The 144,179-nt window shown below is 44.3% G+C and overlaps 2 protein-coding genes across 2 annotated transcripts; both read left to right on the forward strand.

Moving 5' to 3' along the window:
* Positions 1-15,147: 15,147 nt before the first annotated feature.
* On the forward strand, positions 15,148-107,040 carry ANKUB1 (ankyrin repeat and ubiquitin domain containing 1). The gene is made up of 6 exons (XM_059688159.1): positions 15,148-15,237; positions 18,478-18,621; positions 50,691-50,907; positions 62,643-62,757; positions 67,667-68,605; positions 106,911-107,040. The coding sequence occupies exons 1-6, from the start codon at positions 15,148-15,150 to the stop codon at positions 107,038-107,040; spliced, it is 1,635 nt and encodes a 544-aa protein (XP_059544142.1).
* A 19,472-nt stretch (positions 107,041-126,512) lies between these two features.
* On the forward strand, positions 126,513-143,156 carry COMMD2 (COMM domain containing 2). The gene is made up of 5 exons (XM_059688172.1): positions 126,513-126,656; positions 126,751-126,828; positions 127,432-127,514; positions 133,111-133,284; positions 142,106-143,156. The coding sequence occupies exons 1-5, from the start codon at positions 126,590-126,592 to the stop codon at positions 142,301-142,303; spliced, it is 600 nt and encodes a 199-aa protein (XP_059544155.1). The 5' UTR covers positions 126,513-126,589; the 3' UTR covers positions 142,304-143,156.
* The last annotated feature ends 1,023 nt before the right edge of the window (positions 143,157-144,179 follow it).

Raw genomic sequence — 144,179 nt, forward strand, 5'->3', positions numbered from 1 at the left:
TTCTTTCCTCCTTATCCCCTAATTCTCTTAATTCGGGTGGTCACCTTTATGTGGGGTTATTAATATCATGAGTATATTTGTGTTTAGTGCCTGGTACGTGGTGCCTTGTTGTGTTGTTAATTTTTTGGTGAGCTAAAGTATTCACATAGTTCAAAATTTCAAAGAATATAAAGATAATACAAACAACAAACGCTGGTGAGGATGAAGAGCAACACAATCTCTCATTCATTGCCAGTGGAAACTCAGAATGGTACTATAGTCACTCTGGAAGGCAGTTTAGCAGTTTCTTACAAAACTAGACATACTCTTACCATGCTATCCATTAACCGTGCTCCTTGGTATTTACTCAAATGAGTTGAAAATGTAGGTCCACACTAAAACCTACACACGGATGTTGATAGCAACTTTATTTATAACTAGTAGCCCGGTGCACAAAATTCGTGCACATTAAAAGGGAATTAATTGCCCTAACTAGTTTGGCTCAGTGGATAGAGCATCGGCTTGCAGACTCAAGGGTCCCAGGTTTGATTCTGGTCAAGGGCATGTACATTGGTTGTGGGCACATCCCCAGTGGGGAGTGTGCAGGAGGCAGCTGATGGATGTTTCTCTCTCATCAATGTTTCTAACTCTCTATCCTTCTCCCTTCCTCTCTGTAAAAAAATCAATAAAATATATTTTTTTTAAAAAGGGAATTAATTAGCAGAGATATTTTAATATTGCTATTTGCCCTTTCTCTATAATAGAAGTGTGAGAGATGAAAGGAAATTAGTAAAATGTATATGAAAATCATATATAAATTTATTAATAAATAAATAGTAACAAAAGGATATAACAACAACAGAGGCATGATATAAAAACAACAAAAACATGATATGAAAACAATAAAAACATGATATAAAAACAACAGTGATGCAAACAATGACTGGTAAAGTGATTAAACTTATTCTAATATCTCCCTGTATACCACATTAAGAGTGAAAACAGTTTCAGAGTGCTTGACTAATTTCCCTTGTGATGAAGTACTTAGAACTTTAACTGTAACATCACATGCTCTTTAAATTCGAGAGAAAGCAACATATAACTGACCATGTGCAAAAACGGGTTCAGGTAGGAATATGCCTACTCTGTCTAGAGCAGTGATAGCGAACCTATGACATGCATGTCAGAGGTGACATGTAAACTCATATTTGGTTGATATTTCTTTGTTAAATGGCATTTAAATATATGAAATAAATATAAAAAATATAAGTCTTTGTTTTATTATGGTTGCAAATGTCAAAAAATTTCTATATGTGACATGGCACCAGAGTTAAGTTAGGGTTTTTCAAAATGCTGACAAGCCAAATTCAAAAGGTTTGCCATCACTGGTCTAGAGTTTGTCCTTGTGATTTATCAATAGTCATCACAAATGCTGGCATCACGGGAAACCGTCGTTGAATCAGTTTAAATGGGAGGCCAGTGTCAGATGGGGACAAATTAATTCTTGGAATTAGAACCTCTCCCTCTGCAGATTTTGTTAATACTTCAGCTTCAATAATGTTAGGTCGTAATCTTTTGATAATAAATCTGGTACCATTACAAAGACCCCATTTACTATTGAGATTGCTCAATAGCATGATGATTGCACCCACTTTCAATTTTAATTTATGATATGGCATTCTCAAAGGAGTAATACTATTAAGAAATTTGATGGGAAAATTTTCCTTTCAGCATCATCTGTGGAATCAATGGAATCATCACTCAAATATGTGTGAAAATCTCCATTGAGTATATCCAAATTTCCTTCGCTTAATTTTTGAACATGCTCATTTTTTGGACAAAAAAATTGCACGTTTAGATATATTTTTAATATTGTCTATAGCAGTGGTTCTCAACCTTGGATGCACATTAGAATCACCTGGAAATCTTTTAAAAATCCTGATTCCTGGGCCTCATCCTCCAGAAATTGTTTCTTTGTTATGGGGTGGGGTCACAACATTAGTAACAAAGAAACAGAAGTAAAACTTTATTGTGGGGAGCTGCTACAGTGTTTTGGACAGGTTCAAGCCTTGGACTGATGAGAGGGCACAGTCCTCTCATTGCCACGTGCAAGTCCCAGCTTGGAGGGCAGGGCCCTTCCAGCACAATTATAGCCAACAGCTGTAGTTATAAGCTTGAACCTATGGTCTGAAGACGTGGCCCCACATGCCTGAGTGATGTAGGCTTGATAGAGTTCAGGTGCATGTAGTTGAGTAGGATTGAAACCCAAGAGAATGTTGTAACCATCTTGGTCACGTCCTTACTTTGCCTTGAGGCATCTGCTATAAAATAAAGGCATGGCTGTGGGTGTCGTCGCTGTCTCTCAGAGAAGCAGCGTCCCACTGAGATCTGGCTTTCATTCTCTTGTCTGTCTTTTCTAAGCCTTTCAGCTGCCCCCACTCAGGTTCACCCCTGGCTGTGCTGTTGCGAGGCACACTTTAGAAAGACCTGCCTCCACGCTCTGAGGGTGGGTTCCTGCCTCAAACCCTGCCCTTACAGGAAACAGCTCCAGGAAACAGCTTGGGGGAGGGCGCAGCCATTGCCAAGACAACCCCTGCAGGACTGACTTCCTTCCTCTTGGTCACGGTGGTTCTTCTGGATGTGATGAACACCACCCATGGTTTTTATATAAGTAGATTGCCAAAACCTTGGGAGCAACTAAAATGTCCTTCAATAGGTGAATGGATAAACAAACTGTGTTATATCTAGACAATGGAATATTATTTCACACTAAAAGAAATGAGCTATCAAGCCATGAAAAGACATGGGAGAAGCATTAACGCATATTACTAAGTGAAATAGGCTTATCTGAAAAGGATAAATATTGTATGACTCCAACTATATGACATTCTGGAAAAGACAAAACTATGGAGACAGCTAACAGACCAGTGGTTACCAGAGGTTAGGGAAGAGGAAGGGATGAATAAACACAGTACAGTGGATTTTTAGGGAAGTGAAACTATTCTGTATTATACTATAATAGTGGATAAGTGTCATTAAACATTTATAAAAACTCATCAATTTTACAACAGCAAGAGTGTACCCTAATGTAAACTATGGATTTAGGGAGATGATGTATCATACATGTTCATCAACTATAACAAATATGCTAGTCATTTGGGGATTTTGATAAGGGGGGGAGCTGTAATGTGTGATGGGATATATAAATATGAGATGGTATACTCTCTGCTCAATTTTGCTGTGAACCTAAAAGTTCTCTTTTAAAAAATGAAGTCTATTTTTATAAGAAGATATAAAGTGAAAAGTACTATCCTCATCATCAAGCCCTGGTTGCTCAGGGCTCTTCTCCACAGGCACAAATGTTTCTAGTTTCCTGAGTATGTTTCCAAGGAATTTGAAGTACACCTAACTATCTAGATCATACATCAAACCTATAAATATAATTGTTCTCTGTTTTCCTCAAATGGCAATGTACTAAACACTGTATTTGACACCTTATTTTTCTCACCTAAGGATATACCTTGGAGATTTTTCCATATTGGTACAGAAAGAACACCCTTTTTTATAGCTCTACTACAGCATTGTAAAAATGAAAAATAATTTATTTAATCAGCCCCCTATTAATGAACATGGAAAATGTTTATAATATTTTGTTGCTACAAATAACAAATAGGTACAATGAATAATATTATAACTATATTATTTTGAAAATAGAGATTTATATTTGTAAAACTAAAGTCCTTGAAATGGAATTGGAAGATCAAAGAATATGTGCATTTGTAATTTTAATATATATTACCAAATTTTCCTGTACATGGAATTGTACCAAAATGCACTTCCTATGGCAAAGTATGACTAAGAGAGTCTCAACAAATACGTGTAATAAAACTTTTGGATCTTTTTGAACTTCCTGATAGAAACCAGCATCATGCTATGTAGTTTTAATTTACATTTATTCTGAGTTAAACATATATAAATATTTGAATGCCACTTGTATTTCCTTTTCTGTGAGCTATCTGTTTACATCATCTTCTCATTTTTCTACTGAATTTTGGTCATTTCCTTACTAATTTGTGGATACTCTTTATATACTAAGGAAATTAACCCTTTTCTCTAATATTTGTAAATATTATTCTCAGTTCATTTGTCTTGAACATATATCAAGTGGTTTTTGCCACTCAGATTTTTAAAAATATATTTGAATTCATCAATGTTTTCTTTTATGGCTTTAGTGTTGTTGTTTTTTGTCATAGAAAGATCTTAACACTGGAGGTGATTAAAAACTCATAAAAATATAACACTAATTTGTCATAGTTATAAGTTTTACATTTTATTCATTTATTTATTTATTTACTTATTTATTTATTGTTAATCCTCACCTGAGGATATTTTTCCATTGATTTTTTTTGTTTAGAAAGAGTGGAAGGGCGGGGGAGAGACACAGAGAGAGAAACATCAATGGTGAGAGAGATACATCAATTGGTTGCCTCACACACACAGGGCCTGGATGGAGCCTGCAACCAAGGTAAGTGCCCTTGACTGGAATTGAAACCAGGACCCTTCAGTCCAAAGGCCCACACTCTACCCACTGAGCCAAACCAGGCAGGGCTATTTTATTTATTTTTAATTTCTCATGATTCAAGATAAAAGATATAGCTGCACTTTTTCTTTCTTTTATTTTTATTTCTTTTATTTTTTGGCTTATTTCTCTCACACCAACCCCACTGATGCAAGATGCCACTTTTGTTACTTATATTTTATACTAAATTCTTGTGAGTCCGCTTTCATGCTTTCTATTGTCCCATTAAATTTTCTGACTTGCCATAAGCCAGTACCACTCTTGTTGGGTCTGAGCTCCTCTGCTAGGGGCTGGACCTCCTTGGATGCCAAGAATTGGTAGAAGACATGAGCATTCGTATCCAGGTGAGAGAGACTTTATTGTAGACCAAGCAGCCACTGCAGACACAGCAGCCATTGCTGACACAGCAGTCCCACAAGGTGGTACCACAAAACAGCAGCAGCAAACAAAGGAGCAAGCCACCTGCTGGTCAGCAACACACTCTTATACTAGCTCAGACAAAAGAGGTTTCTTGCCAAATAGTGACATCAGTGTTACATAAGATAAAGGTACACCTTCTCATTGTGTACAGGAAAACTGCTGTGTCATTGTCTTTGCACATGCTTATGACAAACTTGTGGCCCGATGCCCAGCCTGCACCCATTCCAATCAGTGATGTCTGACTGCCGGTTTAGACAGTCAGACATCCCTCTTGCAATCTGGGACCGCTGGCTCCTAACCACTCACATGCCTGCCTGCCTGATCGCCCTAACTGCCTCTTCCTGCCTGCCTGATCACCCCCATCTGCCCTCCCCTGCTGGCCTGATCTCGCCCCCAACTGCCCGCCTCTGCCAGCCAATTTGGTTCTGATTGGTCGGTTTCTATGCCAGTCAGTGTCAAAAGCTCTGCCTCCTAGGCAGCCATTGGCTCCTCACACTTCATCCAGATTTGGTTCTGATTGGTTGGTTTTTATGCCAGTCAGCATCTCTAGGCCTATCAATGGGGCCTGATCAGAAAGGCGGGGCTTATCAACAGCCCCTATGGAGGCCTAGGGAGAAATGGAGGCACGGCTGCTGGCCAGACTGAGAGAGAAAGAGAGAGGCAAGCGCTTATCAAAAGCTGCCACACAGGCAATGGATCAGTCCCTGCTTCTCTCTTCAGGCCTCTCTCTGGCCCTGATTCCCAGCCCCCTCAGCAGTCAGTGTTGGGGCACTTCGCCTGCAGCGAAGCAGTCAGCACTGGGTTGCCATGGCAACTCAGAGCTGACTGCAGGACTGACTTCCGGTTGGTCAGCCTTGGTCCTTACTGGTCGTTATGACCCAGGGTTTTATATATTAGGATGGGCCTTTAACATCCAGTGTACTCTGGTCAGGATCCCCACACTCCACCCCTTATATTGGATGGTCTTTTAGGGGTATCCTGATCCAGATGCTAGCTCCTTGAACACAGAGCCCACAACAACAATATAAACTGTAGCATGTTAGGACCAGTACTCTGGCCCCAATAGTAAAATCAAGAATGCCCAGCATCATGTTACTGACATCTCACCAATCTCAGAGGGGGTCATGGGAGAGGTCTTGTAAGGCCTGTATTTCCTTGTCTATTTCTTGCAGGGCACAGGTTATATTACCAGGGCTGGATCAAGAAGTGTAACTGTAACTTATAATCATACCCACTTCCCCAGGGATGGGAGGGCTACCTAGGGCCTTTCCCCAGTAACAGACCTTGGCCAGGTCCACACTGCCTTTTCCCTCTCTGCTAAGGGAGCAGGTGTCAGCAACAACAAAGTTCTAGATGAATGTACTTTGGGTCACAACAGTTCATCTGTTGTTTTTATTTGCACATGCAGTATCTGAGGATACTTCTGCATACTCATCTAGCCCAATATTCTAGTGTAGGTGGGTCCACCCTTACGCAGCATTTGCCTTTTAACAGGCCACACTTACTGTCCCCACATGGGGCAATGCCCTATCATTCACTGTTGTTTGTGACATTGTGGCAATCATAAAGGTAGACCTGTAAAGACAGCCCAGCTGTATGTTTCAATAGCCAAAGGGCTACTTTGCCCAGCATCTGAATTGAACCACATAGTTCGTCAGTATTCAAACAGACAGTCACAGCTGTCCATATTGCAAGTTTCCCCCCTGCTAGACCCGTCCATATACCACATGGCCTCCGGGAGGGGTGGTGTACCCTCTTGGAATGGACTGGGAAGTAACTCTCCATAGGAGTTTCATCCCTTGACAGGGTCTCATAAATCACAGGTCCTAACATAGTTGGGGTTTGCACCACTCCCGACCTGCGTGTGGTCACCCAGGACCTAAGCCAACCGGCTATAGAATATGCTGTCTTTACAAGTACTTTACTTTGTGCTGTAATAGCTTCACAGGCCTGCAAGGCAGCACACATGGCTGCCAAACGTCTCTCAACAAGAGAGTATTAGCTCTCAGTTTCCTTCCATAACTGGGACCAAAACACTATTGGTACCCTTCTCTACCCACTTGGGCAACTGCCCTCTTGGCAGCTGGTTACTCTTATTCACCCACTTGGGTGACTGCCCTCTTGGCAGCTAGAAAGGCCTCCTCTATTTTTGGGGTCCAGCTCCATGTCGCCCCCTTCCAGGACAACTGATACAATGGCCATAACAACTGTGCCAGGTGGAGAATGAACACTTGTCAATTTTTCAAAAGACCAACATAGGCCAGCAACTGTGCCAGGTGTATTTTGTCAATGACTGCTTCAGGTATCACCTTGGTCTTACTCAACCAGACAACTCCCAAGAATTTGACAGATAAGCCAGGTCCCTAGACCTTGCAGTCATTGACTGCCAATCCCCATGAGTCCAAGGTCTGCCATCAACTACTGGCAGCTGCATTCAAATCTGCAAGAGAACCAGAGGTTAACACAACACCATCAACACAATGGAACACTGTGGGAGATTTGTTTCAGGCTGCTAAATTCAGTGCCACCAAACTATGACAAATGGTAGGGCCATGCAAACATCCCTGAGGGAGGATGACAAAAATCCATTGTCAACCCTCCTATGCAAAAGCAAACTATTCTTGACTCTCTGGGGCCATGTCCACGAAGAAGAAGGCACCAGCCAAGTGTACCACATAGTGGCATCAACCCAACACCAGTGCAAGGTGATCCAAGCGATCTGCTACAGCCGGCACCGCAGAGGATAGTGGGGAAGTCACTCCACTTAGTTTTCTGCAAACCACGGTCATCTGCCAGGTGCTGTCAGGCTTCTTCACCAGCCACACCAGAGAACTGTAGGGGCCACACACGAACCTCACTTCCTCCAGTCACAATACTCTCTGTCCAATCTCCCTATGGCCCCCTGGCAGGCAACAGTGCTACACCTGGACTACTCAGCAGGCTGGGCAACAGTACAGCCTCGTGAAGCGGGTGTCCCATAGCAATGGGCTTCACCAATGCATCCGCAGGCAAAATTCACCTCTGCTGCTAGTAGGTCCAGCCACATTTGCATACCGGGAACTTTCACCAGCTCAGTCCCCACTGTTTTCATGGATTCCGGCTGCTGCCTTAAGCACTGTCTTAGGTACAGTCACAGGTCTTGTCGCCCCATTATTTCGCCATACAATCTTCACATCCCCCAAGCTGGCCACAGCCACAGCAATTTCTACAAAAGGGATCAGAATGGCCGCCAGTAAGCCAAACGTTGCCCGAGGGCCTATGGTGAGAATTAAGTCTTTTCTTGTTCATTGTAAAATGCTCTGCCGAAACCGGTTTGGCTCAGTGGATAGAGCGTCGGCCTGTGGACTCAAGGGTCCCAGGTTCGATTCCGGTCAAGGGCATGTACCTGGGTTGTAGGCACATCCCCAGTGGGAGATGTGCAGGAGGCAGCTGATCGATGTTTCTCTCTCATCGATGTTTCTAACTTTCTATCTCTCTCCCTTCCTCTCTGTGAAAAATCAATAAAATATATTTAAAAAAAATGGTCATCACCCGAGGCTGCAAGGCTTGGGCGGATGGCAGCTCTTGGGCTCCCGCGGTGGTGACCTCACTGCTGTGCTCAATTGCCCGGGTGGCAGCTGTTGCGAAGCCTGGTGGCGCCTTTGCCGTCACCTGGCTCCCGGAGGCTCAGTTTTCCATTTCTGGAGGGACAGCTCCAAGTTATCTGAACTATCATCCCACAATCTTAGGAGCCACGCTGTAATCAGCTCCCCTTGCCTCTGCCGGCTTTGTTTTGTTGCAGAAGACCAGAGAAAAACCAAGCCACCCTTAGAAAAAGGGAGTTACATTTTATTATTAAATTCTGTGCAGGCCCAAAGAAAAATGTGTCTTTCAACTTCCAGGCCCCCCAACATGGAGGAAACTCTCTTTTATTTATCTTTTTCCAGTCCTTTGTCTCCCAAATTTGGAATGAGACTTCTGGGCCTTCTGACAAAGAAGGCCTGCGTGCTGGGAAGGGGCCATGAGATCATATCTCAAGGCCTGGCCTGGTGGCAGCACTGACAACTGTCTGGGGCATAGTTTATGGCCTCTCTGGAATGGGAGTAGTCTTATTTTCCTTATTATTTAAGCAAGCAAGCATTTACAGAAGCCATACTATCAGGGTTAAAATTTCAAACAGCAGTTTTTATATAAGATGGATGCTTCAGTTTTCCTAAGTCTCTCAGTTCTTTCCAGGTGCCTTTCCCTGGTCTTTGGGGATCTGGTCCATCAGGAACAATAATGTCTTCTCTAACACCACTGATGTCACCTCAACCTGTTACCAATCCTCCCAGGGGTGGGAGGCGGGGGCTTCAAGACATCAGGTCACCACTACTGGATATCACAGCCCAGTTGGAGATCATATGACCTCCGGCCAGGCAGATGGAGCACTTACCCCAAGATCCTGCTGACTATGCCAATTTTAGGGTCAGAATTCCTCTGTTAGGGGCTGGATTTCGTTGGATGCTGGGAATTAGAAGAAGATATGAGCATCTGTATCCAGGTGGGAGAGACTTTACTACAGGCCAAGCAGCCATTGCTGACACAGCAGCCCCAGAAGATGGTCCCACAAAACAGCAGCAGCAAACAAAGGAGCCAGCCACCGCTGGTGAGCAACACACTCTTATACTAGCTCAGACAAAAGAGGTTTCTTGCCAAATAGTGACATCAGTGTTACATAAGATAAAGGTGTACCTTCTCAGTGTGTACAGGAAACTGCCGTGTCATTGCCTTTGCATACGGCAAATGGACCTTTAACAATTTAACATCTGGTGTGCTCCGGTCAGGGTCCCCACAACACTGCTTTAATTCATGTAGCCTTATAATGCATTTTAACATCTGGTAAATGATTGTCTTTCATTACTCTTCTTTTTCAAAGTTTTCCAAGCTCTACTTGTTTACTTTCTACATTAATTTTAGAACTGTTTTGCCTCGGTTGGAAAAATCCTGTTGGTTAACAATACTATATTATATACTTAAAAGTTGCAAAGAGCAGACCTGAAATGTTCTCACTAAAAAAAGAGAAGAAGAAGGTGATTCTGTGATTATGGATGTATTAACTAATCTTATTGTGGTAATCATTTTGCAATATATATATATATTTAACCATCATGTTGTATACCTTAAACTTACACAGTGGTATATATAAATTATATCTCAACACAACTGGAAAAATCCTGTTAGTGTTTTTATTGGGATAATATTTATTGATATACAGGTATTCCCTGCTTGCCAAAAGTTCAGTTACACCACTTCACTTTTACAAAAGACCTACATTAGTACTTGTTTCTACTAACAAAAACACACATAAACAAACAAACAAAAAAAAGATTCAGCTTCTTAAAAAGGAGGACATCTATAATACTCTCAGAAATCTACACTAATAAAAGAGAAAAATGGTAATTGGCGTACGACGATACCCTTTTCATTGGCTAATCAGGGCTATATGCAAATTAACTGCCAACTATGATTGGCAGTTAACTGCCAACTAAGATTGGCAGTTAACTGCCAACAAGATGGCGGTTAATTTGCATATGTAGGCACAATGCAGGGAGGCGAAAGGGAAAGCAGGAAGAAGCCCCCTGCCACTGACAGTGATCGGAAACCCAGGGGGGAGCTAAGAGCTGGGGGGCAGGGCAAAGGCAGCCCAGCGGCCGCCTTTGCCCTGCCCCCCAGCCATGATTGGACAATCAGGCGCCTTTGCCGCCCTGGCCAGTGATAGCAGGAAGTAGGGGTGGAGCCAGCGATGGGAGCTGGGCACGGTCGAAGCTGGCAGTCCCGGGAGCTAGGGGTCCCTTGCCTGAGCCTAAAGCGGAGCCCACGATCGCAGAGCCGCTGCAGCTGCGGGTCCCCGCTGCCCGGGCCGGACGCCTAGGCCAGAGGCGTTAGGCCTGGGCAGGGGCGGAGCCTGCAACCGGGGGAAACTGGGGGTCCCCTGCCCAGGCCTGACACCTCTGCCAGAGGCCTCAGGCCTGGTCAAGGGGCCGATCCGGTGATTGGTGATCGGAGGGTGATGAGGGTCAACTCCTCTGGCCGAGGCATCAGGCCTGGGTGGGGGGCGGAGCCGGGTATTGGGGGGATATGATGGTCCCCTTGCCCAGGCGTGAAGCCTGGGTCAGAGGCATCAGGCTTGGGCGGGGGGTGGAACAAGCGATCAGAGGGAGATGGGGGTCCCTTGCCCAGGCATGATTCCTGGGCCAGAGGCCTCAGGCCTGGGCGGGGGCCAGAGACAGTGATCGGGGGGAGATGGGGGTCCCCTGTCCAAGCCTGACACCTCTGGCGGAGGCATCAGGCCTGGGCAAGGGGCCGATCAGGTGATCAGAGGGTGATGGGGGTCTACGCCTCTGGCTGAGGCATCAGGCCTGGGCAAGGGGCAGAGCCAGCAATCGGAGGGGTCTGGGGGTCCCCTGCCCAGGCCTGATGCCTGGGCCAGAGGCATCAGGCCTGGGCTGGGGGCAGAACCAGTGATGGGGGGAAATGAGGGTCCCCTGCCCAGGCCTGACGCCTCTGTCAGAGGCGTCAGGCCTGGGCAAGGGGCCGATCCTGCGATTGGAGGGTGATGGGGGTCAACGCCTGAGGGCTCCCAGTATGTGAGAGGGGGCAGGCTGGGCTGAGGGACACTCCCCCCCCCACACACCCAGTGCACGAATTTCTTGCACCGGGCCCCTAGTAAAGATTATAAAAGATTCAGATTCCTTTGCAAGAAGATAAAAATATTCATAATCACCATGATTGTTTTGTGTTATTCTCAAGATACTAGCTAAAATGATTCAACAAGAAAAATAAAAATTACAAAATAGTAAGTAAAATTACCCCGGTCATAGAACACATAATTGTAAACCAAGTAAATCATGACAATTAAAATTTAAAAGTACTACAAATAATGTAATAATTCAACTGGTTGTATTTGAAATTAAAACACAGAAATTAATATCTTTCTACGAATGAATAACAAAATAGAAGACATAATAATAGAAAATACTCCACTTATAAAAGAAAAGAAAGATAATTTTTAGGAGTAAACTTAGCAAGAAACACATATGGGTAAAATAAAGGTAACAATACAACCAAAAAACATAAAAGACTTGAACAGGTACATCAGCATGCCATTATCTTGTAAGGAAGTTTTTAATATTTTTTTCCCAAGTTAATACAGGTTTCCCTTACTATCAGAAAGTAGAATGCTCCTATGAAACTTTTTAGAACCAATATGGTGTAAACCAAAGACAATAGTCTGGTAAAGGTTTTTTTCATAAAATTGAAAATCCTCTTTGGATTTATTTACTTTGTTTGTTTTCAGTTTGTTAGTTTTTTTTTTAATTAATCTTCACTTAAGGATATTTTTCCATTGATTTTCAATTTTTTTTAATTGATTTCAGAGAGGAAGGAAGAGGGAGAGATAGAAATATCAATGATGAGAGAGAATCATTGATTGGCTGCCTCCTGCATGCCCCCTACTGGGAATCAAGCCCACAACCTGGACATGTACCCTGACTGGGAATCAAACCATGACCTCCTGGTTCATAGGTTGACACTCAACCAGTGAGCCAGGCCCACCGGGCTTTTCATTGATTTTTACAGTGGAAGGGAGGGAGAGAAAGAAAAAAACATACATCGACTGGTTGCCTCCCCCACACGCCCCAGCTGGGGCTGGGACTTAGCCTGCAACCGAGGTACATGCCCTTCACCAGAATCAAACCCAGGACCCTTTAGTCTGTGGGCCACCGCTCTTACCACTGAGCCAAACCAGCTAGGGCAGCAGTTCCATTTTTTATTTTTTGAGGAAAATCCAATACTGTTTTCCAAAGTGGCTGCACCAGTCTGAATTCCCATCATCAGTGTACTAGAGTTTCTTTTTCTTCACATCCTCACCAGCACTTGTTTGTTCATTTGTTGATGATAGCCAATCTCACAGGTGTGAGGGGATACCTCCTTGTCGTTTTAATTTGCATCTTTCTGATGATTAGTTGAGTTAGACATCTTGATTTTAAGTAACAGACACCAACTACAGAATGCTTAAGTAAAATGAGGAGAATTTAGTATATATAGACAAGGTGTCTCAAAAAATTCAATGGCAACAGAAATGATGGGAATACTCTCTATCTTTCTGTGCCCTCTGTTCCTCTTTATCTGTATGATTCATTTTTTCTTCTTGGTCAGCTTTCTCTGCTGACTCAATCACATTGGAGGAAGAATATGGTCCACCCACAGTTATTAAGTTACATGTTAACATCCAACCACAAAGTCATATTTTCCTTCAGTCCAAAGAGAAAGTATTCTGACAGTTTTATTCTGGTTCATCCAACTGTGATGATGAGAATAAGGTCACATTACAAATATGGCTTGGGGAGGGGGGAACGAATGGGGAATAAGTGCTTAATGATATAATTTTAAGCTGGGCATTTACTCTGAAAGGCAAATCTATCATAGTGCACAAAAACACATATGTATAAATAAACATACAGTTCAGGAAGCTACAAAGCACTTGGTTGTGATTTCTTAAAGCATATGAGCTTCTTTAAATCCTCTGCCTTAGGTTGGTTAGTTTCTATGGAAGCAGAGCCCGGGAGGGTTTGAGATGCCTTTCAATTACTGAGGGAGTGTTCTTCAAGAAATCTGTAAGGAGAAAGTTCAGTAGCATTGAGAAGAGAATGCTGAGGAAGGATATAGCCCTTAGGATGATTCCACCCCTTAGGATGAGAAGACCATTTGTCGCCACGTCATACATAGTCAAGTTATTGAGGGGAGTGCCTAGCTTTCCTAGCAAGGTAGCTCCCATCAACTGAGGGCAATTCTTTGGAGACCCATGAGCCTTTAGCAGTCAACAGTCATAGCAGCTGGGGGGTGTGGAGGGTGGTCAAGACAGCCAAACAACATCAACTACATCCCATATTAATATACTTTCTATTAAAATGTTGACAGCATAGATTGCATTATATTGTAATACTTAAAAAAATGAGGCAAAAAGAGTGAGCTTTGAAATGAAATTCTTTGGCTTTATGTTTTCCATTTTCTTAGATTTCTTAAAGTTGGAACTCAGGTTGGGAATTGAAACAGAATCAATCAACAGGTTAACATTTAGCGAGCAGCTGTCATATGAGTCATATTGGGCTAGGTGCCATTAAGAATGAAAAGAAATGCAAGATGAGGATTCTGTCCTAGATCAGGAGGAATTAATTTCAGGAAGAAGACAATATTTACATATGTGTAAGAAAAAATGATCAGACATAATCGCATTAAACCAGATGTATCGTATGGGGATTTCAGAGAAGAGTCTTAAAATTAAGTTCTAAGTAAAATGTTTACTCTATGAATTTGAGTACTGGTGCTGAATATGTTTGCTCATTTATTGAGTGGGGTTTGAAATATTTTCCATCAACAAATTTCAGGAAGTTGAAGAAGATAATGGCAAATTGTTCTAAATAACATAAAGGCGGGGGCTAAAAGAAATACCAACTGTATTGTGTTGCTGTTGGGCGGAGATGGAAAGGGAAAGCCACAGAGTCATTTGCCTACACATTCATCTCCCTGGTGCTAGTGGGTATTGTTCTGTCCCCTCGGCAGGATTAGAAATACTTCTGGGGAACAAGTATACAAAGTTGTTATGGAAACCAGAATGCTCCAGCTGAGAGTTATTTACAGAGAACTTTGAGGATTATCACAGTCAATAAAAGCAACTCTGTTTTGCTTTACTCTGTGCCAGTGCATCCCAATTAAATACCTGTTTTGAAAGGTCTTTCAATAAGCTGTACTGAATGAATATGGATTCAAGAGTCAGTGGGTGGTGGTCACATCACAAAAGAGTGATTTACATGTGGCGTTTTATATTACATGCTTGACTGTTGTTCACATTTGCCTCAACTATTGTCAAGTTTGCTGGTTTCCACAATTTCGCAACAAGGTGGTTATTGACTGCTGCCATTGGCTGAGAAACATTTCCCCAAACATAGCTGCTATGTTGTCAATACTGTGATACTGTGGGACTTGTCTCTTCACATTCTTTCAGCTCACCTTTGAGTCCAGACTGTAATAGTAGCCTCTGCCCACCATTTTTGTCCTTAATTGCAAATTGGAATTTTTCCAGCTATCCAATAGGATATTTTTTTAAAGTTGTGGGGTTTGTTTTATGGGTGTGTTTTGTTTTTGAGAAAATGAGGATTTTCATAGCCTTTGAGGAATCTTTTGAACCATTTGAAGTTTCAGCAGATGAAACCGTGGAAGCTGTCAAGCGGATGATAAAGGTACATATGTACTTTGTCCCTGAGCCGCTAACATGTATATTAATTTTAACTGCGCAGTGAAGTTTAACTTGCACACAGGGCAGAGATTTTGCTACTGGATACATTTGCAGCAAACAGGGAACTAAAACTATTTCAAAATATCTTTGTTTGCTTACACAATCTATAATAATAAAAGGGTAATATACTAATTAGATCGGGCATCCTTCCTGACTAAGCGGGAGTGGGAGGGAAGCCAGCCAAGGTCCTGGGTGACTGCTGGTAGCCAGGAGAGGGAAACCTGGGTCCCGGGTGCCTGAGGGAAGGAAGGCCTACTCTTGCACGAATTTTTGTGCATTGGGCCTCTAGTAGTTTGATAAGAAGATGGTAACTATGGAGATGTTAGACGGAAAAGCAAACTGAGTTAGTAAATTCTCAGGAAAAAAAGTTAGTAAACTTCTTTTTATGAAATCTGTGGGTTGTGAATGGGTCATATATTATTATTGTAATTCCCACAAAAGGACAGAATTAAGACCCTAACTGGAGGCTGTATAAGCTGAGCTTGCCAGGTCTCAGATAGATGGCTTGTTTGGTGAGCAAACAACTATAAAAAACCAACGGATTGTGGAGGTGAATAGGACTTTAGAGAACTGGGCTACAGTCTCATTTTGCATTTAGGGAAACTGAAACTCAGAGAGGTTGCATCTTAGAATAGGAATTAATTTGGGTGCAATATTTTCTTGTAAACTTCTTATATTCACTCTAAAAATGGGAAATTAAGACAAATATTTAAGTCTTGACCATCCAATGGCATTTAACTTGGAGATGATCATTTCCATTTGCTAAGGAGCATATAGTGAATCAAGTTACATAATATTTAGTGGATTACTGTGATCACTGCAAGCTACTAGCAGATCTTCTAACACAGAGGCTCTTAACCTTTATAAGTTGTAGATCCCTTTGGCGTCTGGCAAGCCTCTGGACTCCTCAGAATATCTTTAAATGCATAAAAAAAATTAAAATACATACAAAGAAAAGGTAACCATTATATTGAAATACAATTTGAAAACATTAAAAAACAAATTTGTGCTATAATGACATGTTGGCTTCATTATAAACACATTAACAAGTTCTAGCAGTGTGTCTAATAACTATTGTAATTTCAACATAGTGATCAGCATATTTTGAGATATCTGCAGCAACTATAAAGTGATATGAAAATATCAGTGATTCCTGCTGGTAACAGTCACATAGTATGTGTCCTACATGCATAATTTTTTAAAATCTCAATTTTATTTAGAATTAATAAAAATAAATTATAGTTTTTCCCATATAAGTTATATCCATAAATTTTGGGGAGGTCTGTAGACTCCAAGTTAAGAACCCCTGTGTAATACTTCTCCCCTCTGTACTAAACACTTTTATAATGCTCAGTGGAAAATGTAAACAAAAAGAAATTACATTGTTGGTCCAGTAACATAAAGGTGTACTGTTTTCATAATATGCTATTGGGAGGGGCAGGGTGTGCTCAGGACAAAGGGAAGTGAGCCAGAAGCTGCAGGCTCTTTTTCTGCCCGCAGTGTCTCAGATTCATTCTTAAGGAACTGAGAACTTAATCTTCCAAAATGTCAAAAAGACCATCTTATGCCCCACCTTTCACCCCAATTCATGCAACACAAATGCCTAGCATACCAGGGTTTGTGGGATACAATCCATACAGTCATCTCGCCTACAACTACATAATGGGAAAGAACCTGGGCGCCAACAGCCGGGTCACGGTAAGAGAATCAACTATTACAGCATCCAGCAAATAACTGGAATTGACGGGAAATGCTTTCAGAATTAGGTCCTTGTGAATCAGCAGCACAGCCATTAAAAACATTTTTTAACCTGGCTTTTTGACTATTTTAAATATTTGTTGTACATCTCACACTGAAAAAAAATTATATATGTAAAATTAGTGAGATCTGGATATGTATATAGAAAAAAACTCATTCTTTTTGGTGATTGGTAGAGATAAAACCTTGGGCACTTAATGCTTGTACAATGTGTAGACAAACCTAGAATTTTTTATGGTTAAAATACCCTAGTTGAGATGAAGCATTATCTTTTATTTAAGGTAATTGGCATTAGGCTCAAGAACTCAAGTTTCTTAGTAAAAGCTGAGCATACAGACCTGGCTTTTGTTGACTGGCCTACCAGTTTGAACTGCTACACTTAATTATTTGTCTTCTGGGTTTAATAGTTGACCTTCTAACTGAGATTCATTTGTCTTCAGTTAAAAGGAGAAAAAGACTTTTGTGTCACATCAAAGAATTGCAGAATAAAAGTTGGGTGAAATTAATTTGAAGTACAAGACTAAATATCTAGAGCTAAAAGTGTGCTTATAATCCTTAGGATAAGGGATGTGATTTCTGTAACTGAAGATGTTTCGTTTAACTGATAAACCTAAGGAAAAATAAATGTAAAAGTAAAATAAGTGATAAAACTAAAATAATAAAAATTGGGTGATATACTTTTTATTTTAGAACCATCTTAAACTCCATTCAAGGAAGTTTAGGTACCAAAGAAACAAATAACTGTAAAAATGATTTACCAAAAATAAATAAGTAAAATTAATCCAAAAGCCAAATACCTGCATATGTTGGAATATGATATTGGTGATAACTTATATAACCCAAAATAGCTGTAAACTTCTCAATACCTAGTTTCTGATTGCTGTATTCATAAATAATTCAATTATTGTGACTTCAAAAAGCTCTCTCACTCTGTTGTCAAGCTAGAGCAGAAAGCTTATAACTACCAAACTACCTTGCTTAGCTTGTTAGGTTTTGTCCGTCTAAAATTTTCATTTTTTTCTGCATAATTTGTATTTCATAAGCATACAATTTTTATGTGCATTGATACATGTTTTTTCCTGGTCTACATGTGTTGTTTCATGAGTGTAATGGGTGGCAAAGTTATCAAATGGCAAAGAACATTTTAATTTAAACAAAGAACAGAATTAATTTTGGACCATTCATGTTAATGCAGAAAATTGCTCATGATCAATAAACTAGAATGATTATATTTTAATTGCTTTATACAAGCTAGCTCTTGATTATCTATGTTAATGGAATAGAAATAGTGGTAACTGTAATATTAGAAGCATTTGTATTTCGGTTTATGTAAGCATTTTTTTCTTAACTTGGATGTACCTGTGAGAATTCTCTGTTAATAAAGTGAGATCATTTAATGGAGAAAAAAATGCTATTGATTTTTAAGGATTATTTCTACATTCCTCTCTCTGAAGATGAACAAGGCAGACAGTATCTGGAGCTGATGTATGCTGGAGCAGCCCTGGAGAACAGCTGGAGTCTTGCTGATGTTGGAATATCATTTTGTTCAACTCTCAAATGCTTTGTTAAGGTATGATGATCAAAATAATCAAAATAACATTTGTCCAAGATGTCTATTTCATTTTGAATAACATTGTGAATAATTCGATGAAAGTAATTTCACAGCTTAGGAAGAAGTTTTCTTTTCTTGCCTTCTTCCTTCTTCAATTTATGCTGTAAGGAGCGGTAGGATATGGAGACTACAGAGTTCCCCTTATTTACTCCTTCTCTTCCCTCCCTCCCTTTCTAACTTGTTGCCTGCCCCAAACAGTCACCACAGAGCAACCTACAAGTCAATATTGGAACAAGACCAAAGGGAGGATCTGAAACATTAATGCAGGTAGAGCACTTCCATGGGTCCACAATGGATTTGGGGCACTGTAGTGAGGAAAGGGAAGCACTTCTTAGTAACAACAAGCATGAAGGGGCAGGTTCTATAATCAAATCCAGCAGAGCAGCCATTCATGAATTAGGTACATAAACAATGGAGATAGGATTTTCCATTTATAGGGCCCTTAATCTGTGGTGCTTAATTTGGGGTCCCTGGATGGGCTATAAGAACTTTGACAAAACCCTAAAATTGCAATATATGCAAAATAATTTTACGCTTAACTTTTTTTTTAAAATATATATTTTATTGATTTTTTACAGGGAAGAAGGGAGAGGGATAGAGAGTTAGAAACATCGATGAGAGAGAAACATCGATCAGCTGCCTCCTGCACGCCCCCCAGTGAGGATGTGCCCGCAACCAAGGTACATGCCCTTGACCGGAATCGAACCTGGGGCCCTTGAGTCCACAGGCCGACGCTCTATCCACTGAGCCAAACCGGTTCGGCACGTTTAACTTTTGACAATTTATTAAAGAAACAGATGGCCTACAGTGTTTATTTTATTTTATTTTTTTAATATATTTTTATTGATTCCAGAGAGGAAGGGAGAGGGAGAGATAGAAATGATGAGAGAGAATCATTGATTGGCTGACTCCTGCATGCCCCATACTGGGGACTGAGCAAGGGACCCCGGCATGTGCTGAATGGGAATAGAACCATGATCTCCTGGTTCATAGGTGGATGCTCAACAACTGAGCCACACCTGCTGGGCCCTACAGAGTTTAAGAGCATTCTCTAGGGCAGAAATATTATTCAGTACTAGTTCTTTGCCCCATATGAAAACATGAGCCTCAAGGAACTTAGTAAAATGCATATTCTCTGCTACCTGAGACACTAATTTTCTCATATTTAGCATTAAAAAAATTTCATGGTAAACAAAGCTAACTCTTTTTTAAAAAAATTTAAATTCTTTATTGTTTAAAGTATTACATAAGTCTCCCTTTTCCCCCATTTACCTCTCCCTGGCCTCTCCCACCCCCCAGCACATGCCCCCACCCTCCTACTGTATGTGTCCATTGGTCCACCATTACTTCTTTTTTTTCTTTTCTTTATTGAATAAGGTATTACATATGTGTCCTTATCTCCCCACTGACCCCACCCCACCCCTGCTCATGCCCTCACCCCCCTAGTGTCTGTGTCCATTTGTTATGCTTATATGAATGCATACAAGTCCTTTGGTTGATCTCTCTCTCCCTTCCCCCCACCCTCCCTTGCCTTCCCTGTGAGGTTTGATGGTCTGATCGATAAAGCTAACTCATTTGTTTTAACATTTTTATTGATTGACTAAGTGGGAAGACTATATAAAAGGAATATTCTAAAATATTATGAGTAATAAGGACAAGTCACAGAAAAATAAGCATTGTATAATCCTGTTTATGTAAACAAAAGACCACAACTGTATGTCTTTAATGTTTTGTGAGGATTTATTCACTTATTATTTTTATATTATTGAAAAATGTTTAATTATCTAAAAGGTAAATGAAAAATCACTATGTCTAATTTTCTCTCAGACATTCAAAAAATTAAAATATAATGCTTCTTGTTTTAATTTTTTAATCCTCACCCAAGGATATTTTTCCCATTCTTTTTTTTAATTTTTTTATTTTTTAAGAGAGTAGAAGGGAGAAAGGGGAGAGAGGGAAAGGGAGAAAAACAGAAATGTGAGAGAGACACATCAATTGGTTTCCACCTGCACTGCCCCAACCAGAGCTGGGGATCAAACCTGCAACCCAGGTACCTGCCCTTGATGGGAATCAATTCAGTTGCTGGGCTGATGCTCTAACAATTAAGCCACTACAGCCAGAACTAAAATACTTCTTAATACTAAATGTCATATCATTTTTTTAAAATATATTTTTTATTGATTTCAGAGAGAAAGGGAGAGGGAAAGAGACATAGAAACATCAATGATGAAAGATAATCATTGATTGGCTTCCTCTTGTACACACCACAATGGGGATTGAGCTGGCAACCTGGGCACGTGCCCTGACAGGGAATCAACCTCCTGGTTCATAGGTTGATGCTCAACCACTGAGCCATGCCAACCAGACTCATTTTTTTTAATTGTTGACAGTATTACAGATGTTCCCCCATTCCTCCTGCCCTTTGTCCCACTCCAGCCAGCCCCTGCCCCACCTCAGGCCTTCATCACACTATTGTCTAGGTCAGTGGTCGGCAAACTGCAGCTCTCGAGCCACATGCGGCTCTTTGGCCCCTTGAGTGTGGCCCTTCCACAAAATACCATGTGTGGTCGCACACGTACAGTGCGATTGAAACTTCGTGGCCCATGTGCAGAAGTCGGTTTTCGGAAGGGAGATAGACAGAACAAGTATACAAGACAAGAGTGGATTGGAGAGTTGGAAGGGGTCAACCTCAGCAAATGTACCTCAATCAGATTTAGGATGTTTTTAGCAAAAACCAGCTTAGGAGTACCCTAATTAAGTTAATAACAATGTATCTACTTATATAGTTTAAGTTTAAAAAATTTGGCTCTCAAAAGAAATTTCAGTCGTTGTACTGTTGATATTTGGCTCTGTTGACCAATGAGTTTGCCGACCACTAGTCTAGGTCCATAGGCTCTTCATACATGCATATATGTTCTTCAGTTAATCTCTTCTCATCTCTTCAACCCCATTCTCCATCCTCCTTCCTCTGAGACCTGTCAGTCTGTTCTATGCATCCATGTCTCTGGATCTATTTTGTTAATCAGTTTATTTTGTTCATTAGATCCACATATAAGTGAGATCATGTGATATTTGTCTTTCTGTAACTGGCTTATTTTGCTTAGCATAATAATCTCCAGGTCCCTCCATGCTGTAGCAAAGGGTAAGAGTTTCATTTTCATTATAGCTGTGTAATATTCCATTGTGTGAATGTATCAAGCTGCCGGGAGCTGGTCCATCCTTGCTGTTTCATCGGACCTGGCATATATGGCATACGGTTCTTAATATGTTTGCTCACCTTCTTGGCGCTGTGTTTTAACCAAGGTCACCTCTCCGAGAAAGGTTGAATCCCCAGGTAGGGATTTTCCCCTGAAGTTAGGGAGGGAATAAAACCCCTCAACTAAGTGCCAGGCGGGTAATTAATCCCTTTAACTACAAACAATCATGCTTAAACTACATAATCTTTTCTCCCTGGAATGGAGATAAGAAACGCCCTAACCTTTGTAATAGAGATTGATAGGATTGAATCAACTGGTATAAATACAGTTGTAACAAGACAGAAACACTCAGAACTTAGAACAGAATCAAGAAGACAGAAAGACACAGAACTTAGAACACAGGGCTTGGAAGACAGGACCAAGAGAGACAGAGCCTAGGCACGGAACCTACACAGAACGTCCTCTAGAGACAGAAGAACTTCGCTGGAGATCCAGAGCAGAACCTCTCTGGAGATCCAGACCAGAACTTGGCTGGAGATCCGGGCTAGAGATCCTGGCTAGGCTGCTGATCAACTGAACGCTGTCTCCGTGTCATTCCTTCTTCGCCGACTCCGTCCACACCTTTGGGGACCCCTGGACTCGCTGGGGCAGGACCCCGGCATCTGGCGCCCGAACAGGGACCCCTAGGTAAGCGCCCTGCACTCGGGATGGATCGGACTCCACCATAGGAAGAGGGTGGATAGTCTTCGCCGACTCCGTCCACACCTTTGGGAACCCCTGGAACAGGATTCCCATAGGTAAGCCCCCCCCATTGAGAACCCCCACACTCGGGACGGATAGGACTCCACCAGGGTGCTACAGACCCCCCTATAGAGGATAAGTAGGGTAAGAAGGTGGATAGTACAGAACTTAGATTGAGAAGATGTGCCATACTGAGTCCAAAGAAAGAAGACTCTGTATTGATTCTTTGATTGAGAAGATGTGCCATACTGAGTCCAAAGAAAGAAGACTCTGTATTGATCTTTAGATTAAGAAGATGTGCCATACTGAGTCTAAAGAAAAAAGACTCCGTATTGATCTTTTAACATATATGCTTGTTAGCAGAGGAATTAAGGTTACTCCCAGTCAGACAGAACATTTTATACAAGAAATACGTCCATGCTTTTCTGAGGAAGGAAAGGTGCCGGAAAGGTAAATGTAGAGGCATGGGAGAAGGTAGGCCCAAGGAGCCTTATCCTTAACCCCACTGCAGCCTTTCCACCCCGGGAAAGTGCAGGATTGGCAAGCTCTCCCTGGGGTGATAGATCAGGACTCAGGTAATAGCAGAAAGCGCCAATCCTACTCTTAAAATGGATACAAGAGAGCGTTTCAGGTTTTTCTTTTTAATGCTTGCTTTTAAAAAATAAAAAAGGGGGAATTTGCCGGGAGCCGGTCCATCCTTGCTGTTTCATCGGACCTGGCATATATGGCATACGGTTCTTAATATATTTGCTCACCTTCTTGGCGCTGTGTTTTAACCAAGGTCACCTCTCCGAGAAAGGTTGAATCCCCAGGTAGGGATTTTCCCCTGAAGTTAGGGAGGGAATAAAACCCCTCAACTAAGTGCCAGGCGGGTAATTAATCCCTTTAACTACAAACAATCATGCTTAAACTACATAATCTTTTCTCCCTGGAATGGAGATAAGAAACGCCCTAACCTTTGTAATAGAAATTGACAGGATTAAAATCAACTGGTATAAATACAGATGTAACAAGACAACAATAGACAGAATTTAGAACACAGAACTGAGAACACAGGGCTTGGAAGACAGGACCAAGTGAGACAGAACTCAGAACACAGAATTCAGAAGACAGAACCTACACGGATCCTGGAGACAGAAGAACTTTGCTGGAGAGAACATGGCAATAGATCCTGGACTGAACCTGACTATAGAACATGGCAAGAGAACCTGACTAGAACCTGGTGACTGAACTTGGTTGGAGATCTGAAGCAGAACTTCTCTGGAGATCCAGACCAGAACTTGGCTGGAGATCCTGGCTAGAGATCCTGGCTAGGCTGCTGATCAACTGAACACTGTCTCCGTGTCATTCCTTCTTCGCCGACTCCGTCTACACCTTTGGGAACCCCTGGACCTGCTGGGGTTGGACCCCGGCATCAAGCCTTTTTAATGACTTATCTACTCATGGGCACATGGGCTGTTTCCAGATCTTGGCTATTGTAAATTGTGCTATTATGAACATAGGGGTGCATATATTCTTTCTGATTGGTGTTTTTGGATTATTAGGATATATTCCCAGAAGTGGGATTGCTGGGTCAAATGGCAATTCTATTTATTTTTTGAGGAAACTCCATACTGTTTTCCAAAGTGGCTGCACCAGTCTGCATTCCCACCAGCAGTGTACTAAGATTCCTTTTTCTCCACATCCTTACCAGAACTTGTTGTTTATTGATTTATTGAGGGTAGTTATTCTGGCATGTGTGAGTTGATACCATTGTAGTTTTAATTTGCATCTCTCTGACGATTAGTGATGTTGAGCATTTTTTCATATGTCTGTTGGCCATTTGTATGTCCTCTTTGGAGAAGTGTCTATTCAGGTCCTTTGCCCATTTTTTATTTTGATTGTTTGTCTTTCTGTGCTGATGTATAAGTTCTTTGTATATTTTGGAAATTAACCCCTTATCATGGTTATCATTGGTGAATATGTTCTTCCATACAGTGGGTTCCCTTCTCATCTTGAGGATGGTTTCTTTTGCTGTGCAGAGGTTTTTAGTTTGATGTAGTCCCATTTGTTTATTTTTTCCTTTGTTTCTCTTGCCCTAGGAGGTGTATTGGTGAAAATACTGCTATATTAGATGTCTGAGATTTTTATGCCTATGTTTTCTTCTAGGATTTTTAAGGTTTCATGACTTACAATTAAGTATTTTATCCATTTTGAGTATGGTGCAAATTGGTGGCTTACTTTCATTTTTTTGCATGTACCTGTCCAATTTTCCCAACACCATTTATTGGGGAGAATATCTTGACTCCATTGTATGCTCTTGCCTCCTTTGTCAAATATTAATTGACCATATTGGTTTGGGTTAATTTCTGATGTCTGAGTTCTTTTCCATGGGTCTATATGCCTGTTCTTGTGCCAGTACCAGGAAGTTTTTATTACAGGGGCTTTGCAGTATAATTTGATATCCGGTATTGTGATCCCTCCAACTTTGTTCTTCTTTCTCAAGATTGCTCTGGTTATTTGGTGTTTTGGAGGTTCATCTAAATTTCTGGAATATTTGTTTAGATCTGTGAAATATTCCATTGGTATTTTAATAGGGATCGTGTTGAATCTGTAATTCCTTTGGGTAATATGGATATTTTAATTATGTTAATTCTTCCAATTCATGAGTACAGTACATGCTTCCATTTGCTTGTATCTTCCTCTATTTCTTTATTCCATGTCCTATAATTTTCTAGTACAGGTCTTTTACATGCTTGGTTAAGTTTGTTCCCAGGGTCTTTTTTCTTCCGGGGGGGCGGGGGGAGGGGGTGCAGTGGTAAATGGGATTGTTTTCTTAGTTTCTCTTTTTGAGAGCTCTTTATTGGTGTATAAAAATGTCAATATCTGAATATTAATTTTGTATCTACTACTTTGCCAAATTTAATTATTAAGTCTCACAGTTTTTTGGTGGAGTCTTTAGAGTTTTCTGTGCACAGTATCATGTCATCTGTGAATAACAGTTTTATTTCTCCTTTTCAATGTGCATGCCAGTACTAGGTTGAATAAGAGTGGTGACAGTGGCCATTCCTGCCTTGTTCATGATTTTAAGGGAAATGCTTCCAGTTTTTGCCCATTGAGTATGATGTTGGCTCTAAGTTTTTCATATGTGACCTTCATTATGTTGAGGTATGATCCCTCTATTTCCACTTGCTGAGAGTTTTTATCAAAAATGGGTGTTGGGCCCTAACCGGTTTGGCTCAGTGGATAGAGTGTCTGCCTGTGGACTCAAGGGTCCCAGGTTTGATTCCGGTCAAGGGCGTGTGCCTTGGTTGTGGGCACATCCCCAGTAGGGGGTGTGCAGGAGGCAGCTGATTGATGTTTCTCTGTTATCGATGTTTCTAACTCTCTATCCCTCTCTCTTCCTCTCTGTAAAAAAAAATCAATAAAATATATTTTTAAAAAAATGGGTGTTGGATTTTGTTGAATGCTTTTTCTCTATCGATGTGATCATGTGATTTTTTTATTCTTCAATTTGTTTATATGATCTATCACATTTATTAATTTGCTAATATTGTACCAGCCTGGCATCACAAGAATAAATTTAGCTTGGTCATGGTGTATGATCTTTTTATTGTATTGCTGGATCTAGTTTGCTAATTTTTGTTGAGGATTTTAAGATATATGTTTATCAGGGATATTGGCCTGTGGTTTTATTTCTTTGTGGGGTCTTTATCTGGTTTTGGAGTTAGGATAATGTTGGCCTGGTAAAAAGAACTTGGAAGTCTTTCTTCCTGAATTATTGGAATAGTTTGAGGAGGATAGGTGTTAGTTCTTTGAATGTTTGGTAAAACACACCTGTGAAGCCATCCAGGCCAGGACATTAGTTTGCTGAATGTGTTTGGGGTTTTTTCTTAATTAATGCTTCAATTTCCTTAGTTGTTATTGGAATATTCAGGTTTTCTGATTCTTCTTGATTGAGTTTTGAAAGATTGTATGTTTCTGGGAATTTGTCCATTTTTCCCAGGTTGCTAGTTTGTTGGTATAAAATTGTTGATAGTATTTTCTCACAAACTTTTATGTTTCTGTGATGTTAGTTGCTACTTTGAGTCTTTCATTTCTGATTTTATTTATTTGGGTCCTCTATCTTTGTTTCTGGGTGAGTCTGGCTAAAGGTTCATCAATCTTTTTTAATCTTTTCAAAGAACCAGCTCTTGGTTTCATTGATCTTTTGTTTTATTTTGTTTTGTTTTAGTCTCTATGTCACTTATTTATGCTCTGATTTTTATTATTTCCTGCCTTCTACTTACTCTAGGCTTTCCTGTTTTTTTCTTTCTAATTCTTTTAGTTGTAGGGTTAAAAAGTTTATTAGAGCTTTTTCTTGTTTCTTGAGCTAGGCCTGTAATGCTATGAACTTCCCTCTCAGGACTGCTTTCACCATGTCCCATAGGTTTTGGGTGGTTGTGTGTTCATTTTTATTTGTTTCCAGGAAATTTTTAACTTCTTGCTTGATCTCATTGGTAATTCATCTATTGCTTAATATGCTATTGAGCCTCCATGTGTTTGAATTTTTTCCTCTTTTTTATTGTAGTTGATTTCTAGTTTCATGACATTGTGATAGAAGATGTTTGATATGATTGCAACCTTCTTGAACTTGTAGAGTCTTATTCTCTGTCCTAACCTGTGGTCTATCTTTTGTGCTGTTCCATGTGCACTTAAGAAGAATGTATATTCTGCTGCTGTGGAATGAAATGTTCTATAAATGTCAATTAAAGTCATCTGATCCAGTGTGTCGTTTAAGGTCACTATTTCCTACTTGATGTTTTGTCTGGAAGACCTATCCAATGATGTGAAAGAGGTGTTAAAGTGCCCTACTATGACTGTATTGCTGCCAATATCTCCCTTAGAGTGCATCAAGAGTATTTTTATATATTTAAGGTGCTTCTATATTGGGTACGTATATGTTTACAAGGGTTAATTTTCTTATTGGATCAATCCTTTTAGTACTATGTAGTGATCCTTTTTGTCTCTTTTATGGCCTTTGTTTTGAAGTCTATTTTGCTAGATATGAGTATTGCCACCCTAGCATATTTTTTTTATTTGCATAGCATATTTTTTTTCCATCCTTTTACTTTCAGTCGGTGTGAGTGTTTTGTTCTGAAGTGGGTCTCTTGTAGACAGTATATATATGGGTCATGTCTTCTTATCCATTCAGCTATCCCAAGCATGTCAAACTCAAAGGCTGACACGGGCTAAATAAACAAAGTTTAAGTTTATGTGGGCCACAAAAAACAAAAGCTTCAATTTTCATAGAAACGTAGGTTCATTTCGATAGAGACAAGCTGAATACAAAGGGCTGAAATAAATGAGTAATCATTAACATAAAATAATAGAACATTTTAATAAAAATTAATATTTTTTCTTGAACATTAACTTACCAGACACTGAATAATTACACAAATTAAAAAGCATAATGTAAATAAAACTTTTTCTTGTTCTCTGAAAGCGAAATATTTCCTGTTATGCACACCAAACAAGTCAATACAAGACTAATGATGTGGTGATTGGCTACTAAAATATTCTCTGCTAGTATTAGTGGAGAGAAATGTTGCAACTGAGCATAAGTTGCATAAGGGAAATGAATGCAACATGATTATAGTAGTCAGTCATTAGCAAACATTGTGGTTTGTTATTAATAATTATGTATAACCAGATATTGTAAAAATTAAGTTACAAAATTTTTATTAAAATGTTTCTCACATACTGTTATATTGGCTGGGCCGCAAAAATATTTGTTGTGGGTGCATGTGGCCCATGGGCCGTGAGTTTGACATGCTTGAGCTATCCTACATCTTTTGATTGGAGCATTTAATCCATTTGCATTTAAGGTTATTATTGATAGGTACTTATTTATTGCCAATGTTTTCTTTATATCTGTTTCTCTCTGTCTCTTGATTTCTTCTTAAAGCAGTCCCTTTAGCATTTCTTGCAATGCTGGTTTGGTTGTAATTCCTACTTTACTCTTTTTTGTATGGGAAGCTCTTTATTTTGCCTTCAATTTTAAAGATGGCCTTGCTGGATAGAGAAGTTTGTGATTTATATTCTTGCTTTTTATTACTCTATACTTCATGCCCATCTCTTCTGGCCTGTAGTATTTCTGTTGAGAAATCAGCTGACAGTCTAATGAGAATTCCCTTATAGATGACCTTCTCTCTCTCTTTCTCTCTCTCTGCCTTTAAGATTCTTACTTTGTTTTTAATGTTTGTCAATTTAATTATGATGTGTCTTGGTGTGGATCTCTTTAGGTTCATCTTGATTGGGACTCTATACTTCTTGAAGTTGTGTGACTTTTTCCTTCACCAGGTTAGATAAGTTTTCTGTCATTATTTCTTCACTGTTCTCTATTCCTTGCTCACTTTTTTCTCCTCTGGTACCCATATGATGCTGAAGTTGTTACATTTCATGTTGTTTCAAAGTTCCTTTAAATTACCCTTCTGCTTTTTAATTCTTTATTCTTTTTGCGGCTCTAATTGTTTTTTTTTTTCTATCTTACCTTCCAACTCAGTGATCCTATCTTCTGCTTAAGTCAGTCTACTTTTCCTTCCAGTGTATTATTGATGTCAGATATGTTATTCTTCATTTCTGACTGGTTCTTGTTCATGGTTTCCATTTCCTTTTTCATGTTGTTGTAGTTCCTACTATATTCTTTGTAATTCTAACTAAGTTCCTTAAGCAATATTATAACCTTTTTTGAAATCTATATCTGATTCATTTCTTGCCTCTATTTCATTTAGTTCCTTTTCTGGAGATTCCTCATTTTTTTTTTTCATTTGGAGGGTGTTTCTTTGTCTCAACATTTTAGCTGTATTTTTTGTGGGGTTTTTTCTCTCCGATGTAATAGACAGAAGTGCTATGCTGTACAGTCTTCATGGGGTGGCTTTATGTAGCATTGTCTTATGGGACCCAGTGGTGCAGTCTCTTTGACCTCCTGAGCTGGATGCTCTAGGAATGTCCCTTGTATGGATTGTGCTCTCCTGTTGTAATTTGATCTCGATTGCTGTTGTCCCACTTATGGATTAGGATCTTCCCTCAGACTGGTTGACTGGGATGGTCAACCCCAACCATGTTGTATGAGCTGTTGTCCAGGTACTGACAGAAGAAAACAAAGCACAAGAAAACAGGAAACAAAACAGAAACATACAAATGTCCCCAACAACAAAAACAACCACAAGAAAAAGAGCATAAGAGAACAAGGTAAGAAATGAAAAGGAAAGGAAAGAAAAGAAAAGAAGAAAAGAAGAAGGAGATAACAAAATGCGGAGACAAAGAAACGGGACAAAATTGTCAATGGAAGATATAGAGTTCAGAACCACACTTTTAAGGTCTCTCAAGAACTGTTTAGAAGCTGTCGATAAACTTAATGAGATCTACACGAAAACTAATAAGACCCTCGATCTTATATTGGGGAACCAACGAGAAATTAAGCATACACGGACTGAAATAAAGAATATTATACAGACGCCCGACAGCAGACCAGAGGAGTGCAAGAATCAAGTCAATGATTTGAAATGCGAGGAAGCAAAAAACATCCAACCGGAAAAGCAAAATGAAAAAAGAATCCAAAAATGCGAGGATAGTGTAAGGAGCCTCTGGGACAGCTTCAAGCGTACCAACATCAGAATTATAGGGGTGCCAGAAGATGAGAGAGAGCAAGATATTGAAAACCTATTTGAAGAAATAATGACAGAAAACTTCCCCCACCTGGTGAAAGAAATGGACTTACAGGTCCAAGAAGCGCGGAGAACCCCAAACAAAAGGAATCCAAAGAGGACCACACCAAGACACATCATCATTAAAATGCCAAGAGCAAAAGATAAAGAGAGAATCTTAAAAACAGCAAGAGAAAGAAACTCAGTTACCTACAAGGGAATACCCATACGACTGTCAGCTGATTTCTCAACAGAAACTTTGCAGGCCAGAAGGGAGTGGCAAGAAATATTCAAAGTGATGAATACCAAGAACCTACAACCAAGATTACTTTATCCAGCAAAGCTATCATTCAGAATTGAAGGTCAGATAAAGAGCTTCACAGATAAGGAAAAGCTAAAGGAGTTCATCACCACCAAACCAGGATTATATGAATTGCTGAAAGGTATCCTTTAAGAAGAGGAAGAGGAAGAAAAAGGTAAAGATACAAATTATGAACAACAAATATGCATCTATCAACAAGTGAATCTAAGAATCAAGTGAATAAATAATCTGATGAACAGAATGAACTGGTGATTATAATAGAATCAGGGACATAGAAAGGGAGTGGACTGACTATTCTTGGGGGGGAAAGGGGTGTGGGAGATGTGGGAAGAGACTGGACAAAAATCGTGCACCTATGGATGAGGACAGTGGGTGGGGAGTGAGGGCGGAGGGTGGGGCAGGAACTGGGAGGAGGGGAGTTATGGGGGAAAAAAAAAAGAGGAACAAATGTAATAATCTGAACAATAAAGATTTAATTTAAAAAAAAAAGATTTAATAAATAAATAAATAAAAATCAATGATGAGAATAAAAAAAAAAAAAAAAAAAAAAAAAAGAAAAGAAGAAGGAAAAGAAAAGCAAAAAAAAAATACACGAAGAAAAAAAAGAAAGGAGGGGGAAAATATGCAAAGGAATAAAGTAGAGAAAAAATAAGAGTAAAGAATAGGAAAAGGAAAATGGTATAAAGAAAAGAGGAAGGAAGGAGAGAAACAAGATGGTGGCATAGGTAAATGCCTGTACTTGCTGCCTCCCACAACCACATCAAAATTACAACTAAAATACAAAACAACTATCACCCAGAACTATGGGAAAGCTGGCTGAGGGGAAGTACTACAACTAGAGAAGTAAAAAAGAAAGCACACTGAGACTGGTAGGAGGTGCAGAGGTGTGGAATGGACTGGTTCGGCACCTGTGTGAGCTTCTTTTAAATCAGGAGGGAGATCGCCTTTGCAGAGGCTTCCTGGAGAAGCAAGGAGTCCCAGCCCCACACCAGACCCCCAGCTCAAGATCCCAGAGCTGCGGAAAGAAGTCCATACTGACAGTAAGAACTATGGACTGTAAAAACCAGTGCAGATTGGGGCTGAGTGACACACAGGCTGATGGAGATTCAGCTGCTCCTCTTAAAAGGCCAGCACCACGAACTGAATTTACAAGCTCCCACTTCCTCTGAGCTCCAGTGCCAGGCGAGGCTCTGGAGGACCAAGACACATATGGGGAGAAACTGAACTGTCTGGCATCGGGGCAGGAACTCGGGAGTGGCTTTCTTCCAGACAGAGGTGCTTGCAGTGGTAATTGTTCCCATGCTGGGACTTCCCTAGTGCACAGCTGACTGGCAGCCATTTCTTTTTGCTCTGCCCTGGAGATTCCCTGAGACCCCACCCCACCCAATATATAACCCCACCCAAGCTGTGCACAGTGGCTTTTGCATATAAATGGTCTGTCCTTTCTCAGGCAAAAACTCTGTTAAATAAGCTGCAGCTGGGTCAGGGAGCCCCAAATCTATCAATAAAAGGCCCAAGGCTGGCACTAGCACCAGCACCAACCTGTCTTGCTTCACAGCTGGGCCTTGTCTGGGCACTTCCATACCCAATACAAAGAGGAGGAATCTGCCGATCTCTCTGTAGCTCCTGCTGGGTGGCCCCAGGCAGTGGATGACTTTGCACCTCCCTGGAGACCTAAGAGCCAGTGTACCAGTGGTCAGTGTGAGACCATACCAGATTACAACTCTTCACATCCATAAGCAACACACTCAAGGGGCAGACTCAGTGAGCACCAAAGCCCCACTGAAGCAAGTCCTGTTCCATAAGAATGTCTCCTGCACAGCAGTTCTCCCACTCTAGTCGCAGCTGGCCCCCACAGCCAATTGGCCTGGAGGTCAATTCCTCCCAGTGACACCAACAGCAATCAAGGCTTAACTACAACAAAACTGTGCACACAGCCCACAAAGGGGTGCACCAGGAGCATCCATCTCAGGTGATTGGGGAGGCTGAGTCACTGGGCCCTATAGGACACCTACTATACAAGGCCGCTCTATCAACTCAAAGAGACTTAGCAGCTACCCAATACATAGAAACAAACACAGGAAAGCAGCCAAAATGTAGAGACAAAGAAACATGTCACAAATGGAAGAAAGCAAACTACTGGATATAGAGCTCAAAACCATGGTTATAAGGGTACTCAAGAATCTTCTAGAAGCCTCTGAGGAACTTAGTGAGACTTTCAAGAATCTTAGTGAGAATGCCAAAAAAATGGAAAAGGACCAGTCAGAAATCAAGCACACACTAGCCCAGGGGTGGGCAAACTTTTTGACTCGAGGGCCACAGTGGGTTCTTAAACTGGACCAGAGGGCTGAAACAAAAGCATGGATGTGTTATGCCCAGATTTCAAGATTCCCCAAAGATCCACCAGGGAGCACCAAATTCGATGCAAAAGCATAGAGTCTTTTATTCAAGCCCGGGACTTGCCCCCCCCCCCGCCTCCATTACTGGATGCAAGAGAGAGCCCTGAGTCCCAAGGGAACAAAGAATTTATAGGGCTTGGGGTCAGGGGGTGGGGGCACACTCTTACCACTGATTTGGCCGATTCCAGTTGGTTGAGTGAGGGCCGGGGACTAGTGACGCAAGGGCAGGGTGCAGCTAGGGTCTGGTCACACAAAGACAGGGGAGTGGCTAGCATACTCTTGGTTGGCCTTGGGCTAGTTTCCCCCACTTTCCCATTGGCCAAGATAAGGGCAGGCTGAGTAACTGATACATTCTGCGGCTTTTTCTTGGAAGAGGGGTTAAGGACACAGCTATCAGTCCTGTTCTGTCCTTTCATTCCCCCCTTGTCTTGGAACTTCCGACTCAATCATGAGACAGACTGAACTAGCAACTGAATTATTTTTATACACTTCTTGACAAATTGGACTAGTCTGTTAATAATGCAAGGGCCAAAAGTCAACAGCATCAGGAGGACTACAAGGGGTCCGCCGAGGTCCGCTGTCTTCTTGAGGGTGATCTGCAGTGGGTGTGTCTGGTCAGAGGTCACCTTCCAATCAGGCTCCTTGCTGTCTTGTGCTGGGCTTGTGACCTGGCAGAGACAAACTATAACAAATGGTCCGGTGGAAGGGAAAGAAACCATTTTAGCTTTAACAACTTCTATTGAAATAGGATTTTTCTTCTTAAAATTCCTCTATGGCTATCAAAAAGCCAAATCAAGATTAACTTATCTACTGTATTCAATTTGGCCTGATGTTTGCATAAACACAACAAGAATGGTAACTGACTACCTTTGCTGGAATTTCATGATTGAATCTTAATGTGCCCCATAGGGCCAGGAAGCCAAGCCTTCCAGCTGCCATCAGGCCTGCCTGCAGTATCTGCTGCATTAGGTGAATACCTCACCTGTAGCAACTCCACCTGAGCTCACGCTCTAGGCTTTAAGGCCCATTTCAGTAGCCCTCCTACTCATTGCGGCCCAGAGTATGTGGGGGTTCCGCAGGGATGCAGAGGCGTCCTTATTGCTCCCCTTCTACTCTTACCAACCGCCAGTGATGGTAGGGCATGGGCCTGATGCTCCAGCGCCAGCCATCTTCAGGGCTCCCAAGCAGGATACCAGGCTTTCTCCGTGGCACTCTTATTGGCTTCAAGTCTTCAGAGCTCAGACAGTTTTCTTTAAAACATGATACTCCAGTCAAAGTTTCCGGTCAATAAAACCACTATTGGGAACCGGTCTTATTGAATCTATGCAAAGAAATGTATTGCCATGACTTATTAAGCATTGCCAGATTCCAGAGGAATTATATAAGGAGAAAAACTTACTGATCTGCTCTAAGATTTTCTGATTTTTCTTGTCAGTCCTTTTTCATGGACTTTTCAGAGTTATAACAAAACAGTAATTGTTGGATTTCTTTTATCAGTCCCCCCCTAAGTATTTTGGCATAACTATTTACCCTCTGTTTAGGGAGGCAGAATGTAAATTATTTACTCTCTCTGGCTTACTGGCCTGTACTATTTGATTAATTTCTTATTACATATATAATTTTTTTAAATTTCACATTTTCAAACCAGCCTTTAAACCTTCCCTACATGTCCTTCAAAAATGCACAACCATGCCTCAGACCTTCCATTTCAAATAGGCCTTTCCCAGTTCTCTACAGCCAAGGTTTGTACCACCCCTGACATGGGCATGGTCACGCAGGCCTGCAAGACAGTACACAGGCTGCCAACTGTCAGCTGTTTCTCAATAGAGACCAAAACCTGATGGGTATTTTTCTTTGCCCAGTTGGGCACCTGCCCTCTTGGCAGCCAGACACCCTTTACTTTTGGGGTTCATTCCATATAGTCCCCTTCCAGGACAGCTAACACATAACTATAACAATGTCCCTCAGTGTGGGAGACTGGACACTTGCCAGTTATTCCCAAAGACTACCAAGGACTGTAGACCATCACCGGTCCACAGCTACAGCTACATTTAAACCTGTAAGAGAATTGAAGGTTAATACAACATATTAATACGATAAAACATAATATTGGCACCATGGCCACTCCAGGCAGCTAAATCTTCTGCTACTAAACATGAGATATGGTAGGGCTATACAAACATTTTAGGGAGGTGACTAAAGTCCACTCTTTGACCTTTCTATATAAGGTAAAATTGTCCTTGTCTTTCTGAAGCCATGTCTATGAAGATGCAGGCATCATCTGAGTCTATTATACAATTTTCTGCAGGTATAGTCCTTTTCAAGTTGGGGTGAGTCCTGGGGTCATGAACTTCTTTACCCACACTGAGTCCCCAGGCTGTAAAGGATGTACAGAGTCCGAGGTGGCACTGGCAGGGCATCTTGAACAAGCTTATGGATGGCTTGTAATTTCTGTAAGAGATCCCGTCCAAGTAAGGGGTACAGGCATTCTGGCATGACTAGAAACGAATGAGTTACTGTGTTCTTTCTGAGGTCCACAGTCCTCTTTGATGTCCAAGGAAAAAGGCAGTTTGTCCGGTGGCTCTTAGAGCTGGTGTTTTCTTAGATGTTACTGGTCCCATTGGCTCTGTCAAGACTTAATGCGCTATTCCAGAATACACCAGGAAACTAACTGGGAGTTCTATTTATCTACAAATATTTATACTTAAGTAGATATATAAACATCAAATAAACATCCATATTTACATCTTTTCAGTGAACAAGTATTTTTACAGTCTTGGGAATTTTGGCAGATAACAGGAACACTTCCCAAGTCCCCTGATGGGGGCCTGACAAGAACAGATGTGGGGGCCTTTGGCTGGGGGGTATAAAGTCTCCATTCTTCCTCTCTCGGCAATGCTAAGGACAGGATCATTGGAGAGGTCTCTTCACCTACGCAAAGCTGTGCTGAGCCATCTGGGGCAAAAGTGGTTTCTGCTTCCATTAGAGGGACCAGGTCAACTGGTAAATATAGGAATTCATGAACCACCTGATGGCCGCCTAACTGACATCGGCGGGGGCGGCAGAACAGTCTGCAGCTGTGGTACCAGTAGTTTCAATAATGGTGACTTCCTGTCCTGAGAGGGGAGCTACCTTCTGAGTAACTACCGAGTACTCTGCTGTATCAATCATAAAGTTCACAGTCTGGCCCCCGATTTTCATTTTGACCATCGGCTCATGGGGCCCAGTTGGAAAAAAAGCCCAGTCTGTCCTAGTCAGTGTCAGCTGTTGCCAGTCCGAGGAGGTCTGCCTCAGGCGGCTCTGGCCAATAGCGGCTGGGTGGTTTGGATGGCCTTGCCAGCTTCTTCTTCTGGCCTGCTACTAAACTTTACTCTGTCCCTTCTTATACATGCAGAACTGGACCCAAGGCAGTGAGGTTTGAGCAATTTTAAAATTTCTTAACATACATTTTATCATTCATGTTGTAGGGAGGGACTGGGTTGGCTCCTCCTGAATAAAAGAACTAATCAAAATAAGGATTATTTTCTAACTTCATTTGTCCCTGGGTGTGGACCACAAATGACACTAATCAGATTGACATAAACGATTTAACCTTTGTTTAGGGAGGCAAATGAAAAGCATTTACTTCCAAGTGTCATTGGTTTAGGGAAGACAGGATTTCTGCTCAGTTTCCCTATTTTACTTGTCCCAGCTTACTGGTCTATCATGCATTCAATTTTCTTAAAATGTATTCTGGCACAGGAGAAAGTTGCTTTGCTGTACACAGGTAGCTTAACCTCTATATAACTGGGCTTGGACCTCTGCCCAGCAAACTGCAGTCTATAAGTTCAATATGCAGCCTCCGGTTCTCCCAACCCAACGAGGTTTAGGCCAGTCTCTGAGTCAGAATCCTCCTCTCTTGGAGAATTTCAAAGTCCTGATGGCTCCCAGGTCCAGGGAGAGTGCCCTTTTGTTAACCCTTAGGGCCCTGCTTTCTTGCCTTTCTACCAGTTTCCGTCGTGGCAGAGCAGCAACCAGGCCTCTTTCAAGGGAGTGCACTAGAAGGGGATATCAGCCCCTCCTGTGAGCCAGCTGCTCCACCTAGGGTCTCCCAGGGGCTCGGCCAGAGCGTCCCTCAGCAAATCCCGGAAGCCGCTGCCCTTTTGCAGTGGTATGGACTCAAGCAGGGGGTTCACTGGATCTAGCTGGCAGTGAAGCGCTCACTGGCTTCTGCCTGCAGCTGTAGCAAGAACCTACAACCAAGAATACTCTACCCAGCAAAGCTATCATTTAAAATTGAAGATCAGATAAAGAGCTTCACAGACAAGAAAAAGCTAAAGGAGTTCATCACCACCAAACTAGTATTACATGAAATGCTGAGGGTATTCTTTAAGAAGAGGACGAAGAAGAAAAAGGTAAAGATAAAAAATTATGAACAACAAAGTGACAACAAATACATATCTATCAACAAATGAATCTAAAAATCAAATGATTAAAAAATCTGATGAACAGAATAAACTGGTGAATGGAATAGAATCAGAGGCATGGAAATGGACAGACTGACAATTCTCAGAGGGGTGTGGGGGAGTGCGAGAAGAGATTAGACAAAGATCTTTTTATAAAAATATATATATCTTATTGATTTTTTACAGAGAGGAAAGGAGAGGGACAGAGAGTTAGAAACATTGATGAGAGAGAAACATGGATCAGCTGCCTCCTGCACACCCGCTACTGGGGATGTGCTCGCAACCAAGGTACATGCCCTTGACTGGAATTGAACCTGGGACCCTTGAGTCCGCAGGCCAACACTCTATCCACTGAGCCAAACCAGTCAGGGCTAGACAAAGATCTTATATGCATGTATGCATTACCTATGGACACAGACAATAGGGTGGCGAGAGCCTGGGGTGGGGTGGGAACCAGGTGGAAGGAAGCTATGGGAGTAAAAAAGAGGGACATCTGTAATAATCTCAACAATAAAGATTAATTTTTTAAAAAGAAAAGAGGAAGGAAAAATTATGAAAAGGAAAAAAGAAGAGAAAGAAAGAAAGAAATTGCCTGGCTGGTGTGGCTCAGTTGTTGAGCATCAACCTATGAACCAGGAGGTCATGATTCAATTCCTGGTCAGGGCACATGCTTGGGTTGTGGGCTTGATCCCCAGTGAAAGGCATGCAGGAGGCAGCCAATCAATGATTCTTTCTCTTGTTGATGTTTCCATCTTTCTCTTCCTCTCTCTTCATCTCTGAAATCAATAAAAATACCAAAAAAAAGAAAAATAGACCAAGAAGATATAATGATCATAAACATTTTTTAAAAGAAAAATATTAAGAAAAAGTAAAAAGAGATAAAATTTAGTAAGAAAAGGAAAGAGAAAAAAAAGAGAGACAAAAGTAATAAGAAAGCAGTAAAAAGGAAAAAACAAATAAGATAATGCAAAAAAAGAGAAGTGGGGTTCATCTTGGTAGACTTTAGTGCCTGCTGGGAACTCCCTTTGGATCCTGCTCTTATGTTGACTGAGGCTTACTGTTTTGTATGCCCTTTTGGGCCTTTCAAAGGTACTTTGGTGCTAGCCACTGTCCATGCTTGACTCTCCGCAATCTGTTCAATGCTTCAAGTGATCTAGTTTGTGGTCGCCTTCACAGGGCTTGGCTGTATACCAGAGAGGCCAAACTGCATTCTAGTGCTGGCTTGTTAGCTGCATGGTACCAAGAGGCAGGTGAGCAAACATCCCAAGGTACCTAGGAATTCATCTCCATCTGCCCCTGACTGCAGGCCAGCTGTCAAACTTAGTCACTGAAAGGGCTTTTAGCTGAATCTGGAGGATGAGACCTCTGGGTCTCCCATGAAGGGGAGGTGCCATTCAGATTTCAGGAACCACAATGGGTGTGTTCCCTGTCCCAGAGCCACACATCTGAGTCTGTCCCAGAATATTTCCCTTACTTCAGGAGGGCAGAGCCCCTCTTATGCAGTCCAGTGAGGTCTGTTGGAAGGTGGGAGTTTCTGCAAGCTCTCCTGGGAAGGGGAAGCACCTGTCAGGCTCCTAGGACAGTGGAGGGAATGACCCTACCCCAAAGTCAGTCACTGACATCCCTTGAGACTGTCCAGACCCATATACTGTACTTGGCCTCTGCTGCTGCCTATTCAGTAGAAGCAGAGATACTGAGAGGAGTGAGTGGGATTCCTGAGGGTGGGGTGAGCTATATCCACAAGGGTGGTACACTGTGGCTGCTGGGAGGGGCCAGTGCCTCTCAGGAAAAATGGCTGCTGTTGTATGAGCGGGGACAACCAGGCCCAAGTCTTCTGGCCACGTTATTTCATGCCTCCTTTCAATGCATCCCACCCTGGACTCTCTTCAGAAGACTCTGGTCTGCACTGTCCTGCCTCCACCAAAGCCTCATTGGAGTGGCCGCAAAAGAAGATCCTGCGCTCATTAAAAAAAAAAAAAAAAAAAAAAAAAAAAGGTTTTTATCTCTGACAGGCTTCTTCTCTCCCTGGAGATAGAAGCCCCACAACCTTTCATGGCTGGATGTAACGTAGGCCGCTGTTCCCAGCTCTGGTGTTCCAGGCTATCTCTAGCCTGGGTCCTGGGCCTCACTCCTCAGGGAAAACCCCGTTGCAACTGAGGTTTCTGTCCTCACCCTCTACCTGCCACCTGTGGGAGCTGGGCCAGCCCCTCTCTCGACCTTGCCCTTCCTACCAGTCTCAAGGTAGTTTCTTGCCCTTCCTTGTTAAAGGTCTCCTTTTTAGCTAGTCTTCAGTTGGTAATTCAGGGTAAGTATTTCCCAATTTATTTTTATTTCCAGTTTAGTTCTGGGAGGAGGTGCAGGAGATATCTACCACCATCTTGGAACCTCCCTCCTCCCCCTATATCATTTCTTAAATGTCTTTGCTTTATGTCTTTAAATTAGTTATATGCTGTGGTTTTGGTACTGTGTAGGACAACTCTCTAAAATTTCCTGGAATTTTCCAGTGCAATAATGATGTTCAAGATGTTTTAGCTGTTTGCTTAGTTGGAGATAGTGGTATAAGTTCATTTTTAAAATATATTTTTTACTGATACAAGTTCATTATTAAAATTTGAGCTAGCTGGAGGAATTTGATTGAACTATAGCTATTCAGAGATTTAGATAAAATGTGTTAAGAATATAAATAGGATACCATTATTTAACTAAGCATAGCTTGATTTTTCTTATTTTTTTAAAATATATTTTATTGATTTTTTACAGAGAGGAAGGGAGAGAGATAGAGAGTTAGAAACATCGATGATAGAGAAACATCGATCAGCTGCCTCCTGCACATCTCCTACTGGGGATATGCCCGCAACCCAGGTACATGCCCTTGACCGGAATCGAACCTGGGACCTTTCAGTCCGCAGGCCGACGCTCTATCCACTGAGCCAAACCGGTTTCGGCTTGATTTTTCTTATTTAAAACATTTTAATTTGTATTTGTTTTAGACTAGGTAGCACATTCACATGGTGCTCAATTAAAAAACAACAACAAGGAGGAGAACCAAGATGGCGGCATAGGTTAACGCCGGAGTTTGCTGCTTTGAACAACTACTTCAAAAGTGAAACTAAAACACGGAACGGACATCACCCAGAACCACAGGAACGCTGGCTGAGTGGAAGTCCTACAACTAGGAGGAAAGAGAAACGCATACGGACACTCAGAGGAGGCGCAGTGCTTTAGTCAAATTCTGAGGTGCGGAGTGCGCGGAGCGGGCTGGCGGCGGAGGGCGCGGTTGGCGTTTTCAATCGGGAGGGAGTCGCAGACTCTGAGCTCCAAATCCGGGCGAGTCTTTAGGGACCCAGACTCAAACGGAAGAAGCGGGACTGTCTGGCTTCAGTCAGAGCGAGTGCAGCTTTCTCTCCGAGCTTTGCAGCGGGTACTGGGACTCAGAGAGGCAGAGCCCCTGGGGACAGGACTGACAGCCGCCATAACTGCTCTCTCCAGCCCACCCTGTTGATCCTGTGTGACCTGCCCTACCCAAGCCCTGCACAGAGCCATTTGCCGGATAGCCTCAGGCAAAGGCTAGATTAGCAGCTCCCTAGAGGACAGAAGTTCTCTCACTGCTGACACAGCTGATTCTCATAGCCACTTGGCCTAGAGGTCAAACCCTCCTTGGAATTAGCTACAACAATCAAGGTTTAACTATAAGACTGTGAACAAAGACCACTAGGGGGTGCACCAAGGAAGCATAACAAAATGCGGAGACAAAGAAACAGGACAAAATTGTCAATGGAAGATATAGAGTTCAGAACCACACTTTTAAGGTCTCTCAAGAACTGTTTAGAAGCTGCCGATAAACTTAATGAGATCTACACGAAAACTAATAAGACCCTCGATCTTATATTGGGGAACCAACGAGAAATTAAGCATACATGGACTGAAATAACGAATATTATACAGACGCCCGACAGCAGACCAGAGGAGCGCAAGAATCAAGTCAATGATTTGAAATGCGAGGAAGCAAAAAACACCCAACCGGAAAAGCAAAATGAAAAAAGAATCCAAAAATGCGAGGATAGTGTAAGGAGCCTCTGGGACAGCTTCAAGCGTACCAACATCAGAATTATAGGGGTGCCAGAAGATGAGAGAGAGCAAGATATTGAAAACCTATTTGAAGAAATAATGACAGAAAACTTCCCCCACCTGGTGAAAGAAATGGACTTACAGGTCCAAGAAGCGCGGAGAACCCCAAACAAAAGGAATCCAAAGAGGACCACACCAAGACACATCATAATTAAAATGCCAAGAGCAAAAGATAAAGAGAGAATCTTAAAAACAGCAAGAGAAAGAAACTCAGTTACCTACAAGGGAATACCCATACGACTGTCAGCTGATTTCTCAACAAAAACTTTGCAGGCCAGAAGGGAGTGGCAAGAAATATTCAAAGTGATGAATACCAAGAACCTACAACCAAGATTACTTTATCCAGCAAAGCTATCATTCAGAATTGAAGGTCAGATAAAGAGCTTCACAGATAAGGAAAAGCTAAAGGAGTTCATCACCACCAAACCAGGATTATATGAAATTCTGAAAGGTACCCTTTAAGAAGAGGAAGAGGAAGAAAAAGGTAAAGATACAAATTATGAACAACAAATATGCATCTATCAACAAGTGAATCTAAGAATCAAGTGAATAAATAATCTGATGAACAGAATGAACTGTTGATTATAATAGAATCAGGGACATAGAAAGGGAATGGACTGACAATTCTTGGGGGGGAAAGGGGTGTGGGAGATTCGGGAAGAGACTGGACAAAAATCGTGCACCTATGGATGAGGACAGTGGGTGGGGAGTGAGGGCGGAGGGTGGGGCGGGAACTGGGAGGAGGGGAGTTATGGGGGGGAAAAAAAGAAAAAAAAAAGAAAAAAGAAATAAAGGAACAAGCATAAAAAAAAAAACAAAAAAAACAAAAAAAACAAAAAAAAAAACCCGCGCCCTCTGCCGCCAGCCTGCTCCGCGCACTCCGCACCTCAGAATTTGACTAAAGCACTGCGCCTCCTCTGAGTGTCCGTATGCGTTTCTCTTTCCTCCTAGTTGTAGGACTTCCACTCAGCCAGCGTTCCTGTGGTTCTGGGTGATGTCCGTTCCGTGTTTTAGTTTCACTTTTGAAGTAGTTGTTCAAAGCAGCAAACTCCGGCGTTAACCTATGCCGCCATCTTGGTTCTCCTACTCTAGCTTTTTTTCATGTCCATTTTCCTGAAATATATTTTTCCATCCCTTCACTTTTAGTCTGTGTGAGTCCTTTGTTCTGAGGTGGGTCTCTTGTAGACAGCATACATATGGGTCATGTTTTCTTATCCAATCAGTTGCCCTATGTCTTTTGATTGGTGCATTTAATCCATTTATGTTTAATGTTATTATTGATAGGTACTTGTTTGTAGCCATTTCAATTCTTTATGACTGTGATCTTTCTTCCCTTCCTATTTCTTCTTTTTACAACAGTCCCTTTAGTATTTATTGCATTGCTGTCTTGGTAGTTATAAATTCCCTTAGCCTTTTTTTGTCTGTGAAGCTCCTTATTTCCCCTTTAATTTTGATTGATAGCCTTGCTGGATTGAGTATTCTTGGATTCAGTCCTTTACTCTGCATCACTTTGTATACTTCATTCCATTCTCTTCTGGTCTGATGTGTTTCTGTTGAGAAATCATTTGATAATCTGATGAGGGATCCTTTGTAGGCAACTCTCTGTCTCTCTCTTGCAGCACTTAAGATTCTCTCTTTTTTGTTAATGTTTGCCATTGTAATTATGATGTATCTTAGTGTGGGTCTTTTGGGGTTCATGTTGCTTGGGTCCCTCTGTACTTGTGTGACTTTTTTCTTTCCCATATCAGGGAATTTTTTTGTCATTATTCCTTCAAATAGATTCTCTAATCCTTGCTGCTCTTCTTGTCCTTCTGGCACCCTTATTAAACATATGTTACTTCATTTCATGTTGTCCCAAAACTTCCTTAGGCTCTCCTCCTGCTTTTTAATTTTTTTCTCCAGTTGCTGTTCAGATAGGGCTTGTTTCTCTGCCTTATCTTCTAACTCACTAATTTGTTCCTCCATCTTTCCTAATCTACTGTTGAAACCTTCCATCTTTTTTTTATTGTAGCTGTATTACTTTTGATTTCTTCCTGATTTTTGCATAAGTTGTTGATTTTCTCATCTATCCAGTTTATGAACTGTATGACCATTACAGGCAGTCCTCGGGTTACGTCGGACTCAACATGTGTCATTTCATGGTTACATCACCATCTCCCATTTATTTATTTAAAAAAAAGTTCCATCATTTTGATGTATGTACATATGTGCTTTATGTTTTCTATTATTTACCACAAGTAAAGGTCAGGAATTGTTATCTTTCTTTTAAATTATTTTTACTGTTTCACTTCATTACTGCTGTGTATGTGCTCCATATGAGTGACGTAGGTGCTTATGTAGGTGGGTTCCGACTTATGGTGAAAATTGCGAGGTCCTACTGTACTCTGAATTCTTTTTTTTTTTTTTTTGACATATTGCTTGCCTCCACTTCATTTAGTTCCTTTCTTGGAAATTTCTCTTTTTCTTTCCCTTGTGGATTGTTTCATTGTCTCCCCATTCTAGCTATCACCAGAATGTCCAAGCACCAAGTTGCGGGGGCCTGATCTACCTGAGGTGGGATTGTCGCGTCACCCAAGCATCATTGAAGAGCTCAGACAGTGAGATGTGTGGCTGCCGTGAGTCAGTAAGAGCCACACGTGCCGAGAATCAGAGTCACTGGCACTCAGTGCAGCCTCTTGTGCATGCCGAGAATCATGGTCCTCACATGTGTGCTGAGAATGAGGGCCCCCGTGTGCGCGCTGAGAATCAGAGTCACTGGCATTCCATGCAGCTTTGCATGTGGACCTAGAATCAGGGTCCCCACATGAGTGTGCTGAAAAACAGAGTCCCCACATGCATGTGCCAAAAATAAGATTCCCCAAGCATGTACCAGAAATCAGAGTCCCCGTGTGCACGTACTGAGAATAGGGAATTGGAATCTCTGGTGTTCTGTGTGGCCTCACGTGCTTTCTGAGAATCAGTGTCCCCATGCGCTTGTGTGCCGAGAATTGGAGTCACTGGCCCTCGATGTGTGCGCACTGAGAATCAGGGTTCCCGTGCACATGCACAAGCATGAGGAGAAGCAGAGTCCCTGCGTGCGTGCACCAAGAATAAAAATGACTGGTGCTCAGTGCCAAGAATCAGTCCATGCACGTGCGCCAATAATCAGAGTTCCCGGCCTGCTAGGGCAACCAGGTTACATAGCCACCCTGTGTTGGTGGGAGGACCACAGAATGGGCAAGCCCTATGTTGCTGCAGCAGGCTGGCAGAAAGGGGCATGCATTCTGTGACTCACAGAAATCTGCGGCCAAATCAGTGTCTGTGGGACTGAAGCTGTGGTAGCAGGTCTTTGTCCAGAGTGGCTGTAGGGTCCTAGTTTGCATCTGAGGCCAATCTGGGTGGTGGTGAGGCTAGGATCCTAGTCACAGCAGTTCTGCCCTTCAAGGTGGCATGGTTTCTGCGCCAGATCCGGCTGGCCGGCAGTGTTTGCAGCAGCAGCATGGACTCGCAGTCTAAGACTGCCTGGTCCACCAGCCCCCGAAAGTTCTGCAGGATCTAACTGTCCCTAACTCTCCTCTCTCTCTCTCTCTCTCTCTCTCTCTCTCTCTCTCTCTCACACACACACACACACACACACACACACACACACACACACACACATCCACACACTCCCCTTTCGCTCCCTCACTGTTTCACACACTCTCTCCCTGCCATCTTGTCGGTTGCCATCTTTTTAATCTCAGATAAATTTCTCATCTCCATTTCATTTATTTCTTCTTCTGGAGAATTCTCTTATTCTTCATTTGGGGATTTTTTTTTTTGTCTCCACATTTTGGCTGCATGTTTGGGTTAGTGATTATGTACTAGAGGCCCGGTGCACAAAATTTGTGCACTTGAGGGAAGGGGTCCCTCAGCCCAGCCTGCACCCTCTCGCAGTCCGGGAGCCCTCAGGGGATGTCCGACTGATGACTTAGGCCCGCTCCCCCAGAGAGCATGCCAAAGCTGTCAGTTGGACATCCTTAGCATTGCCACAGAGGCAGGAGAGGCTCCCACTACTGTCACTGTACTCACCAGCTGTAAGCCCAGCTTCTGGCTGAACAGTGCTCCCCCTGTGAGAGCACACTGACCACCAGGGGCAGCTCCTGCATTGAGCGTCTGCCCCTTGGTGGTCAGTGCATGTCATAATGACTGGTCATTCCGCTGTTGCAGACAGTTGGCAGGAGTCACACGTTTCCCAATATTTAGGATTCAGGCAACAGTGTGACAGGGTCCAGGGTGACTGGTGTCCATGGTGGGCAGACCCCAGTGGCCCCGGTGTCCTGCCTTGTGTGACTGTTTCCTCTCGAGTGTGGGAGAGGCCGTGGCTGCTCCTAACAGCCCAGCCAGGGAGCTGGGATGTGGCTCCTGTGGCTTCTTGGGGCCTGTCCTGCTCGGTCATGGCAGCCGTGGGGGCAGGCACCCTTGGGAACTAGAGAAGCCATAGCAAGGAGCCAGGGCGGCCTCTAGGACCTCAGGGGATCTCTGTCCACAGACAGCACGCAGCTGGGCCTCTAGTCAGACAGTCCCCAGGATAGGTTCTGCCAGCGTCCCGATGAACATGGGCCAGAAGGCTCCCTGCTCGCCGCAGCCTTGCACAGCATGTGAGAGCTGGAGCAGAGGGTCCGCTAAGCTGCCCTACTCTGACCACAGGACCTGTGAGACCCAGGCCTGCTGTTGGCTGAGTCCACCAGGGTTTTACTGCCCCTGCTGCCCTCTGCCACCACCTCCCCTCTTGTGCAGCATCGCTGTCTGCCTGCCCAGCTCCCATGTTCCTGCACAGCTCAGTGTCCTCCCATGTATTCCTGAGTGCACCTTGCTTTCTGAAGTGCTGTCCTCACCCTTCCCACCACTTACTCTCCACTTGCTCATTGGCCACAGAGCCTCTGACCCCACCCCCCTGGGGGCCAGTTTCCATCCTCCTATAATGAAGGACCACGCACATGGGCTGACAGCAGCACATGCTGATGGACTTGCAGTTCTGTCAGTGGGGACACAGTGGCAGCACTGGGTGTGGTAGGTGCATCTCTGCCCAGGGGCTCGGGAGAACCACTGGCTCCGCGTCCAGCCTCTTCCTTCAGCAATAACAGCCAAGCCCCTCACACTTCCTCAGGTCCTCCTTCTGCCTCCCTCGGCCCCAGTGCAAGGACTCCCGTGATCACAGAGGCCCAGGGATTGAAGGCACTCTCCCATCTCAGTCAGCTTAGGCACCATCGCAATTCCATCCATTTAGCTTTGCATGTCACCCTGTAACACCTGGGGACGGGATGCAAATTTCACGGCTGGTTTTCCTGCCTTCACACATTGTGAGAGCTGTAAGTTCAAACAATGGTCTGAGGCCTCCCCAAAGCCTGGGGTTCACCCTCCAGGGGATGTACACCCTCAGGAGACCCCGAAACACACAGAATGCTTACATCTAAGGGCTCTGCTCCCCATGGACTTCCTGGCACTGAGCAAGTCCTGAAGATATATTTTAAGGGGGGACATTCAATGGTTCACAAACCACATCATAAAATGATGGCTGGGCCCATCTTCTTGTGAAAATGTCTCCCACTTTGGCCTTCATGGTTCACATCCTCTTATTCTCCTCTCACAACCTGAAGGGGTTGGAGGTGCAGCTGTGATGATGAGCTGATCAGTGAGAGCTCTGGAGCCCCTCAGAGCTGGTGCCAGGCCTGCAGGGCGGGGGCAGGTGGCAACCACTGTGTCACAGCCCACAGCAGCAGTTGTTTCAGGGGCTCCGCTGGGTGACTCCCTGGCGTGCATCAATGGTCTCAATGGGAGTCCCAAATTTCCCAATAAATCTCCAAACAAAATTAATTTTAATGGCTTTAATTAGCCTTAATGGACCATTCCTATTAGTATCTGCTCCTTTTGTGAGGTTGTTGAGGAAATACTTAGAGAGGAACAAACCAACATGCCAATGAGGGAAATGATTGGTCCAAAATCTTTTGAAATTAATTGCCTGTGTGCTACCTACTCACATCTCCTTCTGTGTGCTGTGCACACACTTCATCTGGAGGGGGCGGGCAACCTGGAGGAAGCACAGGGAGAGCAGTAACTACTGGCCCTGTAGAGCAGTAACAGCACTAGATGGTGCTGCTGGCGATATCCTTTCTTCCTTGTGGAGTGTCTAGGGAGGGGGAGCGGCTGCAGTGCCCGAGGCTGAGTTCCAGAAGGCCCGCAGCGCTGTCGGGATCGTGCTGGTGGCGCTGGTCCATTGGTTCCTGGCCTGTCCTCTGGAGATTGTACCTGTAGTACAACTAAGGAAGCCAGTCCCCAGTTCCGCCCTGCCTCTGCCACCAATTGATTGGAGTCTGAGGGCCAGGAGGAGGGACCAAGAGGCCTGCTTTCCAGCTGCTCACCAGTCCCCGTACCACTCACTCTGGTTCCATTGATCAGGGGATAGCTAACAGGGAACTGGAGTCACTCCTGTTAGCCATCCCCTGATCAGTGAGAGCCTGCAAACCGGGGGAGGGACCAAGCAGTCTGCCTTCCGCCTGCTCACCAGATGCTGCTGCCATGGATCCATTGGAGCATGAATGACCTGGTTCACCTGTTAGCCATCACCTGATCAATGGAGCCTGAGGGCTGGGGGATGGACTGGTTGTCCATTTGGTTGTGATGGACCCAGGGTTTTTATATATATTAGGATTAGGTAGATCTGCGATGCCTCTCAATCTCTAGTTATGGACAGTGTCAAATGCTGTTTCTGACTAATTACATCAGATAAAGACTCAAAGTCTCCAGAGACCTGCCTCTGCCTGCAGAGTGAGTGGATTCAGTCTTGAGTAACCCTGAGGCAATCATCCACATGTGTGGCGAGAGTTTTTCCAACATGGTGGGGCAATTGTTCCTTCCTGGAGGCTAATTGTTATTCTTTGTCTCTTAATGGGCCTCAGAAACACCATGGGCAATGTATTTTCCAATAGGATGTGTCAACTGCCTTCCCCTCAGGTAAATCTGCCTGAATAGTAAAGTTCTGCATAAGAAAGTGTCCTCTACAATGTGAAGGAATGACTCAGCACAGGAGACCAGGATGTCTGCCTTCTGAGCTCTAACCCCAGAGCACCCAACCTTGGCTTCTGCTCACAAAGCCCCAGTCCACTGTGCCCTACTTCTGCCAGACCACAAAATGAGTGGCTTCACACGGAATTTTTGCCCTTTAAGAGTGTGCCTGCATTTTCAGCCATCTCTCCCTGGCAGACAGCAATCCTGCTGCTTTTCACAGCCAGATGTTTCTCAGTTCTGTTGCTGTGGGCTCTGGGGCTCAGGTTGGGGACTAGACCCCAGAGTTCTCAGTTACAACCCCCCCCCCCCCCCCGACACACACACAGCTGAGATATCTCTCCACAACTTCAGCTGCTTTCTGTGGGAGTCCAGCAAGCCCTCTGCACCTCCACCCTTCTTACCAGTCTCTGTGTGTTCTCCACTTTCTATCCTTGGTTATCAAGGTTCTCTCCAGCTAGTCTTCAGTTGATTATTCAGGATTTTTTTTTAATTTTTATTTTTGTATTTTAGTTGTAGTTCAAGTTTTATTCTGGGAGTGGTCTACATACCATCCACTTACTCTACCATCGTTTTTAATCCTATTCCAAGCACTTTAAACTCAGGGAGCAGCTCAGCTTGCTGGATGACTGAGCCTAGGTGATTTGAGTTACTAAAATGGACCCTAGATTAAAACATTGCAGCCTAAACTTTCATCAATAACATTACTCCTCAAAGGCTCTTTCAAAGAGATTTTCATGATGTGTTATCTGGGAGGTGGGGAATACATTTAATGCATTATAAGCCTGAAGCAAGGAGGGACCCTGGAGAAACCAGAGATGAATTTTGATGGGAGAAAAAGGGAGGGAAAGTGGAAGGGGTCCAGGAGGGAAGTGACTGGCTGGAGCCGCCTTGAGGAAACTGGAGGCCATTTTCAGCTTCTAGGTTTTGCTCAAGGCCCCTCTTGGAGAGGAGGAGGGTTACCAGGGCAAGCTACATGTCAGCTCTGTGCACTCCCATCTGCCAAGCCAGCAACAGGGGACTGAAGAAAACATGTGATTGACCTGAATCCTCTAAAGTAGAAGTAAAGCCACTTCTATTTATTTATTTATTTATTTATTTATTTATTTATTTATTTATTTTAGAAAAGTGGAAATGTTAATAAATTTTCCCTCCCTACCACTTTCCCAATTTCCTCATTTCCTGTGGTTTTTGTGTTGGTTCCACTTGATTTAACTGTTGCTAACAGAATGATTAATACTTTCCCCCAATTTTCATTCCTAACTCTATTTCTGATATTTCCATTCCACTTGCTTTCCTATTAAGATTACAAAGTAAAAGGAACAAAGGAAACTTTTTTCACTCATATTTAGTATTTCCTTTTTAAAATAATAAACATAAATGCACATGGTTATTTTTAAAGATCAAGTGATACAGACAATGAAGAGCATCTATATATATATAAGGCTAATATCCAAAGTGTCCCCTTGGGAGTTCGACTGGGAGTTCAATCACTCACTATGATGTGCACTGACCACCAAGAGGCAGCGTGGAACATGGTGGGCAACCAGTGGTGGCGGCAGGGCAAGGGAAGGAGGAGGCAGGGAACCTGATCGACCCTGATCACCGGCCAGGCCTATGGACCCTACCCATGCACAAATTTCGTGCACCGGGCCTCTAGTAAAATGATAAGCAAAACTCCCATCCCAACCTGAACTCAATTCCACTTTCCAGAGATAACCTCACAGAAAACGCTTTTTTTAAGTGAAGGTGTAGAATCCATAGCATTTCCAAATTAAAGTGCAGCATGATGGAGTTGTTTTGAAACTAACCTCCTTAAGTGCAGTGGGGATATAAATTATCAACACTGTGCAGCTGGGCCTGTAGACTAAGAAGTAAGAAGGATCTCAAAGCCCTGCCTAGTCTTCCTTTATTTTACTCAAAGCAGGAGTAAAGAGCAAGATTCAGAGAGAAGAGCAAAATTCAGACCAGACGTCAGAAAATGTAAACTGAGCTTCCTTTTCATCCTTAGCTAGAGGCACTTAGAGCCATCCTTCAACATATTTGTCTGTCCCAACCTCCAGACAGTGCTTGTTCCTGAGTTCTCTTCTTTTCTCTCCCCATAGGAAGAAGATAAGCCCACTCTCTATGTGTTCAATGCTGTTACACAAGAGAAAATGTTGATAATGGAGAGCATTTGCCTTCTTGGTAAAAAAGTGTCTGAGCTGAGAACGCTGTTATCTTTGAGATGTGGCTTCCCTGTGAGTGTCTTCTGCCTCCGGACCCCAAGGGGACTGGAAATGTTCGACTGCAACACCCTCAGGGACTATCAGACTGACATTGGTACTGTCCTCTACACTTGATTCCAGCTACTACTCAGCACTAGGGTTCTTTGATACCAGATTCTTAACAAATGGAGGAGTTCTTTCTAAACTAAAACTTCTGTAAGCACTGTCGATATAATTTATCAAAACTCCTCTCTCTGGTGTCCGGTTCTGTAGACTAAGACATAAGAAAGGTCTCATAGTCTTGTCTGGTGTCTTGTTCTTTTTCAAATATGTTTGCAGCATATATAAAAGCAAGTTCAAGTACATATTCTTTTTCCTCTTTTTAACACAGTGGTAGCATATGATACACACTGTCCTGAGCCTTGTTTTATGCAATCTCTTTTTAAAATGTTGGTTATATTAAACTTTTAAACAGGGTAAAGCCACTACTATGCAGGCTGAACTGCCTCAGTGAGCTGGCATTCATTCTCACAGCAGATATAACCTCCCTTTTAATCCTGTACTGCTAGCCATACACCAGTAACACTGTCAGGTTTGTTTTAACCACATTGGAAAATGGTTCAAACCTTACGGAGATTCTTGCTTGAAGCAAATGTATCTTTGCTGACAATTAGCACATTTTTAGGTGGTGCCGTGCTGTAACATTTGTTGCAATGGAATTTGAGTTCTTCCAACGTATAATAGCTCTTTGTAAACATTCTTGAGTAAAACAGTTTTGCTCTTAATAAATGTTAAATTTGCATTCATTGTTACTTCTCCTACCATATTTACTTATTCTTTTGTTATTTTTAATTGAGGTTCTCAAAACTTTGACATCAATGATCATCACTTTGAATGATTATTTATTATTGCTTTAATTTAGTATAGTGTTTATTTGACTTTTTCAAAATTTACAATTCAATATACTCTGAATATCAGTAAGTAAAACTTGCTTTCTGAAGTCCATTATTATCCAAAATGGAAACCTGTTTTTCCCAAGTTGACTCTTCACATTTCTAACCAAATTCACTCTTGGGTCAGAGCATACTTTTTCATATCAACAATTTTCTTTCTTTTTTAAAAAAAGAATAATTTTTTTATTTTTCAATTGCAGTTGACATACAATGTTATATTAGTTTCAGGTGTACACCCCAGTGATTAGACATTATATAACTTAGTAAGGGATCATCACAATAAATCTAGTACCCATCTAATACCATACATAGTTACAATTTTATTGACTATATTCCCTATGCTATAATTTGTATCCTCATGATTATTCTGTTACTACCAATTTGTACTTCCTAATCCCTTCACCTTTTTCACCCATCTCCTTAACTCCCCCCCCGCCCCAATCTGGAAATATCAAAATGTTCTCTGTTTCTTTGAATCTGGTTCTGTTCTGCTTGTTTGTTTTTTAGATTCAATGGTTGATATATATGCATTTATTGATATTTTATTATTCATATTTTTACTCTTTTTCCTTCTTCATAAACATTTTATGTGGTACTGGTTTGGTGGTGATACGCTCTAGTTTTTTCTTGTCTGGGAGGCTCTTTATAGGCTCTTTACTTCTAATGAATAGCTTTGCTGGATAGAGTAACCTTGGTTTTAGGTTCTTGCTTCTCATAACTTTGAATATTTATTTCTTTTATATGCTTTTATTGATTTCAGAAAAGAGTGGAATGAAGAGAGAGATAGAGATAAAAACATCAATGAGAGAAACATCAATCGACTTCTTCCTGCACTGGGGGTTGAGCCCATAACCTGGGCATGTGCACTGACTGGGAATTGAACTGTCAACCTCTTGGTGCATGGGGTGACACTCAATCCACTGAGCCATACCAGCCAGGCCTTGAATATTTCTTGCCAATATCTTCTGGCCTGCAAAATTTCTGTTGAGAAATAAGTTGACAGTCTTATGGGAGCTCCCTTGTCATCACTAACTGCTTTTCCCTTGCTGCTTTTAAGATTCTCTCTCTCTCTTTAATCTTTGTCATTTTCATTATGATGTGTCTTGGTGTGGACCTCTTTGGCTTCATCTTGTTTGGGACTCTCTGTGCTTCCTGGATTTGTATACCTAGTTCCTTCACCAGATGAGGAAAGTTTTCCACCATCGTTTTTTCACATAGGTTTTAAATTCCTTGTTTTCTCTCTTCTCCTTCTGGCACCCTCATGATGTGAATGTTGGTGCACTTGAAGTTGTCTCAGAGGCTCCTTTTACTATCCTCAATGGTTTTTGTAATTCTTTTTTCTTTTTGCTATTTTGATTGGGTGTTTTATTTCTTATTTTCCAAATCTCTTACTTGATCCTTTGCTTCATTTACTCCATTGTTGATTCCCTGTAACGTATTCTTCGTTTCAGTTAGTGTATTCTTAATTTATGACTGGTTCTTTTTCATGTTTTCTATCTCCATTTTTATGTTTCTGATCTCTTTGTTGAATTCTCACAAAGTTCATCTACTCTTCCCCCAAGTTCATTGAGCATCCTTATACCGAGTGGTTTTATTTTTTAAATATGCTTTAATTGATTTCATAGAGAAAGGAAGAAGGAGAGAGACATAGGAACATCAATGATGAGAGAGAATCATTGATTGGCTACCTCCTGCATGCCCACACTGGGGACTGAGCCTGAAACCTGGGGATGTGCCCTGACCAGTATTCAAAACGTGACCTTCTGGTTCATAGGTCAATGCTCAACCATGCTGACTGGGCTATAACCAGGATTTTGAAGTCTGTGTCTAGTAGATTGTTTGTCTCCATTTTGTTTAGTTCTTTTATGGAGTGTTGTTCTGTTCTTTCATTTTGGGCATGTTTCTTTGTCTCCTCATTTTGGCAGCCTCCTGGTGTTTGTTTCTAATGTATTAGGTAGAGCTGCCACATCTCCCAGGCTTGGTAGAGTGGCCTAATATAGTAGGTGTCTTATAGGTCCCAATGGCACAGCCTCCCTGATCACCCAAGCTGGGCACTCCAGGTATGCCCTCATGTGTCTGTGGGTTGTATACATCCTCCTGTCGTAGTTGAACCTTGATTGCTATTGGCACAGTGATGGAAGGAATTTGCCCTCTGGCTGATCAGCTACAAGGACTGGCTGCAACCACTTGGAGGATCAGTTGTGCCAGGGCCCACTCCATGGAGAAGGACTTATTTCAGAAGGACTCTGGTGCCCACTGAGTCTTCCCTTGAGTGTGTCACTTGTGGAGGTGGTTGGGTGGTATCTGAAGCTGTCTGCTAGGTGCACTAGCTCTGGAACCTCTTGGGAGATGCAGGCCATGGTCAGCCACCTCCTGTGTTCTGCCTAAGGCCACCTGGCATGAGCTACAAAGTGATCATCAGATGGATGCTAATTATGCTGGGTTTGGAGGTGCCCATGAGAGGCCAAGCTGCAAACCGAGGCTGGCTGCTGCTAGTGCCAGGCCTGCGGCCACTTAGCAAGAGATACGGGGCACACAGAAGCCAGATACTGTTTGTCTGAGAGGTTTTGGGAAAGTCTGAATCATAAGTCAAGACAGGCTGTTTGTATGGAAAAGCCAATGGAAATAGCTTGGGTGGGTCCACAACTTGGGTGGGGTGGGGGTCTAAGGGAATTACCAGGGTGGGGCAAACAGTGTTAACCAGGTTGATGGAGACTCAGATATGGTGCCCATCTGTTGGCTCTGTGGGGTGAGGGCACAGAAAAGGAACAATGGCCTCTGCCAGCTCTTCTGTCTGGGAGAAAGCTGCCCCTCCACTCTTGTCCTGTTGTCAGACACTTCAGTTCCTCCCCATGTGTCCCTGGTGCCTTTCTAACTGTTGCCCCAGTGGTGAGCTCAAGACAATTTCAAGTATGTCTGTGTGGGGGCCCTTTAAGACGAACCGCCTGGGACTCCAGCAGCCTCTGTCTTTCTCGGCCTCAATCCCCACTGGTTTTTACAGCCAGAAGTTATGGGTACTTATTTTCCTTTGAATCCTGGGCTAGGAGGCCTGGTGTGGGTCTGGGACCCTTCACTCCTCAGGAGGGACCTCTACAACCGAGATATACCTCCCAATTTTTATCTGCCACATGTTGGTATGGGACCAGCTGGCTCAGCATCTCTGCCCCTTGTACCATTCACAATGTGGCTTCCTCTTTAATTTCCTATTTGTAGGACCTCTGTTCAGCTATATTTCAGGCAATTCTGAATGATGATTGTTCTGTATTCTAGTTGTAGTTTTGATGTGGTTGTGGAAGATGCAAGTACTGCACTTACCTATACCACCATCTTGACCAGAAGCCCCAGTATAAACCTATCATCCCTGTTTTGATCAGAGGAAGGATCATTCTAAGATTTGTCCGCAGAGTACCTCACTGTAAAGCACACACCTGCTCTATGTGTTTGCTGTGGATCAGCCCTGCCCAGAACATGGTGGGGCTATTTGAGTAAGGGCACACAAGAGTCATTTGTCCCTAAGCAACTTATGATCTAGTTATTTAATGAAATACCAAAGGGTAAATGGAAAAAATAGGGTGGCTGTTCTTCCAACCTATGTTTCTCAGATCATGATGTGACATTTTAGAGCTGGAAGAGAATTTAGAAATGGCTCGGCCCAACCCAAATGTTTAAAGATTTAAAGAAAGCAAAAAGTTCTGAGTGGTTAAATGATTTGCTCAGGGTGTGTCAAGAACAACACATCAACATATTAAAACATCCCCGTAGGAATATGTGTTTTCAGATATAAGGTTAGAGACTCGAGTATGACCAGGGTGGGTTACTTTGGCCACTATGAGAACACAAGGCATAGGAGCGGAGGCAAGGAAAAAAAAACTCAAAGGGAAAGGAGGACATCTTTGGCCTGCTTCATACCTTTCCCAAAAGCGTCCCTAGCATTTCTTAAGTATCCCACTTTTTTAAAATATCGGATAAAAGAGCCCTTGATCAGCCTCTCTTCCAGGTTCCCTCATTTCTAGTCAGTGAGTCATTCCTGGCCCTTTCTGGAGTTGAACCTGCATTATCTTCCAAAGGCAGTGGAAAATCAGATGGTTTTAGAGAAGCAGTCAAAATCAGAATGAAAATAAAAGATTTAAGTAGCTCAATTAGTCATTGCACAAACTAGCTCATACAGAAGTATACAAAACTGCCTCTGCATCTGGGCATTCACAGTAACTTGGTGGAAATGAGAAATGCACATATACTCAGTTATAACCCAATAAGATAGTTCAATGTAGGCTGAAGGGCTCAAGGGAAGGCATTTGAAAAAATATGGGGCTTGAGCACACAAAGGGGCAGGATCATCAGCAAGGGGGATGGGAAGACATTCCAGGCTTCTGGACCAGGAGATAAACATGAGCCACAGGTTCATGGACATGGTTTAATCCAGGAGGAACAGCGAGCAGGAGACTGTCTGGAAGAGCCTTGCCGAGACCAATAGGAAACATAGGTGAGGTCAGATTAAGGAGGGTCTTAGGGGTAAGGCAACAGATCACAGGCTTAATGTGCTCAGCCTCTGAAATCATGTACATTCTGGAAAAGGCTTGCTTTAACAGAAGTAACATCTGATAACAAGGAGCATGAAACATAGAAAGGAATGAGGAAACACTGAAGGCAGGGTGATATGCTAACTGTAACTTTTTTAAAAATATATTTTTATTGATTTCAGAGAGAAGGGGAGTGGGAGAGGGACAGAAGCGTTAATGATGAGAGAGAACCATTGATCGGCTGCCTCCTGCGTGCTCCCCCACCTGGGATAGAGCCCGCAACCCGGGCATGTGCCCTGACTAAAAATTGACCTGTGACCTCCTGTTTCATAAGTTGACACTCAACCACTAAGCAACACTGGCCGGGTGCTAATTGGAACTTTTGATAATTCCAGTGTTAACTAATTTCACTAGCAATGAATGAGACAAGTCTGAGAAATTCTAGAAGAAGAGACAGAATGTCATGCTGGATCACATTAAAGAAGAGGGGGGCACCAGGGTTCTGTCACTAGGGCAGCAGTGGCGAACTTGGGAAAAGGAACTTATGCTTTGGGTACTAAACTTTAGATATAAGGAAACTCAGAAATTTCATGTTGGGTTTTTTCCCCTGCAAGTTACTCAGCTAGTTAGTGGCCAACCTGAAAGCACAACACCGTGACAAACATGGAGCTAGGGCTTGAGTGACAGTTGGGTTAGCAGATGTTGCTGTCATGTCCTGCCCATGGAGCTGTGGGTTGAGCTCTATGAGAAGTGTTTTCCTTAGAGAGCAATTACAGCGGGATGTGTCAAGGGCCAAGGGCCAGTGCTAAGGACACCATGAAGTCAGGGCAAGTAGACAGTCAGGAAATGAGACACAGAAAGCTGTCAGAGTCGAGAGGGGAACTGTGGACTTTGCATTGTTACAGATGACGAAGAAGAGCCAATTTTCAGGATGCCAGAAAAAGCCAAAAACAATGTCTAAGTAATAACTTTTGATTTGGTTTAAAGATCATTGGTAAACACAAAGAGAATAGTTTCAGTAAAGTGGATAGAGAGATAATAAAATTACAGCAATTAAGAAGATAAGTAGCCCTAGCCAGTTTGGCTCAGTGGTTGGAACACCGGCCCTTGGACTGAAGGGTCGCAGGTTCAATTCCAGTCAAGGGCATGTACCTCGGTTGCAGGTTCAATCCCCGGCTTCAATTGGGGCACATACGGGAGGCAACCAGTCAATGTGTCTCTCTCACATTGATGTTTCACTCTTTGTCTCTTCCCTGCTCTTCCACTCTCTCTCTAAAATCAATGAGAAAAAAAAATCCTCAGGTGAGGATTAACAAAACACACACACACACAAAAGAAAGAAGATAAATAATAAGAAGATTAAAGGACTTTTTTGGTAGTAGAATATTTAGTGATTAACTTATCAAGAATGTATCAAAGCTAAACATCCCAAAATATTTGTGATTTTGTGACTTGAGGTTAGTGATACCTTATATAGGCACACACACACACACACACACACACACACACACACACACCTTTTCTTGTATTGACCTATAAGGGATAGATGTTCATTTTAGCCTATTTCTAGCTCCTGAGATCTATCCTGGCCCTAACTTTCCTCTTGCTTATCTGTGTGCTTGTCTGCTCATTATTCTATTTACATTTTATATGTTCTTATAAACTGACATTAATCCTTTCTGGAATAGGTGTGCCTACATAAATGAGTAAAAAAATGAATGCCTTTCCTTTACAGGGTGATGCTATTGCTACTTTTCACTGTGACTCATGGCAGGTTTCATGGCCAGCCTGAACACATTGCATCTGAGAGACTGTTCCAGGAGCAGGCTTCTGTCAGCTCAGACCCTGAAATCTGGGCTGGCTCCAGGTCCCTTTATCTCTCCTTGGTCCCTCTAGTAGGGCCCTTGGAGACCTACTGTGCCATTTTAATTTCTTTTACAGATGAGACTCAGGGAAGTTAACTGACTTGATAAAGGACATACTGATAATAAATGGTAATCACACACTCAAGATTGGGTTGTTTCCAACAATTTACATTGCCAATTCAGCATGACTTTATGTATATCTATTTTTATTGGTGCTCTTTAAGTTATGATCAATGTTTTGTTTTGTTTCTCATTAGGGGAAACCCAAACCAGAGAAAGGTTTTCTATATTCAAGAAGAAAGAGCCTAAGTCAGATAGGCAGATATTGACCTTAGAGTAGGGATGAGGAATCTGGAACTTGGGATACAGGGACCACGTGGATACCAATTCCCTAAAATAGGCACTAGTGCTTGCACCTGCTTTCCTGCATAGCTTGGGCATGATAGATGGAAAGGTTTGCAAGCAGCAAGTGGGTGGATCCAGGTTTTGTAAATATATACAATATTGGGGATCACTTACAAAGTAATTCAAAATTAAGAATCTATAATAATTAAAGTATAATGTGCTAATTAGACCAGACGTCCCGGATGAAGCCAAGGCAGCAGGGGCCCGAGGCAGCTGCAGCGGCAAGCTGAGCCCCTTGCAGGAATTTTGTGCATTGGGCCTCCAGTAGAGAATTATAAAGCTCATAGAATAAGAGGGCCTGAAGCTTAAGTCCCATTAGTTTTGCTTTCACTTCAGTTATAGTTTTTAGTTGTATAGATTTTAGTTGTATTTTCTGGAACAACAGCATTTTTCAAGTAAATTTTTATTTCCCTACAGAATTCCTAAACTTATGAAGACATTTAATGGGCAGCAAATTGATTGGGATGGAAGGATTAGCTAATAAATAGTGCTGGTTAACTTGCTTAGAAAATCTCTGGATAAATAAAAGTTGAGCATTAACAGAGAAAACATTTATTCTTATAGTAGTTCTTTGCAAGGAACTGAAATTGATAGTTATAACATTTTCTCCCAGATAGGGAATTAAAGCAGAATAAAAAAAACAAGGCTTGATGGAAGTACCCTATTGTTGGTGAGAATTTAAATCATACAGCCTTCACGGTAGTTTTAAGAATCATAGCTCATCAGCAGTGGACAGGGAGAGCTGAGACCTTGAGGTAAGGCAACCACTTAAGGAAGGATAGATGGGCTAGGAAGATCCCACCTGCAGATATCTAGCTTCAAATAAGTCCTGCTAGCAGGGGTCCTGGCATAGGTAAGTCAGTCTGCAACTGGGAATTTGTAAGACTGAGAAAGGCAGAAGGTGATCCTCAACAAGACCCAGCAGGGACCTGGTAGCTGAATCACAGTATAGCATCAAGGGAGTAAATGAATAGATGAAAAATGACATAAGAAATAGAAAACTAAACATAGAGGACAGGAACATGGGCATAGGAGCCATATTATCCAGGTCCAATGCCTGGTTCCACTGCTTACTGGGTATGTAAAACTTGAGCAAGTTACTTAATCTCATAATACCTCAGTTTCCCCATCTGTCAAATGGAAATAATAATACAACCTATCACTCAAGGCTGTTGTGAATTTTAAATTATCTTATTCATGTAAAGTACTTAGAACAAAGCCAGAACATATAAAAAGCACTCAATAAATATTAGCTGCTAGTATTCAATATATTATTCCTATTCCCATTTATTATTAGTCTTGGTTATTAGTAGGGATAGAAAATGAAAGGTATCATGAAATATGGTTGGGTTGTGGTAAACCAATGTTGAATACAAGCTAAAGTTGTGATAGATAGGATAGAAACTGTGAGCAGGACAGCCTGTTGGTAGAGAAAGTGAGAAGACATACAAAGAGACAGAGAAAGCAGAGATTCTGGGGCCTTGGTCCCTAATGCACACCATCTCCAGTAATTGTCTTAATATAATAAACCCATTTTCTTGAGATCCTCCTTGCAACCCAAGAGCATAACTAAAACAGAGCTACAGGCTGGATGATATATGATGGTTGGACTCAAAGAGTTCTCTGTTAGTGTTTGCAAACTAGCAATTCCAAAGTAGGAATGTATGCTCAATGATAGTGTCAAAAGATACTTTAACTTCTTTGGAGAAGTGAGAGAATGGTGTAGTCAAGGAGGGCTTCCTGGAGAAGATGATGCCAATGTGCGTCATAAACTATTGGTAGGAGGGTGTGGGGAAGGAGTCATAAGAATTCAGACAGAATTGCAGCAAAAGAAGAAGGCCCAGAGCCAGAAATAGCCTGGTGTGTATCCAGAAGGGCAGACCAGCCTGCTGGGCTGCTAAGTGTAAGGAGGGCAGCACATGCCCAAAATGGATTTGAGGAGTGAGTGGAACTTCATTCAACAAATACCACTGAACATTCCCTATGAGCAGGCACCACTGAGAAAGCAGGCAGAGAGCTGTGAGTGAGAGTGGCAAGGCTCCCTCTGGGAGCTTGTATTGCCATGAGGAAAGCAAGCACCATCAAGTTAACAGGAAAATAGCAAATTTTAAACAGAAATAAGAACTATGAAGTAAAAGAAACCAGGATATAAGGATGTGGGAAAGTGGGGGAGGCTATTTTTACACAGCCAAAAGGGATGACATTTGAGCAGAGACTTGAATAAAGGGAGGAGGAACTTTCTTGGGAGCTTCTCAGAGTAGATTCAGGAGAGAGATTATCTCGGCATGAAATAGGGCAGAGCTGGTTGAGATGAAGATGAGGAAACAGTTCTTTAACATTTCTGAGATAAACTAGTCAGGCCTCAGTGACTGTATAGATGCAGAGCATGAGAAAAAGGGATGCACCCGGCCAGCGTGGCTCAGTGGTCCAGCATTGACCTATGAACCAGGAGGTCACAGTTTGATTCCTGGTCAGGGCACCTGCCTGGGTTGTGAGCTCAGTCCCCAGAGTGGGGCATGCAGGAGGCAGCCAATGAATGATTCTCTCTCATCATTGATGTTTCTTTCTCTCCTTCTTCCTTCCTCTCTGATATCAATTTAAAAAAAAAGAAAAAGGGATGGATGGAGAACAACTCTGAGATGAATGCAGGAGGAAAATCAGGTTGGGATGAAAGCTAACAAGTTGTCTTCTAGAATAACATGAAGGTAGTGTGGTCCCTTGTATGGCAGTGTCCTCAGCAAGGAGATCTGGAGCTGTAGCAGAGGCTAGGCTAGAGTTGTGGACTAGAGAGGGAGTGACACATGGGTGGTCAATGAAGCCATCAACATCACTGAGATTGCCTGTTAGTCAACCAACAAGTATTTAGTGAGCACTTACCAAGTGCGACAAGTCCTGAAGGAGCTTTCTGTCTAATGGGGGCATGAAAAAAAATCTTTACACAAGTAAAATTATTTCAAGTACTGATGGCAGGGGATATGAATACGTAAAAATAAGGTCATGGGATAAAGAGTATTAGAGGGGAGGGGCAGTGGCGGCAGGGACTGAGTTAGCTATGGTGCTGAGAAGGTCCTCTGTGAGGACATGATGCTTGAATTGAAAACTGAGTAAGAAGGACACTCCCCTGTGAAAATCTGGATAAAGACCTCATGAAGCAAAAGAAGTTATAAATTTTTAGTTACTAAGATGGGAGTGGAATTGGTATGTCTCAAGGACAGGTGAAAGGTCAGAGTGCCCTGGGCAGAGTAAATGAGGCAGGCTGGATGGAGGAAGATGACAGAGGACAGGGTAGGCCAAGTTGGGTTTTATCCTGAGGGATGTGTAGAGTGAGTAGATCCGAAGGCTGAGGAAAGATTCCTGAAGAACACCTGCCCAAGGAGCAAAGGGAATGTGGTGTCACAGCATCAGGAGAGAGTCATCTATTGAGGAGCAAGTGATAAATCCTCCAGGAGCAATGAACTTTCATAACACAGAATGGCTCCTTCTTTGTGAAGCACAGAACAAAAGTGTCATTCAGCTCCACCCACAGCCTATCATAAGCTAAAGGCCCAAGAAGGAGCTCATTTGTCCTGCCACGTTTTTTTAGTTTCCTCTTCCAACAAAATAGCTTTAGTTTTACATGGTGATATGTACATCATCATGGAATCAGTATCCACAGTACTGTTTTCAGATAGCTGCAAAAAATATTTCAGCATCATATGCAATCACTGTGCAGGCCTCAGCTAAGAATAACATCTCTGTCAACTTACTCCAAGGTTACTTTTGCATCTAGTCCAGTGATGGTGAACCTATGACACTCGTGTCAGAGGTGACACGCGAACTCATTTTTTTGGTTGATTTTTCTTTGTTAAATGGCATTTAAATATATAAAGTAAATATCAAAAATATAAATCTTTGTTTTACTGTGGTTGCAAATATCAAAAAATTTCTGTATGTGACACAGCACCAGAGTTAAGTTAGGGTTTTTCCAAAATGCTGACACGCCAAGCTCAAAAGGTTCGCCATCAGTGATCTAGTCCATGCCTCTGTGGGGGAAGCTATCTTTAGAAGTTTTATGGATTGCCAAGCCACATGATGGACTGGACTGTAACTGCCTCTCTTGATCCACAGGCACAACGCTTCGCTTGGACGTCTGGGACGGATGGAAGGAATTTCTGATGGGTTGTCTCCTCGGACAAAAACTTAAAGTCCAACGCTATTTATCAAATGAAAAACCGGTACTTAAGTATGGAGATAAAGCAAATGCTAAATTAATTTAAGTAATTTTTAAAGTAACCCTAAATTTCCATAGGACTTTGAGTCTATAATTCACTCCATGGCTGCTGTGCTGCTCCATGCCAGTTCCAGTTAGCATGTCTCAACCAGACCCCATTATGGAGAGATTTGTAGAATGAGGAAGCAGGGATGCCATCAGAGCTAACAGCCTTTGGGGAAAGGATTGCAATTCGGGTACACATTCCTCAGGAAACACTATTTAAATGGGTGACCAGTTTGGCTTGGGTATCAGACTTTTAACATCTCTTTTTAAAGCCATCAGAATAAGTATCTTCTCACTCTCACATTCAATTATTCTTTAAAACATACAACACATTCGCTAATTGATTGGCTGAAACATTGGCTGCCTCTTCCTAAGCTCCCATATAATTTTTCAAGCTGCATTTAATACAACATTCATACTTTTGCAGTACATGAAGTGAAGCATGTGAGGCCTGGCCGCGGAGGTGGGTAGGCTCAGAAAAGTTAATGTATCTCTGCAGCTTCCCAAACACTATATTACCCCTTTGTTTTCAATTCAGTGGTATTGTAGTATTTTAGAACAGTGCCCCCTTGTGGGTTATTTAATTATGCTGTACAGAAGCCCACATACCCACCAGGAGCTCCAAGGGCTCTGTGAAGTGACAGATTGGAAAGCCACCATTTGCAATTTTACAAAATATTCAACTATTTTAGATTAATTTTTTTCATGCTCTAAATCCAAAGAAATAGTTGTGCTACATTGTTACATATAGTGCCTATTTACTGAGTACTTTGTAGCAGGCACTGTTCAATTTTATGAGGTAGATACTATTTTATCTTTTTTTTATAGATGAGGAAATCTATAAAGAAAATGTGCCCATTGTCATACAGCCAGCAAGGACATGACTGGGTGTTGGATTCTGACAATTTAAATCTAGTACTCATGTGCTTAACCATCTCCATTTGACTTAATATTTAAATAAAATGTAAGAGCTTGGTGACTATAAATGATCACATTGAAAAGCTCCTTTCATTCCTCTACCCAATTAACAAATATCTATTGAGCATTTGCTATGTATTATGCAAGATCCTGTGAATATAGCAATTAACAAGACATAATCCATGCTCTTAGCAAGCTTACAGACCAGTAGGGGAAAGAGAAAACCAGTAACCAATTCCTGAAGAAGCAGAACTGCAAAATGTTTGAGAGGACCAACTACAGTGCCCATCTGCTAGGTTCAAAGCCCCACTCCCTCAGTGTCCAGTTGTGTAAACTTGGGCAAATTATTCCATCATCTTGTACCTCAGTGTCCTCTTGTATAACATGGGAATGATAATAATGTCTCTCTTATAGAACTGTTTTAGAGATTAAGGAATTAGAGAGCTGTCTGGCAGGTGGCAAGCAGGATACAAATGTTAGGTACTGTTATCAGTCCATGGGAAAAGTGTTATGACATGGGCACCATGCAAGATGATATGGGAATATATAATATGGAGAAATAACAGACTCAGGGGATCATCTTGAGAAAGAGAATTGAAATTGAGACCTGAAGAGTTGGTACTCAGATAAATGGTAGGGAGAAAAAAACACGTGTTCCAAAACAGATGGACCCACATGTACAAAGATAAGGGCAAGAGAATAGATGTGCAAGGTACTGAAAGAAGTTTCACATGGTAGATCAGCGTGAGAGGGAGCTAATGGCCAGAGGCTCAAAAGCTATGAAACCAGTTCACGCAGGACCCACAGAAATGTAAAGGACGTATTCTGAAGGTAGAGAAAAGCGTTTTAGAAGGCTGGCTGGCTTCAGTGTGAGGAATAGAGGAAGGCAGGAAGGCAGGGAGACAGTCAAGAGATTATTATTGTTTAGGACTAAGAGAACAGACTGTGAAAAGATACATTTAGGAGGCAGGATCAATTAACCTTGGTAACAAGAGTGCTTCCAGTTCCCACAACATGGGTGATAAGGATGAAAGCAGAGGCCAGTTAGTCCATCCAGGAGAGGCTCTGCTTCCAAATCAAGAAAACTGATCAAGTTCAGAGATGCTGATGTGCAATAATGAATTTCAAAAGAAATTAATGTGTGAACCAAAGTGCCAGTGCATTAACCTATAACTCTAATTAGTTATAATCTAACTGCCAGAGGCTCCTAGAGATTCATATGTTCTGGGCAAACCATCTACTTAATGCAAGAAAATTACATGGGAAGTCACATACCACATCCAAAGGTGGTGTGGGGAGCATGCAATCAGACATAAGAGAGTTAGTTACACATAGTGTATCCTAGATATCAGGCTAGCTTGTCTCCATCTCTATAGTGGGGTCAGATAGCCTTGCCCAAATGTATCCTGGACAATACCTGGTGGGGCCCTGTCTAGGTTTCCCTCCCTGATTCTTCTTTCTCTGAACAGCCTTCCCCCATCTTTCAGCTTATGCCTTATGGGGTGTTGGAAGGATAGTAAAAAGGCCAGTGTGGCTCCAGTTCAGTGAAATAGAAGGGGACTGGTACAAAGTTGGGCAGGAGAAGGGGGCAGGGGACACATAATGAAGGGCCTTATAGCCAAGGTGAAGAGTTAGAACTTCAATTGTTGGAACAGAAGACAGCCTCCAATCCTATCTAATAAAAGAGAAACATGGTAATTAGCGTACGACCGCTACCCTTCCCATTGGCTAATCAGGGTGATATGCAAATTAACTGCCAGCCAAGATGGCGGCGGCAGCCAGGCAGCTTGAAACTAACATGAGGCTTGCTTGCTTCAGTGACGGAGGAAACCAATGTTCCCCGCCTGCCTTGCCGGCCTCTGAGCCTGCAGTTTGAAACATGTAACAAATATAGAAGCTAAACAATACCCCAGAAACCTGCTTTCAGTGAGCCAGGATCTCAGAGCTGGAGTTATACATTGTTTTGATTATAGAACCAAAACAAACCAGATACCTGCTTTCAGGAGCAGAGGCCTAAGAGCTGGAGCCTCAGAGCTAAAGCTGGCCCAGAATAAAAAAAAAAAGAAAAAAAGGAGCGGTTGGGAGCTTCCGTCACCCGCCAGCCTGAAAACAGCCCTCATCCCCTCACCCAGGCTGGCCAGGAACCCCAGTGGGGACCCCCACCCTGAAGGGTGTGTGACCAGCTGCAAACAGCCATCATCCCCTCACCCAGGCTGGCCAGGCACCCCAGTGGGGACCCCCGCCCTGATCCAGGACACCCTTCAGGGCAAACCAGCCGGCCACCACACGTGCACCAGGCCTCTATACTATATAGTGAAAGGGTAATATGCCTCCCAGCACTGGGATCAGCGGAGCCGCGAGGCCTCCTGGCACCGGGATCAGTGTGACAGGGGGCAGCACCCAAACTCCCTGATTGCCCTGCGGCTCTGTGTGTGACAGGAGGCGGGGCCACAACCTCCCTATCTGCCCGGCTCTGTTCGTGACAGGGGAAGGCCCCCCAACCCCCTGATCAGCCCTGCTCTGTGCCTGATAGGGGGGAGCTCCCCAACCCCCTGATCGCCCTGCGGCTCTGTGTGTGACAGGGTGTGGCGCCCCAAACACCCCCCCCCATGGGCCCTGCTCTGTGTGTGATGGGGTAGAGCCATAACCTCCCCATCGGCCCTGCCCTGAGTGTGACAGGGTGCGGCACCCCAACCCCCTGATTAGCCCTGCTCTGTGTGTGACAGGGGGCGGTGCCCCAACTCCCCTATCGGCCCTACTGTGAGTGACAGGGGGAGCTCCCCAACGCCCTGATCAGCCCTACTCTGTGCGTGACAGGGGGAGCTCCCCAACCCCCTGATGGGCCCTGCTCTGTGGGTGACAGGGTACAGAGCCCCAACCCCCCTGATGGGCCCTGCTCTGTGCGTGACAGGGGGTGGCGCCGCAACCTCCCAATCGACCCTCCCTTGAGTGTGACAGGGGGTGGTGCCCCAACCCCCCAATCAGCCCTACCCTGAGCATGACTGAGGGTGGCATCGCAACCTCCCAATCCGCCCTGCTGTGCGCATGACAGGGGGCGGCGCCCCTATCAGCCCTGCTCTGAGCCCAACCAGGGGCTGCACCTAGGGGTTGGGCCTGCCCTCTGCCACCCGGGAGCAGGCCTAAGCCAGCAGGTCGTTATCTCCCGAGGGGTCCCAGACTGTGAGAGGGCACAGGCTTGGCTGAGGGACCCCCCCTTCCCCCCGAGTGCACAAATTTTTGTGCACCAGGCCTCTAGTCTATACTAATAAAAGCGTATTATGCTAATTAGATGGGAAGTCCTTCCGGACAAAGCCAGGGCTGCAAGGGAAGCCCGGATCCCAGTGCCTGCCTTCAGTCAGAGGGAAGCCTGTGCTGGCAGCTGGGGGAAGGAAGGCCTACTCTTAAATTTCATGCATTGAGCCTCTAGTTTTTAAGTAATAAAAAGTTCATTGAGTATAGTGTGAGGCAAAGCCTGGAGAGGGATAAATGGAGTTGGAAGAGGAGATGATGGCACTGGGCATGGTGTTGGTAGGGGGCCACCTAGTGGTGATCAGATAGCAGTAGCATCTCAGAAGCCAAAAAATAAGGATTGTTAAAAAAGATAGAACAAGCATACACAACTTTCAAATTTCTAAAATGTGTTGAATTTCTTCCAGTACTTTCCCAATTGATATAAAGCTTTGTATTCTTCCTGAGCATTTAATTTGCATAAAAATAAAGCTTCTCCAAGGAAAGCAGTTTGAACTATGTACATGTGCATAGTAGGATAATGTGTATAAGCAGAACCTCTACAGTTTAACTTGTATGTTACTGTATACCTTTTCTGAAAATCATTTGAGTACAAGTTAGGAAGAAACAAACATTTTAACTAGAATGTTTCATAGGTATTTAATGTAACTACATTTGTCTATTTGCTGAATTACTAAATACCCCCCTCCTACTTGTTTCACTCATTCAGGTATCAGAAAAGGGTGGCCCTGTACATCGCTGCCTTTTATGGCTACATTGAGCTCACTGAATGGGCCCTGAAGCAGGGTGTGCGGCCCAACGAGGCAGTTGGCGTCCACCCCTACCGAGCATGGTGCCACGAAGCCCTGCATGCAGATGTCTCTAAATGCCCCATTCATGCAGCTGCAGAAGCGGGCCAGCTGTTGATTCTGAAGGCCTTTGTCAACTACAGCGTGCTGTGCCTGGAATGCAAAAACGCAGTGGGTCAAACTCCCCTGACCATCGCATCCAAACACAAGCATAAAGACTGCGTATTATATTTACTTAGTAAAATGTGGTCCACGGTTTCTTTTCTGAAGATTTCAGTCCCCATGAGGATCTATATTAAAATAAAACAGTGGGTCATCAGAGCTCAGAGTCATAATCTTTACAAAAGCCAGCTTTGTGGAGCAAGGGTCTTTGGGGCAAAAGTTGGAGACCCTGTGATGGTGGATGGTTTCACCAAACCAAAAATGACCTCCAAGAGCTGGCACAAAGCTGGGAACAAGGACTCACAGAACATTATGTGCAAGCTACCACCTCTCAGGGAACAAATTACAAGCAGGAAGCCTATCAATCCTTTGGCAATTTCACAGCAGGACACAAGAGAACAAACCCTCAAATGTCCTCAGCTGGTAGATACAAATGTATTTTCTGAATTACAAAGACATCAACAACAAAATTGGAAAAATATGATTGCCACAGTTAGGAAAAAAGAAAAGCTCATAAAAAATACATATCTCCCCCAAATTCCCCTCCCTCCAGTTTCCAGAGTGGGCTATTCACACCCATCTTTTTATTTTGCAACATCCTGTACTGACTTTATACCCAGATCCTCCTTCAAATCTTTCTCTGAGCACAGCAGGAGAACTCCAAGGGAAAACGCCATCTACTACTTAGCTGTGGCCAGGTAATGTTTCCTCTTTAAACATACAAGGGTAAACTTTTTTTTTTTTTATTGCTTAAAGTATTACAAAGGGTATTACATATGTATCCATTTTATCCCCCCGCCCTAGACAGTCCCCTAGCCTCCCCTATCACCCAGTGTCTTATGTCCATTGGTTATGCTTATATGCATGCATACAAGTCCTTTAGTTGATCTCTTACCCTCCTACCTCCTGCCCCCCAACCCTCCCCAGCCTTCCCGCTGCAGTTTGACAATCTGTTTGAGGCAGCTCTGCCTCTGTATCTATTATTGTTCAAAAGTTTATAATGGTCTCTATTGTCCATGAATGAGTGAGATCATGTGATATTTTTCCTTTATTGACTGGCTTATTTCACTTAGCATAATGCTCTCCAGTTCCATCCATGACGTTGCAAATGGTAAGAGTTCCTTCCTTTTTACAGCAGCATAGTATTCCATCGTGTAGATGTACCACAGTTTTCTAATCCATTCATCTACTGATGGGCACTTAGGCTGTTTCCAGATCTTAGCTATGGTGAATTGTGCTGCTATGAACATAGGGGTGCATATATCCTTTCTGATTGGTGTTTCTGGTTTCTTGGGATATATTCCTAGAAGTGGGATCACAGGGTCAAATGGGAGTTCCATTTTCAGTTTTTTAAGGAAACTCCATACTGTCTTCCATAGTGGCTGCACCAGTCTGCATTCCCACCAGCAGTGCACAAGTGTTCCTTTTTCTCCACATCCTCTCCAGCACTTGTCGTTTGTTGATTTGTTGATGATAGCCAGTCTGACAGGTGTGAGATGGTACCTCATTGTTGTTTTGATTTGCATCTCTCGGATGATTAGTGACTTTGAGCATGTTTTCATATGTCTCTTGGCTTTCTGAATGTCCTCTTTTGAAAGGTGTCTATTTAGGTCCTTTGCCCATTTTTTGATTGGATTGTTTATCTTCCTTTGGTTAAGTTGTATGAGTTCCCTATAAATTTTGGAGATTAGGCCCTTATCAGATATGTCATTGGCAAATATGTTTTCCCACACAGTGGGTTTTCTCATTGTTTTGTTGATGGTTTCTTTTGCTGTGCAGAAGCTTTTTATTTTGATGTAGTCCCATTTGTTCATTTTTTCTTTAGTTTCAAGTGCCCTAGGAGCTGTATCAGTGAAGAAGTTGCTTCGGCATATGTCTGAGATTTTCTTGCCTTTGGATTCTTCTAGAATTTTTATGGTATCCTGTCGTACATTTAAGTCCTTTATCCATTTTGAGTTTATTTTTGTGTATGGTGTAAGTTGGTGGTCTAGTTTCATTTTCTTGCATATATCTGTCCAATTTTCTACAAGGGTAAACTTTTAGTAGGGCAGGGCTAGGGGCAGGGATTGGTCTATGAAGCCTTATCATGCCATAGAGTTTATGCAGGATGTTCCAATGCACCTGACTTCAGGGACCTCACCTTAGCCTCATGTCTAGGACAAAACAAACTGATTTTATTGGCCAGTCCAATCCGTGTAGTGCTTTACTACATAAGCTTTCAGGAAGAAAATAGACACAGTTAAAAGAATTGTTTCAGCCTGGTCCATGTGGCTCAGTAATTGAGCGTCAACCTATAAACCAAGAAGTCACTGCTTCATTTCCTAGTCAGGGCACATGCCCTGGTCACAGGCTCCATCCCTAGTCAGGGTATGTGTGGGAAGCAACTGATCAATGTTTCTCTCTCACTCTCCTCAGTCCTCTCTCTAAAATCAATTTTAAAAACTAATAATAAATGTTCATCATAATTAAAGGGAGAAGAGGAAACTAAAATGTGGGAGGGAGACATCAAAAGTGTACTGGAAGGTTGGTTGGTAATGAAAGTGAAAGGAAAAAAGAAAAACAATTTAATGACCAACCAAACCACAAAGACTTCAGTTGACTTATTGGGCAACTAAAGGTGGGGGAGGTCTATATTGGATAGGGTGGTAGAATTGGCATTAATGTTTAAGGCAAGTTTTTAAAAGTTATACATTATCATATTTAAAGACATAGCTAAGTGTAGCTTAATGGATTTTTCAGGCACATTCATTTCATAAGGTAAAATGTTTATATATTGTTATCAGATTTCACTGAAAACACAACTCTGATCAAATCTCAAGTCCCATTTATTAGTTACTAGGGGCCCAGTGCATGAATTCATGCACCTTGAAAGGAACTGTGGGCCCAAGGCTATGGTGGGCACAGGAGTGGGTCTCAGCCCATCCTCCATGCCCCCGCCCAACCCCTCCTTCTTCAGCTCCTGGTCCCCTGTCTTCCAGCAGTCCCGCCAACGGCTGCTCCCATGCACTGACAGCCCCGGCCCCACTCGTACCTACTGACAGTGTGGAGTGATTGGGACCAGTGCCAATAGCAGGTGCAAGCGGCAGCTGCTGCCCCAGTCGCCCTTCAGGAGCAGAGGGAGGTGGAGAAGCCCTCAGGGTCCAGCAGCCGCAACTCACACCTGCTGATGGCACCGAGTGATTGGGGACGGTGCTGGGTGCTGGCAGTGGGTGCGAGCAGCCGCTTCAGTGCCGGCAGCGGGTGTGAGTGCCATGTGAAACTGCGGTGCGCGGAAGCAAAGAATTTTCAGTAACCACCAGAGGCTCACCCCAATGACAGCGACTGACGCTCTGCCTTGGTCTGGCACCCCCACTCACCTGCTCCACCATCCCACTGCGGCCAATGCTGCCATGTTCCACACTCTGCCACCTGCTGCTGACACCCGCCATGTTCTGCGCATGCCCCCTGGTGGTCGGCACACGTCATAGTGACTGGTTGTTCAGTTGTTCTGCCATTCAGTCTATTTGCATATTAGGGTTTTATATATATAGATGAGGTATTATTGGGTGCCAGTATTATAGCAGAAATACAGATTTGTGACTGCCTTTTTTCCTTACTGAATTTATGAGAAGGAAAGAAAAAACAAGGCTAAATTGTTTTAGTTGCTCTTCTGTATTGGTCTTTATTTCAGCTCTATTTTATTTTAGTGAGGTTATTGCCACCTAGTGGTGAGAGTGATCTGGGTTATAACACAGGCACAATTCAGGGCAATGAAGTTAGTACAGTAAAAGAAGAAACTATTTAAAATCTTCAATCCTTGTAATTTGTGAGTTGTCTCTGACTAGAATGTAGAAAAAGAGATAATCTAAAAGTCTAGAAAAAGACTAGCAAATTATTAATTGAAAGCATTATATAGTCGATCTTAAAATCAGTCTGTAAACATAAGAAAGGAAATACTGGTTAGTTTTATCAACAGATGCACACTAAAAATGAGATTATTGTTCAAGCATCCAATAAGTAATTACTATGGCCCAGTGCAATTGTAGGCAGGATGGGAATGTGCAAACACATCTGTGTTTTAAGGTAGGCATTGTGTGCTTTGGGGGGAAGAAAGGCTACCACTGTCTGTTATGTGTAGTGTTTTCTTGGGGAGGAAATGGGTTGTGAAATATATAGCAAAATGCATAAGAAGTGTTAATCCCACATATATGGATCATTTTGCATACATCCATGTAATTGTCACTCATATCAGATGTAAAGTATTTCTAGCACCCCAAAAAGTTCCCTCCTGCTCCTTGCCAGTCAATAACTCCTCCCAGATATGACCATTATTCTGATCGCTAACAATAAGATTAGTTTTGCCTGTTCTTGAATTTCATATAAAGGGCATCATGTGGTATCTGCCTTCTATGTATGGCTTGTTTGCTCAACATATTGCCTCTGGGATTCACCCATGTTTTTTCACGTGTTGATTTTTTTTTTTTACTTCTATATTGTATTCCTTTTCTGTGTAGTATTCCACACCTTTACTTATCTGTTCTCATATTGATGGACATTTGAGTTGTTTCTAATTTGGTGCTATTTTGAATAAGACTGTATTGTTACTTCTGTATGTGATATTTGGTGGACATCTGCATTTATTTCACTTGACTATATACCTAGAAATGGAATTACTAGGTCACAGAGTAAGTTTAAATTTATTTTTAGTAAACACTTCCAAACAGTTTCCAAAAGAGGTTGTACTAGCATGCTGTTTTTGTAGGTATCTATAATAATAAAAGGGTAATATGCTAATTAGACCCAACATCATTCTGGACCTCATTCTGGACGTCCTTCCAGATGAAGCCAGGGCTGCGAGGGTAGCCCAGGTCCCAGGTGCCTGCCAGCACCGGAGGGAAGCCTGGGTCCCAGGTGCCAAAGGGAAGCCAGTGCCGGCAGCTGGGGGAAGGAAGGCCTACTCTTGCACAAAATTCGTGCATCAGGCCTCTAGTATCTTATAGAATTGTAGCTATCAGGAAAAACAACTTCAAGGTTGAGACAGGAATTTCTGGGGAAAACATTGCATTAAAGAAAGAGGTTAGTGAATAAGGGAGGCATGGAAGGAGGGGTGGTCAGTCTGATTTTATACAGTGCTTCCAGCAAATCTTTCCAACTTTAATATTTCTCTTTTCCCAGTAACTTTCTCTTCCCTCTATTTGTGTTCTCTACTTCCTTTCCATCTGTTTTCTCTTTCCATTGCATCTTCCCTTGGGGGGCAACCTGTAGTTTTCATGCCCCTTGTCAGGGCAGGGCCAGAGCCCTGCAGGAGCTCTGGTGCTCTGAGTATCTCTGAGTGTCTATGAGTCCTTGTATTCTTCTAAATTCTCCTTAGTCCAAGTTCCTCCTTTATCCTCTGCTCACTAGTAACAGGTGTTGGGTCTGAGCCCCTCTGCCTGGGGCTGGACTTCCTAGGACACCGGGTCTTAGACGGAGAAGACATGAGAGGTTATGGGTGTATAAGAATGAGCCTATTGCAGAAGCCAGTGGCCATATAGCCATCAGAAAGAATAGTCCTCACAGCAAAGTCCATACAGGCAGGCAGCCAGACACCAGCTGGTGAACTTAGATCTTTCCCATAAAGCAGCATCAGTCTCTGCACCCACAGCTATTATCTGAACAGCCACATGCTGCCTCCTAGACTCACCACCTCACATCATAGTGGTATCTGTGCTCTCTGGTTCAGCAGCTTCTCCTGTCTCTCCTGCCCAGCTGCTCTCTCTAGCAGACTTCTTCACACACTCCACCCTGGCTACTCTTCTCACTCCCACCTCAGCTGACTAGACTGGTCAGTAACCTACTTTTATAGCATTTAGACAAAGAAGGCTTCGTGCTAATAGTTACATCAATCATATTGGCTACTGAAGGGCACAGTGTACATGTGTCCTTGCACCCACTCATGGTATCTTGGACTGATTAGGATTCCCAGGCTCAGAGTTCTTGAACATTCCATTTAGGCGCATGCCCAGAGCGACCTTTGGCCATTCTGGTGTATTGATAACAAGGCCTCTGTGCTCCTACCGGCCTTGACTATCAGGGGACCTGGCATGGTTCTCACACTCCTGCACAGCTCTTTTAGGTCTGGTTTATGCCCCTCATAGGAGTCATGAAAGCATCTATGTATACCTGAAACTGCTAGTCAATCCAGGGAGAGGTGGATATAGTTATACTACCCTTTCCTTTTTGAATTTGGACTCCTATGCTAAAAAGAAACAGATTCAGTTAGGTGGTTGGGTTGATGGCCCAATTAGTGATTATTAACTATTATTCACTCAACAAACATTTGTTGAGCTGGGGATATAGTAATAGGGTGATTTTCCTAGTTTTAGCACTGAAAGTCCTGCTTTCTGGGAAATCCCTCCGTTCTTGGCAAACCAGGGCAATTGTTCATCCTATATAATCAAGAGCAAACACAGATATGCTCCTGCACTGGTGAAGCAAACTGCTTAGTTGGGTGTGATGGGCATTATCACACAAGCTGAGGAAAGTGCTATGAAGGGGAGAAACTTGAAGGGAGAGGTTCTATGGAAGCCTGGCATGGACGCTGAACTCCCTAAGAAAATGTCTGAGCTGAATTCTGAAGGATGAGTGGGAGTTAACCAGGTGGAGAAAGAGTGGAGAGAGAGTGATCCAGGTAGAAGAAATGGCTTGTGCAAAAGCCTTGTGGCTGGAGCTCATGGAGCGTTTGTGAAACAGAAAGATGTGCTAGAGCAAAGAGAGAGAAGAAAGATATAAGACAAAGATGGAGAGGCAGGCTGGGATCCCTATGAAAGACTGGGCAGTTTTAGCCTTAAAACAATGAGGGAAAAGTTTGACCTGATCAGCTTTACACTTTTAAAAGACCACTTGGCTACCATGCAGATCTAGAAAGGATTCTGAAGTCCAGATGGGAGACAATACAGGGGTCAAGAGGAGAGACAGTGAGTGGTAGATTGCACTATGGGAGTGACTTGAGTAAAGGAGAGAAGTGGATGCATTTGAGACAAATGTAAGAAAGAAATTGATAGAACTTGGTGGTAGATTGCATACAATAACAAATGAAGGCCAGGGTGGATGCAAGGATTACTCTTGTCTTTTGAGCTAGTCAAAGCAAGAGTGAGGTCTGGGTACACAGACACACCCAGCCACTGCTTCAGCAGTATGGCCCATAATGCTCTGCTCCCGCCTCTAGAAGGACATGAGCAGCTATTGGAATTCCTAGGTCTTCTCAGGAGCTTACAGATGTATTTTGAGTAGGTCCCAGTGTTCAGAAAGCCCAAGCAGGAGCCCAATTGGTGAAGACAAATAATGCTATATAGCAAGGCAGCCCTATTAATGAGTGTGTGTACTGTACTGGCTTGCCAGAGTGGCAGTGACTACATCTGCCTCTCCTGGGTAAATGCCAGAATTAGCCCAGTTCCCCACACACAGAGCGGGGTCTAAGCCTGACAGAGGCAGGGACTATTAGAGAAGAAACTGACCTAAGAGTTGCCAGCCTGAACCCCCACCCTCCAGCCCTGCTTTGTTTTTATTCATAGTGCTTATATTTTTTTAATTTTTATTGAACTTATGGGGGTGACATTGGTTAACAAAATGATATAGGTTTCAGGGGTACAATTCTACAATACAGCATCTGTATATTGTATTTTGTGTTCACCATCCCAAGTCAAATCTCCTTACATTACACTTTATCCCCCCTTTACCCTCTTCTGCCTCACCTCACTCCCTTTCTCCTCTGGTAATTACCATACTGTTGTCTGTGTCTATCCCTCACCTTTTTCACCTAGCCCCCCAAATCCCTCCCTTCTGACAGCTGTCAGTCTATTCTCTGCATCTATGAGTCTGTTTCTATTTTGCTTGTTCATTTGATTCCACATAAGTGAAATCATATGGTAATATAGATTGGTTCTATAGATTGCTTCAAGTAGTATAGATTAATTCTATAGATTGCTTTGGGTAGTACATACATGTTAATGATGTCAATTCTTCCTATTATGAACACGGTGTATGCTTTCACTTTTTTTCTTCAGTGACTTATAATTTTCCAAGTACAAGACTTTTACCTCTTTGGTTAAATTTATTCCTAAGTATTTTTTATGCAATTGTAAATGGGATTGTTTTCTTAGTTTCCCTTTCTGATAGATCATTATTGGTGCATAAAAATGCAACTGATTTCCGGATATTTATTTTGTAAACTTTACTGAATTCCTTGATCAGTTCTAGTAGTTTTTTGGTGGACTCCTTAGGGCTCTCTATATACAGTGTCATGTCATCTGAAAATAATGACAGTTTTACTTTCTCCTTTCCAATTTGGATTCCTTTTATTTCTTCTCATCTGATTGCTGTGGCTAGGACTGCTAGTACTATGTTGAATAAGAGTGGTGAAAGCAGACATCCCTGTCTTGCTCCTGTTCTTATAGGAAATGGTTTTAGGTTTTGCCCATTGAGTATGATGTTGGCTGGGGATTTGTTATATATGGCCTTTATTATGTTGAGATATGATCCTTCTGTTCCCACTTTGCTGAGAGTTTTTATCATAAACTACAGGCCCGGTGCACGAAAATTTGTGAACTGGGAGGTGGGTCCCTTAGCCGGGCCTGCCCCCTCTCACAGCCTGGGAGACCTCAGGGGATGTCCTACTGATGACCCATGGGGAGTAGGCCTAAGCCGCTGTCTGGCCTCCCTCTACGGGAGGCAACCAGGAGGATCAGGGGAAGGCGCCGCCCCCATCACCTCGCTGCTGCTGCTGCTGCTGCTGCCAAAGCTGGCCAATGCTGGGGCTGCCGACCCTCAGCCCTCACTTCTTAGCACTGGCCCCGCCTCCTGCCCACTTGTGTGTGTAGGGGGGTGTGATCTGGGGCTGACCAGCTGGGGAAGGGACTGTGGGAGGTTGAGGCACCTCAGTTGCACCCCATCTAGCCTCTGTGGAGGCTCCAGGACCGTGGGCCACCCTGCCTCTCCCCATCCCACCTCTGTGAACGGAGGGGTCCTCAGTGGTGGGTAGGACTGGCCCGCCTCTCCCAGTGTCTGTCTCTGCGGATGGAGGGGCCATGCAGTGCATGAGGAACCAGCCCGGGCCCTCCACACCACTGCCTCTCCTGTGCCACCAACCCTTGGCTCTCACAGCTGCTGCAACTTTGTCCAAAAGGCTGTCTGGAAGATGTCTGGGCTAATTAGCATATTACCCTTTTATTAGTATAGACTAGAGGCCAGGTGCAGAAAAATTTGTGCACTCAGGGGGGTCCCTCAGCCCGGCCTGTGCCCTCTCACAGTCTGGGACCCCTCGGGGGATGTCCACCTTCTGGCTTAGGCCCGCTCCCCAGAGGATTGGGCCTAAGCTGGCAGTCAGACATCCCTCTGGCAGCCCGGGAGCCCTCGGGGGATGTCCACTTGTCAGCGGGGAGCAGGCCTAAGTTGCAGTCGGACATCCTTAGTGCTGCGGAGGAGGCGGGAGAGGCTCCCACCACCACTGCTGTACTGGCAGCCATCAGCCTGGCTTGTGGCTAAGCAGAGATCCCTGTGTGGGACTACACTGACCACCAGGGGGCAGCTCCTGCATTGAGTGTCTGCCCCTGGTGGTCAGTGTGTGTCATAGTGACCAGTCATTCCCAATTGTTCTGCTGTTAGGGTCAATTTGCATATTACCCTTTTATTATATAAAATAGAGACCTGGTGCATGGGTCGGGGCTGGCTGGTTTGCCCTAAAGGGGTGTCCCGGATCAGGGTGGGGGTCCCGCTGGGGTGCCTGGCCAGCCTGGGTGAGGGGCTGAGGGCTGTTTTCAGACTGGCCACACCCCATTCAGGGAGGGGGATCCTGCTGGGGTGCCTGGCCAGCCTGGGTGAGGAGCTGATGGCTGTTTGCAGGCTGGCCAAGGCCCCCAGTGGGGACCCTCACCCCATGAGGGTATGGCCATACTGGGTGAGAGGCTGATGGCTGTTTGCAGGCTGGCCATGGCCCCCAGCCACCCAAGCTCCCAGTGGAGGCTGGCTGGAAGCAGGTATCTGGGATTTATTTTTCTTCTATAATTGAAACTTTGTTGCCTTGAGCAGAGGCCACAGCCAGCCAGGGCAGGCGGGAAACTTGGCTTCCTCCATCGCCGGGGCAACCAAACCTTCTGCTTGCTCTCCGGTCCATGGCTGCCACTCTGATGGGCTGGTGGGCGTGGCTTGTGGGTGTGGCTTTTGAGTGTGGTGGAGGTATGGTCAATTTGCATGTTTCTCTTTTATTAGATAAGATGGGTGCTTGATTTTATCAAATGCTTTTTTGCATCTATTGATATTATCATATGATTTTTAATCCTTCATTTTGTTTCTGTGGTGTGTCACATTTTTTGATTTGAAGATATTATAGCAACCTTGCATCTCTTAAATAAATCCCACTGGATCGTGGTATGTGATCTTTTTAGTATATTGTTGGATCTGATTTGCTAATATTTGGTTGATGATTTTAGCATCTATGTTCATCAGGGATATGGGGCTATAATTTTATTTCTTTGTAGTGTCTTTATTTGGTATTGGAATTAGGATAATGCTCACCTCATAAAATTAGCTTTGGAGTCCTCCTCCTCTTGAATTTTTTTGAACAGTTTTAGAAGGTGTTAGTTCTTCTTTAAATATTTGAAAAAATTACCTTTGAAGCTTTCTGGTACAGGAATTTTGTTTCTTGGGAGTGTTGCTACTACAGCTTCATTTTCATTACTTGCAATCAGTCTATTCAGATTTTCTGATCTTTTCTGATTCAGTTTTAGAAGATTATATGTTTCTAGGAATTTATCCTTTTAGTCCAGATTGTCCAATTTGTGGGCATATAGTTGTTCCTAATGTTTTCTTACAATCTTTTGTATTTCTTTGGTGCCATTTATTATTTCTCTTTCATTTCTGATATTACTTATTTGGGTCCTCTCAATTTTTTCTTGATGAGTCTGGTTAAAGGTTTGCCAATCTTATCTTTTTAAAGAACCAGCTATTGGTTTCATTAATCTTTTGTATTATTTTCTTTTAGATTTTCTTTTATTTATTTCCACTCTGATTATTTTTTCTTTCTATTCACTTTGCACTTTGTCTGCTGTTCTTTTTCTAGTTCCTTTAAATGTAAAGTAAGCTTATTTGAAATGTTTTGTTCATTTGTTTCTTGAGTTAGGCATGTTATGAATGTTCCTCTTAGGATTGCTTTCACTAGGTCCCATAGGTTTGGGGTTGTTGTGTTCTCATTTTCATTTGTTTCAAGGTATCTTTTTTTTTTTTTTTTTTTTTAGGTTTTCTTTTTTTTTTTTTTTTATTTTTTATTTTTTTTTTTATTGCTTAAAGTATTACAAAGGGTATTACATATGTATCCATTTTATCCCCCCGCCCTAGACAGTCCCCTAGCCTCCCCTATCCCCCAGTGTCTTATGTCCATTGGTTATGCTTATATGCATGCATACAAGTCCTTTAGTTGATCTCTTACCCCCCTACCTCCTGCCCCCCAACCCTCCCCGGCCTTCCCGCTGCAGTTTGACAATCTGTTTGAGGCAGCTCTGCCTCTGTATCTATTATTGTTCAAAAGTTTAGAATGGTCTCTATTGTCCATGAATGAGTGAGATCATGTGGTATTTTTCCTTTATTGACTGGCTTATTTCACTTAGCATAATGCTCTCCAGTTCCATCCATGCCGTTGCAAATGGTAAGAGTTCCTTCCTTTTTACAGCAGCATAGTATTCCATCGTGTAGATGTACCACAGTTTTCTAATCCATTCATCTACTGATGGGCACTTAGGCTGTTTCCAGATCTTAGCTATGGTGAATTGTGCTGCTATGAACATAGGGGTGCATATATCCTTTCTGATTGGTGTTTCTGGTTTCTTGGGATATATTCCCAGAAGTGGGATCACAGGGTCAAATGGGAGTTCCATTTTCAGTTTTTTAAGGAAACTCCATACTGTCTTCCATAGTGGCTGCACCAGTCTGCATTCCCACCAGCAGTGCACAAGTGTTCCTTTTTCTCCACATCCTCTCCAGCACTTGTCGTTTGTTGATTTGTTGATGATAGCCAGTCTGACAGGTGTGAGATGGTACCTCATTGTTGTTTTGATTTGCATCTCTCGGATGATTAGTGACTTTGAGCATGTTTTCATATGTCTCTTGGCTTTCTGAATGTCCTCTTTTGAAAGGTGTCTATTTAGGTCCTTTGCCCATTTTTTGATTGGATTGTTTATCTTCCTTTGGTTAAGTTGTATGAGTTCCCTATAAATTTTGGAGATTAGGCCCTTATCAGATATGTCATTGGCAAATATGTTTTCCCACACAGTGGGTTTTCTCATTGTTTTGTTGATGGTTTCTTTTGCTGTGCAGAAGCTTTTTATTTTGATGTAGTCCCATTTGTTCATTTTTTCTTTAGTTTCAAGTGCCCTAGGAGCTGTATCAGTGAAGAAGTTGCTTCGGCATATGTCTGAGATTTTCTTGCCTTTGGATTCTTCTAGAATTTTTATGGTATCCTGTCGTACATTTAAGTCCTTTATCCATTTTGAGTTTATTTTTGTGTATGGTGTAAGTTGGTGGTCTAGTTTCATTTTCTTGCATATATCTGTCCAATTTTCTACAAGGGTAAACTTTTAGTAGGGCAGGGCTAGGGGCAGGGATTGGTCTATGAAGCCTTATCATGCCATAGAGTTTATGCAGGATGTTCCAATGCACCTGACTTCAGGGACCTCACCTTAGCCTCATGTCTAGGACAAAACAAACTGATTTTATTGGCCAGTCCAATCCGTGTAGTGCTTTACTACATAAGCTTTCAGGAAGAAAATAGACACAGTTAAAAGAATTGTTTCAGCCTGGTCCATGTGGCTCAGTAATTGAGCGTCAACCTATAAACCAAGAAGTCACTGCTTCATTTCCTAGTCAGGGCACATGCCCTGGTCACAGGCTCCATCCCTAGTCAGGGTATGTGTGGGAAGCAACTGATCAATGTTTCTCTCTCACTCTCCTCAGTCCTCTCTCTAAAATCAATTTTAAAAACTAATAATAAATGTTCATCATAATTAAAGGGAGAAGAGGAAACTAAAATGTGGGAGGGAGACATCAAAAGTGTACTGGAAGGTTGGTTGGTAATGAAAGTGAAAGGAAAAAAGAAAAACAATTTAATGACCAACCAAACCACAAAGACTTCAGTTGACTTATTGGGCAACTAAAGGTGGGGGAGGTCTATATTGGATAGGGTGGTAGAATTGGCATTAATGTTTAAGGCAAGTTTTTAAAAGTTATACATTATCATATTTAAAGACATAGCTAAGTGTAGCTTAATGGATTTTTCAGGCACATTCATTTCATAAGGTAAAATGTTTATATATTGTTATCAGATTTCACTGAAAACACAACTCTGATCAAATCTCAAGTCCCATTTATTAGTTACTAGGGGCCCAGTGCATGAATTCATGCACCTTGAAAGGAACTGTGGGCCCAAGGCTATGGTGGGCACAGGAGTGGGTCTCAGCCCATCCTCCATGCCCCCGCCCAACCCCTCCTTCTTCAGCTCCTGGTCCCCTGTCTTCCAGCAGTCCCGCCAACGGCTGCTCCCATGCACTGACAGCCCCGGCCCCACTCGTACCTACTGACAGTGTGGAGTGATTGGGACCAGTGCCAATAGCAGGTGCAAGCGGCAGCTGCTGCCCCAGTCGCCCTTCAGGAGCAGAGGGAGGTGGAGAAGCCCTCAGGGTCCAGCAGCCGCAACTCACACCTGCTGATGGCACCGAGTGATTGGGGACGGTGCTGGGTGCTGGCAGTGGGTGCGAGCAGCCGCTTCAGTGCCGGCAGCGGGTGTGAGTGCCATGTGAAACTGCGGTGCGCGGAAGCAAAGAATTTTCAGTAACCACCAGAGGCTCACCCCAATGACAGCGACTGACGCTCTGCCTTGGTCTGGCACCCCCACTCACCTGCTCCACCATCCCACTGCGGCCAATGCTGCCATGTTCCACACTCTGCCACCTGCTGCTGACACCCGCCATGTTCTGCGCATGCCCCCTGGTGGTCGGCACACGTCATAGTGACTGGTTGTTCAGTTGTTCTGCCATTCAGTCTATTTGCATATTAGGGTTTTATATATATAGATGAGGTATTATTGGGTGCCAGTATTATAGCAGAAATACAGATTTGTGACTGCCTTTTTTCCTTACTGAATTTATGAGAAGGAAAGAAAAAACAAGGCTAAATTGTTTTAGTTGCTCTTCTGTATTGGTCTTTATTTCAGCTCTATTTTATTTTAGTGAGGTTATTGCCACCTAGTGGTGAGAGTGATCTGGGTTATAACACAGGCACAATTCAGGGCAATGAAGTTAGTACAGTAAAAGAAGAAACTATTTAAAATCTTCAATCCTTGTAATTTGTGAGTTGTCTCTGACTAGAATGTAGAAAAAGAGATAATCTAAAAGTCTAGAAAAAGACTAGCAAATTATTAATTGAAAGCATTATATAGTCGATCTTAAAATCAGTCTGTAAACATAAGAAAGGAAATACTGGTTAGTTTTATCAACAGATGCACACTAAAAATGAGATTATTGTTCAAGCATCCAATAAGTAATTACTATGGCCCAGTGCAATTGTAGGCAGGATGGGAATGTGCAAACACATCTGTGTTTTAAGGTAGGCATTGTGTGCTTTGGGGGGAAGAAAGGCTACCACTGTCTGTTATGTGTAGTGTTTTCTTGGGGAGGAAATGGGTTGTGAAATATATAGCAAAATGCATAAGAAGTGTTAATCCCACATATATGGATCATTTTGCATACATCCATGTAATTGTCACTCATATCAGATGTAAAGTATTTCTAGCACCCCAAAAAGTTCCCTCCTGCTCCTTGCCAGTCAATAACTCCTCCCAGATATGACCATTATTCTGATCGCTAACAATAAGATTAGTTTTGCCTGTTCTTGAATTTCATATAAAGGGCATCATGTGGTATCTGCCTTCTATGTATGGCTTGTTTGCTCAACATATTGCCTCTGGGATTCACCCATGTTTTTTCACGTGTTGATTTTTTTTTTTTACTTCTATATTGTATTCCTTTTCTGTGTAGTATTCCACACCTTTACTTATCTGTTCTCATATTGATGGACATTTGAGTTGTTTCTAATTTGGTGCTATTTTGAATAAGACTGTATTGTTACTTCTGTATGTGATATTTGGTGGACATCTGCATTTATTTCACTTGACTATATACCTAGAAATGGAATTACTAGGTCACAGAGTAAGTTTAAATTTATTTTTAGTAAACACTTCCAAACAGTTTCCAAAAGAGGTTGTACTAGCATGCTGTTTTTGTAGGTATCTATAATAATAAAAGGGTAATATGCTAATTAGACCCAACATCATTCTGGACCTCATTCTGGACGTCCTTCCAGATGAAGCCAGGGCTGCGAGGGTAGCCCAGGTCCCAGGTGCCTGCCAGCACCGGAGGGAAGCCTGGGTCCCAGGTGCCAAAGGGAAGCCAGTGCCGGCAGCTGGGGGAAGGAAGGCCTACTCTTGCACAAAATTCGTGCATCAGGCCTCTAGTATCTTATAGAATTGTAGCTATCAGGAAAAACAACTTCAAGGTTGAGACAGGAATTTCTGGGGAAAACATTGCATTAAAGAAAGAGGTTAGTGAATAAGGGAGGCATGGAAGGAGGGGTGGTCAGTCTGATTTTATACAGTGCTTCCAGCAAATCTTTCCAACTTTAATATTTCTCTTTTCCCAGTAACTTTCTCTTCCCTCTATTTGTGTTCTCTACTTCCTTTCCATCTGTTTTCTCTTTCCATTGCATCTTCCCTTGGGGGGCAACCTGTAGTTTTCATGCCCCTTGTCAGGGCAGGGCCAGAGCCCTGCAGGAGCTCTGGTGCTCTGAGTATCTCTGAGTGTCTATGAGTCCTTGTATTCTTCTAAATTCTCCTTAGTCCAAGTTCCTCCTTTATCCTCTGCTCACTAGTAACAGGTGTTGGGTCTGAGCCCCTCTGCCTGGGGCTGGACTTCCTAGGACACCGGGTCTTAGACGGAGAAGACATGAGAGGTTATGGGTGTATAAGAATGAGCCTATTGCAGAAGCCAGTGGCCATATAGCCATCAGAAAGAATAGTCCTCACAGCAAAGTCCATACAGGCAGGCAGCCAGACACCAGCTGGTGAACTTAGATCTTTCCCATAAAGCAGCATCAGTCTCTGCACCCACAGCTATTATCTGAACAGCCACATGCTGCCTCCTAGACTCACCACCTCACATCATAGTGGTATCTGTGCTCTCTGGTTCAGCAGCTTCTCCTGTCTCTCCTGCCCAGCTGCTCTCTCTAGCAGACTTCTTCACACACTCCACCCTGGCTACTCTTCTCACTCCCACCTCAGCTGACTAGACTGGTCAGTAACCTACTTTTATAGCATTTAGACAAAGAAGGCTTCGTGCTAATAGTTACATCAATCATATTGGCTACTGAAGGGCACAGTGTACATGTGTCCTTGCACCCACTCATGGTATCTTGGACTGATTAGGATTCCCAGGCTCAGAGTTCTTGAACATTCCATTTAGGCGCATGCCCAGAGCGACCTTTGGCCATTCTGGTGTATTGATAACAAGGCCTCTGTGCTCCTACCGGCCTTGACTATCAGGGGACCTGGCATGGTTCTCACACTCCTGCACAGCTCTTTTAGGTCTGGTTTATGCCCCTCATAGGAGTCATGAAAGCATCTATGTATACCTGAAACTGCTAGTCAATCCAGGGAGAGGTGGATATAGTTATACTACCCTTTCCTTTTTGAATTTGGACTCCTATGCTAAAAAGAAACAGATTCAGTTAGGTGGTTGGGTTGATGGCCCAATTAGTGATTATTAACTATTATTCACTCAACAAACATTTGTTGAGCTGGGGATATAGTAATAGGGTGATTTTCCTAGTTTTAGCACTGAAAGTCCTGCTTTCTGGGAAATCCCTCCGTTCTTGGCAAACCAGGGCAATTGTTCATCCTATATAATCAAGAGCAAACACAGATATGCTCCTGCACTGGTGAAGCAAACTGCTTAGTTGGGTGTGATGGGCATTATCACACAAGCTGAGGAAAGTGCTATGAAGGGGAGAAACTTGAAGGGAGAGGTTCTATGGAAGCCTGGCATGGACGCTGAACTCCCTAAGAAAATGTCTGAGCTGAATTCTGAAGGATGAGTGGGAGTTAACCAGGTGGAGAAAGAGTGGAGAGAGAGTGATCCAGGTAGAAGAAATGGCTTGTGCAAAAGCCTTGTGGCTGGAGCTCATGGAGCGTTTGTGAAACAGAAAGATGTGCTAGAGCAAAGAGAGAGAAGAAAGATATAAGACAAAGATGGAGAGGCAGGCTGGGATCCCTATGAAAGACTGGGCAGTTTTAGCCTTAAAACAATGAGGGAAAAGTTTGACCTGATCAGCTTTACACTTTTAAAAGACCACTTGGCTACCATGCAGATCTAGAAAGGATTCTGAAGTCCAGATGGGAGACAATACAGGGGTCAAGAGGAGAGACAGTGAGTGGTAGATTGCACTATGGGAGTGACTTGAGTAAAGGAGAGAAGTGGATGCATTTGAGACAAATGTAAGAAAGAAATTGATAGAACTTGGTGGTAGATTGCATACAATAACAAATGAAGGCCAGGGTGGATGCAAGGATTACTCTTGTCTTTTGAGCTAGTCAAAGCAAGAGTGAGGTCTGGGTACACAGACACACCCAGCCACTGCTTCAGCAGTATGGCCCATAATGCTCTGCTCCCGCCTCTAGAAGGACATGAGCAGCTATTGGAATTCCTAGGTCTTCTCAGGAGCTTACAGATGTATTTTGAGTAGGTCCCAGTGTTCAGAAAGCCCAAGCAGGAGCCCAATTGGTGAAGACAAATAATGCTATATAGCAAGGCAGCCCTATTAATGAGTGTGTGTACTGTACTGGCTTGCCAGAGTGGCAGTGACTACATCTGCCTCTCCTGGGTAAATGCCAGAATTAGCCCAGTTCCCCACACACAGAGCGGGGTCTAAGCCTGACAGAGGCAGGGACTATTAGAGAAGAAACTGACCTAAGAGTTGCCAGCCTGAACCCCCACCCTCCAGCCCTGCTTTGTTTTTATTCATAGTGCTTATATTTTTTTAATTTTTATTGAACTTATGGGGGTGACATTGGTTAACAAAATGATATAGGTTTCAGGGGTACAATTCTACAATACAGCATCTGTATATTGTATTTTGTGTTCACCATCCCAAGTCAAATCTCCTTACATTACACTTTATCCCCCCTTTACCCTCTTCTGCCTCACCTCACTCCCTTTCTCCTCTGGTAATTACCATACTGTTGTCTGTGTCTATCCCTCACCTTTTTCACCTAGCCCCCCAAATCCCTCCCTTCTGACAGCTGTCAGTCTATTCTCTGCATCTATGAGTCTGTTTCTATTTTGCTTGTTCATTTGATTCCACATAAGTGAAATCATATGGTAATATAGATTGGTTCTATAGATTGCTTCAAGTAGTATAGATTAATTCTATAGATTGCTTTGGGTAGTACATACATGTTAATGATGTCAATTCTTCCTATTATGAACACGGTGTATGCTTTCACTTTTTTTCTTCAGTGACTTATAATTTTCCAAGTACAAGACTTTTACCTCTTTGGTTAAATTTATTCCTAAGTATTTTTTATGCAATTGTAAATGGGATTGTTTTCTTAGTTTCCCTTTCTGATAGATCATTATTGGTGCATAAAAATGCAACTGATTTCCGGATATTTATTTTGTAAACTTTACTGAATTCCTTGATCAGTTCTAGTAGTTTTTTGGTGGACTCCTTAGGGCTCTCTATATACAGTGTCATGTCATCTGAAAATAATGACAGTTTTACTTTCTCCTTTCCAATTTGGATTCCTTTTATTTCTTCTCATCTGATTGCTGTGGCTAGGACTGCTAGTACTATGTTGAATAAGAGTGGTGAAAGCAGACATCCCTGTCTTGCTCCTGTTCTTATAGGAAATGGTTTTAGGTTTTGCCCATTGAGTATGATGTTGGCTGGGGATTTGTTATATATGGCCTTTATTATGTTGAGATATGATCCTTCTGTTCCCACTTTGCTGAGAGTTTTTATCATAAACTACAGGCCCGGTGCACGAAAATTTGTGAACTGGGAGGTGGGTCCCTTAGCCGGGCCTGCCCCCTCTCACAGCCTGGGAGACCTCAGGGGATGTCCTACTGATGACCCATGGGGAGTAGGCCTAAGCCGCTGTCTGGCCTCCCTCTACGGGAGGCAACCAGGAGGATCAGGGGAAGGCGCCGCCCCCATCACCTCGCTGCTGCTGCTGCTGCTGCTGCCAAAGCTGGCCAATGCTGGGGCTGCCGACCCTCAGCCCTCACTTCTTAGCACTGGCCCCGCCTCCTGCCCACTTGTGTGTGTAGGGGGGTGTGATCTGGGGCTGACCAGCTGGGGAAGGGACTGTGGGAGGTTGAGGCACCTCAGTTGCACCCCATCTAGCCTCTGTGGAGGCTCCAGGACCGTGGGCCACCCTGCCTCTCCCCATCCCACCTCTGTGAACGGAGGGGTCCTCAGTGGTGGGTAGGACTGGCCCGCCTCTCCCAGTGTCTGTCTCTGCGGATGGAGGGGCCATGCAGTGCATGAGGAACCAGCCCGGGCCCTCCACACCACTGCCTCTCCTGTGCCACCAACCCTTGGCTCTCACAGCTGCTGCAACTTTGTCCAAAAGGCTGTCTGGAAGATGTCTGGGCTAATTAGCATATTACCCTTTTATTAGTATAGACTAGAGGCCAGGTGCAGAAAAATTTGTGCACTCAGGGGGGTCCCTCAGCCCGGCCTGTGCCCTCTCACAGTCTGGGACCCCTCGGGGGATGTCCACCTTCTGGCTTAGGCCCGCTCCCCAGAGGATTGGGCCTAAGCTGGCAGTCAGACATCCCTCTGGCAGCCCGGGAGCCCTCGGGGGATGTCCACTTGTCAGCGGGGAGCAGGCCTAAGTTGCAGTCGGACATCCTTAGTGCTGCGGAGGAGGCGGGAGAGGCTCCCACCACCACTGCTGTACTGGCAGCCATCAGCCTGGCTTGTGGCTAAGCAGAGATCCCTGTGTGGGACTACACTGACCACCAGGGGGCAGCTCCTGCATTGAGTGTCTGCCCCTGGTGGTCAGTGTGTGTCATAGTGACCAGTCATTCCCAATTGTTCTGCTGTTAGGGTCAATTTGCATATTACCCTTTTATTATATAAAATAGAGACCTGGTGCATGGGTCGGGGCTGGCTGGTTTGCCCTAAAGGGGTGTCCCGGATCAGGGTGGGGGTCCCGCTGGGGTGCCTGGCCAGCCTGGGTGAGGGGCTGAGGGCTGTTTTCAGACTGGCCACACCCCATTCAGGGAGGGGGATCCTGCTGGGGTGCCTGGCCAGCCTGGGTGAGGAGCTGATGGCTGTTTGCAGGCTGGCCAAGGCCCCCAGTGGGGACCCTCACCCCATGAGGGTATGGCCATACTGGGTGAGAGGCTGATGGCTGTTTGCAGGCTGGCCATGGCCCCCAGCCACCCAAGCTCCCAGTGGAGGCTGGCTGGAAGCAGGTATCTGGGATTTATTTTTCTTCTATAATTGAAACTTTGTTGCCTTGAGCAGAGGCCACAGCCAGCCAGGGCAGGCGGGAAACTTGGCTTCCTCCATCGCCGGGGCAACCAAACCTTCTGCTTGCTCTCCGGTCCATGGCTGCCACTCTGATGGGCTGGTGGGCGTGGCTTGTGGGTGTGGCTTTTGAGTGTGGTGGAGGTATGGTCAATTTGCATGTTTCTCTTTTATTAGATAAGATGGGTGCTTGATTTTATCAAATGCTTTTTTGCATCTATTGATATTATCATATGATTTTTAATCCTTCATTTTGTTTCTGTGGTGTGTCACATTTTTTGATTTGAAGATATTATAGCAACCTTGCATCTCTTAAATAAATCCCACTGGATCGTGGTATGTGATCTTTTTAGTATATTGTTGGATCTGATTTGCTAATATTTGGTTGATGATTTTAGCATCTATGTTCATCAGGGATATGGGGCTATAATTTTATTTCTTTGTAGTGTCTTTATTTGGTATTGGAATTAGGATAATGCTCACCTCATAAAATTAGCTTTGGAGTCCTCCTCCTCTTGAATTTTTTTGAACAGTTTTAGAAGGTGTTAGTTCTTCTTTAAATATTTGAAAAAATTACCTTTGAAGCTTTCTGGTACAGGAATTTTGTTTCTTGGGAGTGTTGCTACTACAGCTTCATTTTCATTACTTGCAATCAGTCTATTCAGATTTTCTGATCTTTTCTGATTCAGTTTTAGAAGATTATATGTTTCTAGGAATTTATCCTTTTAGTCCAGATTGTCCAATTTGTGGGCATATAGTTGTTCCTAATGTTTTCTTACAATCTTTTGTATTTCTTTGGTGCCATTTATTATTTCTCTTTCATTTCTGATATTACTTATTTGGGTCCTCTCAATTTTTTCTTGATGAGTCTGGTTAAAGGTTTGCCAATCTTATCTTTTTAAAGAACCAGCTATTGGTTTCATTAATCTTTTGTATTATTTTCTTTTAGATTTTCTTTTATTTATTTCCACTCTGATTATTTTTTCTTTCTATTCACTTTGCACTTTGTCTGCTGTTCTTTTTCTAGTTCCTTTAAATGTAAAGTAAGCTTATTTGAAATGTTTTGTTCATTTGTTTCTTGAGTTAGGCATGTTATGAATGTTCCTCTTAGGATTGCTTTCACTAGGTCCCATAGGTTTGGGGTTGTTGTGTTCTCATTTTCATTTGTTTCAAGGTATCTTTTTTTTTTTTTTTTTTTTTAGGTTTTCTTTTTTTTTTTTTTTTATTTTTTATTTTTTTTTTTATTGCTTAAAGTATTACAAAGGGTATTACATATGTATCCATTTTATCCCCCCGCCCTAGACAGTCCCCTAGCCTCCCCTATCCCCCAGTGTCTTATGTCCATTGGTTATGCTTATATGCATGCATACAAGTCCTTTAGTTGATCTCTTACCCCCCTACCTCCTGCCCCCCAACCCTCCCCGGCCTTCCCGCTGCAGTTTGACAATCTGTTTGAGGCAGCTCTGCCTCTGTATCTATTATTGTTCAAAAGTTTAGAATGGTCTCTATTGTCCATGAATGAGTGAGATCATGTGGTATTTTTCCTTTATTGACTGGCTTATTTCACTTAGCATAATGCTCTCCAGTTCCATCCATGCCGTTGCAAATGGTAAGAGTTCCTTCCTTTTTACAGCAGCATAGTATTCCATCGTGTAGATGTACCACAGTTTTCTAATCCATTCATCTACTGATGGGCACTTAGGCTGTTTCCAGATCTTAGCTATGGTGAATTGTGCTGCTATGAACATAGGGGTGCATATATCCTTTCTGATTGGTGTTTCTGGTTTCTTGGGATATATTCCCAGAAGTGGGATCACAGGGTCAAATGGGAGTTCCATTTTCAGTTTTTTAAGGAAACTCCATACTGTCTTCCATAGTGGCTGCACCAGTCTGCATTCCCACCAGCAGTGCACAAGTGTTCCTTTTTCTCCACATCCTCTCCAGCACTTGTCGTTTGTTGATTTGTTGATGATAGCCAGTCTGACAGGTGTGAGATGGTACCTCATTGCTGTTTTGATTTGCATCTCTCGGATGATTAGTGACTTTGAGCATGTTTTCATATGTCTCTTGGCTTTCTGAATGTCCTCTTTTGAAAGGTGTCTATTTAGGTCCTTTGCCCATTTTTTGATTGGATTGTTTATCTTCCTTTTGTTAAGTTGTATGAGTTCCCTATAAATTTTGGAGATTAGGCCCTTATCAGATATGTCATTGGCAAATATGTTTTCCCACACAGTGGGTTTTCTCGTTGTTTTGTTGATGGTTTCTTTTGCTGTGCAGAAGCTTTTTATTTTGATGTAGTCCCATTTGTTCATTTTTTCTTTAGTTTCAAGTGCCCTAGGAGCTGTATCAGTGAAGAAATTGCTTCGGCATATGTCTGAGATTTTCTTGCCTTTGGATTCTTCTAGACTTTTTATGGTTTCCTGTCGTACATTTAAGTCCTTTATCCATTTTGAGTTTATTTTTGTGTATGGTGTAAGTTGGTGGTCTAGTTTCATTTTCTTGCATATATCTGTCCAATTTTCCCAGCAGTTTCAAGGTATCTTTTGATTTCTACCTTGATTTCATTGTTAACCATTCATTATTTAGTAATGTGTTATTTAGCCTTCTTTTTGTTTGTGTGTTTTTCTACTTTGTTCTTGTGATTAATTTCTAGTTTCATATCACTAGGGTCAGAGAAAATTCCTGGCATGATTTCAATCTTATTATATTTATTAGATTACTTTTTTAAATTTTTATTTTATTTTTTATCACCTTTTATCTGCTCTGTGCCCTCTACCACCTCCACACATCCCCTTTCACCCCTGTAATTACTACACTGTTTTCCATGTCCTCTAATACTGACCCTACCCCCAAAGCTGTCTGCCTGCTCTCTATGAGACTGTCTCTATTTTGCTCAATCTTTTAAAATTTATTGAGTCTTGCTTGTTTCCTCACATGTGGGTCTATCCTAGAAAATGTTCCATGTGCAATTGAAGAGAATGTATATTCTGATGGTCTGAAGATGTCAATTAAATCCATCTGATTTAGTGTGTCATTTAAGGCCACTGTTTCCTTGTTGATTTTTCTGTCTGGAACATCTTTCCATTGATGTCAATGGTGTTAAAATCCCTGACTATGAACATATTACTGTCCATCTCTCCCTTTATGTCCATCAAGATTTGCTTTATATATTTAGGTGCTCCTATAATGGGTGCATAAATGTTTACAAGAGTTATATTCTCTTGTTGGCTTACACCCTTATCATTATGTAGTGTCCTTCTTTGTCTCTTACTATAGCCTTAGATTTGGAGTCTATTTTGAAAGATATAAGTATTGCTACCCCAGCTTATTATTCATTTCCATTTTCATAAATATATTTTTCCATCCCTTTTAGTCTGTGTGTACCTTTTGATACAAGGTGGGTCTCTTTTAGAGAGCATATATATGGGTCTTGTTTTCTTATTCATTAGCTACCTTATGTCTTTTGATTGGAGCATTTGAGCCATTTACATTTAAAGTGACTGTTGATAAGTATGTACTTATTGCCATTTTATTCTTTTAACTATGTTCCTCTGTTTTGTTTTTTCTTCTTTTTCTCTTTAAGAAGATATGTTAACATTTGTGGTAATACTGGTTTGGTGCTAACATTATTCCTTTAGCTTTTTCTTGTCTGGGCAGCTCTTTATTTCACCTTCAATTTTATTTTATTTTATAATTTATTGAGAGAGGGGTAGAAAGAGAGAGCGGGAGAAATAGAGAGAAAGAGAGAGGGGGGAGAGAGAAAGAGAGAGAGAGAGAGAGAGAGAGAGAGAGAGAGAGAGAGAGAGAGACCCACTTGTTGGTCCACTTATTTATGCAATCATTGGTGGACTCTTGTATGTAGCCTGACCAGGATAGAACCAGCAACTTGATGTATTGAGATGATGCTCTAACCAACGGACCTACCTTCTCCTTTGATTTTAAATGATAGCCTTGCTGTATAAAGTAGTCTTGGTTGTAGGTCTTGCTTTTGATCACTTTTAATATTTCATGGCAATCCCTTCTGGTTGAAATGTTTCTGTTGAGAAATCAGCTGACAGTCTTATGGGAGCTCCTTTGTAAGTAACCACTTGCTTTTCTCTTGCTGCTTTTAAGATTCTCTCTTTGTTTTTAACCTTTGCCATTTTAATTATGATGTATCTTGGTGTGGGACTCTTTGAGTCCATCTTGTTTGGGGACTATCTGCACTTCCTGAACTTGTGTCTTTTTCCTTAACCAGATTAGGGAAGTTTTCAGTCATTACTTCTTCAAATAGGTTCTTTAAAAAAAATCTTTATTGTTGAGTGTTATACAGATGTCCACCCATTTTATCTTCCCCCATTACTCCCCTCCACCCAGTTCCTATCCTGCCCCAGGCCTTCACCACCCTATCATCTGTGTCCATGGGCAATGCATATATGCATATAAGTTCTTTGGCTAATCTCATCCAGCCCCCATATCCCCCTTTCCTCTGATATTCCTCAGTATGTTCCATGTTTCCATGCCTCTAGTTCTATTTTATTCATAATTTATTTTGTTCATTAGATGCCTTGTTTGTTTATTTTTAGATTCAATTATTGATAGATATTATTTATTGTCATTTTATTATTCATTTTTTTAAATATATTTCATTGATTTCAGAGAGAGGGAGAGAGAGAAACATCAACGAAGAGAGAGAATCATTGATCATTTGCCTCCTGCACACCCCACACTGGAGATTGAGCCCACAACCTGGGCATGTGCCCTGACCCGGAATCAATCTGTGACCTCCTGGTTCATAGGTCGACACTCAATGACTGAGCCATGCTAGCTGGACTTATTGTTCATATTTTTATCTTTTTTCTTTTACTTCTTAGTCTTCTTAAAGAAGACCCTTTAGCATTTCATGTAATACTGGTTTGGTAGTGATGAAATCCTTTAGCTTTTTATCTGTGAAGCTCTTTATCCAACCTTCAATTATAAATAATAGCTTTGCTGGGTAATCTTGGTTATAGTTCCTTGCTTTTCATCACTTTGAATATTTTTTGCCACTCCCTTATGGCCTGCAAGGTTTCTGTTGAGAAATCAGCTGACCATTGTGTGGGTGCTCCCTTGTAGATAACTGTTTTTCTCTTGCTTTTTAGATTCTCTCTTTGTCTTTAACCTTTGGCATTTTAATTATGTTATGTCTTGGTATGGGCCTGTTTGGGCTCCTCTTGTTTCAGACTATCTTCTCTTCCTGCACTCATAAGTCTATTCCATTCAGCAGGTAGGGGAAGTTTTCTGTCATCAATTTTTCAAATAGGTTTCCAATTTTTTGCTCCCTCTATTATCCTTCTGGCACTCCTATGATGCAAATGTTGGTATGCTTAAAGATGTCCCAGAGACTCCTTCTACTCTCCTCATATTTTGAGATTCTCTTATCTTTTTGCTCTTCTGATTGGGTGTTTTTTGCTTCCTCATATTCCAAATCACTGATTTGATTTTCAGTGTCCTCTACTCTACTATTGAATCCCTGTAAGTTATTCTTATTTTAAATATATTTTTATTGCTTTCAGAGAGGAAGGGAGAGGGAAAGAGAGAAACATCAATGATGAGAGAGAATCATTGATTGGCTGCCTCCTGCACGCCCCCTACTGGGGATTGAGCCTGCAACCTGGGAATGTGCCCATGACTGAAATTGAACCCAGGACCCTTCAGTCTGCAGGTCAATGCTCTATTCACTGAGCCAAACCAGCTAGGGCTGTAAATTATTCTTCATTTCAGTTAGTGTATGCTTCAATTCTGACTGGTCTTTTTTTGTGTGTGTCTTTTTTTTTTTATGTTGTTGATGTTCTAAGTTCCTTGAAGATCTCATTAAATTTATTGAGAATCCTTATAACCATTGTTTTGAACTCTGTATCTGGTAGTTTGCTTACTTCTATTTCATTTAGTTCTTATCTGCAGATTTCTTCTGTTCTTTCATTGTGACATGTTTAATTGTCTCTGCATTTTAGCTGTTCCCTTTTGTTCATTTGTATGTATTAGTTAGATCTTCTATGTTTTCTAGAATTGGTAGAGTGGCCTTGTGTATTAGGTGTCATGTAGGGCTCAGTGGCTCAGCCTCCCCAGTCACCTGACTGGGCACTCTAGGTATGCCCTTATGTGGGCTGTGTGCACTGTCCTGTTGTAGATGAGCCTTGCCTGCTGTTGGTATCACTGGATTGACCCCCAAGCTAATGATTGGCTGTGCAGACCAGCTGCAACTACAGTGGAAGAGCTTCTGTGCAGGAGATGCCCCTATGGAGCAGGACATGCTTCAGTGAGGCCTTGGTGGTGCTCAATGAGTCTGCCCCGTGAGTGTGTCGCTCATAGATGTAGTAAGGTTATAATCTTGTATGGTCTAAAACTGACCACCAGGTGTACTGGTTCTGGGGCCTCCCAAGAGGTAGAAAGTCAGCTACTGCCTGTGCTCTGGGGCCACCTGGCACAAACTACAGAGTGATCTGCAGATGGCTACTACTTGTGTTGGGCATGGAGGTGTCCAGGAAAGGCCAAGCTGTGAACCTCGGCAAGCTGCTGCTAGTGTTGGGCCTGGGGCTTCTTATTGAGAGGTATGGGCATACTAAGGCCAGCTGTTGCTTGTTTGAGGGATTTTAGAAAAGTCTGAAGCCTGAGCCAGGTCAGGCTGTTTTATATGGAACAACCATCTCGAACACCTTGGGTGGGGCTGAAAATTGGGTGGTGACTCAGGGAATCACCAGGTTAGGGTGAACAGTGTGATCCAGGTTGATGGAAACTCATATATGGCACCTGCCAGAAGATTCTTTGGCAGGGGAAGTCTCAGCATAGGAACAATGACCTTTGCCAGCACTTTTGTCTGGGAGAAAACTGCCCACCAGTTCTTACCCTGATGCCTGACAATTTAGCTCCTCCTTTACCTCACTGGATCCTTTCAAGCTGCTGCCTTAGTGCTTGAGCCACGGAGCGTGAGTCTGAGTAATTCCATGCAATTGACCTTTAAGAGGAACACCTTGGACTCCAGCAGCCTCTGTGCCAATCAGCCACCGTCCCCACTGGTTTTTAAGCTAGAAGTTATGGGGACTTCTCTTTCCAGCACTGGAACCTGGTTGAGAGGTCTGGTATGGGGCTGAGACCTTTTGCTCCTAACGTAGGCCTCACAGCCAAGATATCCCTCTGGATTAACAAAACACCACATATGGGTGTTGGACCAGCCCATTTTGTACCTCTGCCCCTCTTACTAATCTCAATATAGTTTCTTCTTTAATTCTATAGTTGTATGACTTCCATTCTGGCTTTTCTGAGTGATTGTCCCATAGTTTGATGTGTAGCTTGGTCCTTCCCATGCACACCCAGGCCCAGTAGAGGCAGCCACAAACTGTAGATAGCTTTGTAGAACCAAAGCTTTGTAATTTTGATATGTTTATGAGTAGAGGTGAGAACCATGTTTACCTACACTGCTATCTTCCTCCTCTTCCTAAAAATAGGTTCTTGATCCCCTGCTGTCTCTCTTCTCCTTCTGGTACCCCTATGAAGCACATGCTATTATGCTTTATGTTTTCCCAAATGTCTCTTAAGCTATCTGCCGGGGTCCAACCCCAGCAGGTCCAGGGGTCCCCAAAGGTGTGGACGGAGTCGGCGAAGAGGGAATAACACGGAGACAGCGTTCTGTTGATCAGCAGCCTTGCCAGGATCTCTAGCCACAATCTCCAGCCAAGTTCTGTTCAAGATCTCCAGCGGAGTTCTGGTTAGGACCTCCAGCCAGGTTCTGTTTCGGATCCAGGTTCTCCAGCCAGATTCTGTAGCCATGTTCCCTTGCTAGGTTCTGTCTCTAGGTTCTGAGGCCAGTTTCTGTCCAGGATCTTTTGCCATGTTCTCTCCAGCGAAGTTCTTCTGTCTCTAGAGAACGTTCTGTGTAGGTTCTGTGCCTAGGCTCTGTCTCTCTTGGTCCTGTCTTCCAAGCCCTGTGTTCTCAGTTCTGTGTCTGAAGTTCTGTCTCTTTCTGTCTTGTTACAACTGTATTTATACCAGTTGATTCAATCCTATCAATCTCTATTACAAAGGTTAGGGCGTTTCTTATCTCCATTCCAGGGAGTAAAGATTATGTAGCTTAAGCATGATTGTTCATAGTTAAAGTGATTAATTACCCGCCTGCCACTTAGTTAAGAGGTTTTATTCCCTCCCTAACTTCAGGGGAAAATCCCTACCTGGGGAAACCACCTTTCTCAGAGACCTTGGTTAAAACACATAGTGCCAAGAACAGTATGCCATATATGCCAGGTCCCTTGAAACAGCAAGCATGGACCGGCTCCCGGTAGCTATCCTCATTTTAAGAATTTTTTTGCTGCTCTGATTGAGTATTCCCTGCTACCTTGTCTTCCAAATTGCTTATTCAATCCTCTGCTCATCCAACATATTGTTTATTCCTTCTAGTTTATTCTTCACTTCAGATATTGTATTCTCCATTTTTTTTTAAATTAAATCTTTATTGTTCAGATTATTACATTTGTTCCTCTTTTTTCCCCCCCCATAACTCTCCTCCTCCCAGTTCCTGCCCCACCCTCCGCCCTCACTCCCCACCCACTGTCCTCATCCATAGGTGCACGATTTTTGTCCAGTCTCTTCCCACATCTCCCACACCCCTTTCCCCCCCAAGAATAGTCAGTCCATTCCCTTTCTATGTCCCTGATTCTATTATAATCAACAGTTCATTCTGTTCATCAGATTATTAATTCACTTGATTCTTAGATTCACTTGTTGATAGATGCATATTTGTTGTTCATAATGTGTATCTTTACCTTTTTCTTCCTCTTCCTCTTCTTAAAGGATACCTTTCAGCATTTCATATAATCCTGGTTTGGTGGTGATGAACTCCTTTAGCTTTTCCTTATCTGTGAAGCTCTTTATCTGACCTTCAATTCTGAATGATAGCTTTGCTGGATAAAGTAATCTTGGTTGTAGGTTCTTGGTATTCATCACTTTGAATATTTCTTGCCACTCCCTTCTGGCCTGCAAAGTTTCTGTTGAGAAATCAGCTGACAGTCGTATGGGTATTCCCTTGTAGGTAACTGAGTTTCTTTCTCTTGCTGTTTTTAAGATTCTCTCTTTATCTTTTGCTCTTGGCATTTTAATTATGATGTGTCTTGGTGTGGTCCTCTTTGGATTCCTTTTGTTTGGGGTTCTCCGCGCTTCTTGGACCTGTAAGTCCATTTCTTTCACCAGGTGGGGGAAGTTTTCTGTCATTATTTCTTCAAATAGGTTTTCAATATCTTGCTCTATCTCATCTTCTGGCACCCCTATAATTCTGATGTTGGTGCGCTTGAAGCTGTCCCAGAGGCTCCTTACACTATCCTCACATTTTTGGATTCTTTTTTCATTTTGCTTTTCCGGTTGGATGTTTTTTGCTTCCTCGCATTTCAAATCATTGACTTGATTCTTGCGCTCCTCTGGTCTGCTGTCGGGCGTCTGTATAATATTCGTTATTTCAGTCCGTGTATGCTTAATTTCTCGTTGGTTCCCCAATATAAGATCGAGGGTCTTATTAGTTTTCGTGTAGATCTCATTAAGTTTATCGACAGCTTCTAAACAGTTCTTGAGGGACCTTAAAAGTGTGGTTCTGAACTCTATTTCTTCCATTGACAATTTTGTCCTGTTTCTTTGTCTCCGCATTTTGTTATGCTTCCTTGGTGTACCCCCTAGTGGTCTTTGTTCGAAGTCTTATAGTTAAATCTTGATTGTTGTAGCTAATTCCAGGGAGGGTTTGACCTCCAGGCCAAGTGGCTATGAGAATCAGCTGTGTCAGCAGTGAGAGAACTTCTGTCCTCTAGGGAGGTGCTAATCTAGCCTTTGCCTGAGGCTATCCGGCAAATGCCTCCGTGCAAGGCTTGGGCAGGGCGGGTGGGTCGCACAGGATCAACAGGGTGGGCTGGAGAGAGCAGTTATGGCGGCTCTCAGTCCTGTCCCCAGGGGCTCTGCCTCTCTGAGTCCCAGCACCCGCTGCAAAGCTCGGAGAGAAAGCTGCCCTCGCTCTGACCGAAGCCAGACAGTCCCGCTTCTCCCGTTTGAGTCTGGGTCCCTAAAGACTCGCCCGGATCTGGTGCTCAGAGTCTGCGACTCCCTCCCGATTGAAAACAACAACCGCGCCCTCCGCCGCCAGCCCGCTCCGCGCACTCCGCACCTCAGAATTTGACTTCACCACTGCGCCTCCTCTGAGTGTCCGTGTGCGTTTCTCTTTCCTCCTAGTTGTAGGACTTCCACTCAGCCAGCGTTTCTGTGGTTCTGGGTGATGTCCGTTCCGTGTTTTAGTTTCACTTTTGAAGTAGTTGTTCAAAGCAGCAAACTCCGGCGTTAACCTATGCCGCCATCTTGGTTCTCTGTATTCTCCATTTCTGACTGGTTCTTTTTTATGGTTTCTGTATCTTTTATCATGCAGTTTTAATTCTCACTAAGGTTTTTTTCAATATATATTTTTATTGATTTCAGAGAGGGAAGGAAAGGGTGAGATAGAACCATTGATGATGAGAGAGAATCATTGATCGACTGTCTCCTGCACCAGGGATTGAGCCCACAACCTGGGCATGTGCCCCAACCAGAAATTGAACCATGACCTCCTGGTTTATAGGTTGACACTCAACCATTGGGCCACACTGGCTGGGCCCCACTAAGTTTTTTTGGTATCCTTATAATCATTTTTTTTTTCTCTATATCTGATAAATTGTGTGTCTCCATTTCATTCAGCTTTTTTTTTTGAGATTTCTACTTTCATTTGGAACATATTTCTTTGTCTTCCCATTTTGGCTGCCTCTTTTGTTTGTTTCTATCTATTGGGTAGATCTGCTATGACCCCAGTCTTGGTAGGGTGGTCTTATGTAGTAGTTGTCCTACGGGACACAGTGTTGCAATCTCCTAGATCACCTAAATTAGGTGCTCCAGAGTGTCCCTTCTGTGGGTTATGTGAACCCTCCTGTTGTACTTGAGTTTTGATTGCTATTGGCTCATTCATGCATGAGGTTGACCTTCAGGCTGGCTGACTGTGAGAATCAACTCCAACCACAGTGCACAAGCTATTGTACAGATGTTAACCACATGAAGCAGAATTCACCTCAGTATGGTCTGTTTCCTGTCTCCCTTTGGATATGCCACTAGTAAAGGTAATTGGATTCTACTCTGATATTGTCTGGATCTGGCCACTATGTGTGTTGGGTCTAGGGCTTCTTGGGAAAGACTCTTGTGCTGGCCAATGTCAGACACTGTCTGTGACTGGCCCTCGGCTATCTTTTTGGTTCTACAAAGCTATCTAATGTTTGTGGCTGTCTCTACTGGGCCTGTGTGTGCATGGGAAGGACCAAGCTACACACCAAGGCTGGCTTTTATCAGCACTGGGCCTGAGGGAAGGTCAGCAAAAGTCCCAAAGCACTCTGAGATCCACCTTGCCTGCCTCTGCCTGCTGGTTGCCTATTAGGCTCATTCACTGAACAAGCTGCATGGGGTAGGTTCTTAGTGAGTCGCCAGGTAGGGGCGAGTGATCTTCAGCAGATTGATACAGGTTCAGTATGTGCCAATAGTAGGTCTGAGGCCACTCAGCAAATGTCCCAGGGTAACTAACTGCTATCCACTTGGTTCTTGCACACCTTTATGGTGGGCAGGGGTCTCAGGGAGTCATCAGGGTGAGACCAGCAGAGTTTATCAGGCCCAAACAGATCAAGATTTGGCCCTGTGCCCTAGGAAGCTTGGCTCAGTGGATAGAGAGAGTGTCAGCCTGTGGACTAAAGGGTCCCAGGTTGAATTCCAGCCAAGGGCACATGCCTGGGTTGCAGGTTTGGTCCCCATCAGGAGGCATGCAGGAGGCAGCTGATCAATGATTCTCTCTCATCATTGATGTTTCTACCCCTCTCTCCTTCTCCCTTCCTCTCTGAAATCAATAAATATAAAAAATAATAATAAATAAACATAAAAAAAAGATTTGGCCCTGTGAAGGGAGGACTCTGTACCACTTAGGCATGTGAGGGGAAAATGGCCCTTGTTCTAGAGCCACACAACCCAGTCTGTCCTGGATTCTGACCAGATCTCAGTAGGGCAGAGCCACCAGCAGTCAGTAGAATTAAGCCTTCAAGAGCCTGGAGATTAGAGCTAGCAGATATCCCATGAGAGGAGACATCAGTCAAGCTCACTGGAAAGTGGGGATAATGGCCCCTAATCCAGAGCCACACAACTCAGTCACTGACAACCCTTGAGTCTTCTCAGACCTCTAGACCCTGGTCCAGGCAGCTGAGTTCTCAACAGGGTGTAAGCTCTGCAGGGTAGGGCTATATGGAGTTCAGAGTTTGGGGCTATTGCATTCCCCCAGGCTGATGCCATATGGAGGGAAGTGCTCCACCCAAGAAAGATGGGGTCTGTGGTATGGGAGAGTGACTCAGCACAGGTATTTTGGGAGCTGTTCCTTCAGCTCTTTCAAAAGCCACAAACCCCAGTCTCACTCTGCTCCCTCCCTCTCCTCCAGAGCTCAGGGTCAGTGACTGAATGAGATTTTGTGTGTTGGCCCTTTAATGGGTTGCCTGTGTCTCTAACAGTCTCTCCTTCGTGGACAGAATTCCTGCTGATTTTCACAGCCAGATGTTATGTGGGTGACTTCCCAACTTTGGTGCTCTGGGCTCGGGAGCTCAGCTTGCGGTTGAGACCCTACACTTCTCAGGAGGAACCCCCACAGCTGAAATATCTCTTCAGAAGCTTAGCCTCCACTGGTAAAAGCTGGGCCAGTCCTTTTTGCATTCCCCGCCCCCCTTGTTACCAGTCTCAATGTGTCTTCTTTTGTAAATCCTTCGTTAAAGACTTCTGTTCAGCTCTTCTGTTGGTTACCCAGGTTGATTGCTCTATATTTTAGTTGTAATTCCAGTTTGGTCCTGGGAGGATTTGAGTGTAACATCCACCTACTCTGCTATCATCTTGGATCTCTCACAGTCTAATATTATACTAGCCCTTTATTTTGTGTATTTGCCTCCTCACTAGAATGTACGTTCCATGAGGGCATGTGTGTTTTTATCACTTTTTGTTTCTTTAGCACATGGAATACTGCTTGGCATGTAATATGTTCAATGAAGCATTTTTGAATAATGCAGAAAAACCAGAGTTCAAATGCCAAGGTGAGCATTGAGCCTAGGAAGAACTAAGGAATACATGAAAAAGGTGAGAGAGGACTTTAAATCAAGTAAGGTGGTACATGGGGAATAGCTAAAGGTGATTTCCTTAAGGCTAAGGACTTGATTTTATGGGCTGCATCTATGGGTTAATCCCATTTAGAGGGCCCAAGGAGTCATCGCCACTGTGGTAAAGCAAGTAGTTGATACAGAACATTAAAGATGAATCAGGCCCTAGCTGATTTGGCTCAGTGATAGAGTGTCGGCCTGCAGACTGAAGGTCCTGGATTTAATTACAGTCAAGGGCACATACCTGGGTTGCGGGCTCAATCCCCAGTAGAAGGTGTGCAAGAGGCAGCCAATCAATGATTCTCTCTCATCATTGATGTTTCTCTCTCTCTCTCCCTCTCCCTTCCTCTCTAAAATCAATATATATATATATATATATATATATATACATATATATATATATATATGTATGTACATACACACACATACACACACATATATCCTATATAATAAAGATGTAATATGCAAATTGACCATCACACCCTCGCACAAGATGGCCACCCCCATGTGGTCACAAGATGGCCACCACAAGAAGGCCAGCAGGGGAGGGCAGTTGTGGGCAACCAAGCCTGCAGGGAAAGTCAGTTGGGTGGGACCAGGCCTGCAGGGGAGGGCAGTTGGGGGGACCAGTCCTGCAGGAGAGGGCAGTTGGGGCAACTGGGCCTGCAGTGGAGGGCAGTTGGGGGGTACAGGCTTGCAGTGGAGGGCAGTTGGGGGTGATCAGGCCAGCAGGGGAGGCTGTTGAGGGCAACCAGGCCATCAGGGGAGGGTAGTTGGGGGCAAGATCAGGCTGGCAGGGGAGGGCAGTTGGGGGTGAGATCAGGCCAGCAGGGGGCGGACAGTTGGGGGTGATCAGGCTGGCAGGGGGAGGGGCTGTTGGGGATGACCAGGCTGGCAGGAGAGGGCCGTTGGGAGTGAACTGGCCGGCAGGGGAGGGAAGTTGGGGGTGAGATCAGGCTGTCAGGGGAGGGCAGTTGGGGGTGACTACACTGGCAGGGGAGGGAGGTTGGGGACGATCAGGCCAGCAGGGGAGCAGTTAGGCATCAATCAAGCTGGCAGGGGAGGGCATTTGGGGGTGACCATGCTGGCAGGGGAGGGCAGTTGGGGGCAACCAGGACAGCAGGCGTCAATCAAGCTGGCAGGGGAGTGGTTAGGGGGTGATCAGGCTGGCAGGCAGGTGAGCGATTGGGAGCCAGCAGTCATGGATTGTGAGAGGAATGTCCAACTGCTGGTTGTTGGACACCCCCCGAGGGGTCCCAGATTGGTGAGGATGCAGGCTGGGCTGAGGGACAACCCCCACTTAGTGCATGAATTTCATGCACCAGACGTCTAATATATATCCTATCTATATATATGGTAATTGACCGTACCTTCGCTACGCCTCCCACTGGCTAATCAGCAAGATATGCAAATTAACCACCAACAAAGATGGCGGTTAATTTGCATACATAGGCGCAAAGTGGCAGAGCAAAGACTGAAGGCGGCTCCGGCCGGAGCAGCGAAGGCTTGAAGGCGGCTCTGGCCAGAGCGAAGGCCTGGGTCCCGGGTGCCAGAGGAAAACCAGGGGAAGGAAAGGCCTATTGCACAAATCTTTTCATGCAACAGGCCTCTAATATAAATATATATATATATACATATATATATACTAGGGGCCCGGTGCACGAAATTCGTGCACTGGATGTGGGGCAGCGGGGAGTGTCCCTCAGCCCAGCCTGCCCCCTCTCACATACTGGGAACCCTCAGGCGTTGACCCCCATCACCCTCCAATCGCAGGATCGGCCCCTTGCCCAGGCCTGACGCCTCTGAAAGAGGCGTCAGGCCTGGGCAGGGGACCCTCATTTCCCCCCATCACTGGTTCTGCCCCCAGCCCAGGCCTGATGCCTCTGGCCTAGGCGTCCAGCCCGGGCAGCAGGGACCCGCAGTGGCAGCGGGGGGCGCCGCGATCACACGGGCTCCGCCCCTGCCCCTGCAGGATGCCTCTGGCTGAGGCGTTCGGCCCGGGCAGCGGGGACCCACACCTGCAGCGGCCCCGCGATCGTGGGCTCCGCTTTAGGCCCAGGCAAGGGGCCCCTAGCTCCTGGGACTGCCAGCTTCGACCGTGCCCAGCTCCCATCGCTGGCTCCACCCCTACTTCCTGCTATCACTGGCCAGGGCGGAAAAGGCACCTGATTCTCCGATCATGGCTGGGTGCAGGGCAAAGGCGGCCCCAGGGCCGCCTTTGCCTTGCCCCCCAGTTCTTAGCTCCCCCCTGGGTTTCCGATCACTGTCAGTGGCAGGGGGCTTCTTCCTGCTTTCCCTTTCGCCTCCCTGCATTGTGCCTACATATGCAAATTAACCGCCATCTTGTTGGCAGTTAACTGCCAATCTTAGTTGGCAGTTAATTTGCATATAGCCCTGATTAGCCAATGAAAAGGGTATCATCGTACGCCAATTACCATTTTTCTCTTTTATTAGTGTAGATATATATTGAAACAGGCAAACTTGGATCTAATTCAAATGTTTGAAAATAATAAGTTACTTTCATGCAAGGTTATTCCTGATAGATTGAATGAAAGCCCTTTAATTTTACAGGACTTTGCCAGATAAAACTGGTGGTGGTATGGAAAAGGAGTCAAGTAGAGGTGGAAACATGGTCAAAGGTACTGTTCTGTAAAGAAGAAAAAAAACACATTATTTTTCAAGAAAGTAAGTGTATTTATACAAGGCATTTTAAAGCATAGGGAGAAAATGGCATGAGATGAAACTGGCAAGGTAGATTATACCTACATTGAGAAGCATCTTGTGTGCCCAAGTGGAGAGTTTGCTTTTTATTCCTTTTCCATGAGGTAGGAAGTAAGTAGGAGCTCACAGAAGTTCTTTTTATCAGGCAAGTCACATAAGCAGTTTTGCTTAATTTTTTAAAATAAATCTAGTGAAGCTACATGGGAGACTTTCTAGAAAGAAGTAATATTGTGGGTATAAAAAGACTACAATAAAGTTAGGAGACTTTGCAATAAGAGAAGCAAGAGGCAACAAAGATCTGGACTAAAACAGAAGTAGTAAGAAGAAAGGCAAAATGTGGCATATTTCTAATGAATAATCTACAAAATTTGTCACTAACTGGGTGTAGGAATGGACAGATAAGGAGGAATTGAGTTTTGTTTATAGCTTTGGAGATGGTGGGGATAGCAAAATCACTGTGTCAGCAAGAATACTGAAGGGGAACAGATTTAGGAAGAAGATATAAGACATATAAATTGGAAGCTTTTGTGAGATGTCCAATTACAAAATGCTATTGTTTACTAACTAGAGGCCCGGTGCATGAAATTCATACATGGGGGGGGGGGGAGGCTGCCCATCAGCCCAGCCTGCACCCTCTCCAATCTGGGACCCCTTGGGGGATGTCCGACTGTCAGTTTAGCGGGCCTAAACAGGCAGTCAGACATCCCTCTCACAACCCAGGACTGCTGGTGCCTAACCGCCTGCCTGCCTGCCTGTCTGCCTGCCTAATCGCCCCCTAACTGCTTCCCGGCCAGCCTGATCACCTTCAACTGCCTTCCCTGCCAGCCTAATCGCCCTCAACTGCCCTCCCCTGCCAGCTTGGTTGCCCCCAAATGCCCTCCCCTGCTGGCCTGATCACCCCCAACTGCCCTCCCTGCCAGCCTAATCGCCCCTAACTGCCCTCCCTGCTGGCCTGATCTCACCCCCAACTGCCCTCCCCTGCTGGCCTGTTCACCCACAACTGCCCTCCCCTGCTGGCCTGGTTGCCCACAACTGCTCTCCCCTGCCGGCCATCTTGTGGTGACCATCTTGTGTTGGCCATCTTGTGGCAGCCATCTTGTGATGACGTGGGGGTGGCCATCTTGTGGTGGCCTCTTGTGACAAAGTGGGGGCGGCCATCTTGTGACGACATCACCTGACACCACCTAGGCTTTTATTAGATAGGATTGGAGATATGTACATTTAAGAAAGCCCAAGATTTAGAAGTCATAGATATGGGCAATTAGTAAATGAGGCCTCCTATGATAAGGATGCAAAAAGAAAGAGAGGGAGACAAAAGATAGAATCTTGGAGGACCCCAATGTTCAAGGGAATATAAAACCCTTCTGTAATAAATCTTATTTGCATCCTACAAACTAGGAGCAATCACTTTCAAATTTATAAGAAAAGGCACAGTAACTTTGGTATCCTCATAGCTATCATAAAATATTAACTTTCATTGCATTTCAATTAAACTCTATCAGAATATTTACTATCTTATCAATGCAAACTGTGTGCTTGTGGTGGGTGAGAAGAAGCAGAATGGAGAGAGAGTAAGTTAGGGAATATGTTATGTATAGGGATGCCTAGGAGGAACAGATAGGAAAAGTTTCAACTTTTTGAGTGGCTTTCTATATGACATTGAGTTGCTTTCTGTTTCTAGTTGTGGGTTCCAAGTTTATGGTACGTATTGCCTTGAGAAATACCATTCCTGTGGCTTCAGAACAAACTGGTTTTAGAAAGATTCCTTTTTTCTGTTTTACATCTTAACTCATGTGATAAGATAAACTTGCCATAGCTACAAAAATCAACCTAAAAATTTCCATCATTTCTGCTATAAATGGGACAAGATTGGATTTCCTTATAAATTATGTCCAAGATGGTGCTGGAGTGGGTGGATATTACACTAACCTTCCCACGGGACCAAACTGGAATTACAACTAAAATGTAGAGGAATCAACCTGAAACCCCAACTGAAGACTAGCTGGAGAAAAGTTTTATAACCAAAGATTTACAGAAGAAGCCACATCAAGACTGGCAGGATGGCAGGGCATGAAAAGGGCTGGCCCTGTGCCCATGGGCAGGTGGTAGCTGAGATTTCAGAGGGATATCTTAGCTGCAAAGGTTCCCCTGATAAGCATTGGGATCTCAACCCCAAGCCAGGCTGGATGAAAAGGTGAAGAGATTAAGCAAAGAAGAAAAAAAAAAACCTCACAGACACAGACAACAGTATGGTGATTATCAGAGGGTAAAAGGGGTTGGGGGAGGTAAAAGAGGGTAAAGGTGGGGGAGGATAAATGGTGATGGAAGGAGACTTGACCTGGGGTGGTGAACACATAATACAATATACAGATGATGTATTATAGAATTGTAGACCTGAAACCTATATAATTTTATTAACCAATATCACCCCAACAAATTCAATTAAAAATAAAATAAAAGCTTGAACTTCATCAGTGAAATAAATAAATAAATAAATCTTGTTTTCTTACAGTGCTTTTAAAGAGAAACGATGGCTTCAGCAGTTAGAAATAGCAAAAGTCTTAGCCAAAAAGAGCATTTCTAACTTGACTACCCAAGGAGGACTGACAGCATGTGAAAATCCTCTGGAAACTGCACTTTGAAAAGTCATGACAACCCCAGTTTGGGTGAAGAATTGATCAAATAGGACCTCCCGTTCTAATGTTAAAATTTCTAATAACAATTCCAATGCTATAATTTCTAATCACAGTTCTAATGCTACATAACTGTCAACAAGATATTTCATGTTAGCACCATATTTTCTTGGACTTATCAAACTTAGGGCATTTGTTTTTGCATAAAGAGTCTGAGGAAGAATTCATAAGAAATTGAGAATAGTAGTTGCCTCTGGGGAGGAAACTGGGAGGATTAGAAACAAGGACAGAAATAAGAATTTTTACTATTTCTCCCTCCACCCCCAAGATTTGTTTGAATGTTTTTGTTTTTGTTTTTAAACCATATGAATGCAGTATATAGTGAAAAAATAAAATTTAAGAAATTCTACATAGGGACAGTTCCTAGGAGAATTAAAAATACAATCTAAATCTAGTACTGGCCTCAGACATCTTTCGAACATCTGCTAAAATATTACTTTTTATCAATTGTCTTAACTGAGGTAAAGTTTACAACCAGTGAGTCACACAGATCTTAAATGTAAGACTCAATGACTTTGACAAATATACACATCTATGTAACCAGTATTCCAATCAAGAGGTAGAATAATCCCATTACCCCAAAGTTTCTTTAAGCTTCTTTCCAAATCTATCCCAACCCCCAATAGGCAACCACTATTCTGATTTCTGTCTTCATAGCTAAACTTTCCCAATCAAATGAATCATATAGGTTCTCAGGGAGGGAAAAATGGCGGTGGTATAGACGGAAGTGTCCCGTGCCTTGTCCCGGAGCAGATAGGGTGAGCAGCTGAATCGAGTAACATCCAGCCCGAATTGGCAGAGGAGATTCAGCTGGGAGACAGTTTGCAGCTGGGAAAGGCAGAGGACTCCTGGAAAAAGGTAAAGTCAAGGCTCTGGGAAGGATAATGGGCCAGAACTCTGAGCCCTGAGGATCAGAGGGAACCCACATGGCACTGGCTTGGGCTGCGTCCCTTGGGACGGGTGCAGTGGAAAGAAGATAGCAGAACTGCTGGTCATCAGGGGATTCTAGATCTGGGTCCACAATCAGTAAAGGCTGAAGAGTGCCAGCAGGAGAAGAGTGCGTAGAGGTGCAGCCTCTCCAGCCTCTGTGGCTTGTGCCTTTCTTCATAGATCCTAGTTCATAGGACCTTTCAGATACAGACACTTACCCATGGCTGGAGTGTCGGAGAAGGTGCAGAATTGTGAAATCTGGGGAGAGAGGGGAATCCAGGAGAAGTGGCAGCGAGTTTGGTGCTGAGTCATGCCTGAGCCTGGGACCTGGGCAACCATTTTGTCCTGAAGAGATAGCCACTCCCTCCAGTATCCAGGCAACTAATACAGCCACATCTGGATTCCACCCTGAATGGTAACAGGATTAAAAAAAACAACAAAAGAAAACAAAACAAACAAAAAAAAAAACACCAAAAAAACCCAAAATAGTCCCTGAGAGCACAAAGGGGCTGGACTAAATAGAGACTTTCCATCCCAGCAATCAGAACCTGAGAAACACTACAGTACAGAAGACTGGGATCTTAAGCCAGCCAAAGGAACACTTCACTTTTTCATTTTTATTTTTTTTATTACTTTGTTATCTCTCTCTTTTTTTTCATTTTTTTTCTCTTTTTTCTTTGTTTTCCTGTTTTTGTTTGTTGCTTTATTTTCTATTTCTTTTCACATTATTTTTCCATTACTCTATTTTATTTTATTTGTATTTGCTATTTTTATACCATTTTTGAAATCAAGTTCTTTGTAAATTAATTATTATTATTTTTTCTCGTTCTCTTTCCTCTTATCCACCCATCCCCTCTCTACTTCCTCTATACTGAACTGAGATCCTCCCTATATTCATCCAATTCTTAACCTTAACTTCTATATATAAGCTTAGCATCTACAGATTCTACCCCCACCCTCTTTGCTGGGGGTTTGGTGTTTGTAGTTTTTATTTTTTTTGTCATTATTATTATTTTTGTTTGTTTTGTTTGATTATTTATCTATTGGTTCTGTGGTATTTTCATATATATATTTATATATAAAATCTCCTTTTTCTTTTCTCTCATCTTTTTCGCTCTCTTTGATATCATTTATTCTCTCTTTTCTTGCCTCTAATTCTCTTTTCTCAGGTGATCACTTATAGTGGGGTTATTATTGTCGTGAGTATATTCGTGCTTTGGTCCCTTCGTGTTGTGTCTTGTTGAGGTGAATTTTATCATGTCTGGCCAGGTGCTAGAGAGTGAGCCTCATAACCAGACACCTGGAGAGGAAACTCCATCCACAAATGGGTCAATAACACCCCAGACCCAACTACAGAGGCAGGAAGAAGGCGGCAGTGAGGGAGAGAGCGTAAGTCAGTGAGGGACCAAAAGAGCAGTGTGTGGTCATGTGGGATGTGAGTGTGTGTATGTGAGTGTGGCAAAGATAGATCCCACAGGACCTTTGTAGTCAGGCTAAACTGGCTTGCCTAACTAGGCAGCCTCTGCTACCATTGTAAGCAGTTCTAGGAGGCCAGCTCATGCCCAGAAGCCTAGCATTTTTAAGGGGAGAGCTTCTGTAACTGGGAGCCAGGCCTTACCCCCACCCAGGGTGCCCTCAGATATCACCCGGGACTCTACAAACACTCCTGCCAGGGACCTGCTACCTCAGCTGTGGTCCCATGGTCAAGTCTCCAGCCACCCTGGACACAGGCTCCAGTGAGTTCTGAAGAGTGCTTCCCTCTGACTGGTCCAACGCCTGAGCCCGGGGCACTGCAACCACGCAAGCAGCGGACACGTGAGCAGCCCACTCCTGTCCAAGGAGCAGCAGCCCCACGAGAACCCTGCCCCAGACCTAAGAGCAGAAGCCTCACGTGGCCTGCCCCTGTCCAAGGAGCAGCAGCAGTCAGCTGTGTGAGCAGCCCACTCCCTCGTCTGAGGAACAGCAACCATGTGAGCAGCCTGCCCTGTTTGAGGAGCAGCAGCCCCACGAGCAGCCTGCCCACGATTGAGAAGCAGCATCCCCACGCAGCCTGCCCACATCCGAGGAGCAGTAGCTGCACAGCCCACACCCTCCTCCTGTCTGAGGAGCAATAGGTGTGTGAGAAACCTGCCCCCCTCCAAGGAGCAGCAGCTGCACTAGCAGCCTACCCCCATACAAGGAGCAACAGTGGTGTGAGCAGCCCATACCCATACAAGGAACAGAATCACCGCAAGCAACCCGCTCCCATTCAAGGAGCAGTTGCCGCCCAAGCAGCCTGCCCCAGTCTGAGGAGCAGCAGCCACAAGAGCAGACCACCCACGTCCAAGGAGTGGCAGCCCTGTGCAGTCCACCCGGGTCCAAGGAGCAGCAGACACACGCACCCTGCACCTGTCCGAAGAGCAGCAGCTGGGTGAGTGGCCTGCCCCAATCCAAGGAGCAGCAGACATACTTGCAGCTCGCTCCCGCCCTTAGAGAAGCAGCCACGCAAGCAGCCCATCTGTCTGAGGAGCAGCAGCCATGCGAGCAGACAGCCCATGTACGAGGAGCAACAGCTGCATATGCAGCTCACTCTGGCCCAAGGAGCAGCAGCCGCCCGGGCAGCTCACCCTGCCCAAGGAGCAGCAGCCACACAAGCAGACAGACCAACCACATCTGAGAAGCAGCAGCCCTGCACCACCCACAGTGGTCCAAGGAGCAGCAGCCACACACAGTCTGCACCGGTCCAACAAGCAGCAGCTGGGTGAGCATCCCGCCCCATCTGAGGAGCAGCAGTCGCACATGCAGCGCACTCCCGCCTGAGGAGCAGCAGCCACACAAGCAGACCGTCCCCCATCTGAGGAGCAGAAACTTGCCGGGGTCCAACCCCAGCGGGTCCAGGGGTCCCCAAAGGTGTGGACGGAGTCGGCGAAGAAGGAATGACACGGAGACAGCGTTCAGTTGATCAGCAGCCTAGCCAGGATCTCCAGCCAAGTTCTGGTCTCGATCTCCAGAGAGGTTCTCTAGCCATGTTCCCTCGCTAGGTTCTCCAGCCAGGTTCAGTCACCAGGTTCTAGTCAGGTTCTCTTGCCCATTTCTGTAGTCAGGTTTAGCCCAGGATCTTTTGCCATGTTCTCTCCAGCGAAGTTCTTCTGTCTCTAGAGAACGTTCTGTGTAGATTCTGTGTTCTGAATTCTGTCTTGTTACAACTGTATTTATACCAGTTGATTCAATCCTATCAATCTCTATTACAAAGGTTAGGGCGTTTCTTATCTCCATTCCAGGGAGTAAAGATTATGTAGCTTAAGCATGATTGTTCGTAGTTAAAGTGATTAATTACCCGCCTGGCACTTAGTTGAGGGGTTTTATTCCCTCCCTAACTTCAGGGGAAAATCCCTACCTGGGGATTCAACCTTTCTCGGAGAGGTGACCTTGGTTAAAACACAGCGCCAAGAAGGTGAGCAAACATATTAAGAACCGTATGCCATATATGCCAGGTCCCTTGAAACAGCAAGGATGGACCGGCTCCCGGCAGAAACTGCACAAGCAGCTCACACCCAAACGAGGAGCAGTAGCCCCGTAAGCAACCTGCCCATTGCCCAAAGAGCGGCAGCCTCACGTGCAGCCCTCCCCATCTGAGGAACAGCAGCAGCATGCAGCCAGCTCTAATCCAAGGACAAGCAGCCTCGTGATCAGCCCACCCCTGTCCAAGCAATAGCAGCTATGCGAGCAGCCTCACCTACCAGCCAGAGACACCACTGCTGCAAACAGCACCTACCAGAGGAGCCACTGCCAACTGAGGAGCAGCCACTACCACGACCACTTGAGGAGCAACTGCAGCCCGAGGAACCACTGCCACCCAAGGAGAAGCCCCTGCACCACTCAACATCCAGATCAGTCGGAAAGACCAAAAATGGGTAGGCAAAGAAACCCCAAAGGAAAGAAAAGGAGGACTCGCCAGAAAAGCAGCTAAGTGAAACAGAGGCATGCAATATGTCAGAAAAAGAATTCAGAATACGGGTCCTAGAGTGCATAAACCGGATGGAGGACAAAATCAACAACTTATGTAAGAATCAAGAAGGAATGGATGGAATGAGTTGATTGGGAGAACCAAGATGGCGGCATAGTTTGCTGCTTTGAACAACTACTTCAAAAGTGAAACTAAAACACGGAACGGACATCACCCAGAACCACAGGAACGCTGGCTGAGTGGAAGTCCTACAACTAGGAGGAAAGAGAAACGCATACGGACACTCAGAGGAGGCGCAGTGCTGAAGTCAAATTCTGAGGTGCGGAGTGTGCGGAGCGGGCTGGCGGCGAAGGGCGCGGTTGGCGTTTTCAATCGGGAGGGAGTCGCAGACTCTGAGCTCCAGATCCGGGCGAGTCTTTAGGGACCCAGACTCAAACGGGAGAAGCGGACTGTCTGGCTTCGGTCAGAGCGAGTGCAGCTTTCTCTCCGAGCTTTGCAGCGGGTGCTGGGACTCAGAGAGGCAGAGCCCCTGGGGACAGGACTGAGAGCCGCCATAACTGCTCTCTCCGGCCCACCCTGTTGATCCTGTGTGACCCGCCCCGCCCAAGCCCTGCACAGAGGCATTTGCCGGATAGCCTCAGGCAAAGGCTAGATTAGCACCTCCCTAGAGGACAGAAGTTCTCTCACTGCTGACACAGCTGATTCTCATAGCCACTTGGCCTGGAGGTCAAACCCTCCCTGGAATTAGCTACAACAATCAAGATTTATCTATAAGACTGCGAACAAAGACCACTAGGGGGTGCACCAAGGAAGCATAACAAAATGCGGAGACAAAGAAACAGGACAAAATTGTCAATGGAAGAAATAGAGTTCAGAACCACACTTTTAAGGTCTCTCAAGAACTGTTTAGAAGCTGCCGATAAACTTAATGAGATCTACACGAAAACTAATAAGACCCTTGATCTTATATTGGGGAACCAACTAGAAATTAAGCACACACGGACTGAAATAACGAATATTATACAGACGCCCGACAGCAGACCAGAGGAGCGCAAGAATCAAGTCAATGATTTGAAATGCGAGGAAGCAAAAAACATCCAACCGGAAAAGCAAAATGAAAAAAGAATCCAAAAATGCGAGGATAGTGTAAGGAGCCTCTGGGACAGCTTCAAGCGTACCAACATCAGAATTATAGGGGTGCCAGAAGATGAGATAGAGCAAGATATTGAAAACCTATTTGAAGAAATAATGACAGAAAACTTCCCCCACCTGGTGAAAGAAATGGACTTACAGGTCCAAGAAGCGCGGAGAACCCCAAACAAAAGGAATCCAAAGAGGACCACACCAAGACACATCATAATTAAAATGCCAAGAGCAAAAGATAAAGAGAGAATCTTAAAAACAGCAAGAGAAAGAAACTCAGTTACCTACAAGGGAATACCCATACGACTGTCAGCTGATTTCTCAACAGAAACTTTGCAGGCCAGAAGGGAGTGGCAAGAAATATTCAAAGTGATGAATACCAAGAACCTACAACCAAGATTACTTTATCCAGCAAAGCTATCATTCAGAGTTGAAGGTCAGATAAAGAGCTTCACAGATAAGGAAAAGCTAAAGGAGTTCATCACCACCAAACCAGGATTATATGAAATGCTGAAAGGTATCCTTTAAGAAGAGGAAGAGGAAGAAAAAGGTAAAGATACAAATTATGAACAACAAATATGCATCTATCAACAAGTGAATCTAAGAATCAAGGGAATAAATAATCTGATGAACAGAATGAACTGTTGATTATAATAGAATCAGGGACATAGAAAGGGAATGGACTGACTATTCTTGGGGGGGAAAGGGGTGTGGGAGATGTGGGAAGAGACTGGACAAAAATCGTGCACCTATGGATGAGGACAGTGGGTGGGGAGTGAGGGCGGAGGGTGGGGCGGGAACTGGGAGGAGGGGAGTTATGAGGGGAAAAAAAAAGGAACAAATGTAATAATCTGAACAATAAAGATTTAATTTAAAAAAAAAAAGAAGGAATGGATGAAAAAATCAATAACTTATGAAAGAATCAAGAAGAAATGAAGAGTGATATAGCTGCAATAAAAAACACCATGGAAAGTTTCAAAAGTAGACTAGGAGAAGTGGAGGACCAAATTAGCGAATTAGAAGACAGGGAAGCAAAACACACCCAAACTGAACTGCAATTGGAGAAAAAATTAAAAGACAGGAGGAGAGCCAAAGGGAGCTATGGGACAACATGAAATGAAGCAACATACGAATAATAGGGGTACCAGAACAACAGGAAGAGGAACAAGGCTTAGAAAACCTATTTGAAGAAAGAATGTCAAAAAACTTCCCTGAGGTGTGGAAGAAAAAAGTCACACAAGCACACAGAGTCCCAAACAGGATGAACACAAAAAGACCCACACCAAGACACATCATAATTAGCATGGCAAATGTTCAGGACAAAGAGAGAATCTTAAAAGCTGCAAGAGAGAGACAGAAAGTTACATACAAGGGTCTCCCATTAGATTATCAAATAATTTCTTAACAGAAACACATCAGGCCAGAAAAGAATGGACAGAAATTTATAAAGTGATGCAAAGCAAGGGACTGAATCCAAGAATACTCTATCCAGAAAGGCTATCATTCAAAATTGAAGGGGAAATAAGAAGCTTCACAGGCAAAAAAAAAGGCTAAGGGAGTTTATCATCGCCAAGCCAGCAATGCAAGAAATGCTAAAGGGACTGGTGTAAAAAGAAGAAATAAAAAGCTAAGAAAGAAAACAGGCACAAAAAATAGAAATGGCTATAAACAAGTACCTTTCACTAATAATGTAAATGTAAATGGACTAAATGTTTGAATCAAAAGACATTGAGTGGCTGAATGGATAAAAAAACATGACCCATATATTTGCTGTCTACAAGAGACCCACCTCAGAAGAAGGGACTCACACAGACTGAAAGTGAAGGGATGGAAAAATATCTTTCAGGCAAATGGAAATGAAAAAAACATCTGGGGTAGCAATACTTATATCAGACAAAATAGACCTCAAAGTGAAGGCCATAACAAGAGATAAGGAAGGCCACTTCATAATACTAAAGGGATCAATACAGCAAGAGGATAGAACCCTAATAAACATATATGCACCCAATGCAGGAGCACCCAAATACATTAAAAATGAACTGCTGGAAGATATCAAGGGAGAGAGTGACAACAATGCAATCATAATAGGGGACTTTAAAACACCACTGACATCACTGGATAAATCCTCTAGAGAAAAAATCAGCAAAGAAACAGCAATCCTAAATGACTCACTAGATCAGATGGACTTAATTGACATCTTCAGAACATTTCACCCCAAAGCCATGGACTATACTTTCTTCACAAGTGCACGTGGGACATTTTCAAAAAAAGACCACATATTGGGTCACAAGCAAAGTCTCCCCAAATTCAAGAAGATTGAAATCATACCAAGCACCTTCTCAGACCACAATGGCATAATAATCCTATCTAATAAAAGAGAAAAATGGTAATTGGCGTACGACGATACCCTTTTCATTGGCTAATCAGGGCTATATGCAAATTAACTGCCAACTATGATTGGCAGTTAACTGCCAACTATGATTGGCAGTTAACTGACAACTATGATTGGCAGTTAACTGCCAACTATGATTGGCAGTTAACTGACAACTAAGATTGACAGTTAACTGCCAACAAGATGGCGGTTAATTTGCATATGTAGGCACTGCAGGGAGGCGAAAGGGAAAGCAGGAAGAAGCCCCCTGCCACTGACAGTGATCGGAAACCCAGGGGGGAGCTGAGAGCTGGAGGGCAGGGCAAAGGCGGCCCTGGGGCCGCCTTTGCCCTGCCCCCCAGCCATGGTCGGAGAATCAGGCGCCTTTGCCGCCCTGGCCAGTGATAGCAGGAAGTAGGGGTGGAGCCAGCGATGGGAGCTGCGCACGGTCGAAGCTGGCAGTCCCGGGAGCTAGGGGTCCCTTGCCTGGGCCTAAAGCGGAGCCCACGATCGCGGGGCCGCTGCAGCTGCGGGTGCCCGCTGCCCGGGCCGGACGCCTCTGTCAGAGGCGTCAGGCCTGGGCAAGGGGCCGATCCTGCGATTGGAGGGTGATGGGGGTCAACACCTGAGGGCTCCCAGTATGTGAGAGGGGGCAGGCTGGGCTGAGGGACACCCCCCCCACACACACACACACCCAGTGCACGAATTTCGTGCACCGGGCCCCTAGTAGAAATAAACTACAATAAAAACAACCCAAAACACTCAAACAATTCAAAGCTGAATAGCATGTTATTAAATATTGATTGGGTTACCAGTGAGATCAAAGAAGAAATTAAAAACATCCTGGAAACTAATGACAATGAAAACACAACAATGCAAAATATATGGGAGACAGTGAAAGCAGTCATGAGAGGGAAGTTTATAGCTCTACAGGCCTACCTCAAAAAAAAAAAAAGAAAAAAAAAGAAAAAAATGGTAGTAAATCATCTAACTCTACAACTCAAAGAATTAGAAAGAGAGCAACAAGAAAAGCCCAGAGTGAGCAGGAGGGAGGAGATAATAAATATTAGAGCAGAAATAAATGACATAGAGACCAAAAAACAATACATAAAATCAATGAAACCAAGAGCTGGTTCTTTGAAAGGATAAACAAGATTGATGAACCTGTAGCCAGGCTCACCAAGAAGCAGAGAGAGGACCCAAATACACAAAATCAGAAATGATAGAGACGAAATAACAACAGACCCCACAGAAATACAAATGATCGTTAAAAAATACTATGAACAACTCTACTCCAACAATCTAGACAACCTGGAGGAAATGGACATATTCCTAGAAAAATACAACATTCCAAACTCAATCAGGAAGAATCTAAAAATCTCAATATGTCAATAACTATGGAAGAAATTGAATCAGTCATCAAAAAGTTTCCAGCAAACAAAAGCCCAGGGCCAGATGGCTTCACAGGGGAGTTTTACCAAACATTTAAGGAAGAACTAAAACCTATCCTCCTCAGACTATTCCAAAAAATTCAAGAGGAAGGAACACTTCCAAGCTCATTCTATGAAGCCAGCATCACCCTAATACCAAAACCAGATAAAGACAACACAATGAAACAGAATTACAGGCCAATATCCCTCATGAACATAGATGCCAAAAACCTAAACAAAGTTTGAGCAAATCAGATCCTGCAGTACATCAGAAAGATCATACACCATGACCAAGTAGGATTTATCCCAGAGGTGCAAGGATGGTACAATATCCACAAATCAATAAATGTGATACATCACATAAACAAATTGAGAGAAACAACCACATAGTCATATATCAATTGATGTAGGAAAAGCATTTGACAAAATCCAACACCCATTTTTGATAAAAACTCTCAGCAAGGTGGGAATAGAAGGATCATACCTCAACATAATAAAAGCCATATATGACAAACCCACAGCCAACATCATACTCAATGGACAAAAACTAAAACCATTTCCCCTAACAACAGGAACAAGACAGGGATGCCCCCTCTCACCACTGCTGTTTGACATAGTACTGGAACTGTTAGCCATTGCGATTAGATAAGAAGAAGAAATAAAAGGCATCAAAAGCGGAAAAGAAGAAGTAAAACAGTCCTTATTCGCAGATGACATGATATTGTACATAGAAAACCCTAAAGATTCCATCAAAAAACTATTAGACTTAATAAATGAGTTAGGCAATGTAGCAGGATACAAAATTAAGTCCAAGAAATCTATGGCATTTCTATATACCAATAGTGAACTTACAGAAAGAGAGACTAAAAAAGCAATCCCATTTACCACCCACCAAAAAAATTAAGATACCTAGGAATAAACTTTACTAAATACAAGTAGAGGTAAAAGACCTCTACTCAGAAAACTATAGGACATTGGGAAAAAAAGATAGAGGAAGACATAAACAGATGGAAGAACATATCATGTTCATGGATTGGTAGAATCAACATTATTAAAATGTACATACTACCCAAAGCAATCTATAAATTCAAAGCACTTCCCATTAAAATACCAACAGCATATATCACAGACCTAGAACAAACTCTCCAAAAATTCATCTGGAATAAAAAAAGACCCCAAATAGCTGCAGCAATCCTGAGAAAGAACAAAGTAGGTGGGATCTCAATACCAGATATCAAGATGTATTGCAAAGCCACTGTTCTCAAAATTGCCTGATATTGGCACAAGAACAGACATATAGATGAATGGAATAGAATGGAGAGGCCAGAAATCAGCCCGAACCAATATGCTCAATTAATATTTGACAAAGGAGGCAAGAACATACAATGGAGTCAAGACAGTCTCTTCAATAAATGGTGTTGGGAAAATTGGACAGATACATACAAAAAAATGAAACTAGACCACCAACTTACACCATACACAAAAATAAACTCAAAATGGATAAAGGACTTAAATGTAAGATTGGAAACCATAAAAATACTAGAGGAATCCAAAGGCAACAAAATCTCAGACATATGCCGAAGCAATTTCTTCACCGATACAGCTCCTAGGGCATTGGAAACTAAAGAGAAAATAAACAAATGGGACTACATCAAAATAAGAAGGTTCTGCACAGCAAAAGAAACCATCAACAAAACAACAAGAAAGCCCACTGCATGGGAGAACATATTTGCCAATGTTATCACTGATAAGGGTTTAATCTCCAAAATTCATAGGGAACTCATACAACTTAACAAAAGGAAGATAAACAATCCAATCTAAAAATGGGCAAAGGACCTAAATAGACACTTTTTAAAAGAGGACATTCAGAAAGCCAAGGGACATATGAAAACATGCTCAAAGTCACTAATCATCCGAGAGATGCAAATCAAAACAACAATGAGGTACCATCTCATACCTGTCAGAATGGCTATCATCAACAAATCAACAAATGAAAACTGCTGGTGAGGATGCAGAGAAAAAGGAACCCTCCTTCACTGTTAGTGGGAATGCAGACTGGTGCAGCCTTTGTGGAAAACCATATGGCGTTTCCTCAAAAATTTAAAAATGGAACTGCCATTTGATCCAGTATTACCACTTTTAGGAATCTATCCCAAGAAAACAGAAACACAAATCAGAAAGGATATATGCACCCCTACATTCATAGCAGCACAATTTACAATAGCTAAGATTTGGAAACAGCCTAAGTGCCCATCAACAGATGAGTGGATTAGAAAACTGTGGTACATCTATATAATGGAATACTACACTGCTATAAAAAATAAGGAATTCTTACCATTTGCAGCAGCATGGATGGAACTGGAGAGCATTATGCTAAGTGGAATAAGCCAGGCAGTGAAAGAAAAACACCACATGATCTCACACATTTATGGATAACAAAAAACATTATAACCTGATGAACAAAAAGATAGATACAGAGGCAGAGAAGCATTAATCAGACTGTCAAATTACAGTGGGAAGGCTGGGGAGTGTTCCGGCGGGGAGGTAAGAGTTCAACAGAAGGACTTGTATGCATTCATATAAGCATAACCAGTGGACACAAAACACTGGAGGGCTGGGGTGAGGGCATGTGCAGGGGGGTAGGGGAGGCCGGGAGAAGGTCAATGGGGAAAAAAAGGAGACATATATACTACTATCTGGAATACTTTAAACAATAAATTAAAATTTAAAAATAAAGACAATAACAAGTTATGGGCTACTTAGCATTTATCTATATATATAAAAGCCTAAGCAACTGTTACAACTGGTTGACTGGTCGCTATGACCTGCACTGACCACCAGGGGACAGATGCTCAATGCAGGAGCTGCCTCCTCATGGTCAGTGCCCTTCCACAGCCAACTTCCTGTGGCCGGCCAATCTCCCATGGTCCGTATCCCTTGCCAGCAGGCCCCAATGGCCCCGATCGGCCACAATTGCAGGCCAGGCTGAGGGACCCCACCTGTGCATGAATTCGTGCACCAGGCCTCTACTATTAAATAAGAAAAATAAGGTAACATATACAAAAGCTCTGTGCAAACTAATCCTATATAATAAAAGGCTAATATGCAAATAGACTAAATGGCAGAACAACCGAACAACCAGTCGCTATGATGTACACCGACCACCAGGTGGCATGAGTGAAACATGGCGGGCGTCCGCCACAGCAGGATGGTGAAGCAGGTTAGTGGGGGGCGCCAGACCTAGGTTGGGCACCAGTCGCTGTCATTGGGGCGAGCCTCAGGTGGTTAACTGAAAATTCTTTGCTCTTGCACGCCGCAATCCCACCAGCGGGCACTTGCACTTGCTGCCAGTGCCAGAGCCGCTGCTCACACCCACTGCCAGAGCCTGGCGCCAGCCCCAATCACCCCTGAGGGTTTCTCCACCTCCCCCTGCTCCTGAGTGGCGACTGGGGCAGCAGCCGCCACTCACCACCACTTACGGTGCCGGCCCTGCTTGCAACCACTGCTGGCGCTGGCCCCAATTGCTCCGCACCATCAGCAGGTGCGAGTGGGACCGGTGCTGTTGGTGGGAGCAGTGGCATTGAGAATGGGGCCGCCGGCAGACAGGATCAGGGGCTGCTGTGGAGGGGCTGGGATTGGGGGCTCAGAGGATGGGCCAAGAACTGCCCCTGTGCTCACCACAGCCTTACGACCCACAGTTCCTTTTAAGGTGCACAAATTTGTGCACTGGGCCCCTAGTCTCTCTACATTATAAGAAGCCAGGGGTCATCGCGATCTAAATGACCAGACAGATGACTGGTCACCAGGAAGTGCATGGAGCACCTCTTGGTGCTCCCCTGTGGTCCACAGGCTCCTATTACAGCAAGGCTGGTGGCCAGCGGGTGGGCGGGGCAGCAGGGCGAGGCGGGCATGGTTGTGGATCAGGCCTGGAGAGAGGCCCAGAGAGCGAGGCAGGGCCTGATCCACAGCTGCTGCAGAGGCTGCAGATTAGGCTCCGAGAGAGGCCTGGAGAGAGAGGCAGGGCCTGATCCACAGCTGCCATGGAGGCTGAGGATCAGGCTTGGAGAGAGGCCCAGAGATAGGCCTGGAGACACTGACTGGCATAGAAACCGACCAATCAGAACCTAATCTGGGTGAACTGTGAAGGCAGAACCTAAGGTGGGGGCTGAGGAGGGTTTTTAAGGGCAACAGCTGTTTGGTGTAAGGTGTAAGAAAGCAGTTCACCAGGAACCAGGCCTCTATCCTATATAGTAAAAGGGTAATTTGCCTCCCAGCACCAGGATCAGCGGAGCCGCTAGGCCTCCTGGCACTGGGATCAGCGTGACAGGGGGCAGTGCCCAAACCCCCTGATCACCCTGCGGCTCTGTGTGTGACAGGGGGCGGGGCCACAACCTCCCTATCCACCCTGCTCTGTTCGTGACAGGGGAAGGCACCCCAACCCCCTGATCAGCCCTGCTCTGTGCCTGATAGGGGGGAGCTCCCCAACCCCCTGATTGCCCTGCGGCTCTGTGTGTGACAGGGTGTGGTGCCCCAACCCCCTGATCGGCCCTGCTCTGTGTGTGACAGGGTAGAGCCATAACCTCCCCATCGGCCCTGCCCTGAGTGTGACAGTGGCGGCGCCCCAACCCCCTGATCGGCCCTGCTCTGTGGGTGATAGAGGGCAGCGCCCCAACTTCCCCCCCAAGGGCCCTGCTCTGTGTGTGATAGGGTAGAGCCATAACCTCCCCATTGGCCCTGCCCTAGGTGTGAAGGGTGCGGCGCCCCAACCCCCTGATCTGCCCTGCTCTGTGTGTGACAGGGTGCGGTGCCCCAACTCCCCTATCAGCCCTACCCTGAGTGTGAATGAGGGTGGCATCACAACCTCCCGATCCGCCCTGCTCTGTGCATGACAGGGGGCGGCACCCCAACCCCCTGATGGGCCCTGCTCTGTGCGTGACGGGGGGAGCTCCCCAACTCCCTGATTGACCCTGCTCTGTGCGTGACAGGGTACGGAGCCCCAACCCCCCTGATGGGCACTGCTCTGTGAGTGACAGAGGGCAGCACCCCAACCCCCTGATTGGCCCATCTCTGTGCGTGACAGGGGGTGGCGCCCCTATCAGCCCTGCTCTGAGCCCGACCAGGGGCTGCACCTAGGGATTGGGCCTGCCCTCTGCCACCCGGGAGCAGGCCTAAGCCAGCAGGTCGTTATCTCCCAAGGGGTCCCAGACTGTGAGAGGGCACAGGCCGGGCTGAGGGGCCTCCCCTGCCCCCCCAAGTGCAGAAATTTTTGTGCACTGGGCCTCTAATATATATATAAAAGCCTAACCAACCAAACAAGTGGCCAATCACTATGACACACACTAACCAGGAGGGGGCAGACACTCAATGAACAAGCTGCTGCCTGGTTTTCAGTGCACTCCCACAGCTGGAGCACTGCTCAGCGAGCCTACCAAGCAGTGGTGGCAGCAGGCGCAGTGGGGCCAGGAAACTGGAGCTGCGCTGCACCTGGCCTGGGTTCAGGCTCCTCCCCAGCCACCTGCTGTTTCGTGCACTACTACATCCCTTGGGGGATGTCGGAATGCTGGTTTTGGCCCGGTCCCCGCAGGCCTGGTTGGGCCAAAACTGGCAGTCCAACATCCCCCATGGTGCTCTGGATTGCGAGATGGCACAGGCCGGGCTGAGGGACCCTACCGGTGCACGAATCTGTGCACTGGGCCTCTAGTAGTCTATAACAGCTTTGGGTTTGCCCTGGCTAGCTTGTTTCAGTGGTTGGGCATAGGCCTGCACACTAAAGGGCTTCAGGTTTTCCAAGAGCATGTACCTGGGCTGTAGGTTCAATTCCCCAGCTCATGTTCGGGAGCATGCTTGGGAGTCAATCTCTCTCTTTCTCTCCCACCCCCATCCCTCCACCACTTGCCTTCCACTTTCTCTGGAAATCAATGTAGGGAAAAGTTCCAGCCAAGGTAAGAACAGTTTTTATTTTAGTGTTTGCTACTGCTGCCTTTTGAAGTTTTAGTAAATTCAAAAACTAATAGAAAACATCAGAACGCAGCTTTATTGGTTCTAAAAGCTATTAATGAAGATAAGGGGGGAGCAAGAGGAAGCCAAATATCTAACCATTATTGAAAATATAAATTATAGAATGTTCGTAGAATGGAGTAGCATGCTAACATTAAAAATGATTTTGTATCCTGGTGGGCATGGCTCAGTGGTTGAGCATAGACCTACTAGTATAAACTAGTAGGTCTCCTGATCATGGTTGAATACCCCATCAGGGCACATGCCTAGGTTGCAGGCTTGATCCCTAGTGTGGGGTGTGCAGGAGGCAGCCGATTCACAATTCTCTCTCATCAACAAATTAACAAACAACAAGTGCTGGCGAGGATATGGAGAAAAAGGAACACTCGTGCACTGCTGGTGGGAATGCAGACTGGTGCAGCCACTGTGCAGAACAGTATGGAGTTGCCTCAAAAAACTAAAAATGGAACTCCCATTTAACCCAGTGATCCCACTTCTAGGAATATATCCCAAGAAACGAGAAACTGCAATTAGAAAGGATATATGCACCCCTATATTCATAGCAGCACAATTCACCATAGCTAAGATTTGGAAACAGCCTAAGTGCCTATCAGTAAATGAGTGTATTAAAAAAGTGTGGTACATCTACACAATGGAATACTACACTGTGGTAAAAAAAAAAAAAGAAGGTCTTACCATTTGCAACAGCATGGATGGAACTGAAGAACATTATGCTAAGTGAAATAAGCCAGTCAGAGAAAGATAAATATCACATAATCTCACTCATTTATGGAATATAATGAACAACATAAACTGATGAACAAAAACAGATCCAGAGACATAGAAGCATCGATCAGACCATCAAACCTCAGAGGGAAGGTAGGGGGTGGTGGGGGTAAAGGGGAGAGATCAACCAAAGGACTTATATGCACCCATATAGGCCTAACTAATGAACACAGACAACAGGGGGGTGAGGGCATGAGTGTTGGGGGGGGGGAGGTAATGTGGGGATAAGGACACATGTAATACCTTAATCAATAAAGAAATTTAAGAAGAAGACCCTTTAGGGAGAACCAAGATGGCGGCATAGGTTAACGCCGGAGTTTGCTGCTTTGAACAACTACTTCAAAAGTGAAACCAAAAAACAGAAGGGACATCACCCAGAACCACAGGAACGCTGGCTGAGTGGAAGTCCTACAACCAGGAGGAAAGAGAAACGCACACGGACACTCAGAGGAGGCGCAGTGGTGAAGTCAAATTCTGAGGTGCGGAGTGCGCAGAGCGGGCTGGCGGCGGAGGGCGCGGTTGGCGTTTTCAATCGGGAGGGAGTCGCAGACTCTGAGCTCCAGATCCGGGCGAGTCTTTAGGAATTCAGACTCAAACGGGAGAAGCGGGACTGTCTGGCTTCGGTCAGAGCGAGTGCAGCTTTCTCTCCGAGCTTTGCAGTGGGTGTTGGGACTCAGAGAGGCAGAGCCCCTGGGGACAGGACTGAGAGCCGCCATAACTGCTCTCTCCAGCCCACCCTGTTGATCTTGTGCGACCCGCCCCGCCCAAGCCCTGCACAGAGGCATTTGCCGGATAGCCTCAGGCAAAGGCTAGATTAGCACCTCCCTAGAGGACAGAAGTTCTCTCACTGCTGACACAGCTGATTCTCATAGCCACTTGGCCTGGAGGTCAAACCCTCCCTGGAATTAGCTACAACAATCAAGATTTATCTATAAGACTGCGAACAAAGACCACTAGGGGGTGCACCAAGGAAGCATAACAAAATGCGGAGACAAAGAAACAGGACAAAATTGTCAATGGAAGAAATAGAGTTCAGAACCACACTTTTAAGGTCTCTCAAGAACTGTTTAGAAGCTGCCGATAAACTTAATGAGATCTACACGAAAACTAATAAGACCCTCGATCTTATATTGGGGAACCAACTAGAAATTAAGCATACACGGACTGAAATAACGAATATTATACAGACGCCCGACAGCAGACCAGAGGAGCGCAAGAATCAAGTCAATGATTTGAAATGCGAGGAAGCAAAAAACATCCAACCGGAAAAGCAAAATGAAAAAAGAATCCAAAAATGCGAGGATAGTGTAAGGAGCCTCTGGGACAGCTTCAAGTGTACCAACATCAGAATTATAGGGGTGCCAGAAGATGAGATAGAGCAAGATATTGAAAACCTATTTGAAGAAATAATGACAGAAAACTTCCCCCACCTGGTGAAAGAAATGGACTTACAGGTCCAAGAAGCGCGGAGAGCCCCAAACAAAAGGAATCCAAAGAGGACCACACCAAGACACATCATAATTAAAATGCCAAGAGCAAAAGATAAAGAGAGAATCTTAAAAACAGCAAGAGAAAGAAACTCAGTTACCTACAAGGGAATACCCATACGACTGTCAGCTGATTTCTCAACAGAAACTTTGCAGGCCAGAAGGGAGTGGCAAGAAATATTCAAAGTGATGAATACCAAGAACCTACAACCAAGATTACTTTATCCAGCAAAGCTATCATTCAGAGTTGAAGGTCAGATAAAGAGCTTCACAGATAAGGAAAAGCTAAAGGAGTTCATCACCACCAAACCAGGATTATATGAAATGCTGAAAGGTATCCTTTAAGAAGAGGAAGAGGAAGAGGAAGAAAAAGGTAAAGATACAAATTATGAACAACAAATATGCATCTATCAACAAGTGAATCTAAGAATCAAGTGAATAAATAATCTGATGAACAGAATGAACTGTTGATTATAATAGAATCAGGGACATAGAAAGGGAATGGACTGACTATTCTTGGGGGGGAAAGGGGTGTGGGAGATGTGGGAAGAGACTGGACAAAAATCGTGCACCTATGGATGAGGACAGTGGGTGGGGAGTGAGGGCGGAGGGTGGGGCGGGAACTGGGAGGAGGGGAGTTATGGGGGGGGGGAAAAAAGAAGAACAAATGTAATAATCTGAACAATAAAGATTTAATTAAAAAAAAATAAAGAAATTTAAAATAATAATAATAATTCTCTCTCATCATTGATGTTTCTATCTCTCCCTCTCTTTTCCTCTCTGAAATCAATAAAAAAAATTTTTTTAAATGATTTTGTAGAAGTCCAGTTAATGGTAAATAAGTATTTCATGGTATGCTTTAAATGGAAAACAAACAAAAAACAACACCGTTATAAATGTAGGTATAATGTGATTCAAACTTGTCTTTTAAAAAACCCTGTGTATAGTTTTGCTAACCTGTACCTTCTTAATTTGTAAAAGAAATGTATAATATATTTGTAATAAAAAAAATGTAAAGAATGAAAAAAGTCTCAGCTTCCTTACCTTTAATGAGAACATGGTAAGAACAGTTCCTGACGCAGTGCTTTATAACTGTTAGCTATTGATATAAATGTAAGCACTGCGGCTGTAGAGGGGCGTTCGGATTTTAAACACCTTTTTGTCTCCCACAGAGCCTAGCAACTTGCCCCCCAGCCTGCTACATATTTGATAGTATTTGCGATCAGAAGAATCCGCTAACCCCCATGCCGCAGCTCGCACCCCAGGGCTCCTTGGAGCAGGGGACCAACACAGCCCAGAACCCAAAGCTCGGGACGCTGACGCGTCGGACCTCCTTCGCGAGCGGACGCGGGACCGGAAGTGGCGAGGGCGGGGTCCGCGCTGAAGGGAAGGTGGCGGCCCCGCGAAGATGCTGCTGGACCTGTCCGAGGAGCACAAGGAGCACCTGGCCTTTCTGCCGCGAGTGAACAGCTCGGGTCCGGGGCGCGGCAGCGGGGGGTGGCGTTGTGGGGTCCGGGAGGGAAGCCGCGGGAGCGCCCGGTGCTCACGGTCTCCTGGCTTCCGTTGCAGTCGTCGCCGAGTTTGGGCGGATTGCGGTGGAGTTCCTGAGGCGAGGAGCGAACCCCAAGATCTACGAGGGCGCCGCCAGTAAGAAGGGAGGGGCGCGGCGCCGCAGGCTGTGCTAGCCGTTGTCTGTAGCCCTGAGAAAGGGGTCGTTGCGTCTCCGAGGGTCTAGTGCCCTTGTGGTAGAGTAACGCCCGGAGGGCCCTTCAGTCCGGGCGCAGGGCCTGCCGGTTTCCTAAGAAGCCGTGAGGTTTTTAGAGCTTCTATCAGTCGGCTTCCTCGTGAGTAAAATAGACATACTACCGCCTGCGAGACATACCATAAGGCTTTCGCTCACCGAAGTGTGTGGACTAGCCCGGTGAGCCGCATCACGCCAGTGTTTGGTTATTATTGTTCACACATCTTCTTTTGGTGAAGCGTTGTTTTTTCCCGCGGCAGGAGGGCAGGTTCTCAGATTAAGTGGTTGCCGCAGGTCTGGCCTCGGGCGGCTGCATTGGAAGGGTACAGCCGGCACTCCTGAAGGCATGGGGCTGGGAGCGTGACGGAGCAGGACGCTGTTACCACCTCGTTATTTTTAATTGTTTGAAGAAAAATGGAATAATGGACAATATTTAGTCTTAAATAAGAGTTTGAGTAAAAGGATAAAAACCACACTAATTTATTTGCTCATTTTTCCTTTTTTCTCAGGAAAACTCAATGTGAGTAGTGACACTGTCCAGCATGGCGTGGAAGGATTAATATACCTGCTCACTGAAAGCTCAAAGCTCATGGTAAGGGCTTCTGTGGACTATCTTGCATTTCCCAAACCTTAGGAAAGTCATGCATACTCAACATCAGGGGTCCTCAAACTTTTTAAACAGGGGGCCAGTTCACTGTCCCTCAGACCGCTGGAGGGCCGGACTATAGTTTAAAAAAAAAAACTATGAACAAATTCCTGTGCACACTGCACACATCTTATTTTGAAGTAAAAAACCAAAACGGGAACAAATACGATATTTGTATTTGCATGTGGCCCGAGGGCCATAGTTTGAAGACCCCTGCTCTACATCATAGTTCTGGCAATACCTGCTTATTTCAGTAATGTTATTCATGGCTTATGATTGATTTGGTGAAGCCAGGCCTAAACAATCTATACTGCGGCTGCGAGGGCCCAGGGCAGGCCAAGGAGGCTGGAGAGGTGGCAGCAGCAGAGGGGTGATGGGGGCGTGCCTTCCCCTGATCAGCCCAGTTGCCTCCCATAGGGGAGGCCAGAGGCAGCAGCAGTGGTAGGGTGATGGGGTGCACCTTCCTCTGATTAGCATGGTCACCTCCCACAGAGGGAGGCCAGACTGTGGCCCTAGACCGTCAGTAGAACATCCCCTGAGAGCTCCCGGACTGTGAAGGGGGACAGGCCAGGCTGAGGGCCCTCCCCCAGGACCCGGGTGCCTGCAGCAGGCCAGAGGAGAGAAGCCTGGGTCCTGGGTGTGGGGGCCGAGGCAGAGGCAATTAGGGGTGATCAGATATGCAGAGGAGCAGTTAGGGGTGATCAGGCTGGCAGGGGAGCAGTTAGGGGCGATCAGGAGTCCTGGGTGCCTGCAGCTGGCCTGGGTGAAGCCACCCCGGTCCCGGGTACCTGCTGCTGGACAGAGGGAGGGAAGCCCGGGTCCCAGGTGCCTGTGGCTGGCCGGAGGAGGAAAGCCTGGGTCCCGGGTGCAGGGGCTGAGGCAGAGGCAGTTAGGGGTGATCAGGTAGGCAGGCAGGTGAGTGCTTAGGAACCAGCAGTCCCAGATTGCGAGAGGGATGTCCAACTGCCGGTTTAGGCCCAAACCTGCAGGATTTGGGCCTAAACCGGCAGTCGGACATCCCCCAAGGGTCCCGGATTGGAGAGGGTGCAGGCCGGGCTGAGGGAGCCACCCCCTCCCCCCACCCCCCTCCCCTGTGCACGAATTTCGTGCACTGGGCCTCTAGTGTATAACAATCTGCTGTCATGAATACCTTCATCCTATACTAATAAAAGAGAAAAATGGTAATTGGCGTACAACCGATACCTTTTTCATTGGCTAATCAGCAAGATATGCAAATTAACTGTCAGCCAAGATGGCGGCTGGCAGCCAGGCAGCTGAGAATAGGAGGCTTGGTTGCCCCAGCGATGGAGAAAGTCAAGGATCCCCGCAGCTGCAGGGCTCTGAGCTCCTGAAGCAACAACTCCAAAAGATACAATGTTTTAATTATAGAAGCTAAAAGATGGCGGTTAATTTGCATACTCAGGCTCCAAGCAGAGTGAAGCCAAACAGCCCTGAAGCAGCAGGGCAGAGAGGCCTCAGGGCCTGGGATCAGCAGAGTCGAGAGGCCTCCCAGCCCGAGATCAGCGGATCTGAGAGGCCTCCCGGCCCCAGTAATCAGCGGAGCCGAGAGGCCTCCCAGCCCCGGTGATCAGCGGAGTCGGAGGCCCCGAGATCAGCGGAGCCGAGAGGCCTCCCAGCCCCGGTGATCAGCGGAGTCGGAGGCCCCGCGATCAGCGGAGCCCAGAGGCCTCCCGGCCCCAGCGATCAGCGGAGCCGAGAGGCCTCCCGGCCCCGGCGATCAGCGGAGCCGAGAGGCCTCCCGGCCCCGGCGATCAGCGGAGCCGAGAGGCCTCCCGGCCCCGGTGATCAGCGGAGCCGAGAGGCCTCCCGGCCCGGTGATCAGCGGAGACGGAGGCCCTGCGATCAGCGGAGCAGAGAGGCCTCCCGGCCCCGAGATCAGCAGAGCCGAGAGGCCTCCCAGCCCCGGTGATCAGCGGATCCGAGAGGCCTCCCAGCCCCGGTGATCAGCGGATCCGAGAGGCCTCCCGGCCCCGGTGATCAGCGGAGCAGAGAGGCCTCCCGGCCCCGAGATCAGCGGAGCAGAGAGGCCTCCCGGCCCCGAGATCAGCGGAGCAGAGAGGCCTCCCGGCCCCGAGATCAGCGGAGCCGAGAGGCCTCCCAGCCCCGGTGATCAGCGGAGTCGGAGGCCCCGCGATCAGCGGAACCGAGAGGCTTCCCGGCCCCGGTGATCAGCGGAGCCAAGAGGCCTCCCGGCCCCGGTGATCAGCGGATCCGAGAGGCCTCCCGGCCCCGGTGATCAGCGGAGCCGAGAGGCCTCCCGGCCCGGTGATCAGCTGAGACGGAGGCCCCGCGATCAGCGGAGCACAGAGGCCTCCCGGCCCCGGTGATCAGCGGATCCGAGAGGCCTCCCGGCCCCGGTGATCAGCGGAGCCGAGAGGCCTCCCGGCCCCAGTGATCAGCGGAGCCGAGAGGCCTCCCGGCCCGGTGATCAGCAGAGACGGAGGCCCCGCGATCAGCGGAGCAGAGAGGCCTCCCGGCCCCGAGATCAGCGGAGCAGAGAGGCCTCCCGGCCCCGAGATCAGCGGAGCCGAGAGGCCTCCCGGCCCCGGTGATCAGCGGAGCCGAGAGGCCTCCCAGCCCCGGTGATCAGCGGAGTCGAAGGCCCCGCGATCAGCGGAACCGAGAGGCCTCCCGGCCCCAGTGATCAGCGGAGCCGAGAGGCCTCCCGGCCCCGGTGATCAGCGGATCCGAGAGGCCTCCCGGCCCAGGTGATCAGCGGATCCGAGAGGCCTCCCGGCCCCGGTGATCAGCGGATCCGAGAGGCCTCCCGGCCCCGGCGATCAGCGGAGCCGAGAGGCCTCCCGGCCCCGGTGATCAGCGGAGCCGAGAGGCCTCCCGGCCCGGTGATCAGCGGAGACGGAGGCCCTGCGATCAGCGGAGCAGAGAGGCCTCCCGGCCCCGAGATCAGCAGAGCCGAGAGGCCTCCCAGCCCCGGTGATCAGCGGATCCGAGAGGCCTCCCGGCCCCGGTGATCAGCGGAGCAGAGAGGCCTCCCGGCCCCGAGATCAGCGGAGCAGAGAGGCCTCCCGGCCCCGGTGATCAGCGGATCCGAGAGGCCTCCCGGCCCCGGTGATCAGCGGAGCAGAGAGGCCTCCCGGCCCCGAGATCAGCGGAGCAGAGAGGCCTCCCGGCCCCGAGATCAGCGGAGCAGAGAGGCCTCCCGGCCCCGAGATCAGCGGAGCAGAGAGGCCTCCCGGCCCCGGTGATCAGCGGAGCCGAGAGGCCTCCCAGCCCCGGTGATCAGCGGAGCCGAGAGGCCTCCCGGCCCGGTGATCAGCTGAGACGGAGGCCCCGCGATCAGCGGAGCACAGAGGCCTCCCGGCCCCAGTGATCAGCGGAGCCGAGAGGCCTCCCAGCCCCGGTGATCAGCGGAGTCGGAGGCCCCGCGATCAGCGGAACCGAGAGGCCTCCCGGCCCCAGTGATCAGCGGAGCCGAGAGGCCTCCCGGCCCCGGTAATCAGCGGATCCGAGAGGCCTCCCGGCCCCGGTGATCAGCGGAGCCGAGAGGCCTCCCGGCCCGGTGATCAGCTGAGACGGAGGCCCCGCGATCAGCGGAGCACAGAGGCCTCCCGGCCCCAGTGATCAGCGGAGCCGAGAGGCCTCCCAGCCCCGGTGATCAGCGGAGTCGGAGGCCCCGCGATTAGCGGATCCGAGAGGCCTCCCGGCCCCAGTGATCAGCGGAGCCGAGAGGCCTCCCGGCCCCGGTGATCAGCGGATCCGAGAGGCCTCCCGGCCCAGGTGATCAGCGGATCCGAGAGGCCTCCCGGCCCCGGTGATCAGCGGAGCCGAGAGGCCTCCCGGCCCCAGTGATCAGCGGAGCCGAGAGGCCTCCCGGCCCGGTGATCAGCAGAGACGGAGGCCCCGCGATCAGCGGAGCAGAGAGGCCTCCCGGCCCCAAGATCAGCGGAGCAGAGAGGCCTCCCGGCCCCGAGATCAGCGGAGCAGAGAGGCCTCCCGGCCCCGAGATCAGCGGAGCCGAGAGGCCTCCCGGCCCCGGTGATCAGCGGAGTCCAGAGGCCTCCCGGCCTGGTGATCAGCGGAGTCCAGAGGCCCCGCGATCAGCGGAGCCGAGAGGCCTCCCGGCCCCAGTGATCAGCGGAGCCGAGAGGCCTCCCAGCCCCGGTGATCAGCGGAGCTGAGAGGCCTCCCGGCCCCAGTGATCAGCGGAGTCCAGAGGCCTCCCGGCCCCTTGATCAGCGGAGACGGAGGCCCCGCGATCAGCGGAGCAGAGTGGCCTCCCGCCCCGGTGATCAGCCGAGCCGAGAGGCCTCCGGCCCCACGTTCAGGTGAGCCAAGAGGCCTCCCGGCCGTTGATCAGCGCATCCAGAGGCCTCCCGGCCCCGTGATCAGCGGAGCAGAGAGGCCTCCCGCCCTGGTGATCAGCGGAGCCGAGAGGCCTCCGGCCCCGCGTTCAGGGGAGCCAAGAGGCCTCCCGGCCGGTGATCAGCGGAGCCGAGAGGCCTCCGGGCCAGGGATCAGGGGAGCCGAGAGGCGTCCTGGCCCTGGGATCAGTGGAGCAGCGAGGCTTCCCAGCACCGGGATCAGTGTGACAGGGTGCGGAGCCCCAACCCTCTGATCGGCCCTGCTCTGTGCATGACAGGAGTGGCGCTGCAACCTCCCTATGGACCCTGCCTTGAGTGTGACAGGGGGTGGTGCCCCAACCCCCCAATCGGCCCTACCCTGAGCATGACTGAGGGTGGCATCGCAACCTCCCAATCCGCCCTGCTCTGTGCATGACAGGAGGCGGGGCCCCAACTCCCCAATGGGCCCTGCTCTGAGCCCGACCAGGGGTTACACCTAGGATTAGGCCTGCCCTCTGCCACCCGGGAGCAGGCCTAAACCAGCAGGTCCTTATCTCCTGATGGGTCCCAGACTGTGAGAGGGCACAGGCCAGGCTGAGGGACCTCCTCTCCCAACCCCAAGTGCACAAATTTTTGTGCACCGGGCCTCTAGTCTATAATAATAATAAGGTAATATGCTAATTAGACCGGACGTCCTTCAGGACAAAGCCGGGTCCCCGGTGCCCTCCAGCTGCTGGAGGGAAGCCTGCCAGAGGGAAGCCAGTGCTGGCAGCCGGTGGAAGGAAGGCCTACTCTTGCATGAATTTTGTGCATGGGCCTTCTAGTGTTAGTGTAAATTAAAATTGCCATTAATTCTGCATGTTACTGAACCATATACCATAGTATGTATCCTAAGAGAAGGGAGAATATAGTGATTTACTTTTTTGCATATTAGCAGCATCTGGCGTGATACAGAACAGGAGAGAAAACGGGGCATTTTAATAATTCTTTATTTTTATATTTTAATAAAGTATTTTTATGTCTCAGAAACTCAGATTTTAAAATAGTGAGCAAGGGTTGCCTTTAATTAAGGAGTGTTGTTTCTTTTACCAGACAGAATTTGGGGATTTATCAAAAGAATTCAGGGATTTCATGTTCTTTTGTGTAGTAGTATATCAACTGTTTTAGCATTTTCTAGACAAAGATAAATTTTGATGTTCTGTTAAACTCAATCACTTTAGATTTCCGAACTGGATTTCCAAGACTCTGTTTTTGTTCTGGGATTCTCAGAAGAATTGAACAAATTGTTGCTTCAGCTTTATCTGGATAACAGAAAGGAGATCAGAACTATTCTGAGTGAACTGGCACCAGACCTCCCCAGTTACCACAGCCTTGAATGGCGACTAGATGTACAGGTATGGCTTTTTATTGTTATTAATCTGAATTAGATACAAGATTAATTTTAGGTTTATGTCCTCAGGCCTATTCTTTACCACCTTAACCAAACTCTGGTTTGAAACTTGAGAGATTTTGTTTGTTTGTATGTCTTTTAGGTAACATTTTTTTAAAATTTATCTTTATTGTTGAAAATATTACAGGTGTCCCCTTGTTTCCCCTCATTGGCCCCCTGCCCCCCATTTTAACCCCTCCCCAGGCCTTTTAACCAAAGAACTTACATGCATATATGCATAACCCATAGACATAGACAATAGTGTGGTGAAGGCCTGAAACTAGTTTTTTAATGTTCATTTTTCAGGCCATTTCACAAATAGTTCATTTTCTTATATTTTTAATGTGTCACATCAGTTTAATTTGCAAAGTTTGTAAGAAATAGGTTATTTTGGAAAAGGAGATGGTTATGCAGATTTTCTTCAGTGATGCTTAGATTTTTTAAAACCTTTTTGTTTAAATAAATACACACATAGAAAAGTGCACAGGTCAGTGAATGTACAGTTCAATGAGTTATCTCATGGTGAAAATACCCATGAAACCAACACTTACCCATGACCAGCATCCCAAAAGTGTCTTCCTCATCTCCTGCCAACTACTTCCCCTTTTTTCTTTTCCTGATTTCTAATACATAGATTACTTTTGCTGCTCTTTAACTTTATGTATATGGAATGATTCAGCAGTGCTCTTTTGTGCCTGGCTCTGGCTTCTGTACATATTATATTTGTGAGATTCATTTGTTTTTAAAGCCATATAGATAACCAAAAGGTAGTTGTCAGACTATTGCATGTAACCCTTCTTCAAACAGTGACAGATTAAGAGATGTTTATTGATTGTCATCCATTTGCTTTGCTAAATGCTTTGGGAAACAAAGTGTAAGATGCTTTCTCAGCTGGAAAAGATATTGTCATTTAGGAATATTAGATGTTCTCGAAATACCCTGTAATTAAAAATAGTTATGGCCCTAGCCGGTTTGGCTCACTGGATAGAGCGTTGGCCTGGGGACTCCAGGGTCCCAGGATCGATTCCAGTCAAGGGCATGTACCTTGGTTGCAGGCACATCCCCAGTAGGGGGTGTGCCGGAGGCAGCTGATGGATGCTTCTCTCTCATCGATGTTTCTAATTCTCTATCCCTCTCCCTTCCTCTCTGTAAAAAAATCAGTAAAATATATATTTTAAAAAAAATAGTTTTGAAATACTAGAGGCCCGATGCTTAGATTCATGCACTGGTGGGTTCCCTTGGCTTGGCCTGTGGGGATCGGGCCGAAACTGGCTCTCCAACATCCCCTGAGGGGTCCCAGATTGCGAGAGGGTGCAGGCCAGGCCGAGGTACCCCACTGGTGCATGATCGGGACTGGCGAGGGACCGGGGGAGGGGTCCAGGACATGTCCAGCCCATCTCTCCCAGTCCCAATTGGCCGTACCCCAGCAGCAAGCTAACCAACCAATTGGAGTGTCTGCCCCCTGGTGGTTAGTGTGCATCATAGTGACTGGTCGAACAGTTGGACACTTAGCATATTAGGCTTTTTTATTATATAGGACTAGGGGCTCAGTGCACGAATTCATGTACCTTAAGAGGAACTGTGGGCCACGAGGCTGTGGTGGGCACAGGAGCAGGTATTGGCCCATCCTCCGCGCCCCCGCCCGGCCCCTCTCACCGTGGCCCCCAGTCCCCTGTCTGCCAGCAGCCCCGCTCCCGCTGCCCCTACACACTGACAGCACTGGCCCCACTCGTACCAGCTGACGGCACAGGGTGAGTGGGGCTGGTGCCAGCAGTGGGTGTGAGCGGCGGCTGCTGCCCTCAGGAGCAGGGGGAAGTGAAGAAGCCCTCAGGGGCGATAGGGGCCTGCAGCCGTCGCTCGCACCCGCTGACAGCGCCAAGTGATCGGGGCCAGCACCATGCGCTGGCAGCAGGTGTGAGCGCCCAGCGGGACTGCAGCGTGCAGGAACAAAGTATTTTCAGTAATGACCAGAGGCTTGCCTCGATGACAGCGACTGGTGCCCTACCTAGGTCTGGAACCCCCACTCACCTGCTCCACCATCCCGCCATGGCCAATGCTCGCCATGTTCCACGCTCTGCCTCCTGCTGCCGACACCCGCCATGTTCCACACATGCCCCCTGGTGGTCAGCGCATGTCATAGTGCCAGTTGTTCGGTTGTTCCACCGTTGGGTCTATTTGCATAGTAGGGTTTTATATATATAGATGGTTTTGGAGGAGGGAAAAGAATAGAATTGTGTAAATCAAGATACACTGAGTGTTTCAAAAAAGCTGTTGTTCAGGTAGTTCGGTGAATGTACATAGGAATGATTCAGAAAAGTCTGAACAAAAGGGGGTGAAATCTCAGAAGGATAAATGAATAAAGAAAACTAGGATAAATATTCTTGACAGAGGAGACAGTGTAACCTGTAAAGGCCCACATGCATATGGGAATGAGCATGTTGAATATATCAGCGGTCGCCAACCTTTCAGACCTCACAGATCACCAGTTGGCAACCACTGGAATATGTGGTTTTTAGCACACTAGCCTAGCCAAACTGAACTGCATATTGGAATGACCTGGGAGCTTTAAAAAATTCTGTGCTCCATTCCCCACCCCACTTCCCTAGAGATTCTGACTTATTGGTATGGGGTTTGGCCAGGGCATCAGTGTTTTCTTAAAATAAGTTTTTATTGATTTAGGGAGAGAGGAAGGGAAAGGGAGAGAAAAAGAGAAGCATCAACATGAAAGAGAAACATCAGTTGGTTGCTCCCGCACATACCCCGACTGGGGATATAACCCGAAACCTGGGCATTTGTCCTAACTGGGAATCAGAATCAAACCAGTGACCTTTCAGTGCATAGCATGATGCTTATCCAACTGAACCATAATGGCCAGGGTTTAGGATTTTTTTAAAAGCTCTCCATTTACTCAGGTCATTCTAATATGCAAAAAAGTTTGTAAACCATTGTACCATGGATTCTTCCTGACTTGAATAGGTGGTCCAAATAGGTTATAGAAATTCTGATAGAGGAGTTTAGCAGTTAAAGGTGTCATCGGTTAATAATGATTTTGTAATCAAAGAAAACAAGATAATTTCAAGAGAAACATCAAAAGTGCTTTATTCAAAGTAATGTCCATTGCTAGCTACACATTTTCCTCATCTTTCAGGTAATTTCTTGTGGATACTGCCCCAATAGAACTTTGCTTGTTTTGAGGCAAACCATTCAAAGACCCAATTTTCCACTTCTTCATATGTTTTGAAGTGTGTGTGATGCCACGTCCCGTGTAGCTTAGGGTTCGGGATCTGGAGAAGGGCCGCGGGCAAATGACAAGACGAGACAAGAAATAATAATTTGGAAATTGTGGGCCAGGCAAAGAATCTCTTTCAAGAAGAAAGACTTAGCTGGTGCCCAGGCCCTGCCAACCTTTTATTCAATTTTGGATACACATATTGCCCTTAGTAAGGCAGGCAATTCTGATAACAGACAGACTATCTTAAAGGTCAATAAATATTAGTAAAGATTTACTTTGAGACTATTTGGTCAGGAAATTGCTTGAGTCACCATTGTCTTGACTAAACAATCAGTGCATAGCTTTGGCCCTTGCCAGAGCTCAAGGTTACCAGCATTCCGGGCTCCTTGTTTACACTTTTCTGATAGGGAAGAAAATGGGTTGCTTCCAACAGAAGTGCTGCTCAGAAAGTGCGTGTGCCATCGATCTGAACAAGTGGTAATCTGAAGGAGCAAGGTCTGGTGAATATAGCGGGTGGGTTAATACTTCCCAGGCAAGATCTTCTTTAACGTGTCTTTAACTGGTTTTGAAGTGTGTGATGGTGCATCATCATGAAGCAAAATTACTTTGCTGTGTCTTCTGGCACGTTCTGGTTGCTTCATGATCAAAGCGTGGTTCAAATTCATTATTTGTTGTTGGTAGCGATCAGTATTAACGGTTTCACCTGGTTTTAGAAGCGCATAATGCACCACACCTTCCTGATCCCACCAAACGCAGAGCATTGTCTTCTTTCCGAAGTGATTTGGCCTTGCAGTCGATGTTGATGGTTGACCTGGATCAACCCATGATTTTGTGCATTTGGGATTCTCAAATCCACTTTTCATCGCCAGTCACAATTTGATACAAAGAAGACTTCCTTTCGTGCCATTGAAGCAACATTTTACTGATGACTTTTTGGTTTTCCATTTGTCTTTTGTTCAGTTGATATGGCACCCATTTTCCTTCCTTTGAAATCTTTCCCATTGCTTGTAAACGATCGGAAATTGTTTGCTGAGCAACATTTAATCTTCAAGTTGTTTTTAAGTTTGACACACATCTTCATCCAATAATGCTTGTAATTGTTGGTCTTCAAACTTTTTCGGTTGTCCTGGACGTTCTTTATTTTTCACATTGAAATCATCACTTTTATAAAGCATTTAAACCAGTATTCACAAGTATCTTGAGACTAGAGGCCCAGTGCACGAGATTCGTGCACTGAGGGGGGGGGTCACCCTCTCCAATCTTAGGACCCCTCGGGGGATGTCCCACAGGGATCAGGCCTAAACCGGCAGTCGGACATCCCTCTCACAATCTGAGACTGCTGGCTCCCAACTGCTCGCCTGCCTGATCACCCCCTAACCACTTCCCTGTCAGCGTTAACGACGCCTGCTTCTCTGCCGGCCGATTGCCCCCAACTGCCCTCCCCTGCCGGCCTGATTGCCCCTAACTGTCCTCCCCTACTGGCCTGATCACCCACATCTGCCCTCCCCTGCTGGCCATCTTGTGGCTGTGGGCACTGCCATCTTTGAGGGCGTGGCAGTCAGTTAGCATATTCCCTCCTTATTGGCTGTGGGCGCCGCCATCTTTGGGGTCGGGGCAGTCAATTAGCATATTCCCTCCTTATTGGCTGCAGGCCCTGCCATCTTTGTGATGGCGTAAGGGTCTGTTAGCATATTTTCTCATTATTAGATAGGATGGAGCATGTTCACCATAAGCTTGCTGAAGTATTCAGCAGCACTTTTCTTTGAAATAAAGTAATGAATTAAAACTTCCTGCAATTGCTCTTTTTTTGGCATGAATTTCAACATTCTTAAGTGTAAAAATACCTATGATGTTAACACCTTCAGAAAATTTGACATATGAAGTTTTGAAGCTTGTTGTCAATACAACAAAATAGCATACATATTAAATCACATGTATATCAACATATGTGTAACTCCATCTATTGAAAAAAATCTGCATTTTTAACTGGTACACCTTATACTTTAGTTTGATGAGTACTTGAATAGATATTAACACAAGATATGGCATGAACCAGATTATAGACTCCATGAAGGCAGGTACTATATCTTGTTAACAACTGTGTCCCCAGCACAATGCCTGGCACATAACAGGAATTCACTGCTAAATATAAAATGGTTGGGAGGGTGGCTAGTGATGGTAAGCACCTTCTTAAAGAAATGATTTATCAAATAATTCTTGTATACCTATCATGGGGTGTGGATACAGCAAGGGACAAGGTACAGGTTAAGAAGCAAGTCCTGCAGAGTTCATGGGGAGGAGGAGATCATTGGTTAAACCTTTATGTTTAGGTCCTTTCACAATAACTAGGTGGAGAAGTAGGGATGGTTATGTTCATGAGGTTCAGGGATAATTTATCTTATACATTTTTACCTCTATTATGTAGTGATGATATCTTCTGAATCTTGGGGTCCATTAGCCCTTAGAATTTTTTTGTTGTTTTGCTTTGTTGATTTTGAATTTTTCATTATAAAGACATCTTAAAAATTAGGATAAGCAATTGAATTTTCTAAAGTTAAACTCAAGAGAGCTCATTTATCCAGTGAAATTAGTTTGAATAGCTGGGTTACTATAAGAATTAATACAGTTTAAAGTTGAGGGGATACTGAATGAATACTGCCTCATGGTAAAATGCATTTAAGTGCTAAAACTTACTTAGAGAACTAATTGATTCTGTGTGCATATTAGTTGAAATTATTACAAGGGATTTTAACTGGAGTGGATTTTTCTGCTATGAGAGGAAGACTTATCAAATGAAAACCAGCTAAAAGGCTAGGAAACTAGTAACAATACAGAACTTTTCATTTTTGAGTAACTGATTTGTCTCGTAGAGATTGGTAGTGAACCATCTAATTATTGTGCAGTTGCTTATGGGAAATAAATTAATCATAGTTGAGTTTATAAAAAAAAAAGCCACTTCCTATACTTCATAAATTACAAACATAATTAATGCCTTTATTAGTAGCACCAGTAAATTGAATGCATCTGACATTGGTGAAGGAGGATGTTACCTTTAAGGCTACTATATTTAAAATTGCTATTGTTATTTTTACAGGGAGAAGGACAGAATTCCATCCCCATTAAAAATAAGTTCATATCACGAACTTTGTGGGATACTGTTCTTTTTATCCTGCGGTAGTAGTATTGAGTGTCATTCAGTTTTCTTTCTGAGAAAAAATTAGGTGTAATTTTATCTTACTAGGTGTTTGTTAGGTATATTATATAATCTTTATCTAGAAATTTTTAAAATAATGGTACACATAAGTATCTTATAAGTACATTTAGATATCATGTTGCCCTAACCAGTTTGACTCAGTGGGTAGATTGTCGGCCTGAGGCCTGAAGGGTCCCAGGTTTGATTCCGGTCAGGGACACATGTCCAAGTTGTGGGCTCAATCCAGTATGGGGCATGCAGGAGGCAGCCGATCAATGATTCTCTCTCATCATTGATGTTTCTGTCTCTCTCTCCCTAACCCTTTCTCTCTGAAATCAATAAAAATTTATTTTTTAAAAATAGACTCATGTTATCTAAAAGTGGAAGGATAGATTGAGTGACCTTAAGTCTTTCAACAAAAAATTCCTGACTTGCCCTAACTGGTTTGGCTCAGTGGATAGAGCGTCGGCCTGTGGACTGAAGGGCCCCGGGTTCGATTCCGGTCAAGGGCATGTACCTTATTTGCGGGCACATCCCCAGTAGGGAGTGTGCAGGAGGCAGCTGATCGATGTTTCTAACTCTCTATCCCTCTCCCCTCCTCTCTGTAAAAAATCAATAAAATATACATATTTTTAAAAATTCCTGACTTAATTACACCTAAATACATTTGGTCCCTATCTGTCAGTGCAGATATAGAGGGAAAAGAACTATAAATAATGCATAACTGAATGAATAAGTAGTATTTCCAGTAATAATATTTATTCTTCTGTACTAGAGAAATGATCTTACAGAGATAATTTGCCTTACAGATATATATTTTATGTTTGGAGACTAACTCACCTAAAGGAATTAATCTATTGTTTCCAAATTATTTTGAGACATTAAATTTCAGCTTTGGATTAGTATCTTGTTTTTTTTGTGTGTGTGTGTCTTTTTTTTAATGTACAAATGATCCAGAATTAATTGGAAGAAGTTATTAGTCAGAATATTCTGTTGTGGTATTAAGTTAATCCTGAAATCTTAGATTTAGATTTGTCACTCACTTGGAAATCTCTTCAGTTTGGCTTCTTGTCCTTTTGACACTACTCCAGTAGTTTTAGATAACAATCTTGCTTTCTTGTATAACAAGATGTTTCAGGTTCATCTTGTACAATTCCTGTCCCAGACTTCAATCGAATCAGCTATTCAAGGAGGTCCTGGTTCCTTTTAATGGAAAATCGCCTGTAGAGAGCACATTCTGGTGTTGGGTTAAATGCCATAATTTCCAAGTTGGTCATTGTTTCTAGTAGTTTTTTATCTTTTAATATATTACTAGTACTTTTTTTAAAATTCCTCATCTGAGGGTACGTTTTTATTGATTTTAGAGAGAGAGAGAGGAAGGGAGAAAGAGGGAAACATTGATGTAAGAGAGAAACATCGATTGGTTGCCTCCTATACACACCCTGACCAGGAATCAAAACTGCAACCTTTTGGTGTATGGGATAATGTGCCAACCTACCGAGCCACCTATTCTAGGACAATAGTGCTTATTTTTAAAATTTTGGACTAGATCATACAAACAAAAGATTATAGATACTCAGTTTAAAGAAGAAGAATAAAAACAAGTACCCATTGCCAAGCTGAAGAACTAGAACAAAACCAGTACCTTTGAATCTCCCTCCCATAATAAGAACCCCTCCCAGCACCCTGGAGGTAACCACCATCCTAAATTTTCTGTTAATTTTTGTTTATAGTTTTTTACTCGCTTGCAGTGGATGAGAGTTTCCATTCCCATCACCTGCAGTGCTCCATATGGAAAGCTTTTTAATCATGCTAGTGAAACATATCTTATGGTCTTATTGACCATTTTCTTGATTCTAATAAAGTTGAGCATACTTGCCTGTTTATCTATTTGTGTTACTACTTTTGTTAAGTGCTTATTTCGTCTTCTGTACGTTCTTCTGTTGGTTTTATGTTTTGTTCCTTATAAATCAGAGCAGTTATTCATGCATTCTGGATACTAATCTTTTTTTGCTTGTATGTGTTACAAAATACTCTCAGTTTGTGGCTTGTTTTTCCACCATCTTTATGTGTCCTTTGAAGAAAATTTAATAATTTTAAAATAGTTAAATTTGTCACTTTTTTCTTTATGGTTTGCGCCTTTTATATCATATTTAAGAAATTTTTCCGCACTGTAAGGTTGCATGTATGTTCTGATTTTTTTTTCCCCCCAAAAGTTTTAAAGTTTACTTTTCATTTTGAAGTCTATGCTTTATCTGAAGTTTTATTTTTATACATGGTATAAGTAATTATAAATGTTATGTATTAAGTGTATTTTATGTACTAAATTGTTATTATGCTCTTATTCCATTTAAAATCAAGCTTGCAAGCAGAAGCCTCAGGCAACAGATAAAACCATCAGTGACTATAAAATTACACCTTAATCAGAATGGAGATCGCAACACCAAAGTTCTGCAGACAGATCCAGCTACCCTGATGCACTTGGTTCAGCAACTGGAACAAGCATTGGAGGAAATGAAAACAAACCACTGTAGGAGAGTTGTGCGCAGTATCAAGTAGTCCTGGTTTTAAGTTTTATTTCCTTTTAATTGCTTGTGAATTAATGATGTGCAGCAATTACTTTTAAAAACTATTTTTTTAGTTAATTGATAGTGATAACTACATATAGAGTCTATGAAAGTTTTTTTTTTCCTATGACAAGATCTGAAGTCATGTTCAAAAGCTGACATAAGTTTCTTTCCTGGTGCTAAATGTGGTCAGCTTCTTGACAAATTAGGATGTATTTTCTATTTTAAATATGTAAATAGGATTGAATCAGCTGAAAGTGAATCTATACTGTTCATATTATCTGTATATATGAATGATTATACTTGTTTTAGTACTTCTTTTGACTACTTAACTTTATTATTTTCTTCCTTATTGACCAAAATTTGAAAATAAAATTCGTAGTATTACTATTACTATACTGTTACTATTCAGAATGTTTCTAGACAGTTCAGTGTTTTTGAACTTTAAAAGCAACTCATGGATGTTAATAGCCACAGAATAGTTGGAAATAAATATGAATTTTTTTAAATGCTCTATAGCTTAGGCAGTTCATGCATTTTTCTTTGCATATTGCTTAAGTTTGAATTGTCATGGCTAATTAGCTTAAGTATTTAGTAATCAAATTTGTGCAATCATATATATTACATTTTATCAAGGACTACTTTTTGCCCGAGTACCCAAAGTGTCTAAGATACATGTTGTCATTTACATTTATAAACAATGCTTGCAGGAGTAATATAATTGATTTTTAATTATCTGGCTAAAAGTTACAGTCACTTTTTATATTTTTGTTTAAATAAAATATAAAGAAGGCAAAGGAAGACCATGTTTACTACATTCCAGGCTTTCTTCCTTACAAACTTGATTTTTGTTTTGTTTTTTTTAGTAGGTATCCATAAGTTGTGTGGCCTGTAAAACTGATGCCGGTGTGTCAGGTCAACTTGATAGAGTACAGGGATACAGGGAGACTTAAGGGAAAAAAGAGACTTAGAGAGAAATATCACATGGAAATGGGATTCAGTCTTAAATATACTAGGGCCTTATTCTGAAAGTCTCATCCCCATGGAACAACCCAGAAAGGCCTAAGAACCATGAGACTCTAAGCTGCACTCTAGGTTCTATCAACACTTTGCTGCCTGAGAATGAGAGATTTTTAGGTCAGAGTGACATCATGTTTCTTTCTCTCATGAGAGAGCCTATCAGGAAACAGACCATTTAAAGAAAAGCACAGTTGAAATTGCCACCCATCAGCCCTTGCAGGCATGTGGGTTAGCCCTTTCCCAGAGGTATATTTCTGCAGTTATGAAGTAGTTTAGATACTAGCAAACCATAATCAAATAATTTTTAATTATAATGATAACGTGATTAATGAAGATTTCATATTAACAACCTCACAAATGGAAACTACATGAAATAGTAGCATATGTCATTGGGTTTTAGAGCAAAATGTCTGCCAAGCTTAGGTGCTATAAATAGCTCTATGATTAAAAAGAAGAAGCTCTGAGGCGGCTTCTTTGTCCATATTTGGTGGAAGATAAGCAGGACTGACCCCAGCCAAGATTGAAAAAACAGCCCTGTGTCCCCTCAGGGCAACTTTTCTTCCACCTCATATCCACTGTTCTTAACTCCAATCAAAACAAGAAAGCATGTGTTACTCTCTTTCATTTGTATCAAACTTTCCTGGCCTCCTCTCTCTATTTTCCATTATTCTTTCTGATGTTCTGCCTTCTTTACCTTTGGGGGCCAGAGTGAGTTGGGAGCAGTCTCCTAACATCTTTTTAAACCTGCGCTCACCTTTTAGTACAGGCCATCTAGTGAGCCTCTTCTCTTCTCTTATTTAAACACTCCATACCCTATGGGCAACTCTGCCTTGTTGGTTTTATGGCAT

The sequence above is a fragment of the Myotis daubentonii genome, chromosome 3, assembly GCF_963259705.1.
Source record: "Myotis daubentonii chromosome 3, mMyoDau2.1, whole genome shotgun sequence".
NCBI classification, from domain to species: Eukaryota; Metazoa; Chordata; class Mammalia; order Chiroptera; family Vespertilionidae; genus Myotis; species Myotis daubentonii.

Excerpts from the sequence above, each read along its gene's own strand:
- ANKUB1 (XM_059688159.1), top strand. The coding sequence starts at position 15,148 with ATGAGGATTTTCATAGCCTTTGAGGAATCTTTTGAACCATTTGAAGTT. Across the intron at positions 15,238-18,477 it reads CTGTCAAGCGGATGATAAAG|GATTATTTCTACATTCCTCT; the intron begins GTACATATGTAC and ends TTGATTTTTAAG. Across the intron at positions 50,908-62,642 it reads GGACTATCAGACTGACATTG|GCACAACGCTTCGCTTGGAC; the intron begins GTACTGTCCTCT and ends CTTGATCCACAG.
- COMMD2 (XM_059688172.1), top strand. The coding sequence starts at position 126,590 with ATGCTGCTGGACCTGTCCGAGGAGCACAAGGAGCACCTGGCCTTTCTG. Across the intron at positions 126,657-126,750 it reads GCCGCGAGTGAACAGCTCGG|TCGTCGCCGAGTTTGGGCGG; the intron begins GTCCGGGGCGCG and ends CTTCCGTTGCAG. Across the intron at positions 126,829-127,431 it reads GATCTACGAGGGCGCCGCCA|GAAAACTCAATGTGAGTAGT; the intron begins GTAAGAAGGGAG and ends CTTTTTTCTCAG.